We start from the raw sequence: 144,179 nt of genomic DNA on the forward strand, positions 1-144,179 counted from the left end.
TATATATGAAAAATATGTATGTATATATACATATGTGTATATATATGAAAGAAAAAATGAAAAAAATATATATACATATGTGTGTATATGTATATATATATATATATATATATATGAAAGAAAAAATGACAAATCACACTTCTTCACATGTATCTCACCCAGCTGTGGGTAATCAAGCAAAGAACTTTGATCTATATTGATTTCAAAGCTTTGCATTCCTATGAACTGTTGTAAGTCCAAAATGGTTTGATTCACTTGTACTCATCACCACAACCTGGGTTCAGACCAATGGATACAACCAAAATCACCTCCCACCCATCTCTGTAGGGAATACAGAACTCTACAACTTCTGCCAACACTGGTCTATTAAAGTCTTATTCTCTGTCTCCTCAGACTCTGACAAAAAAAAAAAAAAAAACTGTTTCAAAATAGTGAACAAAATAGTACAATGGATTTCAACTCCCTTCTCCCCACTGTTAATCCATGCAGAGCTAAGAATGGAGTCACAATTTCATAACAACACAGCTATGCTGAAGGATGCTTCAACTGAATTTTAACAGGAAGGTGGGGGTTCAAATACATCATTCAGCATCAACATCAAGAACCTATCATAGAGCATCAGTCTGCAGAGTATCTTCTCTCTTGTACCTTTATGTGATCTTCATACCAACCCTGGGAGGTACTAAAGATGTGGGTTTTATTTGATTCTCAAAAAAAAAAAAAGAAAAGAAAGAGGGGGAGGGAGGGAAGGAGAGAGAGAGAGAGAGAGAGAGAGAGAGAGAGAGAGAGAGAGAGAGAAAGAGAGAAAGTGCTTGAGAGAGGGAACATGTTTTTCCTTGAGATGATTTACCTTCTAAATATTCAAGCTGAATGGAACCCAAGACTGATTGTGCCAAACTTATGTCTTTGCCATATTTGTCATCATGAAGCCAGCCTGTTGGTGTGCCAGTCATTTTGTGGAAACATGAATGGACTTCCTGTGGTTTGGGCATGTACAGTAGGAAAACGCTGCCTGCCTTTGAGGGTCTGTCACAGAATGGCTGAGAAAATGAACAAGGAAATCAGTGATAACATTCAGTACTGTAAGCATCAAGAAAATAATTTAAACAATGGTTTTGTGGTTCACCTCCAAAATATATGATATGTGCTATTCTAAACATGAATGATATGCAAAATTATTAACAAATTATTAATAAATATCAGGGCATTGGCCATAAACAGATGCTAGTTATAAACAGCTCTGTCAGTAAACAGACATCAAGACACAATGCCTGCCATAGGTGTCTGTGGTCTAGTAGAGCACAGAGCCAAAGGAGTGACTACACATGTAATGTTCTAACGAAGAAAAATGGTAGTGTAAATGGGTATAGACGAGGAGCCCTCCTGCCTGGGTGCAAGAGCTCTGGAAATATTCTCAGAAGAAACACTAAAAATAAATCTTGAAAATATAATTTATTATAAGGTAAAACATGGCTCCTCCTAGCAAACTGGATGGACAAAGGTGCTCAAGTTTCTAAATTATTTAAGTTTTACCTTAAAATATTTGAGCTTCTAATGTCCTTAGCAAGTGCCCATTTTATACCAAGACAAGGAGAGCTAGATGATGCAAAGAACATTCCCAAAGTCCACGGTCAATAAAACACCCTTGGAACTAGAACTCAATACCAAACCAAGCTCTTTTTATGCTGTTCCGATCACACAACTGACTTCTTGGTGACTTGTGTACCCAACCTACCCTGTTCTTTCAGCCAAGCTCCCATCTGTCTTGCTTCTCCTTCAGGAACATCTTTGATGGATTGGGAGTTTTGATTTTTCTGATAATTGGATGGTGGTTTCCTTTGTTGTGTGGGAGAGTGAGAAGAGGTGAAACAGAGAAACCAATGAAGATGATGTGTAGACAAGATGGGGAAAGTTGATGCTAAGCAATGATTTTAATTGAATGACTGACAGTCTGCACTGGATCTAAGCTCTTTCCAATTGTTTGAGAAGACTTCTGGCCACCATAAAGTTACATGAGACTTTGAGATGAGTTTTAGCATACTAAATCACCATACTCAGACTCCATAACCATTCAGTATAATCCACTTGAGTCTAGAATATGGACGAGGCTAGGGGCAGCAGAAAACATTAACAGAGTTGGAAGCCAAAGATCCTTAGAAAGGGTGATCACTTGACTTCCTCAAGTATTGTAATACTTGAGTAATAGTAATAATAAAAGTAATAGTAGACTATTAGCTAGTCATGGCCAATAGTCTACTCACTGTCTAGTCCATCTGGGAAAAAAATGTAATAGATCATTAAGAAAATGAGAGTGATCTCACCTGGGGCAATCCTCCATACTCCCTTTGGCCTCCAACCACAACCTCCACCAGCAACTCATGAAAGAGAAGAGCAAGCAACAACAAAGTCAGTCCTTGGCAGGAACTGATGTGCAGAGGTGGTGTTTACAAGCCTTCTTTCTACCTTCTCATACGGGAAAAAAAAATTCTCACAATACTGAAAAGGATATATCCATGCAAGATCAGATGCCAAAAGGTATGATGTCCTTGCCAAGTGAGATCAGTGGCTCTTAATTTCCATAAGCATCCTCTGCCTTAATGCCTGGCAGATTTTCGAGGTTTGGTTCTGACTAAAATGACTATGGACAGCAACCATAGTAGCCTATGGCTAGTCATTTCTCCTTGCTGAATCCCCTTTATTCTTATGTGCAACAAATATATTCATTATAACCCAGTACTCACTTTTGTTCTGTAGATAGAAGGAGGGAAAGGTTAATTATAAAACACAGTATGTCAAATATTCATGTGTCCCTCCATCATATCATATATTCAACAACTACTTTCTGAGCTTCCATAGTTGTAGCGCGCTATCTCGCCGATAAGGAGAACGCCACACTCAGGATTTTTCTGACAGCATTTATTGAACAGCTCTTCAAGATGGAGAAAAGGGGAAGGATGCCGAGCTCAGAAAGCCCGCTGCTTAAATAGAGCTTTGGGAGACGTGCAGATCCCTCATTGGCTCAAATCTTTCATCCAATTGTCATACTCGGTTTTCGCGCCATGCGCAGGCGCAGTCTCAAGTAAAGCTTCCGTGAAGAACCAGGAAGCAGAAGCCTGCGCCATCTTTTAATGGCAAATGCGGCTCCTCACATCTCCCCCTTCCTTATTAAACTGCAACAACAATCAAGGACTGTTAGGTTGCCGATCTAGCCCACCGTTCTACCGATAGGCGTTCAAGGCAGTTAAACAGTACGAGACCCTCCACACCTTTTATCCCGTGCAATGGGAACCTGAGCCCTGGGAAATGTGGAGGACCACCACTAGGATACCTGGTGCAATGGGAACACGAGCCCTCAGGATATCCTGTTAAGTGATGGTGTCTCATTGTTTAAGCAGATTCAACCAGGCTTGAGGGGATGTTCCCTGCTCCACGGCAAGCAATGCTTGATCACCACCTTATCCTTTTGATGTTGTTGTTTGAATTTGCAGAGCAACCAGAGGGTAAGCAGCACTCCCCCAAAGATCATGCAGTCAAATAACCCTACCCCCACCCATTCCTTAAAGTAAGAAAAGACCGAAGAGATCCACGAGGAGAATCCCTGGGTCAGGGAGAAATCCAAGCGAGTCAAGCTGAACATGGGTGTTGAGATATTAGAAGAGGGATGAGGGGAAGGGTAAATTGAAAGTATCTGAAGTCTGTCTTAACTGCATCCAGCTGGAAGTCCAGGGCATCAGTGAACATGCAGGTGATAAGATTCATTCTCCAAAGCTGTGTATTCTGCAATATACAAATCTCAAAACAAGGTTTAGTATCAAGATAATTATTTTGATTCTCTGGAATCTAGTGTTCTGGAGGCCTACCTCTGTCATGTCTGATCCATATAATTCTGGAAGACATAACTACTACCTTAATGACCTCATCAGAAAACTCACAGAAAAACCTTTTTTTTCCAAATTAGCCTTTCCTTAAGCCAGTAACCAGAAAAACCTTTACATTGAGTTTTTATCCAGAAAAATATAACTATATAACTCAGAATCACACCCATTTTGAAAGTTAAATCAATTAACATTATCATTCTGCTTAGCTCTCTGTCTAGAGCAGCCTTCTATTTATTCCTCGCGTCTTTAAAGCCTTTTTCATCTGTTTTTACTCACTTATTTCTTGCCCCATTTTCATTACTCTAACCTTTATTTATCTGTTTGGCTCTCTTGACTCAGAGCAGCCTGCAATTTACTCCTTGCATCTTTAAATCCTTTTTTCATCTGTTTCTGCTTATTTTTTGCCCCATTTTTGTTACTATGCAATCACCTTTGTTTCACTTCCGAATTCAACCAGCTCCGTCAGTCGACTGGTTCTCCAGCACAGGGTGTCTTCCACTGTATCCTGCTTACTGGAGTCCCTTGCAGAAAAGCGTCTAGACTCTCCACGCCGTCAGTTCTGAATCCTCTGCGAGCCAACAGGGTCCTTCGTGACTGGTCAAAACCCCGAGATGTTCGGCTTCATCCCAGGTTTCGGCACCACTTGTATCGCGCTACCTCGCCGATAAGGAGAACGCCACACTCAGGATTTTTCTGACAGCATTTATTGAACAGCTCTTCAAGATGGAGAAAAGGGGAAGGACGCCGAGCTCAGAAAGCCCGCTGCTTAAATAGAGCTTTGGGAGACGTGCAGATCCCTCATTGGCTCAAATCTTTCATCCAATTGTCATACTCAGTTTTCGCGCCATGCGCAGGCGCATTCTCAAGTAAAGCTTCCGTGAAGAACCAGGAAGCAGAAGCCTGCGCCATCTTTTAATGGCGAATGCGGCTCCTCACACATAGTGTCTCTTTACTAGACACAGGGAGAAACAGCCCTGGTCACAGACACACAAGAAGCCTATAGTCTAGGAGGGAATATTATGCATACACATGTAGAACTACACAAGGTGAAAGCGAAGCCTATGTTGACATAACTGAGCTATGTTTGTGAAAGCATTTTTGTTGTTATTTATATTTTGTCTGTTTTCAGAGTGGTCAGTCATTGTTTTTTTGTTTTGTTTTGTTTTTGTTTTTGTTTTTGTTTTTTTTTTTGTCATCTTGACATAAACCTACACATATCTAGGAGGAAAGAATCTTAATTGAGAAAATGCCTCCATGAGATGGGTCTGTAGACAAATCTTTGAGATATTCTTTTAATGATTGATGTGGAAGGGCCCATACCACTGGAGGCAGTGCCATTCCTGTGCCCTGGGTGCTAGATAAAAGCAGGCTGCTGACTGTGGATCTTGATCCCTTAACTGGGCTGCCTTGTCTGGCCTCAGTGGGAGAGGATGCACCTAGTCTTGCAGTGACTTGATGTGTCAGGATGGGTAGATATGGGATGGAGAGGGGAATCCCCCTTCTCAGAGGGGAAGGGGAGAGGTATAGAGGAAGGGGCTGTGTGGATGGTACACTGTGAATAAAGAAAGAAATTAAGGGTAAAAAAAAGAAAGCAGGCTACTAAGCACTGATCAAGACTAGGAGCCTTGCATGGTTACAGAAGATGGCCAGTTCACTCTATTTATGCCCCATTACTAGGGGACTTCATTAGGGTCATACTCACAGATTCCAGGGAGTTTTTACTGCATTAGATCACCACCAAAATGACCCAAAATTCCAGTCATCTCTTCCAGTACTCTCCCTTCATCCCTTCCATCCATCCACCCCATCCCAAGCCTGATCCCTCTTATTCCCATCTGGACCCATTCCCAGTCTACTTGCAAAATCTATTTTATTTCTTCTTCCCAGGGAGATCCATGTGTCTCCCCTTGAGCTACTCTTGTTACTTAGCCTCCCTAGGTCTGAGGATTGTGGCATGATTATCATTTATTTAAGAGCTGATGTCCACTTATAAGTGAATACATACCATGTTTTTCTTTTTAGGCTTGGGTTACCCCACTCAGGATGATATTCTTTAGTTCCATCCATTTGCCTGCAAATTTTATGATGTCATTGCTTTTTACAATGTACCACATTTTCTTTATCCATTCTTGGGTTGAGGGACATATTAGAGGGGCATCATCCAGCAACTGATGGGAGCAGATACAGAGACCCACAGCCAAATGCTAGGCAGAGCCAGAGGAACCCAGCAGTACAGAGAGGAAGGGTTGTAGGAACCTTAGGGGTAGAGGATACCACAAGAACAGAATCAACTAAGCAGGATTCATAGGGGCTCACAGGAACTGAAGCAACTAGCACAGACTCTGAACAAGTCTGCATATGCCTTATGATTGAGTAGCTTGGTGTTCTTGTTGGCCTCCCAACAGTGAGAGTTGAGGGTGTCTCTGACTTGTTTGCCGGTGCTTGGAACCCTTTTCCTCCTTCTAAGTTGCCTTGTCAAGCCTTGATAGGAGAATTTGTGCCTTAAGTCCTACTGTAATTTATTAGGCCATGTTTGGTGGATCTCTCTAGGAGACCTGTTCTTTTATATGAATGGAAACAGAGGAGTGGATCTAGGAGAGATAGGAGGTGGGGGGAGGGACTAGGAGGAGTGGAGGAAGGGAAAACTGTGGTTGGGGATTAATAAATGAGGGAAGAGTAAGAATGAAATTAAAAGCAGGCTGAGCAAGCCATGGAAAGTAAACCAGTAAGCAGTGTTCATCATGGCCTCTGCTTCAAGTCCTGCCTCCAGGTTTCTACCTTGAATTCCTGCCTTGACTTTCCTCAGTGATAAGAGCGTGACCTGAGAGTTGTAAAATGAAATCAACCCAATCGACCCTTTATTCCTATTAGCCATGGTGTTTTATTAAAGCAAGTGAGAAGTAACTAAGACAGGGAAGGTCTTACTACAGAGACCAAACTGGCCAGGAACTTGCTATGTAGATGAGCTTCTGACTCACAGAGGTTGCATGCATCTGCCTCCAGAGTGCTGGGTCAAAGAGATGAGACACCACACCTGGCTGGGAAGCATTTTTAATTAAATAAATCTACACAGGAAACTTGCAAGTGAAGTCGGATCAGAAGCTGATGGCAAATAGTTGTGAGAGGTGGAAATAAGGGGAATAAGTACATTTCAGCACAAGCAAAGACTTATGTCTTGATCTTGGATCTACACAGACCCATTTACACAGAACAGAAGCTACGAAAGGAATTTGATGGCCATTAGATAATCATGAAAAGCTACTGCAGAGCAAATAGAAGTTTTAGTTACCCAAGGGAGTAAACAACCTATGGCAAGGGAGAAAATCCTTACCGACTATTCATTTTATAGGAATTGATATCCACAATGTATAAAAATGTTTTTGAAAATCCCAAAGAACAAATTCAATCGCATACGGGCAAAAGAGCTAAACAGACAGTTCCCAAAAGAATAAATAACTAGCAATAAATACATGGGTACTGCTTAGCCTACCCCTCCATCAGGAAAACAATCATCCAAACTGCATGAAGGATCCATCTAACCCCAGTCAGAATGGCTGTCCTCAAAACAAAACCCAACAGTTATTGGCAAGGGTGTCTTATGCTGCTAATGGGAATGTGAATTCAACTCATCCAATAAGAGTGAAAATCTGAGTTGGGAAAGTTCAATAGATTGAAACTAGGGCTGACATATGACCCATGTGGCATTTAGTCTAAAATATCAGCGTCAGCTCACTGCGGTGATTCTGGAATAGCCACATTGATTATGGAACCATTCACGATCCATCCACGTGTCATCAACAGAGGATGATGAGGAGAAGGCAGCAGTTACACCCAGAAGAGTTTTATTCAGCCATAAAGAAAAATACAGCTATACCATTTGCAGAAAAAAAAAAAAAAAAGGATGGAACTGGAGATCACCATGCTAAGTGAAATCAGCCAAACTCATTCAGGAAAACAAACACTGGATGTCTCTCTTGTATGCACAAATTAGGAGAGAGAAACTAGTAAACAGAGATCAGAGACCGTCAGGAATATGGAGGGCAAGGGTAGGAAAGGCATTAGAAGACTGAATCTCAAAGTATATTATGTACACTATGGAAATAGCACAATAAACATATTACTCAGTATAATTACTATATACAAAAATATAAATGGTCTAGGGGGACAGAACAAGATCTAGTCTGAGCAGTCTTCCTCACTGTAAGGCCCAGGTATAGCTAGAATTATGATGTTTTGCAGCACTTTTGGAGAAAACTTTTTTTGCTGGTAGAGAAAGGGTGTCTTGTTCTTGTTTGTTCTTGGGGGAGAGCATGGGTTAGACCTAGGCCCCTCACACATATGTAGCAGATGTGTAGCTTGGTCTTCATGTGCCCCTGTCCCCACAACTAGAGCAGGGGTTGTCCCTGAATCTGTTTCTTGTCTGTTGGTCCCATTCCTCTAACTGGGCCACCTTGTCTGGCCTCAGTAGGAGAAAATTCACCTGCAGAGACTTCATGTGCCAGGTGGGGTGATACCTGGGGGCTGTCCCCCTTCTCAGAGGACTGGGATTGGGAAATGGGGGGAGGAGCTGTGGGAGGGAGACTGGGAGGAGAGGGGGCCTGGATATTAAAATGTGGAGTGAATAAATAAATTAATGGACAAACAAGATATGTCTCAGGTGTCATGTGACACACTTCTGTGACAGCTGATGGTTATATTCATATATGTCAGGCTGTTTCTGTCCTCAGGACCTCCCATTTGGCTTTGCTTTCTAGTAATAGGTTAAGCAGTTTGTGGCAGCTAGGAATTCAAGATTGATTATAGCACACTAAGAATTGTTGGGGACCAGGAATCTCGGGTCTGGAACATTCTTAGAAGAATTAATCACATAGGATTTTAGCAGACTCTCTCAATTTATTTAAATACCTTGTTCAGATATATGTAATTAGTTACAAATAAATTGATTATATATTTGTATAAACATAGCTTGTAGGACACATGGAGTAAATACACGTTTAACACTCTGCTAAGTCAGAAGAGGTAACCTGGGTCCACTTAAGAAAGCCTAGAGGCACGGAAGCATTCTCTACTGGTGGAAAGACAGGTTCGTGCCACTGAAATATGCTTTGGCTTACATGCAGAATGAAAAAAATTCCCAGAACAACCAACATCTGAATCAGCCCAAATGGTTTAAAAGTTCAAATGAGTCGTTTTTATGACATGACTATTTATGGTTGTTCTTGATGTCTGAGGGGTGTGGGGGGTCATTTAAGCTGAGAGTCTCAGAGTCCTGGAATCAGTAAGGATAGCCTAATTTTTGTCTTGCTTTATTCTATCGGAGAAATTGAGACTAAATGTTAGGATAAAGGCTGAAGGATGGTGTCAACCAGTAAGTGGATAGTTGAAATTCTGATCCTAGTTGTTAATTAAAACATCAGAAGTCTCTTTTAAATTACAGAATAAACAGATGCATTTTCCATGGTCCAGCACAGCAGCTGGGTCTGCACTAATGTGTGACAGTCTCCTATTTAAGCATCACTCACTGTTTCTGGTCAGTAATGTGTCACAGAGCCATGAGCTCTAAATGCTTCTCAGGCACAGTCTCCTGATGGTATTAAACTGCTTCTCTAAACTGCAGGGTACAAGCACTATCCCAAACAAGCCCAGAAGTACCATGACTGCGGCCCCAGGTGCCATGGGGCTACTTTAACATGCTAATGGAGGACTTTAACCTCAAAACCTCAAAGATGAAGTTGTTACCTTTAGAAAAGTCTTCACTCAGCACCTAGGTACACTGGGAGCTCAGGAGCCACCCTACTTAGTAGACCCTACTAAGTAAAAGGCATTTAGCATGTGACATAAACAATGTCAAAGAGTGACTCCTAAGGGGACATTGGGATCTGGATGATTCCTCCAGGCAGCTGGGCACTGCTGGCTCCAGCTTCAGAAAAGCTCACTCTTCTAAGCTCCCAGTATGGTTCCCACCTGCTGAGAACTAATCTTGGGTTATCTCCAAGCTGGCCAAGAGAAACCTGAACTGCCCTGGGCTTGCTCAGCCCTCCTCGATCTCCTCTTTCCAGGAACTGGGTTCAGACCTCGGGCTTTCTCTGAGGTGCCACCCCGCAGCTGCTGCCCAGAGCCTAAGGGAGCCCGGGTCGTGTTTCCAGCTTGCTCTAGTCCAGGAGCAGAGCCAGGATCCAGTTCCCTCTTATCCCTGCTCCCAAAGCTTCTGTTTCACAATTAGAATACTTGTTTGTGGAGCAATGCAAAACTCACACTTCGCTAACAACTACTCTGCGGGGGCGGAGGGAGCTGGAATTCCTACCTTTTTTTCCTTCACTATAAATTGTATGCAAATGGTCCGTTAGCTGGCTGAGCGCCTGGAGTGAGTGCGTCTTTCTTTCATGAGCTAACCCTGTTCCGCTGGGAGGGCTGTGCCTTTAACTCACCAACTGAAAAAAAAAAGTGGGAAAGGATGTCTGGAGGCGAGGCGTCCCATTACAGAGGAAGGAGCTCCCTATATAAGCCTGCCAAAGCTGGCTGCTCTGGCCACAGCCTGCCTACTGTCACGCGTCTCTCCTGCGCGCAGACACACACCCTAGTCTCTGGTGGGCACAGACTGTGGCTGGGGAGACGCTAGGAACTGCGCGGTTGGGAATTCTCTGTGGCTTAGCCCAGGTACTTCTTCACCTTCACCGAGCTGGCGCACCCAGAGACCTTGATTTTCCGGACGTGGAAAAGGTGAGTCTGTTGATCCCATCAGCCAGGGTCTTTCTGGTGTGCTCCTGGGATTCCGGGTACTCAGTAAGGTGTGGGTTTGTAACTATAAAACTTCTGTTTTATTTCCAAGCCCGGTAAAAGTGTGTGATCAGATGCGCTCTGATTATTCAGGGTTTGTTCCCCTACAATCTTGTATTTGGTATGGATCTGTAACCACGCAGAAGAACTTTTGGTAAAGTTTTTTTCTCTACCTTTCCTTGAAGGAAAAAATCTTACTTTTCCTCTTAACCTTTGACCTAGTTGATTCTCACCTGTGGATTTTCCCTTGTCTTTCTTTCTTTCTTTCTTTCTTTCTTTCTTTCTTCTTCTTCTTCTTTTTTTTTTTTTTTTTTTTTTTTCATTAGAGAAGTAGCGTGTTTTAAAGCGGCATTCACTCACAGTGGTGTGGTGGAATGAGTATTGTAGTGGGGAAAACACAGCTGCACATCTATATGGTCTCAGCACTTACCTGTTTTCGTTCCCCTCTCGCCCCATTTGATCCTCAGTGTCCACTCTGGGGAAAGATAAGAGCTGGGATACCAGAGTAAGGAGATGAGTTCTGGGCATGGATGAACAACCCACAGGCTGTAAAATGAGACTAGTGGGCACGTCTGTGGGTTCTTGAAGCAGGGTGCCAACCTCCCGATTCACAGACCTCAGGTGGAGCGTGTTTAGAAGGTTTGGAGACATCTAAATCCCATATTACTCCAAAATCAGTCTCCCTCCTCACACTTTATCCCAGAAACACCAGGAACATCTTCCCTGTTCACCAGAAGCGACCTTCCCTGGCGAACTTTTGAAAAAGCAAAGAGATTCCTCTGTGCCATATGTGTTACAGGGGGACTAAGAACTTGGGGTTTGACACTAGAAGTGACTTGGGCATTCCCACTAGTGCCACCACAAAGTAAATGTGCCAGGAAAATTTGTAACCTCTGTGCTCTGTGTACCTTAGTTTCCACTTCTCTAAAGTGGGGAGAGCAGTTCCCCCTTACAATGAGGAGCCAATGAAGAAGGAAAAAATCAAATTAGCAACTAGGCAATCTCTGTCACGGCCCAAAGCTGCCATCACCCTGGAAGTGAAAAGCGCTGCTCAACCCAGTTTTGCACTGTGTCTGCTTACCCTCCCCCAAAGTCTCTGTCTTTTTATCTTGCCTGATCTGAGAGTGCCTGCTAGCCTGGCATGAATTTTACAAGCAAAGGGTTGCATTGGCACCATTAGGAGAAAAAGTGGGAGTCTGGGGTTTGATGTGAATGTGGAGTTCTGACTCCAGAATGTCCTCAGGCATTTACAGGCTCAAGTGCTTGGCTATGGAGTGCTGTGTGGCTGGTGGTTCTTTGGAATCAGATCGTTTGCATCAGAGGGTGAGCTGGACTGGGAGCTCTCTTTTTAAGAGTGAATGCCTCTTTTTCAAGTGTTTTGTGGAATCTTTTTGCTTTGTTTTATAGAGCTTTTCTTATATGCACCCTAGAAATGAAAACTGCCCCCTACCCCACTGCCTTGTCCTGAGATGCAACAAAGCTCACCCAGGCTGGTGAGAGGTGTGTTCTGTCTAAATAAGCTGATGGAAAATACTCCTGTCCTATGAACCAAGCCTTTCACAGGGCATGGGCAGCAGTGCGCCTTGGCCTTGTACATTCCAATAATGTAACCGAATCTGGGGAAAGAAGGAGGTGCAGTGAGTGAATATTCTCTGGGATACTGAACTGGTGTGAACCGGACAGAGCTGGAAAAGGTGTACCCAAGCTCTTCAGTCACCCACTCCCGCTTTTGTTCAACACGCCTAGCTCCATGCTCTTGGCTTTTCTTTACCCTGTCTCAAGAGGTGACAAGGGTTCCATCCATGAGCTTTGTCACTCATACACAGAGGGTGAGGTGTCACCTCTCCTGGGGCTCTGTGGCACTCACCTGGTATCCATATGGCTGGTTCTTGACACACCATAAGAGTTCAATAGACAGAGGTGTTTCTGTTTACCTTGTTACTAGATCACAAATATTTTCGAGATTAATGTTCTAAACAATGTTTGTCAAGTTTAACAGTAGAAGTATTTATTAATAAATCTGAACCAAAGGGGGGGGGAAACAAAGCGAGTTTCTGACAGATAAGCATGAGGCTGCATGGGCTAACATGGGGTTAATCAGAAGCTCACCAGATTGCAAACAACAGGACACATAGCTCCAGGTCTCACAGCTAGGCACTGCCTATTCAGATCAGAGTTCTGAACTCCAACAGCTACTGGAGTAAGGACAGTTCCCCAAATGAAACAGAAGACAGGAATTTTAAAAGCTTAAGAAAGGTTGGCTTTTTCAATCAATGCCAGTAACCACCGTAGCCGGCATAAAATTAACCAGTGTATGAGCTATAGGCTCTTGATGCTTCCTTGGGCATCATGGTATCAAATGGCCACAGCATGTCTCTAGAGCATGAGTGTACTTATGAGACAAAGAGACTCACATAGCAGAAAGATTGGGTCTTGAAACTCAAGCGATGGGTCGAGAAGCTAAGCCCATGTCTTTGTTTGGAGGCTGTGCTTCTTTTCAATGTGTCAGCTTCTTGTATAGCTCTCAGAAGGAAAGCACTTCCTTTCTAACAAAATATGCCCCTCTGGGAAGACTGTGGCCACCCATAAATACAGCAACAGCCTGATCATATAACCAGAATAGAATTTGGAAAGGGAACTCAGGCTGACAGAATGAAAAACATACCCCCTGAATCCTATCCGTTCTCATGTTCACAGTGAACTAAAAACACCTCTCGTCTCTCTTCCCACATTTCCATGAACTTACAAACTAGCTTGCACAAAGCACAAAGGCTCGACCATACTGAGCCTATTTGGGTTTGAAAAGTAGAGCTTGAGGAACAAATATTTAGTTGGTTCTTGATATGCAGTTCCTCTATGGCAGTCAAACACTGGCATAAAATAGCTAACAGTCACCATGTTAGTCAGCTAACATGATACCATGATGGGGAAGACTGGCTACAGCATCTCACTTAATTTTCTAATACTGAAAATTTATCAGATCCATTTAATAGAAGGAGAAACTGAGACTCAAGGAAGCTGAGTAGCTCAGCCCAGGTATTCCCACAAAAGAGTCAGAACTGGCTGCAAATCCAAACTTTCTAAGTACAACCCCACCGTTTTGTCTCTTGTGTCACGCTGCCTCCTGACATCAGGCTTGGCTAACCAAGTGCAGAAGCCTGCACGATGTCCTTTGGGAAATGGCCAGAAGAGCACAGAAGACTCCAGCTGGCATTGGTGCCTTTTGTTTTCACAGAGGAGCCCTGCAGCTATCATTTTTCATGGTGCACAGGAAAGGTTAGTGGGTGGTAGTGCAACCCACTGCTTAGAAATGGAAACAATCCAATTTCAGCTGAGACACAGGGTGGGGAAGATAGAAAGGAGAGACAAAGAGAGAGACAGAGACATATAGAGAAAGATGTCGAGAAAGAGAGACAGAGAGGAAGACAGAGAGAGCAGAAAGAGAGAAATCATACACACACACACACACACACACACACACACACACACACACAGGGGTTAAGTAGCAAGGTTGCAGTCATGTCCTTCCTAGTGATTTTCATGACATCAACACACACTTTCCCTGGCTGTGCAGGTGGGAGCTACAAAATGGAAAACAGAGTCATAACTGTATCTTCTGAGGTGTAGGAGAGCTGAATGTGTGGTTTTAAGGGGGCTGCTGGGGAGATAAAAATGGGGCTATCCCCAGTCTCTAAAGGAAGTCGGAGGAGGGGGCAGGCAGTGGTGGTGCATGCCTTTAATCCCAGCACTTGAGGGGCAGAGGTAAGTAGATTTCTGAGTTTGAGGCCAGCCTAGGCTACAGAGTGAGTTCCAGGACAGCCAGGGCTACACAGAGAAACCCTGTCTCAAAATAAAATAAATAAATAAATAAATAAATAAATAAATAAATAAATATAAAAACAAAAACAAAACAAAAATGATAGTCAGGGAACAGTTATAGGCTCCAAGCTACAGATTCTGCCAAAGCCCCAGAGAGGAAAATTATGATTCAAACACCTCTCACTGTGTGAAGATAGCTGGGAATCCCCTTGAATTCCATCCCAGACCAGTGCAAGCACCTTCAACATGTGGGAAACATTAGATGAAGGCCCCTTTCCAAGAAGGAAAACCTCCTTAATGTATAGTGAGACTAGCTTCCTGCAAACTCCAGCTCTTTCCAACACAAAATACACTGCCTTCTATGAGATCTGTGTACACCCTATGACCTCTTGTGAAGGAGAGACCACTACAAAGTTACCTGATTCCAACCCTGGCTCTCAGACTTTTGCTCAATTATACCCTTAAATCTAATCATCTTTGTACTTTTTTTCCTTCTCACCATATACTTCCTAGAGCAGTGGTTCTCAGCCATCCTAATGCTGTGAAGTTCCTCATGTTGTGGTGACCCCCCCAAAAAAATTATTTTTGTTGTTCATAACTTCATAACTGTAATTCTCTACAGTTATGAGTCACAATGCAAATATCTGTTTCCTGATGGTCTTAGGCAACTCCTGTGAAAGAGTCCTTCAACTCCCAAAGAGGTCACAGCCTTCATGTTAAAAAAACACTCTCCTAGCCTTGAAGAGCCACCTGGAGTTCAGTACCCTCCTTACCATTCTTGGTTCTCCACCATGGAACAAAAGCAAAATGCCCACACTCCAAGTAGGTTGTGAATGGAAAATCCTTTCCATGTGTACTTTCACTCTATTTGTGAGTGGAAATTTTTAAAAGATTATTTCATTCCAAGTCATCTCAGATGTTTGAAATTTTCTGAAGTTCACAGGTCCTGAAATGTGGGCACTTTAACTCAAGTAGCTTCGGCTGGTCCTTTAACCTTCCTCAGACTGCCAAGAGACAAAGGTGTTTCATAAGCCCTGAAAGCAGATAGCCTGCTTCAGAATCAGCCAGAGGTCACCTCTTCCGCTAAAAGAGGAAAAGTGGCTTCTGCTCAGATCTTTAAGATGTGTCCAAACTATTCTTGATGAAGGTAGACGAAGGATAACTGTGAAAGTAACTGCATTTGTTACTTTGTTCATTGTCACCAAGACAAAATACCTTAGGAAGCACCTTAGGAGGGAAGGCTTTTATTTAGGTTACAATTTGCAGAGACACAGTCCATCCTGGCAGAGAAGGCATGGTGGCAGGAGCTGGGGGCGGCTGGTCAAACTGTATCCATGCTCAGGAAGCAAGAGTGATGAGAGCTGGTACTCAGTCGGCGTTCTCCTTTGTATGAAGTCCAGAACTCCCAGTGCATAAAATGATGCCACCCACACTTAAGGCGAGGCTTCTCCTCGCGTCAATTAATGCAGTCTAGAAAATGACTCATAGACACACCCAGAGGTTTGCTTCTAGACCCGTTTTCAAAGCCTAACAAGCCGATGATCAACATTAACCAGCACACTAAATGTTGTCACCCACTCTATCCATAGTGTGCCATTTTACCATTGCGTATTATTTCCGATATCATTACCATTCTTAATGGTGGGGACCTGGGGTGAATTAATGTAAGTACCTTACTCAGTATCATGCAGATAGATGATAGGGGAAACCTTAACACAAACCTAGGCCCAAATCCCTAGAAGGTGGTAATGGCCTTTAGGTGATACAAACCAAGCTAGGCACTATGCTTCTGCTCATCCCGTCTTGGGAAGTATATTATCTCCAGAGTCTTCATGCCTTCTGCAGTCATCAAGACCCTCAGAATATAATGTCTATGAAGTTCTCTGCTGTTCTTAGTACAACAGTGTTTGACTTCTATACGTGTGCTATGCAGCTCTTCCATGTTTCATGACTTAACAAGTTTCCCATGTGCAGGACAGATCTTCCCAACATGACACTCTCATGAGTCAGTACATTTATGAAATAGTCCTATGCACATCACCTTGATGTACTCTGGAAATTTATATATAAAGGCTTTGTAGGAAGGTAAACTGAGGCTTTTGTTACTTGTAGAAATTAGAAAGTAAAGGCATTCAGAGTTCCTTTGCAGGATCAATACCACAAAGTTTGTTTCCCTCACTATGCTGTAGGATTCTAAAGAATTGACCCAAGTTTCTAGATTTAAAAAAAAAAAAAAAAAAAAAAAAAAAAAACCAGCTTAGAGTTGATAGGCTAATTACTAGATAAATATTTATATTTTAAAGATTTATTTTGTTTTTAATTATGTATATTAATTTGTGTCTCTGTTGGGGTAGGTGCGCAGAAGGACAGTTTCTCTGGGAGGTCAGAGAAAAGTGTCAGATCTCTGTGTGCATTCCTACTTAGATGCTTGGAACTGAACTCATCCCACTGAAAGATCAGAATAACCCATCTCCATAGCCTCTTATCTACATTTTGAAAAAGGTAGTTAGGTAAAATAGGCAATGTTTAGATTGATGAATGAATTATCAATGAGGGGCTTTAGACAAGTCTGTGGATTCTGTGCATTGGAAAAGTCAAATTGTATTGCCCAGTAGGTATATAAGACAGTTAAGGTAGCACTTGCTAAGTTAAAAAGTGTAAGAGACTTAAGACTATTGGGAAAAGCATTAGTTTTATTCAAAATGTTAAAGCTACAAATACAGGTCTGGGAATATTAGATAAAAGTACAGTGTTAAGGGAGCCCGAGCAGCCATGCAACATGATACCATTGCATGTCACCTGAAGAAGCAACAGACTGTGACCAGAAGAAACCCAGAGTTCCATTAGACCATCTGCCAGCCAGAGCCCCTTACAAACACTGAGTGTAAGCACCAGTATATGAAATATCTTACAAATTAAAAATGTATACATCTAATAATAAAGCCACCTATGGAAGTGGAAGTCTGGTGAAGGTGACCACAGAAGGAGCTTTGGCACAGCAGAAGGAGTCTGCTTGCTGGGGAAAACAGGAAGCCAGACAGCTCCTGCAGTGGGTAGTGGCATCATGAATAGCCTGTGTCACTGACAATCGTACAGAGATAGTTGGAAGCAGAGATGTTATAGGAGAGTGTTCTTGCAAGCCGATTGCTTTCACTAAAACTTACAATGTCAGTGCTGAAGAGGCTGATTGATGAGCACCCTCAAAGCCAGGAGCTTACAGATAGGGTTCAAAGAGATCCAGAGGTAATTCAGGAGATGCCATGGAAAGAAGGGTGAGGCAAAAGTCACATTCAACCTCATTTCAACTAAAGCCCTTCTCCATTTATGTTTTGTGCATGAAACTTCCACCTGAGACAAAATTTGCTGAAAGGCTTCTCTGGCACAAAAAGAAGAAGACAGGAGGAGGGAGAGGAGGAGAAAGAGGATGAGGATGAAAATGTTTATACAAGTCACTAGCCAACTTTAACATCTTCATTTTAGAGATGGTGAAACTGAGACATGGAGAAGAGGGATGTTTTTCTAAGATGTTATGCCAGCTGGCAGCAGGTCAGGACAGAATCTTGGGTATCCTGAATCCAGGAACAACATAAAAGTCTGCAGTTAATATATCCTCTTACAAAAGAAAACTGAACTGTCTTATTCTCTAAATAATATAGCACATGTGGATTGAGCTAACAATTCTATTAGTTACTTACCCACCACAAAGTGTAGTCATTTAAAACATCACAGCTCTTGTCTTATGGCTTCTATATGTCTAGAATCAAAGCATAGCTGAGCTAAGTTAAGCTGAACTTTCTACAATCAGTTGTCATTGACCTGGGTTGGGATCATATCTAAAGGCTTAACTGAGAATCAACCCTCTTCTAGGCTGTACCTGTTAGCTGGACTCGATTTCTCAGGAGCTTCTAGACTGAGGCTTTCAGTTCTATGCTGGTTAATAACTTCCCAACGGGACATTTCAACAAAGCCATTTATGTTATCCAAGCCAATCACACACACACACAGGGAGAAAGAGAGAGAGAGAGAGAGAGAGAGAGAGAGAGAGAGAGAGAGAGAGAGAGAGAGAGAGACAGAGACAGAGACAGACAGACAGACAGACAGACAGACGGAAAAATTCATTTATAGAAAACCATTCTATAAATGAAGTTTGCTTGACAATAATTGCTCAAAATATGTTTTTGGTTTTTCTTTAACTCTTCTAACTTTCCTTTTTTTTTTTAAATTTTCTAATTTTTAAAAATTTTTGCAGCACTGGCCTTTATGTATGGCCAGCAAGCACTCTGCCAGTTTAGCTACACCTTCTGTATTCTAAGATCAGGTCCTAGGTAATTGATGTTGGTCTTGAACTTTCTCTGTAGCCAAGAATGACCTTGAGTTTTCTCCAGCTGCCTGCTTCCTAGCGATGAGATGACTTGCATACACCACCACACCTGGTTCCAAAAGTAATCCATTGACCCAATTTGATCAGGTTGAAATCTTGGGGCTATTGAGAGCTAGTATCAATACAGTCAATTTTGAGTTATCTTGCTACAGCTAAATAATCCAGTGTCACCATTCCCTGGCATCATATTATAGATGACAAATTCACTCATTCTACCTTCACTCATATCAATGAGTAACAAGTAATTGTGGCAACCACTAAGGTGATCTATGTTTTAACTCTTCTACCCATTTATGCTGTAGTTATCATAGATAATTTGAGTGACCCTGATTTCTTTCAAATATCACCCCAAGGCAGCATTTTATAAGACAGTAATTCCAAATATATTAGCCAAGATTCTCAAAGAGCAACAGAACTGAGCAAATATCAGAAAGATATTTACTGTATTGGCTCACAGGATGTGGTCCGAGTAGTCTAACAATGGCTGTCTCATACTGGAGAGGCTGAGAATCCAGTAAATGTTGAGTTTACAAGACTGAATATCTCAGCAGTCTCCATTGGGTACTGACGGCCTGAAGGATTCCTGGAAAACTGCTGGCCTCCAGGCCGTGTTGGAATCCCTAAGAAATTGCTTCTATTATTGGTAAAGGAATGCCTCAGCAGCAAAGTAAATGAACATGCCAGGAAGAGTGAAGATACAGTATGGTATGTGTTTGGAGTCTAGCTCTGGTTCCTTGATGCTGCACAGCAGGCTACAGAATGGAGCAAAGTTTGGAATGGCTAGGGTTCTGCAGGATCCAGGTTGTGTGTGTGTGTGTGTGTGTGTGTGTGTGTGTGTGTGTGTGTGTGTGTAGGGGGTGGTCTTAATGTTACAGCTCTTTTAGATGAAGGCCTTCTCCAATGGTCTTCAATGAAACAACTCTCTGAAAGGACCTTAGCTTATACAAATACCTTTATTTGGGTTGGGTTTGTATGCATATACTTTATTCAGGGTGAACCAGGGCTATATATAGACCTTGGAAAGTGGGAAGGAGTTTTCAGAGTAAATCAAATCATTGGCTAGAGTTTAAAGTTCTGTGAATGCCTCATTTGTGTGGAAAGGCATTCCAAAACTCCCAGGTACTTATGAGGAGGGTTCTTATTGGGATTGGGGAGAGGAAGTTGAACTTGTAGGTCTTCCAAGGACTACTCACCTTTCCCAGGGTAGAAGGCATGAGAAGTTGGCCCTCCCAAAGAGAAGGGGAAGCTCTGCTAGTTATGGGAGTCCTCCATTTTCTGCTGAGTTCCTATGATTTAACCGGTCATGATAGATGTTTAACCTAAATTAGCAGGCTTTCCCCACAGATAAGCAGGCAAAGAAACAAGTTTCCTTGTTTCATGATCTTTTATGTGAGCTGACACCAGAAGGTGCTATCCAGATTTAAGATGGGTCATCGTGCTTTAAATAATCTGATCAAGAAAATCTTTCACGGAAGTGGCCAATAGCTTAGATTCTAGATTCTGTCAAATTGACAAACAAGATTAGCCATCACACTAAATATATTTTACTGAAAGGTAAAGTAGTCAAGGTGAAAACTGAAAGTACCTGCTTTTCTTATCACTAATCTAGGCCTCCTAGCATATAAATAAGGCTAAAGTTTAGAATATCATTTTCTTCCTTTCTTCTATACCATATACAGTATGGTATGTCCTCTACTGCTGTTATGGTTTCTTAGTTAGGATTTCCATTGCTATGAAGAGACGCCATGATCAAGGCAACTTTTATAAAGGATAACATTTAATTGGGTTTGGCTTACAGGTTCAGAGACTCAGTCCATTATCATCAAGGCGAGAGCATGACAGTGTCCAGGCAGGCATGGCACTGAAGGAGGAGCTGAGAGTTCTACATCTTGTTCTAAAGGGAAGCAGGGGAAGACTGGTCAATCCCACCCCTTACAATGATACATTCCACCTACAAGGCCACACCTACTCCAACAAGGCCACACCTCCCTAGGCCAAGCATATTCAAACCACCATACTTGGTTTGAATATAAAATGCTGCCCAAGGTTTTTTTTTCTCTGAGTGCTTAATTCTCAACTGGAGGTGTTATTTAGGAGACTATAGATTCTATAGTGTAATAAAGAATTTTCAAGAGGAGGGTCTGGGTGACAGAAGTAATATGCCTTAAGTTTCCTGTAATCCAGATCCCTGGCCTCCAAACAGACTCTGAGCCTCAGCTAGCACCATGCTTTCTACACACAGCTTTTATACTTTTTTTTTCTTGCAAATGTCATTCTTTCTTACATAAAATGACATTCTGATTTACATCTAAATGATCTTCTTTCTTCAGTTGTCAATTCTGATGCCATCTTCTCCAGGTACAATAGATATTCCTCTACTGTGCCCTTTTACACCATCCCTTATATCAAACTGTAATTAGTATTCAATAGACCAACCCTTCCAACAAAGCAGTTCTCAAGAGGATATTTGTACCTGGTTCACCTGAAAACTGGCATGACCCAAAATTAATCTTATATACCTAATAAAACTCTCTATTTCCAAGACTCAAAAATCCATTTCCCATGAGTCTTGCTCAGAAAAAACTAGAGTTAAAAGTTATTTACATGTTTCATACTCTGGTCTCTCAACTATGCAGGATGATAACACACCTTATGAAAGCAGGAAGCCATGCCAGCACTGGGACAGGAAACCCATGTCAGGACACAGACTTCAAGGATTATCTTTGCTTTCAAAGCCAGTCCTAAAATTAACTGCCATCATTACTTGGAATTTGGGAAAGGCCAGTACCAAGGACAGAGGACATCTGTCAGGGGATTTGAGAATGAGTCAGAGATTGTTGTTGTAACAAGACTGATCAACCACCAACTAGTGGGAGGAATAAATGGTCTCAGGGAAGAGATGAAGATAAAGATCTCTTTGTCTTTGGATATGGGGAAAATTACAACCCATAGAAAGAAATGAATCATGATTAAGATCGTGGCTTTGTTATCTGAGGGATCTGGGTCCAAAATATTTTTGTTTGCTATACAAGTTTGACAAAATATCTGCTCTAACTTTAAGTTTCTAAATATATATAAAAGACACAATATAGCAATACATGTTTTAGAAGATCATAGTGATTATTAAATAGTATTGTATATTGCATTGCTTCAAAACAAACAGGCATGTGGCACAGATGGCTAAGGTCATTCATGCTGACACTGCTTTTGAGGCAGTTCTTGGTGATAAGATCCCACTTGGTAAGCAGTTCTCAAATTGTGTCCTATGAAACAGATTCTCACTGAGCATCATTAGAGAGGGTTCTGTGACTGGTAAGTCTGGAAACACTTGACAACATCTTAGAAATTTGAAGTTCATATGGTCTTTTCACCCACAGTTTCAAAGGCTGATAACTCAGTAGTGGAAACAATAAGCTAATATCCTATAATTCATTATAAAGCTATCTTATTCTAGGGCAAAATTTTGTGTGCTGGGTAGTATGGAAAGAACAAAAATCCACTTGCCTGGAGCCTTTGACCTTAAGAATAAAGCACCAGTAAATTCCATGTCTTGGGAGTGCCCACATCCTGGTTCATAGATTAAGATTTACAGCTGTGCCTACACAGGTTGGAAGAGACAAGGAGGTTCCATGGAGCATCATTTTGAAGGACATTGATCCCATTATAGAGATCTCTATCCACATGACCAGTTACTTCCCAGCAAGTAATAGTATAATAGTGTTAGGTTTCAAGATATGAGTGTTGGAAATATCCACAAATATCCAGATCATGCCATGGGGAAAGAGAGGTGATTAAAAAAAAAAAAAAAAAAAAGAGCCAGACAAACTTCTAAAATCTTCAAAGGAGACATAAGACTAGAATATAGAACTGAGATTTTTAAGCAATGGTTAGGAATCTCAATATCCCTGTTTGATTAGAAAGTAATGGAAGGTTTGATGCAATCAAATTCAGAATCTGAGAAATTCTGTCCAGCTCTGGTGAAGTCATATCCCTAATATGATGGCACCACTGACATGCCTATCCATATGAAATCTGCCTTAAAATGTGTTGGACCACGATCTTGGAAACTATACCAGAGCACCAGGCTCCACAGTTGCTCAAGGGAACTGTAAATTTACCCTCACATATAAGTTGACAGTGAAAAGAGCAAACATCCCACTTGAGCCAAAACAGACATGCCCAGGTCAGGAAACCTAGCTGGAGAGGCAGAGACATGCAGAGTGTCATCCCAATTAACAACTCTTTCTGGCTAGGGAACCCAGTGAACACAGCCAGACCCCAGCAGATTCTGGAACCCTGTCTAAGCCAAAGGGAACTTGCCAACATGTACCCAGGAGCTAATAACCACTTGTAAACTGCACCTTGGCTTCAGTGCTCTCCAGAGTAAAAGTGTACATACAAAGTAGGAGAGCCAGCCAGAGCTCAGTGAGGAAGGCAGAGGTCAAATACTTCCGGACTTACGTGGGGAGACCCACTAGCTGCTATGGCATCTGAGAAGCAGAACATGGAGGAACCATTTCTGCACTCCTTATCTTTTCCCTTACTGAACAGCTCAAATTTTAAGTTTGCACTTTTACCAGAACTGAAGAAAGTTGTTTGAGGAGCCATCCCAATGTGGCACAATGTGGTTGAAATGTCGCACAGGAGGACCACAGGGCAAGCTTCAAAAGCTGCTTCTGTATCATGACCTAGCTCTTAAGCTTCCTTGAGTCTTAGTTTAACTTCCAAACAGGCATAGTAATACTCAACTCATTAGCTTCTTATGTCAGTAATAAAATCAGTGAAAAACCTGAGGAATAATGTTTGGCACAAGACAAGATATTTTTAAGAGTGTGTGTGTGTGTGTGTGTGTGTGTGTGTGTGTGTGTGTGTGTGGTCCAACACATGTGCACACACACAAGCAGACAGACACATTTGTAGAAGTCAGAAGACAACTTAAGACAGTCAATTCTCTCTTTCTTTCATGTAGGTCCCAGGGATTGAACTCAGATCATAAGTTCAATAAGATCATTGGTTACAGGTGCCTTTATCCACTGAACTATTCCACAGGCCCACAAAACAAATCTATAGCTGGTAAATAACAAAATGTTGGTTTTCCTGCCAATCCAGCTCTATTTGAGTCTATAACAGCAACTGTAATAATCCCTATATTCCTCCAGGGGTCAGCAAACTGTGATATAGAAGTCTATCTTTGTACATTATTTTGTATTAGAACATAGCCATGCTCGTTTGCATATTTTCTATACAGTGTCTGCTGTAATAGAAAAGTTAGACACTTAGTTGGTCTATGCAACCAAAATACCCAACAGAAGCAACACAGAGGAAGCAGGGTTTATTTGGGTTCAGAGTTTCAGAGTCTTACACCAGGATGGCAGGGGAGGGCAGCTCAGGACTCAACCTGAGGTGTCAGAAGCATGTAGCCCTGGCTTGCTTATCGGGATGGCAGGGAGCATAGAAAATTAGACTGGAAAAAGATTGACTCTAAACCCACAATGCCCACCATCCACCTTTCTGGCCTCTATCCACCAGGCCCACATTCCCAAATGGCCTCCATATTAGTCCTACAGCTGAGGAACCAAAGGAGATGATTCAGATTCAAACCCTAGGAGAAAGAGGTGATCTGGTAGCACATTTATTCTCAGGTCATTTAAAGAAATCTTGACTGACCCTTCCAATCAGTATGCCAGATTTTCATGCAGTTTCCAGTCACTGTGACCTTGGCAAGCCATGTATTATTATACACATAATAAGACAGACAGAAATAAAAGTTTGTCTAATAAGTCTTCTCAGCACAGGTAGGGACACAAAGCCAAACTCTATACTAGAAGGAAGTTTAGAAGACTGATAGACACTACTGTGGTCCATCCTCCCTTTATCCATTTTTCACCCTTTCACTCTCTTATTCTCTTTCTCCTCTTTACCCTCCCTCCCTTATCAGCTCCCTTTTCCTTCTCCCCATTCTTCTTCATCTCCCTTTCCTTCTCCTGTGGTCTTTCCTAACCCTGTTCCTTCAGATGAAATATTCTGATTTCCCCACCATATGCTGAAATAAATAACTGCTAGTTCAGACATAAAATTCTGCATACTTCTGTTCACTGCCACTGTGATAAAAATACTCTGAGAAAAACAAGAGAGAAAAAGTTTATTTTGTTCACAACTTGGGATCCATTATTTTGGTACAGTTATAGCACAAGGACTTGAAACAGCTAGTAGCTACATTGCACTCAACGTCAAAAGAATTGAGCGTTGAATTAAGGTATGGATGTCTGTATTCAGATCACTTTGTCTACTCTTATATGATCCAGGATACCCTGCCTAGGGAATGGTGCCCCCATGATGAGCAGCAGGCCTTTCTGCCTCAATTAAGGTAATCAAATAAAACAAACCCACAAACCACTTCATCTAGACAATTCATCACGGAGATTTTCTTTCCAGGTGACTCGGTTGTGTCAAGCTAACAAGCCCAACTTAAAATCCCAAAAGAAAGTTTTAAGTTTCAGGGTCTCTGAAATGTTCTCATATCCTGACTGACTTCTTGGCTATACATAGTATGAAGACCAATTTTCCAGGACCTATTGAGTTTTAAACTCCCCTGTCTGCTACTTCTTGCTTTATCATCCTCTCACTTATTAACATTCTCTCTGAGCCGAAATGAAGGAGAGCAGGCTGTTCTCTACCACCTCTAGGGATCTGCAGGAGATTTAGTCACTTTAGTTCACTTGGCTTCATGCCCTCTTCTCAAGTCCAACATGGTAAATAAAATCACCGTGCACACCCCAGTTTTCCAACGTCATTCTCCCTCTAGGACTTCAACAACTATGTTCACATTAAAGAAACTGAGTGCTCCCCTGGCATTTAACTGTTACATAAATGTTAATTTCTGAAACCAAACAATAAATCTTGTTTCAAAAAAAATTACTCAATAGAACAAAAGGAACCTACACTGCAGAATGAGACGGAGACAGTACCCTTCATTCAGATTCAAGTTGTACTGACTAGATAACTTGCTGAACTGTCTCAAGCCTGTGCTTTTGATAGCAGGAAAATATGAACCGTGTTCTCCAATTGCCTAAGCTTGGACGGTGATGAAAAGGCATTTGTAATGGGCCAAGAACCAGATAAATAATACTGATTTGTCTCACTTTAGGTTCTAGTTGCTTGAGCTCTTCCATCCTGGGGCTTCACCCTTTTATGACAGACAGGTCCTGGCCAGGTATAGCATCATCTCTAATGTGTAAGGGCTGAAAATAGAGAGAGGATCAAGGGTTTGTCCTGTCCCATACTTGCTGCCTGTGTGCTATCAAACCCAGCGTATGACGTACTTCAAACACAAAAGAATCAAGTTAAGTTTGGGAAGCACAATAGAAATGATCTTCTCGGAGGTTTCCACAAACACATAAAAGACCCTGGAAAATCCTGAAGTAAAATGATACGTCATTTGTTTGGCTTAAAATAACATTGGCTTTAAAAATAACCTTTTCCAAACATGATTAACTGGGAAATACTTTGCTCAGCATTAATACCTCTCAACATGCCACAGATTACATGTTAGGAAATCGCTTCCTGCATTTGTATGGCTAAATTAAGCCAAATTCTGAGTTTAGACTTATCTTTATTTTTCTGGTTCTCGTGTAACTTCATAACGACTTTTTACACTGTTAATAGGTTTTTTTTTGGGGGGGGGAGGGAGCAAATTCAAGGTTCTTTTGAAGTTAATCCTTTAAACTTAGTTGTGCAAACCAGCCTTTGGCATCACTAAGTTTCTGGAGGATAACTGAGGGTTAAGAATGCTGCGTCTAACTGGTGAGTCAGACCACCTGAGTTAAACTCTCCTCTCCTCTTCTAGCTATGTGACCTCAGTTTCCCCATCCTCGGGGAGGGGAAAATAAAGGGAGAAATGCCAGGGATCTTAGGGAAGACCCAATGAAATAATCCATATAAGACATAGAGAGTACAGATGTTTTCAATCAGGACTGCTTATTATTGTAGCTTTTAGGTGATCCCGTTTTGAAAAAGGAAAAGTAGACACTACGTGTCTACATGCCCTTTTATGGCACACTAATTAATTACTGGAGTGGACTCAGTTTTCCATCATGTCTGGTTTCTTGCAACCAACCTTAGAGACTCATTTTTATTTCAGGGGTCAGGTCCTATCAAAGTGTATCAAGGCTGGCTAAACTGGATGCCTCCTGGGTTTGGTAATTGTCAGTGTCTCTATCTGGCTGCAACTAAGCGTAAACCTCAGGCCAGCAGAATTCCACTCATTCGAATACCAAGACTGTTATTTAAGAAAAGGTTTCCATACACTCTAGTCCCCAAATTCCAAATATTTAGCACATGCGTTCACAGTGTCCTGCTCCTGTGCTGCTCTCTATCCATAACCTGTCCCTCCTGAATAAATATCTCTAATTCTTTAACCTTGGCTCAATCATTTGAGACCTATGAAAGGGCCAACTGCATTTCTTAAAATTCTGGTGGAAATACAAAAATAGAAGAGGCTATTGTTCCAGGAGAAATGAATTCAAATTTGTTTTTGAAATGATTTTCCAGAATTTTATAGGAATCTATAGTGTTGCCATTTGGTCAAGTCTACTCTTTATTTTCTTTTATGTCTAGGCAAGGAGCAGAAGAGAGAAAACTTCTGCTCTGCAGAAATTTTATTTCAAAAATTGAAACCAGACCATTGCAAGGTAGCTTGTGGTCCGAATCTATCAATGGGCCTAGTCATTTTTCACCCGAGCTGCTCTTAGGTATACTAAACCACAAATATGAATCTCATGACTGTGTCTAGATGGAAATATTTTATGGATTAAAATTTGGAGATTTAATTTGGTTAGTAATGAAACTTCTGTTCAAGGAGAAGGAAGGGAGCCACAAAATACCACCAGTGATTCATCCAAATACCTGAAAGGAAAAAAAATCAATAAAATATCTGGATCCCTTTGTATTTAATATTTGCCATTTTGCTCATGTTTAAGTGGAAGGCTAAATTGGGTTTGACAGAACTATTGCCAAATTAGCAGCAAGTCACAGATCATTACAACCAAGAACATTCTAAAACTGGGGTTCCTTGTGTCCTAGGTACAGTCTTTGGTGTTGGGTATACAAAGCTGGTTTCCTCATATAACTTGACTTCATGAAACCCAAATCCTTATATAGTCTAACTGTATGTGCAATGCATAACTAAATCAGCCTAGCATGTGTATAAAATAGAATTGAAACATTTCCAAACATCAAAATCTTCCTTAAGTAGTTCTCAGTTCAGAAGACAGAAAGGAAGATAACTAACTTCCAGTAATGGATGGTATTTTAGTTTCACTTGAAAGATGGATTAAGTCTGTCCATTCAAGTGGGGCAAGTGGAGCAAGTGGGCTATCAAGACACCAAGAACTCTCTTCAAAAAATAAGTTAGATTCTGCAGCATCTCAGAGGTGCCCAACAGCTTGCTTTATTCCCCTGCAGTAACATCAGGTTCTGATCATATAGAACCGAAAGAGTCCCCTTCAGCCTGCTGTTTGAAGGTCAGGTAGACAGAGCAGCAACTGCTTTCAAACACTAACTTCTTTCATTGACCTCCAACTGCAAAAGGCAGTGAACAATGATGGACTCAGAGGGACTTGGGTTTATATTCTTACTCCTTAGTGACATCCCAATTTGCACATATGACATAATAATTGTATGCCCCAGTTTCTTTATCTTCAAAATAAAGATAAAAACTTTATCTTGCAACTTGGAAAATATTTAAAGCCTTGCGTTTAAAATGCTTAACGCTAACTCTCAAAAAAATACAATCAATGAATAAAACTCAGTATCTTTTGTAATTCCATTATCATTGTCAGTATCTTTCTCCTTGAACTTCCAAGAACTCTCCAACCAGTATTTGGTTCACCTGGGCCTTTCCTCCTTCAGTAATCCCTCTGTGAGCTCCTTAGCCAAGAGTAGCACTTCCTTCAGTAACTCCTTCACTGAGGCTGGCACTGCTACTACTCTTGTGCATGCATAGTTTCCACATGCATTTCCACAATGACCTCTGAGAAAAGGACAGAGCTCTTTACTGAGTTCCTCCTCCCCAGTGTCCTGCACACTGTGAAGCCCACAGTGAGTAAGAAGCAATTATCTCTGGAAAGAATCTCAGCATGCCTGCCCTTTCTGTTGGGCTAGGACCATGCAACATATTCCCCAGTTTGTAGCAACACTTGAGAGAATCGTGACCATTTAAACCAGTGATGTGTGGTTTGAAAAACAGTTACATTTGAAACTGTTCAGCAGGTAGTTTTAAGCCTTCATATTCTGGGGATATATTTGTTTTGGCTACTGTTGTATCATTCATGCTTAACTAGAGACTTGGCACATGGTAGGTATTTGATAAGGATGAATGGATGGAAAGTGGATGGATGGATGGATGGATGGATGGATGGATGGATGGATGGATGGAATAAAGACATACAGAATCAAGAATTCTAGAAAGCTCTTAGCACAGGAGTCCTCTCAGTTCCTTTCCCTTATACTTCTCTCTGGAGACCATTACAATGGATTCAGGCTAAGCACTAATGAAAACTTTTCATATGTACTTCCTTTGTGATTATTTTTCTTTTATTTTTGAGATTATAATATAATTATGACATTTCTTCCTCCCCCTTCTTTTCTCCAAGCCTTCTCATGTCCCCCTCCTTGCTATCCTTCAAATCCATGGCCTCTTTATTCCCTAATTGCTACTGCAGGCACACATGTATATGAACATACATATATATTCCTAAATACAACCTGTCCAGTCCTTATCATTATAAACTTGTATGTATGTTTCAGGGCTGACATTTTAGCACTGAACAGCCATTTCTCTGGAGAGGACAACCTCTTCCATTGTCAGCACATTCTTCAGTTACCTAGAGTTCTTTGTGCAGGGTTTAGGCCTCATGGGCTTTCCATATCCACTTTCTCATGTCCATTGGTGTCACCCTTATTCAGCTCAGATTTGGTTAGCCATGTTGGTGGGACTTTATGAGTATAGCTTCTGATATTACTAGGAGACAGAGATTCATAGCAGACTCCTCAATCTTCTGGTTCTTAGACTCCTTTTACCCCCACTTCTACAGTATCCCCCCCACCCTCCCCCCCGAGCCTTATGTGTGGGAGTGTATTGCAGACATATCCATTAGGACTGAGTTCCATAACTCTGCATTTTGATTGCTTGTGGTTTTTTGTAGTGGTCGCCATCTGTTGCAAAGAGACATTTCCTTGGCCTTAGTTTTATTTTTTTCAGCTTTATTGATGTAGAATTGTAAAGCATTGATGTATAATATAACTATTAGATAGACACATAGACAGACATGGTTATCAGTTTCAAGATAATAACCAATATATCTACCACTACACATAGTTACTTTGTATAGTGTGAAAATAACAAATATCTACTATCTTAGTAAATTCCAAGTATACAATGTAATATTATCTATCCACTTAACCATAATGGTTCTCATAAATAGGTATGTGCCCTGATGATTGTATATGGCTGTTTGGGGTAATCTATGCAGTGTTATCCCTACAGTAGGACTTTCTCAGAACTGCATCATTATTTGCCTGCACATGCACAGTGTGTGGGTACCACTGATTTACCACTTCTGGACTCAGTGATCCTCTACTGTTGGTTGTAATCCCTGCTCAAGTGTGATTTTGATTTTATAATCTGATTTCTGACTGCATATGGAAAGCACTGTGAGGTTGGGCCAAGTGTTTTCCATTAAGAGAACAGTTTTGAAAAACTAAACCACAGACAGTCTGTTCTGAAGAAATCGCTGGCCCGGTATCATGGACAACCATCCCAGTAGCTGCTCTCGGCCTCAGAGAAACCTTGGCCAAAGTTCTGACCTCCCAGAAAAGAGCTCCACCCAACTCATTCACTCCCTTGTTCCTGCTACTGAATTAGATCAAGGCTAAGGGAATCCTGGATCTGGATCTGGAGCCACAGCCTTTTCATTCTCCTAAGGATTTCAGAATGTCTCTGATATCAGACTAACTGAAACACGGAGGACTGTAGGTTTCCACAGAGAAAGCCACAGTGGGAACTAGAGAGATGGTGCAGTAAGTAAGGGTGCTCATGAAGTGACCTGAGTTCAGATCCCTAGGATCCATGTAAATAGCCAGATGGAATCCCAACATTCCTGTAGCAGGAAGAGAAGCAGGGACAAAATCACCTAGAAGTTCATGGGCCTGTATAGTAAGCTATGCTCAGTACAACAGAGAAACAAAAGAGACTTTGCCTCCAACAAGGTGGAAGATGACAACTGGCTCCCAGAAGTTGGCCCATTACCTGTGCACACATGCGTGCGCACAGACCCATATGCACAATTAAATAAAACTTAAGAGAAAAAAAGGAAGGAGGGAGAAGAGAAAGAGGAGGAAAGGGAACAAAACAATGAGCTTAAGGAGAAAATGAGTAGGTTTTGGGAGAAAAAAGGACTTCTCCACAGCACCTTAAGAATTTATTTTGGTCACAAAATAGCCTTATGCTGACCACCTTCTCCAAATAAGACACAAGCAATCATGCCTACTAGACATAAGATCTAACTTCTTTTTAGTTTTAGCTAAGAAAGTGTTTTGCATAAATTAACTCATTTCTTCTCACATGCAGCTGGTATTGATGTTGTCATTATACAGATGTTAACACAGAGGCCCAGACAAGCAATGTTTTACATTCACTGCCACAGCAACAAGGTGGAATGATGCGGAATTGCTGCCACTGGTCGTTTTTTATCTAAAGACAATTTGCAACTTGCTGTGGTTCATACTAATAGGAAGAGCAGAGTCAAGCTGTAACAATATTTGACTGCCTCTAGAGTAGATGATTCCAAACATCACACAGTCTCTTCTAGGACATTTATCCACTTTAGCATTTATGATTCCTCCCAGTAAAGATCTATTTCTATGACTGCCTCCTTGACTGACCTATGACCTCATTAGAACAAACACAGAGCTGTCCATCACTGGTCTCTGAAACTCTCTACGAGCCTACATCTATCCTAAGGCTTACAATCACATCATTCAACTCATCTCTAATGGGGAAAAAGAAAAAAGAACAAGTCATTTTTAAGTGACAAGTCTCTGAGGCTATCAGCAGTCTCACTGATGTGTTACTAGATACTAGTTAAAGGTCCATAATCCTATCTCCAACAGATAATGACTTGCCAGTGCTGAAATTCAGACCCTCATGGCTCAGAAGGGTTTTTGGCTCGTCAGTTTAAGTTTTCTCTGTATTTTTTTTTTCACCCAGAGTGTCCTGGATTCACTCAACCGAGAGGATCAGATGTCCTTGGAAAACAAATCTACACTTAAGGCTGTTTCCTGGCTCCTGTCTCTTCCTGACACATTCCAGGAAGGAATTTATGGATGTTGGGAGGGACAAGGAATGAGGAATTTGTAGACCATTTTAGAGGCCTGTGTTAGCAGCCCCATGCTTGACTGACCTAGCACAATAAAATTCTCTTTCCTGTAAGCCAGAAGAAAAATTTGCCGTAATACCTTAGAAATGCCAAAATGATGTGGAAACAAGTTCATCTACATTTAAAAAAAAAATGGAATCATTGTTGTCTATCCAAGTCCAGGATATTCCATGTATGTACCTAAGTCAAAAAGATAAACACATTCCATGAGCTACTAATCACAATGTCACAAGTAACTAACTCAGAGTGTGTCTCCAACCACATAAGGCTTTCCAGATAAAGTTGATACATGTCTAAAGCTGACATCATGTTTTGCTTATTCTCTGGCTATGACCAGGGAAAATATTCAAAGAATAACTCTTTTATCTCATAACAGCCTCCAGCCTGGAGAGATGACTAAAGACAACCTTTAGTATATCCCATGCTTCTTATGGGTACTGAAGTGTCCAAACTTGTCACCAGTCCAGACATCCATAAAGAACATATACAACAGCACTTGTTCTTTTGGGTACATGAAGACAACCTCACATCTTCTTCTCTGGGATTATTATATGGTAATACTGACACACTCCATGTTGGCTTCCTCAGCTATAAGGGAAGGAACACAAGTCATCAGCTTCCCATAACACATTCTCCAGACCCTTTATTTCCAGTCACTTCCCATAAATATAAGAGTCCGGGACACTGGAGAGATGAATCCACAGTTAAGAGCATTTTCTGCACTTCTAGAAGACCCAGGTATGATTCTCAGCCCCTACATGGCAGCTCACAACCATCTATAACTTGAATTCTACGGAGTATGATTCACTCTTCTGGCCTCCGCAGACAGCAGGCATGCATGTGGTACACATGCAGACACACACATAGGCAGCAACCATGCATGTGATAGACATGTAGGCAAAAACATTCACACATAAAATATCGTTTTTTTAGCAATAATCATTTATCTGTACTTTTATGGTCCTTATGTATTAAATTGTTCATCCTAAAATTATTAAAGCACAAGCCATCTGAACTTGACTGCCCATGTCTAACCTCAATCTCTCAAGCTGCAATCTCAACTAATTTCCCCAAAGTCTGCCCTCTGAGGAGACATAAATTAGCCAGTTATCTGCATACAGCAGAATATTTTGCATTGCTAGCGTCATTATTTCTCTCCAGTTCTACCTCTCTAGAGCACGTATTTCTATTTCTAGCAAATTGATCTTTACAAGATTTAGTTTCTCATACACCAGTGATTTCTACAGCCTCTCTAGTCCAGGTCCAAGTTGCCACTGAATTTGGGACTGGATTCAACTGAGGTCAAGTTCTTTGGCTTAAGCAAAAAGTGCTATTGGTTGTGATCCCGAGAGTGTAACACAATGTCATGTCCTGTTGATTGACTGCTTATACTGTACCAAAGTTCTGAAGCTCCAATACAGACCTCAGATTCTTAATTCCCCCTGGTGTGTGTGTGTGTGTGTGTGTGGTGGTGGTGGTGGTGGTGGTGGTGGTAGTGTGATGTTGCAGAAGTCATAAATTAACCTTAAATGTTTTTCCCCAATTTCCTCCAGAGACATCAACCTTGTTTTGCCGGTTTGGGGTTTTTCTTTTTTGGGGGGGGGGGGCATGAGACTGGCCCTCTTACTTGGCCTGGAACTTGCAGATTACACAGAAGCCTCAGAGAGCTACAAGCATGTGCTCCTATGCCCACACTTTCACATGGATTCAAGGGACCAAACTCAAGTCCTTGTGCTTTCATGACAAGCAGTTTACTGATATGTCTTTGAAATGGTTTCTGCCCCTTACTTTATAAACAAGCCCAGGGTTGTAGATTAAAGGATAAATACCTTTCCCAATTTACAGAGCCAGAAAGCACTTAGACGTTGCACAACACAGAAGATGTGCATGGTCTTTCCCAAAGCACCATGGCAATCCTCAGACACCATGAGCTGACGTGAAAGATAACCCTCAAAACATTGTTTGTCCCTACGGACCTCTTAACTACAGGATGAAATTGCTTCCCTCTTTGTACATTATCCTAAGTCTTCCTTTGGGGTCTCAGCCAACAGCTCAGGTGTATGTCTTAATGAGAGAAAACCATCGGTAACTTCCCATCAAGTTTTTATTACTCTCATATGTATGTAAGCCATTATTTTGGAAGTCTTTAAATGAGCCAGACTTTAGTGAGGCACTTATGTTTTTACTCAGTAATTTCTTCAAGCACCTTTGACCGCTCCTCTCCCCTGCCTGAATGTCTGTGCCTATGAATGGCGATGTGACTGATGAATAGGTCAGCTTAGCAGTCAAAAGAACTTCAAGGTGCATCCTCCTCTACATTCTGTCTCATCTAATCCTCCTCACTATTATATCACATCCTAAATTGCTTCCTTCCCAATAAGCTATACTCTTGCTATTCTTGGATCAACTCCTGTGATTTTTTTCAAAGCCATAAGCAGTTGACTCTATACTCGGAAAACAAATCATCTACATTCTTGTTTTTCTTTGCTCCCTAAATACCAAAAAGATTGTTCTATTTTCTCCCTAGTTCTGTTGTTAAGTCCCAACAGAGTCCGTGCCTGATCTTATATTTATTTCTACCACCCACAGAACGTTGGTTGCTATAGAACGTTCAGTATAAATTCTGTCATTACTGATCAATCTGAGAAGACACTAGAAACTCGTGGACAACTCTTACTTTGGGTACCTGGTTGAGAAGTGCTCTGTTAAGCTCTTCTAAAGCTTAGATTGTGGAATGTTCCGGATAGATAAATCAAGAAGGGAATCTGAAGTACAAAGAATGGATGATATGCAAGAGCCTCATGACTCAAAAGAACCAGTATAGGACCAGAAATCTCATTTTCCCCTGAATATTTTGCTTTCCCCTCTGTCTCCCATCACAGAGAAACAGCAGCTTGAAGAATCAGTAATTACAGTCAGGAGTCATTGAACATCTCCTGGGGCTACACTTCACAGCACCATAAAAATTCCCTTTGAAGGCGTGGCTAGTAAATACTGAGAGACAAGGAATGATCTCACCATATCAGCCTTTTAACCCTGCCATTGGCCAGGATTTTCTCTGTAAAAAGTGAAATAAGAGGGAAAGTTAAGTAACTTACCCAAGTGCCTAGATCTGAAGCTGTGATACAAATCCTTGCCCACCTTTTTCTAATGTTTTGCCATCTTTCTTTTCTCTATTGTCTCCTTACATTTCCAAAAGCGGAATGAGTAATGTCATTTCTTCAAAATTGCAAGATTCTTCTAGAGAACATTTTATGTCCTCACTACCATATATAATAAAGGGATATCCAGAAAGCTTCAGACACAGGGGCCAGAAGGCAAAAAATATCACTCAAAATTCTAGCTACTCCACAGTGTGCATTAGTGACTGAACCTAATAACTATTGTTTTCCTTTATTTATAGATCCTTCTTCCAAGAAGATTGGGGACATCCAACTTTCTTTTGAGCACATCTTAATACCAAATTCTACTGGGAGTTCGGGCACCCTACAGATCTAGAGACATCTAGACAATCCAACCTCCACCATGGGGGCCATGACCTGGCTATTGCCAGGCATCTTTCTAGCTTTGTTTGCCCTTACTCCTGAAGGTGGGGTCCTCAAGAAAGTCATCAGGCACAAGCGGGAGAGTGGGCTGAACATAACCCTGCCAGAAGAGAATCAGCCAGTGGTGTTCAACCATGTCTACAACATCAAGTTGCCTGTGGGTTCTCAGTGCTCAGTGGATCTGGAGTCGGCAAGTGGGGAGAAAGACCTGACCCCCACACCAGAGTCCAGTGGAAGCTTCCAGGAACATACAGTAGATGGGGAAAACCAGATCGTGTTCACACACCGCATCAACATCCCCCGCCGGGCCTGTGGCTGTGCTGCAGCCCCAGATGTGAAGGAGCTCCTGAGCAGGCTGGAGGAGCTGGAGTTGTTGGTGTCTTCTCTAAGGGAGCAGTGCACCATGGGTACAGGCTGTTGCCTCCAACCTGCAGAAGGTAGGCTTCCCAGAAGGCAACAGGGTTCATTGCCCCTGTCTCTGCACAAATGAGAAAATGATGAGCTTAAAGGGACCCATGAGTGATTTTTAAAGCTGGTTTCCTGGGAAACTAAACAGACAAGCTAGTCGTTTAAAAAAGAAACGGGTGGGGGGGGGGAAGATTTTAAGGTCAAGTAAAGGTAGAGATTGCAGCCATTTCTCTTCTGTTTTTGTAAGAGTCATGCTAATAATAGTTCTCATACTAATTTTCCAGCATTTAAAAGATATGCTTCATAAAGCTCTATTTCACTTAATTGTAACTGTTGGATTTATGGGTCTGAAGAGTTAGATTAGCAGTTAAGAGCACTTGCTCTCCCAGAGGATACAGATTCCCTCATCTACATGAACACTCACAACATCTGTAATTCCACTCCCAGGAGACCAACACCCTCTTTCAACCTCAGCATACACCAGCCACGCAAGTGGTGCATGCACATACATGCAGGCAAAGAACTCATACCTACAAAACAATAAAATAAATAAATCTAAGTGTTTTGAGATTTATTTATTTTTTTATTTTTGTGTATATATGTTTGTGTGTGAGTGTGTACACGAGTGTGGGTATGCAGTCATACAGTCTTCTAAATGTGCACTAAGGGCAGAAGAAGGCCTGGACGTCCTCTGTCGCTACCTGTCAATTCCTCTGAGGCAGCATCCTCCTTGAACCTTGGGCTCACATTTTCTCAGCTAAGATAGAAACCAGCAAGCTCCAGTGATTACCCTGTCACTTCTCACATGCGAGTTGAAGATACAAACTTCAGTCATAGGAGGTGGGATTTGAACTCTGCTCCTTATGATTACACAGCAAGCACCCTTAGCTACTGAGCCCTTATCTCTCTAGTCCCTAATTTTATCTTGGCCAAAGATGTTTGGCTAACCAAAGATGTTTGGATTGTTGAAATATAATTTGTAGTTACCTTGAAATATCTGAGAATAAACCAGTGTCCCTTCTCCCAAAGGCATCTCTCAAAGAGACTGCTGTGCCGTCCTATAAATTCACTGTACAAATAGGGAAAGCAAGGCCCAGAGGGGAGTGAGGTTCTCCAGGTCCTGCTGAGTTAGGTGTTAACACAGTCTTCCACAGTCTTGTGTTCTTACAACAGCACATTTCTGCCTGGGTGGTACTGAGTCTGTGGGATCAGAAAGAGAGTGTTCTAATGTGATGAAACAGTGTGATAGTGGGAAGGTGGTCGGGTCAGGGCTGTCCATACAGCCACCCATATGTCCTAGATGCAGTAACTGTCTTGTATGATCCTCCAAACAACCCTTTAAAGTAAGGTTTAACATCTCTCTGTAAATCTAAAAACTGAGATTTTTAAAAAGTGGGCCAAATGTCATAGGATGATTCAATGGTAAAGAAGAATACACATAGACTTGGATATGCCCGGGTACTTCACTCTCTCTGGAAGACACCCTGGACCCTTGCACATCTATCCCAGGAGCCCTGCTGCTTAGGAGTCCTTATCTCCACTCCCTGAGTCCCATAGAACTACAGAAGCATTTACTTCAAGTCAGAAATGAGTATCTGTTTCCACTTAGAAAGTATTTCCAGAGAGGGCACCGACAATGATTTTAACAGTGGACCTGACCACCGTATGCAGGGAGTACTGTGGGACGCTAGGCTTCTAAGGCAATTTTTTGAAGTTTATCTTTATTAATAAATCAATTCCTTTTCTCTCTGTCAACTTCCCTTGAGGAAACGGGGTGAGAAGACATGGTGGGTTTAATGTCAGTGCGGCTTGAATGTAACTGAATTCCATCTGGTTTTCTCCACCAAGCCCCTGCTCTCCACTCAGTTGATACCTAAGGATGCAGCTGAATTTGGGTCAGGGCTTTCTCATGTGAGTACCAAACACCCGCTTTGATGAACTCAGCTAAATACCTGTTGTCTTTACTGCAGGTCGTCTAGACTCCAGGCCCTTCTGCAGTGGCCGGGGCAACTTCAGTGCTGAAGGCTGTGGCTGTGTCTGTGAACCAGGCTGGAAAGGCCCCAACTGCTCTGAGCCCGAATGTCCTGGGAATTGTAATCTCAGAGGCCAGTGCCTTGATGGGCAGTGTATCTGTGACGAGGGTTTCACTGGGGAAGACTGCAGCCAGCTGGCCTGTCCCAATGACTGCAATGACCAGGGCAGGTGTGTGAACGGAGTCTGTGTGTGCTTCGAAGGCTATGCCGGCCTTGACTGTGGCCTGGAAGTCTGTCCAGTGCCCTGCAGCGAGGAACACGGGATGTGTGTGGATGGTAGATGTGTATGCAAAGATGGCTTTGCTGGTGAGGACTGCAACGAGCCCCTTTGCTTAAACAACTGCTACAATCGTGGGCGATGTGTAGAGAACGAGTGTGTCTGCGATGAGGGTTTCACTGGCGAGGACTGCAGTGAGCTCATTTGCCCCAACGACTGCTTCGACCGCGGTCGCTGCATCAATGGCACCTGCTACTGTGAAGAAGGTTTTACAGGCGAAGACTGTGGTGAGCTCACCTGCCCCAACAACTGTCAGGGGCATGGCCAGTGTGAGGAGGGACAGTGTGTTTGCAACGAGGGCTTTGCAGGGGCAGACTGCAGTGAAAAGCGGTGTCCTGCTGATTGTCACCACCGTGGCCGCTGCCTCAACGGGCAGTGTGAATGTGATGTTGGGTACACAGGGGCTGACTGTGGGGATCTCCAGTGTCCCAATGGCTGCAGTGGGCATGGCCGCTGTGTCAATGGGCAGTGCGTGTGTGACGAGGGCTACACTGGAGAAGACTGCAGCCAGCGGCGATGTCCCAATGACTGCCACAACCGGGGTCTCTGTGTACAGGGCAAGTGCATATGTGAGCAAGGCTTCAAGGGCTTTGACTGTAGTGAGATGAGCTGTCCAAATGACTGCCACCAGCATGGCCGCTGTGTGAATGGCATGTGCATCTGTGATGATGACTACACCGGGGAAGACTGCAGAGACTGGCGCTGTCCCAGGGACTGCAGCCAGCGGGGGCGTTGTGTAGACGGACAGTGCATTTGTGAGGATGGCTTCACTGGCCCCGACTGTGCTGAGCTCTCCTGCCCCAGTGACTGCCACGGCCATGGACGCTGTGTTAATGGCCAATGCATCTGCCATGAGGGCTTCACTGGCAAAGACTGCAAAGAGCAAAGGTGCCCCAGTGACTGCCACGGCCAAGGCCGCTGTGAGGATGGCCAGTGTATCTGCCACGAGGGCTTCACAGGCCTGGACTGTGGGCAACGTTCCTGCCTCAATGACTGCAGCAACCAGGGACAATGTGTGTCAGGCCGCTGCATCTGCAATGAAGGCTACACAGGGGTAGACTGCTCTGAGGGTAAGTATCAGCAAGCTGGCATGCAAGTGGTCCTGATGGTGTGTACATATATACCCAATGCCTATCAGAGAATATTTGTATTTATTAACATACCAATTCATTTCATGAGTTCTATTAGTGTATTCCTGTTAAACGCACACTCTTTCTTTGTCACTATGAGGAGGTTATACTCCATCTCTTGGCACAGGGCAACTTAGATTCAAAGGCTCAGAGAAGAGATATTGTTGTCCGAAAGACTCAGAGCTGATCCTTAAATATTATCTACCTCAGCTCTATTGAATCAGCCACCCATTGTCCTTTACTAAGTATCAGCTTCCATTTGAATGGCAGGGATAATCCCCCTGGGCTGAACAGATATTTCTATTAAATAAGATGAACTTATTAATGCAGTCAACTAATGAATAGTTTCTGGTTACTTGAGAACTAGACCTGTCCCTTAAGTTCTCTTTTGGTGCTAGCTTTATCCAAGGACTGTGAGCCTCTCCCAGAAGAACACTGTTTCCAGTAGTTATCAGAAGCATAGAGTACGTGTTCCAGAAACATTGACTAAATGAAAACACACAGCAAAGAGCAAAAATATCCATGTTCAATGACCATCTTCTCTTTATTTTTTTCACCCTCATATCATGATAAGGAACATTTTCCAAAGGCATACAGGAACAAATAAATAATCCTAGTGGTTAGTACAAAGAGACATAGGTTCTAAACCTGATATAGGCAACCACAGGAAAACTTCTTTCCCTCACTTACATCTAAGGAACCAGAGAGTCTGGTTAGACAAACCCTATAAGACTAACTCACAGGGATCAAAGGTGAGGTGACACTTTTCTGTACCCTAGTATAACTCTGAGCTGGGACCCAAATAGTGGAAAAGCGTCACACACAGTGTCAAAAGCAACACTATTGGCCAGGGACTTCAACATGAAAGCAATGGACTAATGGGTTACAGAGCTACTTCTGGTAGTAAAGGTCTATAAACCCGGCTCCTACAGAAGCTGAGGCAAGAAGATCTCAAGTTCAATGCTCGCTTGCGCCACAGGGAACATCAATTCAAGACCAGCCTAGCCTAGTTGATCAAAATAGATTGTATGGCCTTGTGAGTGGATTAATGAAAATATTTTTAAAGTAAAAAGAAATAGAGGAGGGAAATTTTGTTATAGGGAAAGTGACAGACCTCTTTTAAATACCTTTTAGACTTATTTATTTTGTTTTATGTGTATTAGAGTTTACCTTGAATTTTTGTATATGAACCACCTGTGAGCCTGTACATGCAGATGTTAAAAGAGGGCGCCAGAGTGCTGGAACTGGAGTTACCGTGGTTGTGAGTCACCATTTGGATACTGGGAATGGAACTCTGGTCCCCTTCAAGAGCGAAAGTGCTCTTAACCACTGAGTAATCAACCTCTCTAGCCCCTTGACTGACAGAACTTTTACCGAGTATGCACAGGACCCTAGGTTCAAACATCACAAAAAAAGAAAACATGAATCACAGTAGGGCTCTGGCTGAATCCAGAAGGTTAGGAACAATGTGTTTTAAGAACAGACGGCTTCAGATCTCTATTGTTAATAATAAAAGAGAGTTGTCAAGGAAGTTAAGAGGGTACTACAGGTCCACACTTGACCTACAATATCCTTCCTTATTCCTCTCAGTGTCCCCTCCCAAGGACCTTATTGTGACAGAAGTAACAGAGGAGACTGTAAATCTGGCATGGGACAATGAGATGCAGGTCACTGAATACCTCATTATGTACACACCCACCCATGCTGATGGCCTGGAGATGCAGTTCCGTGTGCCTGGGGACCAGACATCCACCACCATCCGGGAGCTGGAGCCAGGAGTGGAGTACTTCATTCGTGTGTTCGCCATTTTGGAGAACAAGAGGAGCATCCCTGTCAGTGCCAGGGTTGCCACCTGTGAGTACGAAGAGGATTCTGTGTAGACTCACCTAGCCTTGGCCCAGCTGTGTAGCACTCTACACACTTTAAGTGTCCAATGTATACTAACGCACTTCGCCCAATGAGACAGAAGCAACTGTTAACCCAATGTATAGATGAGGAAACTGAGACCAGATAGTTCATCATCTCCTCTAGATCCCCACAGCTAACAATGATGGATTTGGGCTTTGACCTGGGAAGTCTTAAGAGATTAGATCTTAACCATTTTACCACCATTGTATGGAATTCTAGTCTATTGAATTCATGGTCTATTTCAGGTTGTTCCTTTAAGTGTCAGTATAATTACCTTCATGCCTAAAAAGCAAGCTGTGGCTAGAAACCGGCCCTTACTTGCTTAATAATAACAACACTGGCTTCTCCTTACTTACTGTGCACTGTGCCAAGAGCTAGGCCAGCAGATTTCACAGAATGTATCACTCAGTCCTTGGTGCGTTCCCAAGGGCAGACACAGTTACCACCTTCTCCCAGGAAAAGAAATGATCTGAGGGCTCTGTGTAAACCTTGCCCAAAGTCAGCGTTATTGGTGGTGGGTTAGGTGCTGATCCAGGTACTTCTGATTCCAAATCCTACGGATGCTTTGCTAGTTCAACCATATGAAATTGTAAACAAGCAGTCCTATGATTGGTCATAATCAGGGCATTCATATTTTCTCACAGTAGACTGCATACCAGAAGAGCTTTTAAGTAGACCCCAAACTTGGTTACTAGCCTCAAAGACAGCTGTCCATCACAGGGTTAGTAAGTCCCTAGCTGTGTGGCTACCCAGGATCTTGCCCTGCCTTGCATTGTATTTGTGCTGTTCCTTACAGACTTGCCTGCACCTGAAGGCCTAAAGTTCAAGTCTATCAAGGAGACATCTGTGGAAGTAGAGTGGGATCCTCTAGACATTGCTTTCGAAACATGGGAGATCATTTTCCGAAATATGGTAAGAGGCTCCCTGGAGGAAATCTTTGATATAGGAGATTCACAAGGTGGTCAAAAGTTCCTGCTATGTTACTTGGTTTCCTTAGCTTAGGGTGGAAGACTGGGCACTATCACTTTGTGTGATCACTTATGTATTTAAGTGATGTTGATTTCTTCCCTGCTGTTACTAAATAGAAAAGTATAGCATTTAGAGATGAGAGCCCAGACAAACACAAGTTAAATCACCTATAGGTACCAACTTGCAAATCTCTATTTGGGATAACAGAAACAGAACCTGTCTGTCCTATACAGTATTTCTTGGCACATCTCAAATATGAGTGGATCTTCCTAGGACACAAAGATTAGGTAAATTAGTTTTCTAGTTATAACCCAGGCCCTGTTCCTAATTATCTGTGAGAGCATGGGACAATCCACCAACTTCTTTGATGTCAACTGCTGACTTACAGAAGGAAGGATTGAGTTGTGGCTCTCACATGATGCCAATTGACAGGGACAGGGTAAGTGCTGGTGTGTACAGGAGGAACAAATGAACTCTGTTTTCTCAGCGTCTAACTTCCCAATCTGCCTTGCTACAGAGGAGGTACCTAATGAATAAATTAAACAAGAAGGAAAAAAAAAAAAAACAAATAAAGCATGAAGATGCATGGCTGTCCTCTGAATCTTAGCCTTGTGTTTTCATCTTACAGAACAAAGAAGATGAGGGAGAGATCACGAAAAGCCTGAGGAGGCCAGAGACCTCCTACCGCCAAACTGGCCTTGCTCCTGGCCAAGAATATGAAATATCTCTGCACATTGTGAAAAACAACACCCGAGGCCCTGGCTTGAAGAAAGTAACCACAACCCGTGAGTACCAGCCAAGACCTGTGATAGAGCTGATTGTGTCTCTTTGCACCTTCTGGCTTATAGCATGCCCTCTGACACAGTATCTGCGTTAGTGAGAGCTTGCTTACTAATACAAAGTCCATATGGAGCACCTTAAGTGATAATCCTGCAGGTTTGTGATTTGGACTTGGGCTCAGCTGTGTGATGCTTCTCCTTGACTTGGATCATTTGTGCATCTTTTGTGTACTGAGACTGCTTGGTCTAGAATGGCCCCAGTCAAGAAAGTTATCTGTAATCCTTGTACTCTGGAAACTGAAACAGGAGTCTTAGCATGAGTCAAGGCCATCCTGGACACCGTGGTGAGTTCTAGGACAATATAAGCTATGAAAGGATGCATTGTTTCAATAAAACAAAAGCAAAGCATAATGAGAAGGCAGTTTTCTATCTGTGGGCTTCATCATCCGGTTAGCCTGGGCCTGATGGCATGGCTGTTGAGTAGGCTCAAAATTCAGAGACCCTGGCTCAAGAAGTAAGGTGGACAGTCCAAGGAATGATGCCTAAGGTTGACCTCTGGCCTACAAGTACATGCACATACACACATATCACATACAATCTTTCACACACACACACACACACACACACACATATCCAAACATACACTCTCAAACACGGACACATAAACATGTATACTCACATATAAACACATGCTCACAATCATACACATGCAGTCATAGTCACACAGACTCACAAACACACAACTTTCAAAAATCTACACACATTCAAATACAGTCTCACAGATACTTTCAAACACATATACACATACATCTTTCACTTGACACTTAGATATTCTTGGGGTCCTTAGAAATGTCCTTAGAAATTCTTGGGGGTGGGATAGGATTTAATAAACTAGAGACTTCTGTGGGATATAACTGGATTAAGGACTGTTCTAACAGAAAACGGTTTTTAAAAAACAAGACACAGGAGAAATGGAAAAAGAGATTCTACATTGGCATTTAGTAGGAAAATAGCTTATTTTCTTCAAGAGAACAGATGTGCCAACTCTTTAAGAAATCAACTCTTGTTGGCAGGGGGTTTCTGGGAAAGTTAAATCTGTTGACACATGACAAAAAGGAACATCTTGCACTTAGATGCTTGCACATTTTGCATAGCTTAGGGCCAGTACGTAGGACTGTCTCCTTCATAAACAAATGTTTTCCATCATCCTGACAACAGCTCTCTGTGGTAGGTATGAGGCAGGTACTGACAGGAAAAAATCATTAGATCACCAGTAAGTAAGGCAGAGAAAAGATCAAGGAAGTACTTATCCACTGTAGGGAAAGTACACTGAAGAGACAAATGACATTTCTTTTACCTGCCCTTTGCTCTTTAATCCAAATTAGTTGAGGCTTGACTGCTTTGTATTCTGCTTATTAAGGGACAAACACCCAGCCTTTGAGGTTCCAGAATGTGTAAATACCAACATTGATGGACACGCACTTTGCTGTTCCTTTTGTGACTATTTCTGAGAATTTTGCAGAATTAAAGGACCTTAATTTTTGGTGCAAAACATGTTTGATTCCTTCTCTCTGGCACCTCATCAAGGTTTATGATGATCATTCTAGACACGTAAACGCTGAGAAGATCCATCATTCTATGATGGTGAAAGGGTGTGGTGGTCCTGAGTTTAAATTCCTTCTTTGCCATTTTCTATCCCTTTGGAAAATCCTACTTCTTTAAGCCTTGGATCCAATGTTTGGAAAATTGGGTTCATAGCATCTTTCTCATCAAATCATCTTAAGCATGAGGCACAGATGGCACAACACCATAGAATGTGGTCAGCAGAGAGTAATGTCAGTCTTCACTATTCAAGGAACCCATAGTTTTCATGATGTATTTTGTGGATTCATTACACAGTACCTGATACATAACCACTTAGACTTCAAAAATGGACCATACAGCATCTTCACACTCTATCAAAAAATTGGTCCTTTTCCCATACTCTGCATAAATCCCAGCTACTTCCATTTAAAAGCACTTACTGGATGGATGCTGAAAGCATAGACTAAACTGTTTTTAAAGATAAAACACACACTAAATTCCCAGAATGACCTGAAGATCTTGAAGGCCAAACATCTATTTTCTGAATGAATGAAGGAATGAATGAATGACCCAGTCTAAATGTAACCTGTAAAGGTCAATGATTTGCCTAAAAATGGCACCCCAGACTCAAATAGTATGGAAAGAGTGTTTTATTCTGCAGAAGTGCAGCATGCTGGGGTCTCCCATTACCAAAATACAGAGACAACCAAGTGAGCTCGCAGGCTCAATTTAAAGCACGTTGGAATTGCAGGGGAGATGAGCTTTATCTTATTCTATGTCTAGGCACTCTATCTCCAGGCATTCAGGAACCATTGTAGGGGGGTGAAGCTTGGGTATTTTTTTTTTCCTCTTAGTAATTGGCTTGCCTGGGCTTGCCCAGTTCTTAGGCCTAGTCAGCTTAACCGCCAATTTGAAGTCTGTCATGCAGTCAGCCTAGCCTTCTCAACCAAACTATAAAAACATGATGGGAGAGTGAGGCATACTCACACAGACACACACAAAAATATACACAGAGAGACATGTACACATAGGCACACATATACAGACACATAGACAAACTGACAGACACACACATATACACACACACATACATACACATACATACACATACACACACACACACACACACACACACACACACACACACCAGGAAAGGAAAGGCTTTTATCATGCATCTGCTGTATGCTAGGTTCCATTCCAGATGCTTTACGAGCTTTCTGTTTTACTATTGGAAAAATGAGGACAAAACCCCTCCAGGTCGATATCACAGTCCCTCCTTTTAGCTTGCCAGACAGAAACTGAGGCTCCCAACGGCAAAAGAAAGTAAAAGGTCATTATGAATCAAATGTCTACTGTAGTCTGCTTCGATCAGCCGCTTCTTTTGGCCTTGACCCTTTGCTGCTCTCTTTGTTCGTCACAGGCCTGGATGCCCCCAGCCATATTGAGGTGAGAGATATCACAGACACCACAGCATTAATCACCTGGTCCAAGCCCTTGGCTGAAATTGATAGCATTGAGCTCTCCTATGGCATCAAGGATGTGCCTGGAGACCGTACCACCATCGACCTCACACACGAAGACAACCAGTACTCCATTGGGAACCTAAGACCTGACACAGAGTATGAGGTGTCCCTCATCTCCCGAAGGGTGGACATGGCAAGCAACCCTGCCAAGGAGACCTTCATCACAGGTGAGAAAAAGACAGAGTACAAATTCTGCCTCACTCCATCTCCAAGTCCTCCAGGATCATGTAACACTAGGGCTTTTTCATCTCTGTGCATCCATTTTAGATAGAAATTGGTGACTTTTTCAAAGAAAAGAGGTCTAAATAACCTTTCAAAACATACTCAGGCACACACATACATGTGTGCATATGTGCATGTATGTATGCATGTAAGAGAAAGAGAGAGAGAGAGAGGGAGGGAGGGAGGGAGAGAGAGAGAGAGAGGGAGGGAGGGGAGAGAGAGAGAGGGAGGGAGGGGAGAGAGAGAGAGAGAGAGAGAGAGAGAGGAAAAGAGAAAGAAGAGAAAATGGAGGAGCTGGTCTGATATTCTCAAACAAAATTTCTGGTTAAAATTTAATGGCTCAATGGGTAAAGGCATTTGCCTGACACCTTAGCAAATGGCATTACCTCAAAGGTGTCCAAACGTCAATTATGCATCCCGTGCACACTTTACAGGAGTTTGGTAAGCACCAGGTAATCAGCACTAAGTTATTAAAAATACATTGAGCCAACAAAACAGTTTTCATATCCACAGTCTATTTTTTGAGGGGAGGGGTGTTGTATTGTTCTTTAGTCCCATAAAATGAAATAAATGCAGCCAATTGAAATGCGAGTTATCAGCTGTCAAGAAAGGAGCCAGGCTTGTGCTCTTTAAATTTGTGTAGGGGCTTCAGGGGGAATTCTGACATTCCTGTCCAGTGGCAGGTGCCTTTTGAATCTCTGATTGAAATGTCAAGTTCGCCTACGCTCACTCCTCAAACCTGGCATAATGCCAATCTTCCCTTTTCCTCCTAAACAGGCCTAGATGCTCCCAGGAATCTCCGCCGTGTCTCACAGACAGACAGCAGCATCACCTTGGAGTGGAGGAATGTCAAGGCAGACATCGACAGTTACAGGATTAAGTACGCACCTATCTCTGGAGGTGACCACGCTGAGATAGATGTCCCAAAGAGCCAGCAAGCCACAACCAAAACCACACTCACAGGTGAGCCATGATCTGGCAGTGCTGTACCACAGGGGCCCTCAAAAGGACAGGAGCCTGCTGACACATGTCCCCATTTTGCAAGCCCGCAGAGAGAATGAAATAAGCCCAGCTTCCACCCATTCCTCTCACTGTAACTGTATCAAGTTGGTAGCAGGGGATAGGCATACAAAATTCACAGTGGTCATGGGCCAGCCTGGGGTCACTTTTAAAGTCTTCTGAGAGCCTTCCTTCTACTGATCCCAACCTGCACATTCTCTTTCAGGTCTGAGGCCGGGTACTGAATATGGGATTGGTGTTTCTGCTGTTAAGGGAGACAAGGAAAGTGATCCAGCCACCATCAATGCGGCCACAGGTGAGGTGCATGGCAATCCTACCATTGCTGAAGTAGACTGAACAGGAAAGACAGGACTAATGAGAAAAGTTTACTTACAAATTAAAAGTATGAGACCAGAGGAGAAATGGGCCTCTAGAACCCTGAGATCCAGATGTCTACATTTAAAAGAACAAATCAGAAAGCATAAGCTACCTACCCTAGCACAAGACTCTACAGAGGAAAGAGAATACAAGAATTTGAAAGAAAAATTGGAAGCAGACTCTATAGTATGCCCATTTTTATTTTGTCAACCTATTCTTTTAAAATAAGCCTGTTTAATTGGTACATATACGAAGGCTTCCCCTTAGCACTTGAGAAAATAGCTCCATAGAGCAGATAGTTAAATAATTATATAGATACTGCAGCCCCATGGTTCCCACAGCATCCCGTAGTGCCAGCTTTGGGTGAAGACTATCTAGGGCTAAGGTTTGAGACTGTTGCTTTCTTCCTAAAGTGTTTTTCTGAAAAATCCATATGTCACAAAGAAAACGTCCCCTGTGCTTCCCAGCAGCTTCCCCTGGATCACTTCAGACACTGAAGAGAGGAGAGGCAAAGTGTGTGTGAGACATAGGTCAGACTTTATTGAGTTTCCTTGGGATGCAAAGTCACACACTGTGATTTTGAGATAAGTGTAGATTTGCTTGCAGTTAATGAGAGATCAGTCAGAGGCAATGCTTTCACTTCGTTTCCCTCCAAGTGACAGATTACATAAATGTAGGTAACTCACTACTGCATACAATCTCACAGCCTTAGATTTCAGCAGTGTTGCACATAGTGTATGCGTGTGTGCATGTGTATGTGTGCCTGTGTGTGTATGTGTATATATCTCTGTGTATATATTTGTGTGTGTGCATGTGTATGTGTGTCTGTGTATATGTCTCTGTGTATATATTTGTGTGTATGTATGTGTCTGTATATATGTCTCTGTATGGGAATGTATATGGTCTGTGTATATGTCTTTGTGTGTGTATGTGGCTGTATATGTCTATGTATGTATGTGTTGATGTATGTGTGTGTTGATGTGTGTGTGTGTGTGTGTGTGTGTGTGTGTGTGTGTGTGTGTGTTCTAGGCATTTCATCACATGTAGGTTTGTAAAAGCATGGATAGCAGAGACTCAGAATCATTGCACTGCATCCTGAGTACCCATGTTGGAATATCTCACAATGGCCTTGCCCTTTATGTAGAACCCTGGACATTTAGCATCCTTTATCACACTGTAAATTTCCCATTTTACAGACCTTAACTAAGTAGGATGTATCAGTCAATTTCAGCTGCTGCAACAAAATGCCTTATGTCAGGTAACTTTATGAAAGAAAAAGAATATCTTACAGACTTAGGGCTGAGAACATGGTTTAAAGGGCTAGAAAATAAACTATTGAGGACACTATATTGTTCATTGAAATGTCTGTCTTTGCTGTGTCTTCAGGTGACAGAAGGGACTGGGGTCTTTCTGGGGTCTCTGTTGTCAGGCACTGAACCTAACCACAGGGCCTACTGGTAATCCTCACATCTGAACAGCATCCTTTTGGGCATTAGGATTCAATATATTGGTTTTAAGGGAACACAGTATACAGTCCATAGCAAAATAGTATATCATGGTTTGAAAGTCAACAGTCTCTTGAAAGTGCTTTGTTAAGTAGCATTTCATAGTTATGGTAAATCAGTATACATTGTTTTTAATTTGCCCCAAATCACAAAAGCTAATATGTTGTATCACCTGTCTATAAAAGATGAGATCAGTCAGGTGACTGCCTTACAGGTACAACACTCCTCAGGGCACACTCAGCTCCAGGAGTCCTTGTGCCTAGCAGCCTAAAGAAGATGTCTCATCATTCTCTCTCCAGAAATTGATGCACCCAAGGACTTACAGGTCTCTGAAACCACACAAGACAGTCTGACTTTACTCTGGAAGACACCCCTGGCCAAGTTTGATCGTTACCGACTCAACTACAGCCTCCCTACAGGCCAATCAATGGAGGTCCAGCTGCCAAAGGATGCCACCTCCCATGTCCTGACAGACCTGGAGCCAGGGCAAGAATATACTGTCCTCCTCACTGCCGAGAAGGGTAGACACAAGAGCAAGCCTGCGCGTGTGAAGGCATCCACAAGTAGGTCACCCTGAGCTTCCCCAAACCCTCTACTAATTCTGGATAGCAGCTTTGAGTCAGCGAGGCTTGTCAGGAATGTGATGCCCAGAGGAGAAACATGCTCCCTTTTCTCTTCTCTCTGCCACACTGAAATGGCAGCTTCGGCATCTTCATGAAGATTGATGTTTTCTCCTGTTAGTCAACTGATTGAAACAGGTTCCCTCATGGACAAATGCTGACTAGTAAGCAAGGCTAACTAGGAGAACATAAATCGGGAGCTCTGTTTGTCTGTCCTGTTGCTTGTTGCGGTTTAATTTGTGCTCCATGCTATTCTATAAATTTCTTACTTCTCTTTTTTAATCTAATGGCAGTTTTACTTTTCATTGTTTTAAAGATGCCCAGGATGTTGGATGACATTGTTTGAACATCTTCCTAGGAGTGCTTTTACTGCAGCTCTCTTGCCTTGCTCAGCATAGCCCAGAAGAACTGTACTTGGTCTGGAGCCTGCCTCAGTGCCTTCTCACTTTCCTTTATTTCTAGTCATGAAGAGTCTCCTGGGTCTCCCTGGTTGATCCCAGGACCTTCCATTCCTATTACCCTGCTCACCTACTGATTATTTTTTCCTGTTATTTTAATTCAGGGACTGAACTGAAGAGAGAATCTGGGGATAAAAATGGTTCTTCCTATATGAAAAAATGACACATTCAACTTTAGCCATGAAGTTTTCAAGATCGTTTGAGTTTTCCCAAGTGATAGTCTTAGATTCTGACTTCATTAGCATGCATGTATGCAGCTATTGCATATACTACACTGTGCTGGTGTTTGAAAAAAAGTGTGTCACATGATCATCATAGCCTGATTGACTCCCACATTCCTTCTCAGAGTCTTTGGAGAAAACTAGAAGCTGGGAATATCAGAGATCAGGATTCTCAGGGGTCACTAGCGCTGGTCACATAACACAGATGTCGCCCAGCTGACGCTCAGTAATCTGAAAGAGAATGACAATAAGGCAATTTAGAAATGTCTTACAGGGCCCGAGTTATCTATTAACATCTTCAGCTAACTACAACTGAATTTTCAAATGTCAACCTCCTTTGTTAAATTGATCTGCCACTAGGTAGTACAAGAGAAAGCATAATTGTTTCAAATTGTTGAGAATCCAGGCTGCTTCACTCTTTCTATTCCACCATTTTTCAGGGTTTAGCTCCTATTCTCAAAACAAGGTCAATGTCACAGCATGGCTGCTGCAATCCACCATCATGTTCATGTTCTAGGCAGTAGAATAAAGGTAGTGTCAAAGCTCCAAACCGTGGCTCTTTCTAGAGATTTTTACCAATCATTTCTCTCTACATCTCACTGGCTGTTCTTTCTTAACATGAAAAGGGTAGTCTCCTATCAGAACATGCCACTGTAAAATCACAGGCATTTTTAAGGAAAAAAGAGAAATTTGCGAGACAAAAGGACAGTCTCTAATCAAGTCTGAAATGAATGCAGTGGTTAATTCTAGGAATAGTGCAGACTGCTCCACCACTGAGCTGTGGGATGCTGAGACTGTCAGAGATGTTTGGAAGGAAAAGTTAATCAAAGTTAGGAAAATAGAATCAAAGGGAGTTAGCTTCTATAGCCCAACTTCAATAATCCACCCTTACATAAGTTTATTATTATGTGCCAAAGGGATAAAAAAGGAACCATCAATGTAAGAAGGAAGAGAACTCTGTCTTTGCTCCTCCTCCGCTCCCTCTTCTCTTCTACTCTTTCCTCTTTCACAAAGCTCCAGAAGGAGGGAACTCCTCCCTGCATCTCTTGGGTCAAAGGCAGATGTTGCAAGATTAACATTTCTTATCTGTGGATGTTTTGGGAAAGTGGAGAACTTACGGTCCTTGTGTGTTTTCTCCAGTCAATCCCCATGCTCCAGCCACAGTAGTAGCCCAAGTCCAGACCTCCTCCATGAGGTGGCACCATTTTGAAAGTATAGTTAATCTTCCCACCCTTCATACCTTAACCTGTGTTCCATAAAATAATCAAACTTGTACATAACAGTACCTTTCCATGGGCTGGGTGGCCTTCAGAGTCTGGTTTCTCTGGCCTAGCTTCCACTACTCATACCCTTGACCATCACATGGTTGTCCCCTCGTATGTTTGCCGAGCCTGCCTCCACCACCAGGCCTGTGCTCCTTTTGTTATATTCTTATTCTGCTCTCTGTTTTCCACTTATCATTCTCTCTAGTCTCATTCATTTCAAGTGTTATTCAAACCAAGGGCATCCTGTGAGCAAGCTATGAAAAGTACCACCCCCCACCGGCCCACCCCTGATGCTGCTCCAAGGTTTCCTGGCTACTTACTGACTTGAGACTGGGCAGTAACCACCTCATTGTCCCTGACCTCCTCCCACCTGTGAGCAGTTGTAGGGACAATCTCCTTTGTCTACTGCTGCCTGCAGTACCTGGAACACATCCAAAGCCAGGGTGAGCATTGAGCATCTGCAGAGATTCGGCTGCTCTGGGGCCAGCATTGCCACATTTTGTTTTCTCCTTTTTGTCCTCTGCTTTCCCCGCTGTTTAGCAGCCTTCAGGAGTAAGGGGCAGGGTAGTCATCCCGGGGAATTCTTGAAGTTGGTGTAATACAAATGACAAAAAGAGAGATTTAAAAAGGGAGAGGAAGAGAGGAAGAGATGTAAAAGGGAGGGAGGGTAGAGAAAAGGGCATGCTTCCTTCCAGCACAGAATAAGGAACCACCCTCATTCTCTGCCCCTGCTCCCAACTCTCCCATACTCTCCTCTCTTCTCTGTTCCTCCTCTTCTCTTTCCGCTTTTACATTCCCATTGACAAAGCTCTGCCTAAAGCCAAGGCTGTGAATGCATTGTGAGCAATGAAAGACATAAAGGAAGACAACAGGCAGGAGCCAAGGATCACGAGGCGTATTTCCACAGCAACCTAAGAACCCAATAGTGGCTCTCATGGATTTGGGAGGCGTAAAAATGAAATTTTGCTCCTAACCACAGCTTTGGAAATTAGAGAACATTTTTTCTCTGATTCACCATTTTGATTTTCAATTGAGCAAACTGAAATGTATTCAAATATGTATCCTTTTAGTGTACATTGCTTTATTGTACTGTGATTCCGTGCCATGAGTCAGACAGAATAGGGGGATACTGAGGACTGCAGTGGGAAAGATGGAAGCAACATGCAAAGGATGTAGTTCTGCTCTTACAGAGACATGAGGAGCCACAGGAGGATAGAGGCTGACTCTCATCACACACCTGACAAAGGGGACAAAGAGCACACAGGAGTCTCAGAAGAGGAGATACCTAGATGAGGCCTCGAAGAGCAGAAGGAGGAGAAGTTTGGGGAGAGTGCAATGTCCTTTCCAGCATGGGGGGAACAGCATCTGAGAGGCTTAGACTCAAGGGATGTTCCGTAGTCATCAAACAAGCTGAACCCTGCTGAGTGTCCAAGTAGAAGGACAATATTTCTAAGGCTTTAGGCCTTCTGGAGCAACAGCAAAGCATGGATGTTCAGGGTTTTAGCTCTATTCTTGGTAGCTACTAAGAAACACCAGAAAGCTCCAAGGCAACCGAGACTTAATATTTCGAGTGTTTTATTTCTAGAAAATGAGTTTGGCACCATTTGAAGCATCATTATAGTCTTCCAACTTATATTGAATCTTCCCCTAGCTGTGTGAGAATCACTGTCTCACATACAAAGCATACAAAGAGCCTCAGCCCTTGCATCCTGCCAGCCAATGGTAACCACCATCTATACAATGGTGGGAATCTGAAGGGCTGATGACATGGCCAGAAATTCCTTCCTGCAGCTGCTCAGCCCACCATGAGCACAGATGACAGGAGATTTGGAAATTCTAATTTCCTAGGCCCACTGACATTACTCAGAGGGTAGATTCCAAAGCACAGCTGGGAGGGAATGACAATAGTCTTTTCATTATGGCCTGTAGGAAGGCTAGGGTCCAAGCAGACAATGGGAGCCCTTGGCTGCTGATGCAGAGAGCCCACAAGTACGTCATTCACTCTGAAAATGAAGAGTCAGCTCTTACGCACAGCTTCCTAGTCCCCAGTTCAAAAACTGCCTGCTCTGTCGTTATCCAGAGCACCCCTCCACCCTTCTAAGTTTATTGGTGGAAATTTCATCTTTTAAGTACCTGAGCACTACAACAGCATCCATTGTAGATGTGAGCACACACCACTTACATGAAACAAAGCACTATCTGTATCTTTCTTGATCTGCCTATGAAAAGGAAGAGGGAAAGGTGGAGGAATAGATACCTAAACAGGATGGAAGCTGATCACCAATGGAAACAGTATTGTGGGATAGTTCTCTCAACTGTGGGAAGAGGTGTGGGGGCCATGAAATAGGAGCATCAGCATCAGGTACACAGGCAAAAACTGAAGTGCAGAGATGAAATGGAGAAGAGCGTCAGCCTAATGTGTTGTCTCTCCTCTCTGTAACACCTTTACTTGTGATGATCTACAGTCTCCTCCTCCCTCCTCCACATGAGGCAGATCTCCCTGCGCTTTATGCAGCCTCACATCTGAAGTCCTTTCCCTGGGAAACAATATGATTAATGTCATGATTAGAGATGAGGCTTAAGATAAATTCCTGGAGAGGAAAGATAGTTACTTCTTCCTCACCATGGTACAAATTCTAATGCCATCGAAGATTCTGATTGGTGGTTTTAAACAGAAAGAGAAGGAAATTTTGTTTGTTTGTTTGTTTGTTTGTTTTTTGTTTTTGTTTTCTTGTTCTTGTTTGCTCGCTTAGATATCAACTTGCCTCACATCTCTTTATACACAAGGACTTTTAGAATACTTGAGAAATTGGAGACAGGCTGAGGGCTAAGCTTTCTTAAATTCTAACATCAATGATGTAGCCATCTTTGGAGGCCCTGTTTCTGGCCTCACAAGGACCCACAGTGTTAAGGGTAACTTACCTCTTCACTTTTCCAAAATCTATACACATCACCTTGAGTTTGAAGTCTCCCTCCTTGTGCATGGGTAGTTAAGAACTTGGAGATATGCTCAAAAAAAAAAAAAAAAAAAACATGAATTTTGGTTAAAAGAGGAATCAATGACTATATTTGGGATCAGGTGCTATCAAAAAGTGTTTTCTATATAAGGTCAGATGATAAATCCTCTAGACTTTGGAGGCCAGGCCTAGCCTCTGTGACAGTTAGCAGCCATCAACCATGTAGAATAGAGAAGGTTCCACTAAAACTCCATTTCTAACACAAAAATATGAATTTCATTTGACTTCCAAAAATCATGAAATATCATTCCTTAAGATTTATTTTTTTAAACCAAGGATTTCCAAATGTAAAAATGTATCAGCCTTCTGACTCTCAGGCATCACCCACTAATTTGTCCTAGTTTATGTACTCATGTTCTAGGTCAAAATGCATTTTAAAAAGCTGAAACATTATAACTTTGTAAATGTGGGATTCACAAAAAAATCCATGAATGAAACAAATTTTACAAAAGCAATGCTCGGACCATTTGCAAGCTAGCATTTTCAAGTTAAAAGCAGTTTTCATGTTCATACAGGGATCATTTGAAATCACCACCCAAGTAAACAGAAAAATGAACTTTTTTTTTTCCAAAGGAGCAAAGGCAGTTTGTGCCCTCCCACTTTCAGAAACAGTTTCCAGAGAGATCCTTTGTCTGTGAAGGTCATGCAGCGTCCACTTAAACTCAGCCCAGGCAAAGGGACCACCTTAAGGCAGATTCAGACAAAGGAGGCTGTACCATTAGAGCCTAATAAATTGTTTCTTTTAGGTTCCAATTTGCTTCTTTCTAATTCCCAAGGAATGGCATTTTGAAAGCTTGTCACCTGTCTCAATTCAGACTGACCAGTACTTTTTACTTACCCCACTCTACTAAACTGGTTTGTTAAAAAAAAAAAAAAAAAAAAAAGACCTAAAACTCAGGAACTGTAAAGTCCAAATTGAATTGTAATGATCTTCTAGGAGAGGCCAAGGCAGCACAAAGAGAAAAGAAACTTAAGCAGATCTAGGGGGCTACAAAATGCAAACCCAAGACCAGCTGAGGCTAATTCCTTATAATGAAAACAACTTTGCCAACTGGAAACTGAGACATGGAGCCTCATTAACATGAGTATAGTTTTCTCTAGGATACTTGTAAACAAGAAAACATATTTCCAAAAGAAAACTCAACTGTACAAAGGCAAGCTCAATGCTATACTAACTTACTTATTGTATTTTGGGGGACAGCACCACCGGGCATATAGCAACAGCATCTTGGTATGCAGTCTATGGCCTATGGCCAATGGATTTGCTGGGTTCTTAAAAGGCAAGCATTTGATGAATAGTATAACTGACCTTGTCTCTGTCATTGTTCAGAAGAAGTGCCTTCCCTGGAAAATCTCACGGTGACTGAGGCCGGCTGGGATGGCCTCAGACTCAACTGGACTGCAGATGACCTGGCCTATGAGTACTTTGTCATTCAGGTACAGGAAGCCAACAAGGTGGAGACTGCTCACAACTTCACAGTACTTGGTAACCTCCGGACTGCAGATATCCCAGGCCTCAAGGCTGCCACTCCTTATAGAGTCTCCATCTATGGGGTAGCCCGGGGCTATAGAACACCAGTGCTCTCTGCTGAGACCTCCACAGGTACTTTCTTCCTTAATATCTAAAGCTTCTGTTTTTCTCAACAGGAAACTGACCAAGGATAATCACACATCATTGATTTTAGAATGGTCTTGTTCAGCCACAAGCTATAGTGCCACGGGGTCTGATGATGAATAGCCAGGCCATCTCGTGACATGGTTCCAAGGCCATGTTAACATTTCACATAAACAACACATTGCTGCTGTATGGAATCCATCATCTAGGACAGTCCAAATAAACCAAGGATGGTGACCCCACATTAAGGGCTGATTATGTGCTAGAGTCAAAAGGAAATTAGCCACAGAATGAATTCCTGAATTCTCTGAAATTGATAAACTAAGAAAGCAAATATTTCCCTACAGCCCTCTTCTGCTCTTTCCAAGGTTTAAAATGTTGCGGGAAGCAAGTTTATCTAACAAATGTCATGTTTTCGGGGGATGTAAAGCCTGTCCTTGTGTTCAAGATTTCTTGTATCTTGCAATGACTTTAAAATGCATTCTTTGTCCTTCTCTAGGAAAAACTCCCAATTTGGGAGAGGTCACTGTGGCAGAGGTGGGCTGGGATGCCCTCAAGCTCAACTGGACTGCTCCAGAAGGAGCCTATAAGAACTTTTTCATTCAGGTGCTAGAGGCTGACACGACCCAGACTGTCCAGAACCTCACAGTCCCAGGAGGACTGAGGTCAGTGGACCTGCCTGGGCTCAAAGCAGCCACCCGCTATTACATCACCCTTCGAGGGGTCACCCAGGACTTCAGCACGGCCCCTCTCTCTGTTGAGGTCTTGACAGGTATTTTGGACCCATTCACTCCTTTTTTCTCATCCTTGTCTCTGCTTAAGAGGAATCCCATCTCTAAATGGGACTTAGAGCCTTCTATGTCGGGGAAATACTGGCAAATCACTTCTGCTTCTTTTCAAATTTCTTATCTCTTATTTGGCCAGGTCTTGCTCTTAGTCTGATAGACAGTTCCATATAAAATTCCACCTACTCTTCTTTTTCAAAAGTGAGAGGTGGCTCCTCTTGAAAAGTGTGTTTCAATTTTAATATTCAAGAAGCTTGAAAGCAAAATTTGTAAATGAAAAATAAAATCACTCTGAGCTCCTTTTAAGAACACTCAAGAGCTTCCCATAAACATAGTGGTATATCAAGAATAGAAGTGTTGAGCAATTCTAAAAACTACCTTTCATTCTCAAAGGCTGAGAGAAATCCTTGGCTTTAATTCTAACAATCAGAATGTGCTCAATACTGCAGTAAACCACACATCCGTAGTCAACACAAACCAAATTGCTCATCCCAACTTCAGTCAAACCCCATCTCACCTGAATCCCAGAGTGCAGTTCCCTTTTACAGCAACTTTGTCTCTCTGTATTCTCATGCAGAGAAGGTTCCAGGTCTGGGAAACTTCACAGTGACTGGGCTTAGATGGGATGTTCTCAAACTGGACTGGACCACACCAGACAGGACTTAGGACCAATTTATCACTAGAATTCAGTAGACTAACCAGGCAGAATGGACCTACCACCTTACTATTCCTGGTCGGCTGTGCTCCATGGAAATGCAAGGTCTCAGGGCCGGTACTCACTACACAGTCACCCTGCATGGCAAAGTCAGGGGTCTCCCCACTAAACCACTTGCTGTAGAGCTCATCACAGGTACATGACCATTCTGGACCAGAGATGTGATATATGCCCATCTGGCTGTTCCTAGAATAGCAAAAATCCCTCATAGGTAGGTCTTAGCTGATGGTTTGCAGGTAACATGAATCTGTGACTTAGCAGGTCTGAACTAGAATTCTGTATTTCTGGGCTAGATGTATTGCTTTGCATCTCTGAGCCGGTTTTTACTTGCCATTGAATTAAAAATAATACCTCTGCTTTAGAACCCTTCCATGAGCAATGGATAGACTAAGAAATGAAAGCACTTGACAAAATGTCCATCGTCTAGCCAGTGATGAACAGCTAAGTAGTTGTATTATTCAGTACCATCTAGAGAAACAGAAATTATAGAATGAATATATATATATGTATATATATATATGATTTATTATGGAATACATATGGGAGTTATTATGAGAATATATATGTGATTTATTAAAATGGCTTACAGGCTGTAGTCTAGCTAATCCAAAAAATGGCTGTCTACCAACAGAAAGACCAAGAATCCAGTAATTGTTCAGTCTGTGAGGCTGGGTGTCTCATCTAGTCTTTAGTATGCACTGCAACCCTGAATAAGCAGGCCCTCAGGTCAGAAAAAGAATGGACTTGCCAGCAGGAGTGAGACCAGGCAGACAGAGAGGGAGCCCCATTCTTCTGTGTGTTTTGTAAGGGCCAATTTCATAAAGGATACCAAAAGGTTTGGCCCAGCTAAAAAGGGGTTCTTCCTACCTCAAAAGAGCTGAATTAAAAGTGTATCTTCCCGTCTCAAAAGATCTGGATTACAAGTGGGTCTTGCCACTTCAAATGATTTAATTAAGAAAAAAAAAAATTCCCCATAGGCATTCCTAGCTACTTGGGTTTTAGTTCATTCTAAATTTAGTCAAGTTGACAACCAAAAGTAGCCTTCACAGTCATAAACCCAACCATGGTAAGACAAAGCACAGGCAGCAGGTTTGTGGCCCAGGAGAACAGAACTTTCTAGAGAAATCTTTTCAATACTGCCCTCAGAGACATTAAGTAATACCCAATTCCTAGTCGGATTTATTCAGATCTAGAAACTGATGTAGACATCTTGTTCTGAAGTTATCTAAGCTCATTTCTGAAGTGCACTCAGAGTACGAACCTTTCCAAGAAAAGACAGTACCTTTAAGTCCCATGTTTTCCATTTAAGCTGAAGAGAAAAAGAAATTCATCTCAGTCCTTGAAATGCCCCTTGAAATATGCTGCTCCATCTACCACAGAAAGCTTTATGCTGTTCATAAAGGGTCCAGAATAGCTTCCAAGGAGGGTGAAATGAATGGTAAAATTTGTGGTGATAAAGTTTTGATGCTGTGTCCCTCTCCATGTGACTTGTATTTTGATAATGTCATCAAATTACCTAATTCAAACCATCAGTTTTCCTGCATATATATATATATATATATATATATATATATATATATATATATATAAAACTTGCCCATTGCTGTGAAGTATACATATACCTGATATAAGGAAGACGATTATGATCATTTACCTAAGTTGGCCAGGTTATCATTTTGCCTTATTCCTGGACTGGGTTGAGATAAAACAAAGGTGATCTGGGATGTGTGGTCTAGGCCAGGGGTGCTGATGACATTTACAGTCTGCACGCCTTGCTGCAGCTGCCCAGCTCCTTTAGCAAGTGGAATTTTCCAGTGAAGTCTTTCATGCCGTAGATAAACAGTTCTCAGCAAGTGCACCTATGTTCCCAGACCTTCCAGAAAACTCCGGGTCAGCATTGGGACATCTTCCCCTGAAAGATCCTGGGACACTTAAGAACAAGAATTATACACTTTTTTAGAAGTCTTTCATGCCGTAGATAAACAGTTCTCAGCAAGTGCACCTATGTCCCCAGACCTTCCAGAAAACTCCTGGTCAGCATTGGGACATCTTCCCCTGAAAGATCCTGGGACACTTAAGAACAAGAATTATACACTTTTTAAAAAAGGCTAAGATCTCTCTACAACTTCTAATTCCTAGCCACTTCCGCCTTAAGAAGATGGATAAAGGTGTACTTCAGTGTGTATAGGGCTTGTTTCCCATGCTTGAGGACCAGAGTTCGATCCCTCATAAGGGTACAGAGGTATACTTATAATATCAACTGAGGAAGTGGGGACAAGAGGGTTTTTGATGATTCCTGAAGAGCCAATCTGGCTGAATTGGTGTGTTCCAGATTCAGTGAGAGACCTTGTCTGAATCTAAGTTTGGGAATGATTGAGGAAAGATATTTGATGCTAACCTCTGGCCTCCTGCACACAACCACATACATATAAACTCTCTCTCTCTCTCTCTCTCTCTCTCTCTCTCTCTCTCTCTCTCTCTCTCACACACACACACACACACACACACACACACACACATACAAATTAGAGCCAAGATTGTACTGAATCCCAAACAGTAAATTTTTCCATACCCTAAAGTCAGCCTTTCTTAATCAGCAATAACTAAAGAACCTTCTTACACAGTAAAAAAAACAAAATAGTAGGCCCCGCTTTGCACATGTACTGAGCAACACAGAATCACTCTTAATTAAAAATAAGCATGCTGATTCCACACAGCCTTGCTTTATGATGCAGCCATGCTTCATGCCAAGAGTTAAGACGGTTGGAGAGTGTAAGCCAAACCAGGGATCTATTGTGTAACATCAAGTCCTTGAAAGTTAAGAAAAGCTCAGAGATAAACCAGACCACCTGTCAGAACTTGGGAACATGAATTCTTCAGAAGCCCAAATCCAGAGCAGGTAGCCAGCCACAAGATGATCCTTATCCTCAAGTTATAAAATGAGGCATGACTTCCCACATGACTAGGATGTTCCAAAACACATCAGCAGGCTCATCTTTTTATCTTGCCATTTATCAGACAGTTTCTGTGCCTTGTGTATGATATGAAGATCTTAATAAATATCAAGTAATCACAGAACCTAACAAGATGGTACAGTCAGTTCTACTTAAAACTGAGGCTCCAGAGGAAGCACGATGCCCAAGATAATACAGCTTGCAAATATCTGTGTCAGAATTCTAACCCAGGTCTGAGGACCTCCAAATCCTGTGCTTTTGACGACTCCTACTTTCTTGCTCCCTCTACAATTCCACATATTCCTGGTAGCCTTTAGCTACTGGCTGAACATTCCCAGAGATTTCTATGCTTCTGACTTTCAAGGAGGCCTGATGCAAATTTTCCTTTTCTGACTGTTTCAACTCTTCAGCAAAGCTATAACCAGAGTAACAAAAATCTGAATACAATAATACCCAGAGATCAGGAGCTACCAAAACCAAACCAAAACATTCTTTCTCTCCCCCTTTGCTTTTCTGGAGTAGGGTTGTGGAACATTTGGCTGTCTTGCTTGGTTTGCAGCACTAACAGAAAATTCTCTGCCTTCCTCAGAGGATCTCCCTCAGCTGGGAGGCTTGTCCGTGACTGAGGTCAGCTGGGACAGCCTTGCACTCAACTGGACCACAGATGACCTGGCCTATAAGCACTTTGTCATTCAGGTGCAGGAAGCCAACAATGTGGAGGCTGCTCAGAACCTCACGGTGCCCGGCAGCCTCAGAGCTGTGGATATCCCAGGCCTCAAGGCTGATACCCTTTATAGAGTCTCCATCTATGGGGTGATCCAGGGCTCTAGAACACCAATGCTCTCTGCTGATGTCTCCACAGGTATCATCTCCACTGCCCATGCTTAGTCCTGTCCTCATGGTTCTCCTCTCTCTCTCTCTCTCTCTCTCTCTCTCTCTCTCTCTCTCTCTCTGTCTCTCTCTCTGTCTAAGGGAATTAGCTTTTCTTAGTGGCTGGTCCCTTTCTATGCATGACACATGCTGAGAGCCCTCTCTGTGAGCTGTTCCATCATTCCAATGCCTTTGCCACAGCAATGATGAGCCATGTAAGATACTGACACTTACTTCTGGCCTCCAACATCCACTCTCTTGATTCACCTAGTCAATCCCGCAATGACATCTTTGCGTGGTTGCTTCTGTTTGGAGAACCAGCCTATTGGTTTGAACTCTCATCTGTAAGCCTGGCAGAGAATCAAAAGCCCATCCTTCCCTACATGTGAGGTTTGATGGAGCACAGACCATTTATTTTAGAGACTCTTTTGTTGTTTGAAAATGATGCTGCACTATTTCAAAATTTCTTGTGAAGATGTGTCCTATGGTGCCTACACTTAACCAGTGAATTTTTTTAAAATGAAGTGAGCACAACAGGAGAACTGAATTACCCTCCTGTAGGCAATTCTCTCGGATGCAGAGTCATTGTAAGAACATCGAACTATCAAATTGTCTGTCAAAGAGAGGGAACATCATATAATTCTGAATGGATAGTATACCAAAGACAGTGTTGCTCTCTAGCAGGACACTCAGCAGCCGTCAGAGCAAGAAGTATCCAAGGCTGTAAATGTAACAGAGTTGATGCCTGCTCTTTTGCTCTGTGAATCAAGAGTTATTCCCTGAAGCAAGCTCTCAGTCCTGACACCAGGGATGCATTCTGATTTACTTGTTACACTATTGCAGTTATAAAGCATTCAATAGAAATCTGCCCAAGTGAATCCTGTTTTCTGTGTCTCGTCTTTACAGTGTGCCCTGATGAGTTGTTTCTCCTGAGACTGCCTCCCTTTTACATAGTCACCGTGACTAGACTCTCATAGCAAACCAATACATCTTTGTTGATTCAAAAGGACAACTCTGCAATTTTGCCTCACTTATTATGGGAACTGTCACTGATACACGCATAAAACATAGGTAACCACAGTGTGGACAGTAACCTCAGAGAATACAGTTGAAGATCTCCTAATTTTTCCCCAGGGTTCTTATCTGACATCCACAAACTATTTCGGCCCAGAAGGCAGAGCAATCTATCACCCACCACTTCTGATCTTTCCTGCAGATCTCGTGGTTTGGATGCCATCTGTATTTTTATTTTTTATGGTAGCAACATTCTTGTCATTGACAAGTTGGCCCATGGAGGGGGAAGGGCTATAATTCATCTGTGAATCTGGGATTAGGGGTCTTTCTCCTGGCTACATAGATTGTACTTGCTCCACAGCTCCCTCCCATGTGCACACCCTGCATGCTATATCACTACTTCTCAGAAAAGCAAAAGCACTCTCAGGACATCTCTCCAGCAAAATATTATTTCTTAGCTAAAAAGGGTTGTCTGAACTGTTTGGCTTAGCTGTCTTGGCTGCTAATGCAGGACTGGCCTCCTTGGCCTACATAGACCTAAGTAAAAGAGAACAGGCTATTTTAACAGATGATGAGAACAGCTGGCTGTTCCTTATCTAAAGTATGGAAAAAAAAAATAATCAAGAGTAACCCTGAGAGATGGGTGGATCCTTTCAAGTGACAAAATCAGAAGCCTCAAGGTCCCACCCAGAGAGGCCCATGCTGTCAGAATTATTTAACACTCATTTAGATCGATGGGCACTCTCTCAAAGCAAAGGGCTCTCTCAAAGCTAATGCAGGAATCCATATAATCTTGGTCCCTGGGTGCAGCTCAAGAGTCTGAAAGCTGTCAGCCTTCATATCTTTTGACTGATTGCCAATGACCTGAGGCAGGGCTTTCGGAGACAGGTCCGGCTAAGACGAAGCTAATTCCACTCAGTCCAGCCAGCCCATCTTCTCTCCTGAGGTATCTTGCCAGGCCTGATCATGAGTGGCAAATGCAGGGCAGAAAAATTTAACAGCCATACCTTCCTTTGTTCATTTTTCTCTTCACAAAACCATTTTCTCCTTCCTTGGCACTGATTAGTAGTGGCAGCCTGGCTTTGTCTCACTTGTAACCCTGAACTATCAGATCCTGCTCCCCCACACATGGTTCTGCTAACCACCTGCACCTTGAAACACAGCCAAATAACTAAATAATTTGATTTGTTTTTCTTTTTCTCTCCTTCCCTCTCATCTTTCAGCCAAAGAACCCGAAATTGGAAACTTAAATGTTTCTGACGTAACTCCTGAGAGCTTCAATCTTTCCTGGACAGCTACCGACAGGATCTTCGACATGTTTACTATTGAAATTATTGATTCTAATAGGTTGGTGCAGACAGCAGAACATAATATATCTGGTGCTGAGCGAAGTGCCCACATCTCAGGGCTTCCACCTAGGACTGATTTCATTGTCTACCTCTCTGGAATTGCTCCCAGCATCCGTTCCAAAACCGTCAGTACCACAGCCACCACAGGTACATGAGTGTTCTCTCTCGTTTCTGACATTCTCTCTCTCCACAGTCTCTCTCAGCAGGATGAAGCCACTTGATTCCATTGGCCAATGAGGTATAAGCCATTGAATATTATCTTTCCTAGGTTGCTGGGCTGCAGCATTGTCTAACAAAATTTTCTTCTGACAGACACCTAAATGGTACATTTGCATGAATCCATATCTCTGGCTATCATAAGCAGACTATTCTAAGTATCACATGAAATTTTGTCCAGGGTTGCCATAAATAATTTGGAGAAAGGAACTCCCTCCTTTGGTAACTTCAAAATCATCATGATAATTGTCATTGGCTTGCAAAGATGTGTCTTCCAATCAAATTTATGTTTTTTGATTATCCTAATATTTGTCTCTCTGTAAAGTCTTGGACATCCTCATACCCAAAGATCCTATTGATTTAAGAAAATTGTCAACAGTGCCCTGTTTTGCTTTTATTTCTTTCTCCGTCTGGGAAAATGAAAAGAAAGAGCAATGATAGATAACTCATCAGATAAGCAAGAGGTACCCACACCATGCACATTACCTCAACCTCAACACCAGCTGTAGAAGAAAAGATGTCTTCTATCTAGCATGCTGAGAGACACATGGCAAAAAGGAGATAATAGTCTTTTCTCAGATAAGAAACATGGCTCCAAAGGAAGCAAACTGTTATTACTCTGCATATGTAGTCCTGTGGCATGTGTTCTGTGCCAGATAATTTCTGTTGTGTCTTGAGATGGACTCTAGGGAGGAGAGCATTGTCCACTCAGGCAACATTTTTCACACATTTGAGGCAATACCTTCACTTTACAAATAAATTAGCATGATCCAGACTAGAAAAAATATGTAAGGATTGCAGTTTTTCTTAATAGTTCACAAAAGAAGATCCATGTTCTGGAGAACACAAGAAAAGGATTGGTATTATGGCATCAAAATTACCTTCTGCTTAGATCACCAATGGTTGATGGAGACCCAACTTATATGCTGTTTTAGACCATTGTCAGGGTAGTCTCTAGAAAAAAAAAAAAAAAAAGGAGCCAGGGATTCTTGGTTGCTAGTCCATTCATGTTAAAAATATAATAACACAGAGGGGACAAAAAGAAGTTGACCATGTGTGCTTGGCTTGAATTGCTTTTCAACAAAGAATAGTTTCTTGCCTAAAAGGCAGAGTCTGAAACCTTATGGACTTAGTCTTCTGTGTTTTAGTTTTGATTCTAATGGCGAATTTGATGAACTTACTTTCATATGTAATCTTATTGCTGACAGACAGCTCTCTTCTTAGCCACATCTCTGCCTCAAATATGACCTCAGGAGTTTGCCCTAAATAGCTTTCTTATAGAAGTTTGTTGTTTTGATCATCACCAAACAATAGTGGTATACTCTATCCTCAGTCATCCTGAAACTCTGCCATCTCCTAATTACAGCACAAACAAGGTATCTTCTAATTACAGCACTTACCTGCCCAGGCTGACAGGCAGACAGCATGCTCAGATCCTGATGGTCTATGCAACCATAAGTACTTCCCATTAGGGTTTCTTCAGTCTCCCCCCCTTTGAACAACATTTTAAAAATCAGCTACTGCCCATCTTTCATTCTCTTACTTCTACCAGATCCCTCTCAATTTGATGTAGCCATCTAATCAAAGCTCTAAAGCACACTTCTTCCCAAATAAAGGACCTTCATAGTCTAAATGTTCTTCCTGTGTGCCCATTTCAGTCTGGAGTTGCTCTGTTTGTGTTGAGTTAACATGACTTGCTTTGTTTGAATTCCTAAACCATCTTTTCCTCCACTCTTCAACAATCTTTGCTTATAACACCCATTCTCACCTGCCTGTGGTCCTTCTAATCAAACCTTGCCTGTGTCCCATTCAAAGGAATGTCTGCATGCTTTTTTAAGTCAAACACAATCTATAGTCTCTTTTCATTTGCCTGGATTTTATATATTGATTGCTGCCCCAAGAATGCTAAGAAGGTACTCTGAATTGCAACAACAACAACAACAAAAAAAAACCTCATGAGAAGACCCAGTGGTACCCATTTTGTTCTTGAGATTTTCATTTGTCTGGATTCTTGACAGATAGGCTGCTCTCTTTTGACATCTACTCTGTCATCAAGCATGCACTGTCACCCATTGTTGTCTGTTTCAAAGCACCAGAACTTTCTTCCCATCCATCATCTTGTCATAATTGCAATGCATGTGGTGAATACTCAGAGCATTAATTCTTTAAACATGTCTATCTTTCTTGGAAGCAGACAGTATGTCCAAGAAGTGTTCATAAGAGAGAAAAATGTCCCTTACCTGCATGGAACACTGACCAAACTCTAACTAGCATTCTCTTTCTGGGATTTGTCTTATATCTCACAATTCACCATGGTTGCATCCTCTGAGAGTTGACTGAAGGAAATGCTAACCTCAGGAACCAAGGCTTTCCTCCCTTCATCCGCATGATAAATGTGTGGCACTGCCAGTCTTCTTATTGTAGCATGAAAAGAATTATAGACTGCATCTTTAATTCAAAAGATGGCTTCTACAGCAGAAGACAGTGAAGAGCTGAGTTCTGTCTAGAGGACTTTATCCTCTGTGTGGTTGTAAAATCAACTGCCAAAGTAGAAGCAAAAACTACAGCCTTATCAGCACCTCAGAATGACAGGAAAGAAAAAGCATGCCAGTGCTACAACTGTAAGCTGTTTCTGAGCCAAATTGGTTGGATCCTTAGAGACTTCAGAGCATCTATATGCCATGGAGTTTTGCAGTTAAATTTTACTCAAATGAGCTCATTCTTATCTCTAAACGTTGGAGCTGAAACAAAACAGCTCCCAGGTTGGAAAAATAGTTTGCCTCTCTCCAACCCTAAATCCTATCAATAGTTCAGCCTTCTAGGGCTACTGGTTCTCTTTCAAATCAACCTGGTTTGACTTACTACACATTCTTATTACTTAATAAATGACTAGGAGTCTGGCCCTACATACAACTCAGTTGACACTAGCTATGAAAGCCTATTATGTTAAATGAGTTTCTCATATTACTATTTAAGAAAGAAGAAAAAATTTACTTCAACAGATTTTTTTTTCTCTTTACAAAAGTTCCATTAAGCAAATTCCCTAATCAAGGAATTTGGTGTTTAACTTCAAGTTTTTCTACAGCTTTTGCATCTACTAGACATTCATTAATGTAATCCATTTTCACTTATATAGCATTTGGGGTGAGGTATAGATTTTCCTATTATGCACACATTTAAGTTTCCAATGTCCTTGAAGGAATCCCACATAGATGTGGATGTTAACCTTTAATTTGTGCTTCTATATAGGTCAAATGAAAAAAAAAAAAAAACCCAAAAAGCACTTTCTAAAGAATGCTCAGTGGGATACCATCTCACTGGGGCATTTAGAAACATTCCTAAGATAAGGGATCTATATCTTAGCAATGCTGGGATGAACAAGACCGCATAGATTTATTTACAGAACAAGCTTTTCAAAGCCTTTGAAGGGGAGTGTGCCCTGTGAATCTTATTAGTAAACAAAAATGATCGCTGTTTATGATGAATGCTTCAACATGAAGCTGTCTTCCCTGGGACATCTTGACCTCCAAGATTTTGGCAAATGTAGCCGTAATATCTTTTATATGAGTTCTAGCTGTACTTTTGGTGGCTGGTTAACTTTCCTTTACAAATGGCTCCAAACACTTTTACACTTTAGAAGAACACAAAAACACAAATACATGCCTGCAGAAAAATCAGTAACTTCTTTGTCATATAGTAAATGTAGGTATAGATATTGCTTAACATTTAACTTTTTTCTGCAAGTATTCAGTTAAATACAGACACTCAAATTTTACGGAAAAATTCTGACAATCTCTCTCTTGTTTCTGCCCATGTTCCTTCCCTTTGGAGCCAGAACCACAGTTGGGCATGCTAATCTTTAGCAATATTACTCCTGACAGCTTCAACGAGTCATAGACCACACAAGCTGGGCTTTTTGCAAAGATTGTTATCAATGTGAGTGGTGCTCAATCACTGCACAAGTCTCAGCAGCTCACAGTCCCAGGAGACACACAGCAAGCTCACAGCACAGGCTTGGTAGAGAACACTGCCTATGATGTCAGTGTAACAGAGACCACCTGGGCTGGTGACCCCAGAGGACCCCTCACTGCCTTTGTCATTACAGGTATTCAAAGGTTCTCTCCATCAGTTTAGGATTCTGGGAAAAAAAAAAAAAAAAAGGAGATAGGCATTCTAAAGAAAAATTCAATCCCAAACATAGTCTTGACTCCAAATGTAAAGGTCTTTACTTTCAACCTACAGGAAATGAATATATATGTATTCATGTCATATATATATCATATATACATATGTATTCATTAGAATATATGGTACAAAGTGATATTTTAACATATGCATTTATGGAAGAATTACCAAATTAAATCAATTAATATATCAATCATGCCATCTACCTTTTGTGATAATATTTAAAATCTAATCTTTCAGCAGTTTGGAACATCTGTTATTATTATTAACTGGGGCAGCTATTCTGTGCCTCAGTTAGCTTATTCTGTGCCTCAGTGAAGCTTATTCCCACTGGCCAGCTGAACTTTGTGCCTTTTGACCAATGACAAGTGGCCAACCCAACCTCTGGAGACTAGCATTCTCCCTTATACATCTATCAGCCCAGTTTGTCAAGATTCTCCATAAAAGGGAAACTGTAAAGTGGCGTCTCTTCCCATTCTTGGCTTATTTCACTTAATGTTCTCCAGGCTTAACTGTGACATCAAGAATAGTAGAATTCCCTTCTTTTATGGCTATATAGTATTCTCCTCTGTGTGCTTACCAAATGTTCTTACTAATGTAGCCACTGATGGAAATGGATTGCCATGCAATGTTATTCGCAATAGCAAAAATACCAAATGTAAATTTCTAACCACTAAGAGCAATGGCACTCCTGAGGAGAGGAGGGCCGTTCCAGCCTCTCTAGGAAGCTCTTCACACTTGTAGAGAGCTTCCGGGAGCTTTTGGCCCATTTTATAGACTGCTTTATCAGTGGTGCAGAAAGTCTGAAGAAAGAGTGAAATCTAAATTAGCGAAGATCTGGAGCAGGAATTGTGTCCGTAAATTTTGGTATGTAAGATGTAAAGTACCTAGTGTCCTAGAGGTCCCCTACATCCTATAATTTGTCAAAAAAAAAAAAAAAAAAGCCAAAACAAAACAAAAAACTTACTCTTAAAATAGTCAAGCACATAAACTGACAAGTTCAACCCAGGAAGATAGATAAATGCTAAATTTTATACACTTATTAAATTTAAACTGTGATCTTTCTATAGATCATATAAAGAGACGCTGCCTATTTTCTGTCCTGATCTTACCTTAAGTTGCTGGTAAAGGCTGTATGTGGTTTCATAAATCTCCAGCTTGACAAACCTCTGAAAGAAAATGCTTAGAAATTCTCTTCTACTAAACTCTCAGGAGATAGACATAGTCGTGTGACCCTTAAACTAAGCTAGTCCCTCTCAGAGTCTAAATTCCTATAAATGAGCTATGTTAATCAGTACAGCTAACTAATTGTGGTAGCTGAGATCAAGTCTGGTTGATTTCTACACCTATCCCACACCATCTTACCTACACATAGCCCTGGCAGGTGCAAATTTGTTTGGACCCTGATGTCCTTATGTTAGGAAAGAGGGTGTCCACTAAGGCTGTTGGCCATCTATATTAGGAATCTAGCAGACACAGTGAAAAGAAACTGCCTAGCCTCCACTGGATCCTCTACCAGTGTTATGTCCCCATGTTGCTTCCCAAGAGTATGAGGAGAGTGGGCTTCTTAAAAGTAAACAAGGCTGGTGTGTAGATCAAAGTTAATTCACTTGCCCACCATGAGTAAGACTTTAGGTTTGTTCCCCATCCCTGTACATAAATAGCTAAATGAACCAAAAAACCCAGATGAAACAATAGAAACATGCCTTACAACTTCCTCTTATTAGGATATTGGATATGTTTTAGCATAAGATTTTAAGTATATTTTTTTCTTTTCAATTATCAAATATGAATTTAAGCTGTTTTTTGTTTTTAAAGTACAGCAGAAAGAATAGAGTGAGAGGAAGTCTCTTCCTACTCACCAGGCCCTTACATGTCACATTCTGAAAGACCTCCCACAGAACAGAGAGAAGCCAGGGAGGCTGAAAGAGCCGCCCTCAGGAAAGAAACATAGATCCAGTTACAGCATTGTTTCTGCTAATCCATAATGTAAAAGACTCTGCTTTTTGAAAGAAGCATACCAAAAAAAGAAATGAAAATGAATAGGAAAGACTGTGGGAGAAAAAAAAAACAAGCACTTGATTAGCCTGAAAATACCTGTTTCCACTGGAATTCACTGCTTTGATGGCATGGAGTTACAGAGGCCAGCTATCAAAGAAGGACACCACTTCTCTAAACAAAACCAACATTTGAGATCCTTGCTTTACAAACTAAGACTGATTGCATGGTAAAAACAATTTCATATTTGCTTTGATAGAGTTACAGCTCTTGGGAAATCTTATGAGGAAAAAAAAGCCTCTCAAAATAAACATCAACTATTACAAAATCAGCACAGGAAGTCCAAGCCACAGCAAAGTTAGGTCTCTGCTTATGGATGAAGGCATTCATTCACTTATTCATATGTCAATTGCTTCTTTTTAAACATTGTCTTTATATCCTAGTGGGATTTGACCATAAGCATTAGTGCAAGGTCATCTATCACTTTGAAACTTCTCAGCTGCAACAGCAACATTAAAGAGAGAGAGAGAGAGAGAGAGAGAGAGAGAGAGAGAGAGAGAGAGAGAGAGAGAGAGGAAAAAGAAAGAAAGAAAGAAACAAAGAAAGAAACAAAGAAAGAGAAGAAAGAAAGATTCTAAATTACATGCTGCTAAAGCAGACTTGGGCATGGAATTTCCACCCCTCTCCCGTTTGATATAAAGTAAGTACATTCAGCGTGGCTAAGTGCTAGGTGAGGATGCACTGGTCTTCTATCACCTTTTCCATTAGAACTATGTCCCCACTGTGTTAGAGCACTTGATAGCATTTACTTGGGATGTGCAAAGCATACCAAACTTGGAGCAAGAAGGCCTTGGAAAAGTCAGAGACTTTTTGTTCCCATTGATATCCTGGAGGCCAGCAGACAGAGCAACAGTTACCTTACAGCATCCTTGTGGTGGACTGGATCAATGATCTGTAGCCTCCTCAACTGGGACTTGTTTTCAGAAGCTTGGCTACCATAAGGTCACTCTTTAGAAAACTCAAGTGTATGAAAAGACCCCTTGGCAACTAGGGAATAACTGAGTCTGGGACACAGATGTTTAGTGAATGGATGGACAAAGCATGATACCAGGATAACAAAAATATGTTCTTGCTTCCTAACTTAACCCAGAAAAAAACAAACAACATAAGAATTGCCAAACTTGAGAATCATTTCCTGGTTTATGAACTTGAGTCGTTAATTTGGATAAATAATGACACAACAAACCTTATTGCTCCTGTGACTGCCGTTTATGAAACTGTATCACTCGTTAGTTGGCCCAAATGATTGTATTCAAAATATGAAGCAGATTAAGATATGAAATATACGAAAAAAGTATACTTGCAACAACAGTTTTTTTTTTTTTTTAAATCTGATTTGCTTCAAAATAAGAAACAGCAAGATAAATGTTTCAAAGTGACACAAGGTGTCCTATTTGTATAGTGAGACACAGATGGCCCAAGTTAGGCTCAACTGAGGGCCCTACTCTATCACACCTTGCTAAGGTGAGACTTGAGCCAAATCAGACAACCATTTAGAAACTTTTCTTTTGACCTATGATTGGGAATGATAGTTACTGCACAGGTCTTATTGAGAAGGTTACTCTACATAACAATATCAGGCACTCAAGACATTATTACTAAATGTTCCTTTTCTGAGCATTTAACTTATGGGGCAAATGACTGGGAATCTATCTGTGTTCTTGGAGTCATGAGCACTTAACTCATGGAGTGATTGACAGGGAATCTGTCTGTGTTCTTGGAGTCATGAGCATTTAACTTATGGGATGGTTGACTGGGAATCTGTCTGTGTTCTTGGGGCTGCACACTGCCCTAGCCAAATCAGTGCTGTTAACCTGAGTCATTTTCACTCCTCCCTTCTTTCAGAGGCCTTGCCCCTTCTGGAAAATTTAACTATTTCCGACACTAATCCCTACGGGTTCACAGTTTCCTGGACGGCATCGAAGAATGCCTTTGACAGCTTTCTAGTAACCGTGGTGGATTCTGGGAAGCTGCTGGACCCCCAGGAATTCACACTTTCAGGAACCCAGAGGAAGCTGGAGCTTAGAGGCCTCATAACTGGCATTGGCTATGAGGTCCTGGTCTCTGGCTTCACCCAAGGGCACCAAACAAAGCCCTTGAGGGCTGAGACTATTACAGGTATTTCAATTCAAGAGAGCCATCCACTCCTCTTCTTGGTCCCTTTCTGTGTAGTCTGTCTACAGATCCCTGTGATGTTAACACTGTTTGTATTCTCCACTTAATCCACAGATGTAGCTTGTTCTCTCATGTTCTCCTTGTTTTCAAAATCTATTGAGTACTCACACACATACCCATCTTAGAAAGGAGAAGGTCGAAATGTTTCTCTTCAGTGTTCGGGATCCTTTAGTCCATGTCTTGCCCATAGCTCTCCTATCTTACTACAATTACCTTCATTTGTGTTCATCCTGGCTGGTTCCCAGCTACATTTCAGCCTTCTCAGAAGAAATATACCAATGAGTATATTTTGAAAAAGTATTTTACAGTCTTTACTACCTCAAAGTCTCAACCTGTGATCTTAACCAACTTACCCAGTGGTCTGATCATTGGGAACTAATTGAAATTCATTGTACTGGCCTTTAAAAAAAAACTAATATCAGAGATATTCTTCAACACAGACTAAATCCATAATGTTCCCAAGACTAATACTTACTACAGAATTTCACATTAATAATTTTAACAGTCAAAAAAAAAACTGTGTTTCCCAAAGTATTTCTAGAGAAAACATGCTCTAATGACTGTTTAAAGATCTCATTGATAACATTTCGTGTTCAGTTAAGTTTGGAAATAGGCTCTTTGACCACACAGGCTTCTCAGAATCTCTTTTTGTATATCTCGCAGAGGGCAGTATTTCCCTAACTTGTTTGACAAGGAATGCTTTGTAACGGATGGAGATAAAACAGGAGTAGTTTGCTCTGAGCACACTTTGGGAAACTCAGCTTCAGATTTATTTTGACATCGAGTTTTGTCTAGTTACCAAAATGGAACTCTGGGTACAAAGTATATATAATTGTGTCTCAAGAGGTTCCAAGCCTCGTGCTACCATCTAAATGGTAAACTAGCAAGGAAATAAAATTAAACGGAAACTCATAGGAGCCTTCTTCCGGATAGCAGCTCCCAAGAATGAAGACAAAAGACCATAACATTTTAAGTCATTTTGCTCAGACTCGAGGGAAATACAATCATCAGAATCGTCACGGGCAGCTCCACAGATCATTAAAGTTGGCTTGTTTGTCTTTTCTAAAGGAAAAGAGACGGAGCTCACAGCAGATGGCCACTCAGCCACTGGAAGACAAGGAGCAAATGTAAACAAGTTATGGCTTTGAACTTGTTTAATAATGCAGGGGAGGGGCCAGTGCTGAGTCCAGATGTGGACTGATACAGTTACTTTTAGACAAAACTCACAGATGCAAGTGTTTGCTTGGCTTGTATTGAATGTGTCAACTCCGTGTTTACCTTCTCCTTCCCCCCCCTCCCCCACTAGACTTTTTAATGTGGAATGATTTTCTTTCCCGGTATCTCAGGACACTCTGTCTCTGAAAACCGAGGCAGCACTGCATTCTGATACTCCACCAGAAGGAAGACTGCATGGATGACTTATTAATGCTCTATCTCCTCCTTCTTCCACCGTCTTCTCTCCCTCTAGAAGCTGAACCGGAAGTTGACAACCTTCTAGTTTCAGATGCCACTCCAGACGGTTTCCGTCTATCCTGGACTGCTGATGAAGGGATATTCGACAGTTTTGTTATCAGGATCAGAGATACCAAAAAGCAATCTGAACCACAAGAAATAACCCTCCCTTCCTCCGATCGTACCAGGGACATAACAGGTCTCAGAGAGGCCACTCAGTACGAAATTGAACTCTATGGAATAAGTCGTGGAAGGCGATCCCAGCCTGTCAGTGCCATAGCAACAACAGGTACTGTAAACAAACAGGTCCCATAGCAACAGTGGGATCTATACACAAACAGGAGAAGAAAGAGGAAATTCAAGACTGAGATTCTTCTTCCTATAGGGCGGAATAATCACAAGAGCTCTGGGGTGCAGACAGGTTTGTGTTCAGATCCTGGTTCCTTGAAGCCTAGACTGTGTTCTCCGTAGACTGTGTGGACAAATCTCTGCACCAAAAAAATGAGTATGATTCTAGTTACTTAGCAGAATGGTGAGGAGTCAGTGAATTAATTCATGTAAAACCCACAACATGGAACCTAGGATGTAGCAAGGGCATCATAGTGTCTCTCCTATATCATTATCTTGACAACTATTGGACATTTTAAACTCCAAAAACTTCCTTCTAGCTCATAGTATGTATCCAAGAATACAATCCTTTATTCTTTAGTGAGATGTTCCAGTTGCTCTAGATGAGTGAAGGACGGTAGAGACATGGAACCAAGACCTGAAAGGATTATAACAAGTTATAAAATGTCCCATTTGAGCCATCAATACTGTGTAGCAAACTGAAGGATGGAGCCAGTAAGACTAGCAGGACCGTCGAATATGAGCAGACACTGCATGTAAGAACCCTCCACAGGGAAAATAAGACCCTTTTTCTTATCAGTTATGCTAAGGAAAAAGGAAAAGATACCACATCATTACTACGGTCATAAACCTTATGTGACTCTTTAGAGGGAAAAACAAAGACCTGAAAATGTGGTACTTTAAAAAAAAAAAAACAAAACAAAACTGAGGGAATCATCAAGATGGCATTGCATAGAGACAACCCGTCAAAGGAATCTGAGGAAGGAATCAGAAAATCCCAAGGAAAGGGTAGGCACTGAGAAATGGTGAGCTGCACATAAGAGGTCTTCACTTCTTCTATTGATAAATCAAGACTCTGCGGCCCAGAAAGCTGAAGTGCTGTGCCTTCCTACGGTTAGGCTGCTATAATGAGCTTATTGTGACAGTGTGACTGTAATTATTTTAATATTCAAACCAGATGGCAGATAACCAGTGAACATATAAAACGGCTATGTCTGACATACAGGGAATATTAGTCCCAACTCCCTATGTTAAGACATGTTTTGTTGTATGGGTATATAGGAGATGGTTTAGTGGTGTGTGTGTGTGTGTGTGTGTGTGTGTGTGTGTATGTATGTGTGTGTGCCTAGCTGTCTGTATGTTTGTGTATCTGTTTGTGTGTGTGCTCACTTACATGTAGAAGCCAGAAGTCAACCTTAGGTATCATTCTCAGAAGCCATCTACTTCTCTCTCTCTCTCTCTCTCTCTCTCTCTCTCTCTCTCTCTCTCTCTCCCTCTCCCTCTCCCTCTCCCTCTCCCTCTCCCTCTCCCTCTCCCTCTCCCTCTCTTGCCCCCTCCCTCCCTCCCTCTCTCTCTCTTTCTTTCTCTCCCTCTCTCTCTTCTGTATGTGTGTATGTGCATGTGTGACATATATATATATATATATATATGTATTACAAAAAGTCTGAGTATGCAGATGCTCATGCCTACATGTGCACAGAGGCCAGAGGAGAACGCAGGGTGCCCTCCTCTATCACGATCTACCTTGTTCTATTGAGACAAGGTATCTTCACTGACCCTGGAGCTGGGCTTTTGGCCAGCAAGCTCTAGGGATTTCCCCCACACATACATGCACATAGCACTGGAGTTCTACACACATGGCTGCTGTGCCTGGCTTCTTATATAGGAGCAAGAGGCTTCCACCCAGCACCTCACACTTCCCACTGAGCCATCTCCCCAGCACACCTCACTTTTCTATACTGTACCTCTGACTGAGACCTAGGGCTTACCAATCCAGCTAGACTGACAGCCCAGCAGGTCCCAGGGATCCTGTCACTGTCTCCCCAATGATTAGATTACAAGTGTGACACCTTGTCTAGTATTTTGCATGGCTACTGGGGTTGTATTCAGATCAGCATGCTTATGCAGTAAGCATGCTGCTGACTGAACTATCATCTCAGCAGCATGACAAGATATAGTATTGTGACAAGAGACAGGATGCAAGAACCCGCAAGAATCTACCCACAGAAACTACAGCCAGTGCTTATAGACATGGAGACACTGCATTAACGTATCAAGAGGAAAGGCACTGCTCTTTCTGTGTACAGCTCCCTCAGTTCATACACTGGTTGCACAGTGGTTAACATAGCTGTGCTCCAGAGTGTCTCACCCCAACGTTGATCTCCATCCCCCTGTGGCTGCCAAAGAATGGCTCCAGATCAGAAGCAGGGACTGATCTTGGTTTATAAACACTGCTCTTCAAAGTTTCAATCACTGATTTTGTTTTGCTGATTTTTTTTTCTTCTATAATCCCTGTAGTTCTAAAGCAGAAACAAAGAGAATAATCATGAGTTGATTTGCTTTTTTAAGAACAAAAGAAAAACCAGAGCCCGCTTTGTTAGGAAGACCCCCTCTTGGGCTCCTCTCTGTGAGATCTTAAGTTCACAGCCAAAGAGAAAAGTGCCTATGTGTATGTGCACCGTATGTAAGCAATGTGTCCATGTATGCCTGAACACCTATGCTCCAGGACCAGGGGAGACCAGAAGACATGATGTAAGCACAGCAAGGACATGCCTAACCTCACCTTCAGTCTACAACTTCAAGTGTCCCTTTTATCTGTTCAACCACCTCCTCTTCTCTCTCTTCCCTCAGACCACCATGAGTCCTCCTTAAAGGCAACTTGTCCCTCTTACCTCCTAATTATGGTCTGCTGTGATTCTTCCTTGTAACGTATTTCTGTCTGGCTATCAGCTGCCCACCCTTGAGTATCCAGAGCAGCAAGGAATGCAGTGCAAGCTAATGGTTAGCCAGTGGTCTCTGGGCGAACTCTCAGAACCTAGCCATGTTTCTCCCAGTTAGCAGCTGTGTGACCTTGACCTTGAGCAACTCTCAAGACCCTCATCTAGAAAACAAAATTTAGCTCAAAGGTCACCATAAGATTTAAACAGGACACGAATAGTGAGTGTTTAGCTCTTCCCATGCCTGTTGCTACAGTGCTAGCTATTATATGCTTGGCAAGGTGTAAGTTTTATTTTTAATGAACAACAAAAACCAAATGTTACAAGGAACATATAACAGTGGACTCTGACCATGTAGCTGCACAGTGGTTCTATCTAGAGGTAATACATAATATCACTTTCTTGTCTGTCTAGAAACATATAAATAGAGAAAATTTAACATGTGTTGGATTCTTTGAGCAGAAGCTTCTTCCTCCTCTAGGAAGATAAATACTTTCAGGTCTCTGTGCAGTCATAAAGGTTTCTTCAAAATAGCAAGCAGTCCCATTATTGTGACTGTCGTTCTCTTCCAGAGACCCTTGCAGCCCACCAAAGGTGTTCAGAGTAAGGGCCTGAAAGTATTTCCTTGGTCTGTCCCAGTCTCTGTCAATACAGTCATGTTCCCAGGGCTCTCTTCCAATCATGAGTCCTAAAGTATAGTTGACGCCTCTTTTCTCAAACTCCAGAACAGTCTCCACTCTAACCTGCCCACACTTCCCAGTCAGGCACCCTCTAAACTTCTCAGCCCCATTTCGATCAAGACAGACTTGGAGCCTCACCACACAGTTGCAATTTCATTGTTTCTGGAAGCTGGTCAGCTTTGTGCGGGGATATCTACTCAGCAAATCTCCCTTCCACATGACACAGGCTCTTCATGTTCAACACCTCTGATCCAGAATCACACCTTTTTCAGGAAACATAAGGATGGAAGCCATCAACTGAGAAGCACATGATATATGCCACACACAGCCAGGCACTTCACTAAATGTTCAGTACGCCGGCAGACCAAAGGAGAACCATATTCGGCTCCATTTCACAGATGTAAATACCAAGCCCTAGTGTACTAAGGTGTTTGTAAGAGGTATACCCAAGGTGGAACTCTTACCAAGGTTATTTCTACTCCAAACTTCTTGCACATAAACCTACCAACTATCTCCTAATTGAGCATACACCTAATGCATATTAAACGACCAATGCAAATTTGTAGAAAGAAGACTAAGTTTTAGATGGTTGACAATTGCCAATAACAAAAAGCATTGATTATAGATTTCGAGAGGCAAGATTTTATATGGAGAGCAAGCAAAATCACTAAGGGTTTTTTTTTTTTTTTTTTTTTTTAATCAAATCTGTGCATTTAGCTACTGGAAGTTCTTTTTTAAATTATTGAGTCTAATTGTAAAGACAGCATTATTACATAGGTCTAACTCTTGCATATGTGTGTGTGTGTGTGTGTGTGTGTGTGTGTGTGTGTGCCTGTGTGTGCATGACATGCCTGTGCATTCACACCTGTCGCATTATAGATGTCTGAAAGATGCAGGTGCATGTGTGTTCGTGCTTATAGAGGCAAAGATTGTATGTCTTCCTCTATCACACTACATCTTATATATTGAGGCAAGATCTCACACTAAAACCCAGACCTTGCCAATTCAGTGGGTCTAGCTATCTGAAGCGCATAGGAAGGGAAGAGTCCTCGTTCCTCTGCTTCCTGAGAACTGGGGTTACAAACAGGTCATTGTGTCTACCCAGCTTGTATGTGGATACTGGACATCTAAGCTCAGACCCTCATATTTGTACAGTTAGACATTTAGTGTTATGCCATATCCCCAGCCCCTCTCCAACTTTTAATAGGTATGACTGGTGTTCTGTGCTTAGATATCTGTTGTAGGGCTACGGACTTGAGGATCCCATAGCAGAAAGTTGCCCAATGAAGTAACAAACACCTAGGAAGCTCTTTAGTATAAAAATGTCATGCCCACTGCTCCTGGAATTCCACCAATATTGTGACATTGCTACAGATGATGCCTGATGACTTTCCTACTACCCCTTACCAAACACATGCCCCTGAGTAAGTAACAGATGAGGTCACTGATTCTTACAGCATATAAGACAGCATTCACATTATTGCCATTGTCGAGATGAGAAAACTGGGATCTAAAGAAGAAAGCTTTGTTTATAAGACACAGATTCTAAAATGTAGCATAACCTACATCAGCCAGCAAGGTTTCCAGTTAGAACAAGTCAGTGAATTGATTAAGCAGAGGAAAATCTCTCAAGGCAGCGTTTATGTACATCAGAAGGGTCCACTCTCAGCTAGACTCATCTAGATCTTTCTTGGGAGGTGCCTGTGTAGGAAAAGGTCACAGGAGGAAGAAAATAGAGAGGACAATTGCAATTGCATATACCAAATTCTCTGCATGCCAGAGTCTATACTAAGGGTTTTACATCCATTATCTTCACTAATCCTCAAAACATTCCTGTGGGTACCACTTTCCCATTGGAGGGATGTAGCAACTGAAGCTCACTGAAGGGAAGAGACTTGTCCCAGGCTGCCCAGCCTCTCAATGGTATTTGAACAATTAAGATCTTGTAGGTTCCTTAGACTCTGTGGCTTACAACAGAAAAGATTTGCCATGGACTGGGAGAATAAGAAAAGGAGAGATAGAGACAGAGATCAAGGTAGTTTCTAGGTCACAGGGAAAAAAGCCATAGGAGCAGATGTCTTAGATGAGAAAAAAAAAAGACAAACAAACAAAAAACAGAGATGGATATAGAAAAAAATCTCTTCAAAAAACTCTATGTGTTTCCAAGCTTAATGACCAACACAAGCTGAAGCAGGGAAGTAAGGAAGAAGCAGGCTTCCTAGAGCCTGGAAATTGTTTCCTGAGGCAGCAGTGTCAGCTGAAGCAGGCAGAGTGCTAAACCAAAAACAAAACAAAACAAAACAACAACAACAAAAACCCACCCCCACACACAGAAGCCAAAGGAAACCAGTAAGTTTAGTTATGACATGACCTTACTTCTTGGCTTTGGATCTCCTTGAAGATACAGAGTGGGCTGTCAAAATTAATTTTCAAATGAGCTTAATTTCCAGATGCCAGGCCGCCCAGTGTGGTGATCCAGAAAGGTCCCATCAGAAGAATGTTAGTTAGAGAAGGGAGACTTACTTTGGTCCTTTGTATAATGGCCACAACCGAATTTTCATCTCATGGGTGTCTGTATAAGGAATAAGCCTTATAATCTGTAAAGAACCATACACGTTACATCTTACCATTAAAAAGAAACAGAAAAGATCTGAAAGAATGCCAAAAATGAAATCGAAGTAAGTTATTCAGATCTGTGAAGTCACACTCTCCTCTGTGGAAACTGGCCAATATGCTAACATCCATCTCGGGTGAAGCCAAATGACCATAAAGCCCATAGTCACCTGGTCTATATGGTCACTGTATCTGCTGTGATGGTTTTTTTTTTTTTTTTTTTTTTTTTTTTCCCGTGTCACAGTGTAACCATGTATCATGCATTCTCTATTCCTGAGGCTTGGTTCAGTCATCAACTCTAGATACTAAAGGCTCCTGGGCAAGGAATCCAGGAAAAAACCTACTGATAGACAACATAGGTAATGTTTCAGGGTTTCTGCTTTGTTTTCTCCTTGACAGCTATGGGTTCTCCAAAGGAGATCATGTTCTCAGATATCACTGAAAATGCAGCCACAGTCCGCTGGAAGCCACCTACTGCTCAAGTGGAGAGTTTCCGGATTACTTATGTGCCTGTGACAGGAGGTAGGGGACCTAGAGATTAAAGTGGGTGGGAAGAACATGAAAAATTGGGGTTAAATGGCAAATGAGACCCTGGGTGCTCTTATCACAACTTCTCCAAACATCATGGCTAATGAAAACCACTTCCCTCTTTCTGAGATCATCTAGAAAGATGCCCTTTGTAAAGAAATTATGGAAAAAACTATCTTGAGAAAAGTCACCTTAAATCACTTTGTGGCCTTGAAATTATAAAAAAAAAAAAAAAAAAAAATTGAGGAAATGGTTCCCTGGTATCATTTTTTTAACACAAGAACAAGGGAATTTATATAAATAATCCTTTTCCCTTTGATCACAGTCATCTGGAAAGCTCATCTGAGATATGTGTGAGGTTTTGCCCTCAGGGGCCATATCCTGTCTCACTATAGGATGGAGAACTGAGTCTCAGCAGTGTTAGAACTTGGAACACACAGACTTTAATGAAGACCTTAGGGAAGCATAGTCCAAACACAGCCTAGCAGAGTAGTGAGCTGCCTCTTGTTGGAGGTTTGTAAAGACAGACTGGTTGGTAACAGTGACACTGTAGTATCTCCACTGGGTGTTTGGCCAGCTGGATTGCAAACTCTTCACCAGTCCTGAAATTCTAAAAAATATAAATTCCAGACTTCCTAATAAATTTAAGCACACATTAACTGGGACCATCTTTTTTTATCATGACTAAAATCTCTCCAAGTAATGGGGTCTGTAGCATCTTAAGTGAACCCAATGAATTAAGTATCTTGGATCTAGGCTACAGTGTGAGCTTCCCATATAGTGCATGGAGGGAAAAGAATAAAGAAAATAAAATCTGTGCAACATGCCAACTCCTTCCCGAAAGGAAACTTGCCATTTTTAGTATGCTGTGACTTCATGATTTTTTCCTTTCCTGACTGGGTTTTTGGCGTCTGCACCAATGGAAAAAACATTATACAAAAAGTAAGGTCTTTTCCCTCATGCCAGAGGGTGGGATGAAAGGAGAGGAACTCAAGAGAATGAAATTGAATAAAGATATAATTTTATTTCCAAGTTGGGTACACCCAGTTTGGAGGCCATGACAAGGAAGTGTGGACGAGGCTCCCCTGATCCTGCTTTCTCTAATCTCCAGGTGCCCCGTCCATGGTGACTGTAGATGGAACGGATACTGAGACCCGACTGGTGAAGCTCACCCCTGGGGTGGAGTACCACGTCAGTGTGATTGCCATGAAGGGATTCGAAGAAAGCGATCCGGTCTCAGGGTCTTTAACTACAGGTGTGTACCCCTATCAGTGTTTCATCCTTGCCCTCAGCATGATGACTCATGACTGAGAACTGCAAAAGGCTTGCTTCTGCAGTCCCAGTGGAAAGTGGGCTGGAGTTAGAGCATCCAGCACCTCCCTTTGGCTTATCCTTAGCCTCTAATAAACTGGGTTGCCCCAGAGACATCCTGAATGTCCTCTGGCCTCCATTTCCTCTGCTACTGTGGAAAGGAGTGAAATACAAGAACCATGCTGAGCTGAGACCCTAAATCTCCCATGTGTTAGCCACATGAGCTGTCGGTTAATTTCTCTGAGGTCTGATGAACTTCTCTATAAAATGGGTATGATTCTGCCTCCCTCATCAGTGTTACAAGGAGTCAGTAAACATAAAGACAACTTCACCTGTTACCTCACCCCTTCTCCCTGTTGCCTGGAACCATTGTGAACACCCCCCAGAAATTGTGATTTCCCAGATGTGGGATGGTGAGAACTGCGGTTGCTCTGTCCTCTGTTTGGCAGCTGCTGCAGTAAAGGCACTGTTGACAGACCTGATACAGTGTCTCCTCACTGCTGTAGTCATTCCCAGCTTGTAGAAGAGGCACCTGAGTCACATGAGGTGATTACAAAGAAACAGGACTGGAAATGTGGAAGAAAACAAGGGTCACTCAGACCAACCCTTTCGACCATTTAAAATAAAGGTTGTTTTCTTGTTAAAAATCTAATTTAAGAATAATGGATGCTATTGTAGGAGAATGAAGTGGAAAAAAATCTCCCTTCAGAAGTCTCTGTCTCTAAACAATTTATCCTTTGAGATATGACAAATTGTCCAGCCCAGTTCATTCAGTGATGAACTGAATAGACCCCCCAGGAAATTTCAAAAATATACTACTTCCATACAAGAGTTGGTAACATACAATTAAAACATCCTATCTGGACTCAAAGTCCTGTCTACTCTCCACTTGGGCTTCTGTTTTCCCTAAGAAGTCTTACATTGATGATTCTCCATAGCAACAGACACAAAAGCTGGGTGTGTCTCCTCCCAAGGCCTCATTGTCACTACCAGTTAAAGAAGGGTCTGTACACACATGAGAGAATCAGGAAGACACTGTGAAAGGAATTATATTGACTCCTTGACACTGGTTTCTCACTTCCTGACTCTTCAGCTAGCTCCCTGAGGCTCAGGTACCAGTCTGTGAGCTGAGCTGCTGCTGATGGCTGCCCTGTCTCCTAGGCTGTTTCGAGAGTAATTAAGTTATTGTTAGAAAAAGTAAGAGAGCCAGGCAGTGGTGGCACATGCCTTTAATCCCAGCACTTGGGAGGCAGAGGCAGGTGGATTTCTGAGTTCGAAGCTAGCCTGGTCTACAGAGTGAGTTCCAGGACAGCCAGGACTACACAGAGAAACCCTGTCTCGAAAAACCAAAAAAAAAAAAAAAAAAAAAAAAGAAAAGAAAAGAAAAAGAAAAAGAAAAGAAAATGTAAGAGAGATCCCACCTTCAGGTCAACTTTCAAGGAAGAAACTGAACAAGGACCAGGCTTCCTTAAAAGAAGTCAGAGATTAATATTCCTGGAATATCTTTGACAATACAGGTCATTTGAAAATAACCCCCAAGGGCCAGAGCAGTGGCTTATCTTTTAAGAGTGTATAATGCCCTTATTTGCGGCCTCAAATTTAATTCCTAGAATCCTTGAACAGCTGCACTTACATGCACACAGCCCATACAGATACATCCATATCTGTTGTTTTACACATTTGTCATTGTTGTCTGAGACACTCTTACTATGTGGCTCTGGAAGGTCATCAGCTCATGATCCTCCTGCCTCATCATCTCAAGGATTGAAATAACAGGCTAAAAACTTTTCTAAGTATATCATTAATAACAAATGCTGAGAGCTCCCCCTACCATGTTTCACAGACATTCTTCAGAGAAGTGGCCTTTCTGAAGATGTGCAGGCACAGGAAAAGAAGCCACAATAGAATCTGAGCCTAGAGACCTCCAGATTATTACCTATAAGATCCCCTAAATAAAAATATCACCCAAAGCCCAGAAAAGCCTCAGGCAGTAGTGACCATACAAGTCTCCTCTGTGTATGTTTATTTATGTTCCTTTCCTGGAAAAAAGGAACATGAATCCTGACGGTACCCCTTATCACATACTAAATACTGTTCAGGAACTGCCTATCCACAATATCATGTACAAGTCAAAAAGAAAAGGCCAGCCAGTATTATCATGCCCATTTTACATGTGAGGAAATAAAGCCCAAAAATAACACAACAGGAAAGGAGTCATGATATAAGCCAGGTTAGCCTGTTCCATGAGCCTGACTCTGAGACCATACAAGAAGGTATCTTCTGATGTAATCTTCTAACATGATGAACCATTATCCCATACTTCTTTCCAGCTCTGGATGGTCCATCTGGCCTTCTGACAGCCAACATCACAGACTCGGAAGCCTTGGCTATGTGGCAGCCAGCCATTGCCACTGTGGACAGTTATGTCATCTCCTACACAGGGGAGAGAGGTAAGGTCCTGCCCCATCTTCTCTACACTCTGATGAGGGTTTGTCTTGCTGCAGACTCCTCCCATTCCCCCTTCAACATGCCACGGGATGACAAAACCCAGTGGTACACTGTAAGGGCCAGTAATGTCTTTGCCTATCTCCATTGTATCCTCAAGAGACTTGAGTAAGCCATTCAAGTGAAAAGAAAAGGAAAATTCAGGCACATTTGGAGCTTTGCACATTTTGCTGACCTGTCCCACCTCTTATGCTAGACTTCTGAGTTCCTTATCTCATTGCTCTGACCAAATACCTGACAACCAACTTAAGGGGTAACAGGTTTACTCTGGATTCTAATTCAAGAAGGTAACTCCCGCATGTCAAGAAAGTGCTGGCAGTAGTAACAAGAAGCTGCTGGTCACAAGGTATCCACAGATCCACAGTCAGGAAGCAGGAAATGGGGCCAGCAATAAAACCTTAAGGCCTACCTCAGGTGGCTCACTTCCTTAAGCAGTGTCCACCTCCTCACTAAACCAAAACCTTCTCAAACAAACAAGGCTACCAAGGAGGAACAAAGTTTTCAAACACATGAGCCTGGGGGAACATTTCATATTCAAAGCACATCAGGGAAGGACAGTTTCTCAAGGAAGTAACTCTTATTCTTTACAAAGAAGGTTTCCAGAATCTCATGTCTTAACCAAATGGCATCGGGAGGTCCTGGGGTGCCTAACCTTCTCAGAGGCTGTGGGAGGGCCTAACTGAAACAAACTTGATTGAAAGAATCTGCTTTTCCCATCTGCAACCATCTGTACCAACTTACCCAGAGGGCAAATTAAACTCTTGCTGAGACCATCAACCAAACACAACCACCAGGAAGTAAATCAGATGCAATCAAATGCAAATCAAATGAAGAAAAACAGCTCCTTTCTCTAATCCCATTCATACGTTTATAATGAGCTAGTCTAGAAAGGATTCTGTTATTGCATTTTCGAAGTTTCCTATTTTATGGCTCAAGTCTGCTTGGCTTTCACTGACAATATTACACGACACTATATCCCATGGCAGGGGAGACCTGAAAATCTTAGTTTAGCTCTGGCAAAAGCCTGAGTTTTATGAGAAAAGAGACTAGGTGAGGCAGGAGGAGAAAATTCAGCTTATCCACACTCCTCTCTGTTATTCCCTGTAAGAAAATTCTTCTGAGAGAGGGAGGATGGTATCATCTCCTCCTGAGCATCAGCTTATGGTTGGAGGAAATGGTGGAAAATTTAGATCTGGACTAATCAAGACCTGGCTAAAGAGGACCAAGCTTGTTGAGAATGAAACAAACTGACCCAACTTGTACAGTTTGCCGGGGACTCCCCTGGTTTTTACATGCAAAGTTCTCTGCCTGTGAAATACCAGTCTTAACAAAGCAGAATGGGAGTCTCCTATGGCATTGAGATGGATATTTTTGCCAAGGCAAAGGATCTAATAGACCTGAAAGCCATTGTTGGACTCCGTTGCCCATCACTGCCACCCCTCAGACTCCGTGATTTGGAAATCCTTGACTGAGCAGCATTTGGTACTTTGTAAGAGGAATGATGCACAGAGAAAAAGGAGTGGGGCTAGAAGTGGCACAAACTGAATTTGAGCCTGAGTCCCAAGGCTTTGGAGATGCTACCTGCAACTCTCCTGGAGCTCTTTCCAGTGCCTCAAGCACAATACTCACAACACTTTTACAGCCAGTTTACCCTACTGCATGGGAAAACATCTCCCTGACTTTCCAATCTGTTGCAAAAAAAAAAAAAAAAAAAAAAAAAAATTTAGTCTCTGTATGATCCACCTTTTATCACATGAGTGCTCAAGAGAGAGAAAAGTCTGTGAGTCACCTCAGAAATCAAAGCTTCTTTGCTGTGGGGTCACCAAAAGGTTGTGTCCTAGAAGGAGGTATATGTGCTGTTTGCCAAGGGGTAACTGCCACATATGTGTGTTTCATACTTAGTGCCAGAAGTTACACGCACAGTGTCTGGGAATACGGTGGAGTACGAGCTACATGACCTGGAGCCTGCCACAGAGTACATACTGAGTATCTTTGCAGAGAAAGGAGAGCAGAAGAGCTCTATCATCACTACTAAGTTCACCACAGGTACCAAGTTACCCAGAGTGGAAGTCCTCCTTTCTGAATTGCCCACCCACAGCCTACATCTTAAACCACATCCCCTCCCCTGCTCTTCCTCCCTAAGTCAGGTCCTTGCAATGTAATGACATCAGTATGAGTTCAATTCACCAGTGCCCACTCAATCAAGACCCAAAGAAGCATACCATTTCCCCTTGAACTGAAATGACCCGATGGCTGAGAAAAGGATATTTAAAGGAAGGTTTTGTTAAGTAGAAAAACACATCCTACTGGCTCTAAAGCCAGCATTTAATGATCCATGCTCCAAGCTGGGAAATAGTTTTTTAAGAATTTTTCAGATGTATTGAGATCTTTTTACAAAGTTCAACATTTGGGGAAGTAAAGGATTGTCCCTTCTGTTGGAATGAGGGCCAATATTAGCACTCCTCAGCCCTCTCAGTGAGAAACAATGGGCCAGAATAATCTTCACAGCTCTGTTTTCTCCTCAAATGTAACTGAAACCACCCAGGAATCTGTGGGACTTTCGGACCCTTGAAGTGAACTTTGACCTTGAAGGTCAATGGTTCAAGTTCCTCATCTATAGTCAGGAGGGATTCTTGTCCAAGGCCATGTTCAATGTTAGGGAACAGACTTGAGGCCAGTTCTCTTCTTGCTGTCTGTTCTACACGTACTAGCTCACTTGCTATACACTGTCTTCTCCAGAACTGGATTCCCCAAGAGAATTGACTGCCACTGAGGTTCAGTCAGAAACTGCCCTCCTCACCTGGAGACCACCCCGGGCATCGGTCACTGGATACCTCCTGGTCTATGAATCTGTGGATGGTACAGTCAAGGTATCTGTAAATCACATTTTTCTGTGCAAAACATCTGCATAATCATCAAAGTAGGAAAGGATTAGATGATATTGTTTCTTCACTCCAATACAACTAAAGACAAAAAAAAAAAAAACAAAAAAAAAACCAAAAAAACAAAAAACAAAAAAAAAAACAAAAAAACTAGTAGAGACTGGATGTAGTGCCAGACCTGGTGAGTCATGCACCACATTCTTGCCTTTCTCCCTTTAACCAGGCCCAAGCTATCTGAGAGACGGCCAAGTTCAATAGCAGTGTTTTTATGAGTTGACATTTTAGGAGCTGGGCTCATGGTCGTCCAATGTTTCATTGAGAAGTACCAACAGTCTCTTCTGTATCTTTGCCACGTACAGTGTCACCACCTGACCTACTGTGATGTGTCTCACCTCATCCTTGCAGTGTCACTGTTAAGACCAGCTACATCTATTGTTAATATTTCCTGTGTTCTCCCCTCCATGAACTTTTCTGTATTTCTAAGCTAGCTTGCTTATTCTCTTAGTACTTAGTTTTCTGCAGCATCTCCCCTATACTCAGTGTATCTGCTTCACTTTAGCTGAGAAATACACGTCCCTGATATTGTAGTCTATAGCTCAGGTTATGTTTCTTCTAGAATTTATTAGTTTTGTTCCTGTGGTTCAGTCTGGCCTCCCTTGTTCACACTAGAAACTTCTTCCCAGTGTCTCTCGGTCCTGGCTTATCCTGTCATACTTAAGCCAAGAACAAAGAATCTGATTAGAAGTTCAGCAGCACATAAGAGTTTGTCAATGCTGGGGGTTCAGTGTAGAGATCACATGCTGTGTGCCTGGCAATTTGTGGAGGCACCTCATAGAGCTTAGGCTCTTACTGTATGCAAGTTTTGCCTGCTCTTACCTTGTGTGTACCTTGACCTTCTCACCAGCTGACCCTGGTGGATGTGAATCCAGAGCCTCCACTCTAACTCAGATGTTCTAGACAGTGAACGTCACCCCTGCATCTGTTCTTGGAAGGGACAAGGAGGACGGGGAATCAAGCTATTCCTCCTGCAAAGCTTCTAAACTAACTGAACCTCTCTTGAGTCATGCCCTACATTGCCTTCAAAGGCAGCTATGCTGTTGTACACGTGCATCAGGAACTTCCTGATGCTTCCCTATATGTCAGCTGGCCTGGGGTGGTTGTGCCCACTCCAGTTAGTTCCTAGTACTCTCTGCTCTGGCACTTCAGGAATTGCTTCCTGTGTTGTCCACCTTCTGCCAAGCAAGGTGCAGAGATTTATCTGTTCCTATCTCTTCCTCCCTTCAGTTCACTTTTGTAGTTTCATTCCTTATACTTGACTTTTATGTTATAAGTTATGAAAAACACATAGAGGCATACTTGTATTTCTGATCTGCCATTTTAAAACACAAGTAGACACATTTCTAGCCTTTCTGGAGTTGAGATGCAATGAATGAATTCACAGTATGAACTGAAACTGGTCCTTTATCTTCATGGTGTCATTATCCATACCTATAAGATAAGTGCATTGCACTTCTAGACCTCTAAAGTCTTCTGCAGGTTTGGGGTTCTAGGATTGTGCTTCCCTAGATCATGAGCCTCACACCCTTTCAGGCTATTCAAGCTTAAACTGAATACAGAAGCATAGAGCTGAATGCAAGTCTATGCTCAGGCAATTCAATAAAACTTGCTTTGTTCCCTGAGAGTTGATCCTTCCCCAGCAACCAGAGCTGATGGCCACACAAAGGTCACTAGGTCACTGGCATTGAGTGAACACACATAAATCATGGATAAGGTGGTGGGAGACTAGGAGGATGTGATACCATCCTCTGCCATCAACAAATTATGGATTGGGAGCAAGTAGCTCAGCTTCTGGGAAATTCAATTCCCACACTGTAAAAATATACATAGCATACCCTCACTCCAGGAAGTCCCTAGAAAGTGAAAGAACCGTCCAGTCTTCTCCACACTGACCTATTATCAACTAAACCAAATCAACTCTGCCTGATGAGTTGCAGAGATCAGTATTGTGTTTGGGCTGCCATGATGGAGGTAGAATTCTAATATCAAACACCAAGGTCATCTCCTAATATGATTGTAACCCAGTGAGGGTCTGAGACAAAGTGGATCTTCTAGGATCTGAGTCCAAACACCAGTCTAGACAGCAACCCAGGGACCAGCCATGAGCATAGTTAGTATGGACCACACATCTGTCCCTCCTGGGTCAGCTCAAGCCTTTATCCTGCCTTACCTACTGGGCTATTAACATCATCTTTTGACTCAAGAGTTCCTCAGCCTGAGTCCTAGTTTCTCTAGCTATGAGTCTGCCTGCCTACCGTGTGATAATTCAGTTAGTCTACACTGTGACCATGATTATCAGACTATTTTAAGTGCTGTGATAAAGGCTAAGCTCTCTTTCAGAACTGCTGACATAAATGGTCTCAATGTCTCTTGCCCCTTGTGCAATTCACCTTACCATCAGCTTAAGCTTCTTAAGCCTCACGAGCTTAAGCCTGTTCAAAACCTCTCAGACCTCCCAACTTTCTGTTGTTGATAAACGTCAAACTGCATAACATCCCATTAAAGGTGTTTTGTAACCCTTCTTTGCCCATTTCCATTACCCACCCCCACCTAACACTAATTAGAGCCGATGTAAAGAAGTGTTAGTGTTCTGTGTTAGTTAAACTTCCTCTGCCTTTATGATCCCAGAACTTTTACACAGGCAGCACTCTTGCTATCTCAGACGTTCCAGATCTATACTTGGAGTCCGGCATGCAGTAGCTACTGGGTGGGATTTTGTTAAGTGAATAAATGATTGCATGAGCTAGTGAAAGGGAGCATCTCTTCTGTGAGACTATCTGGACCAAACTGATTCTTTCTCCTGCCCACAGGAAGTCATTGTGGGGCCAGACACCACCTCCTACAGCCTGGCAGACCTGAGCCCATCCACCCACTACACAGCAAGGATCCAGGCATTGAGTGGGTCCCTGAGGAGCAAGTTGATCCAAACCATCTTCACTACAAGTAAGGGGTGCAGGGGGGGAACACTGTTTTAAGATCTGACCTTATGACAGCGAATCAACCTTCCACTTCCCCTTCAACTTCTAGTTTACATTTTTTAAACAAACAAACAAAAAGTCTCTCAAACATATCAATTCCCTATTAGTGCTTAGAAGCCTGGGGATGTGGGTTTACGCATCCTAGTAAAGGGGATGGAGGACTCATGAGAGCTCATCTCGATCCAATTCCCACCCCCATGTCATACTGGATACAGCTTAGACGTCATCTATGCTCCATGAGCCTTAGTTTCTTCATCTTTACAATGTGATTTAAAAAAAAAAAAAAAAAAAAGACACCCCTCCTTCACAAGTATCTCATGTGAGAAGCTGAGGTGTCATATTTGAATTCCTAGCTTGTTCGTGGCTCTTATACTGTTAAGTTTAATATACGCTCAATCATGAGGAGCACAGACTTAGGGAAGCAGGGATTGTTTGCCTGTAGGAACCTAGCCACTTCACAGATGAACCACTTCACAGATGTTCTTACAGTACCTACCTCCTCCCTCCACTCTCAGAGACATTCTTTCTCTTCACCCTGCAGTTGGACTCCTGTACCCATTCCCCAGGGACTGCTCTCAAGCAATGTTGAATGGTGACACCACCTCTGGCCTCTACACCATCTATATAAATGGTGACAAGACCCAAGCACTGGAAGTCTACTGTGATATGACCTCTGACGGAGGTGGATGGATTGTGAGTACTACAGTGGATTTTAGAGCTCTAGGATGGGGGCTTGGATGAGGGGAAATGTGCACTCTCAAATACATGCACATAAGACTTTGCAAGGTAATCCTTGTCACATGGAAGCCCTTCACAGTTGTCTATTTAAATAGAAAGAAGAAAGCAAGGACTGGAGATGTAGCTCAGTTAGTAGAGCACTTGCTTAGAATGTACAAGGTTTTGAGTTCAATCCCTAGTACTGCAGAAAACCAAGAATAAAGTTGGTATGTCTGTTTGCACTCAGAAGGTGGAGGCAGAAGGATCAGAAGTTCAAGGTCATCCTAAAATATCACTTTTGAGCCATTCTGGGATAACAGAATGAGGGAGAGGGAGGAACTCTGATATGAATGGCAGTGACAGTCAAACCTTCTAGGTATAGTAACCAACACTGGCTGAGAAGTTATTCTTTACCAGGCATGTGTTAAGAATTTCAGGACTTAATCCAATCACTTGACCATATTGGCTGTACAGGAATTTTTTTATTAATAAAATTTGTTTGTAGGTCACCCCCCCAACCTCTTTTCTACTATCAGCTTCAGTGTGATGGGTCATGAAGACTGATGAGATACATCAATGTCACCGGAAATAAAAGCATTGTTCTTCCCTAGTTTTCAGAACACCTAGACTTGGGGAGGGGAGGAACATGAAGTGCCCAAAGTCACAAAGCAAATAAATAAGCAATAGAGAAAGCTGGAGATGGATGGATGTTCTTCCCTCAGTCTGATGTTCCTCCTTCCAGAAAGACATCTTCTCTTTCCTTCTATCTCTTAAGTACCCATGTTATTGTAGGTTTTCCTGAGACGCAAAAATGGACGTGAGGACTTCTATAGAAACTGGAAGGCCTATGCCGCTGGATTTGGAGACCGCAGAGAAGAATTCTGGCTTGGTAATGCAGCTTTGAAAGTTTATGACAGATATGCCTACTCCTGTCCTTCTGGTCACTTGCTCTCCTCTAGGGAGCGATGGAGAGATGGAGAGAGGAAAGGATTAGAAAGAAAGAAGTTTGGTAGGAGCTACAGAATGTTGGAATAATTAAATGTTCCAGGTCATAAAAAATAAGGCATTATCAAGCCAGGCCTGAGGACCAACCCTGCATTAAGTCAGACACTGAACCAATTATGGAACCAACCTGAGTGCTGTCATAGACTGCTTTCCTCTTGAGCACTAAACCCTGAGATGTGTTTCATGATTATAACCTTTCACCCAGAACATCCCTGCAAAGAGTAGAACTCCCATCCTACTTGTGAGAAAACAGTCCCTCAAGGATGCCCTATGGTTGGTTTATCTATAGCAATCTAGCCAATGGACAAATACACAGTCATCCAAATTTCCCAAATTAGTATTACAAGGCCATCATCTATCACGGATACTTTGCACCAAGCCACATGGACAGAGCATTGTTCTCTGCACCACTACCTGAACCTGAGACATCTCATCCCAAAGCTATTCATTACTTCACATTGGTAGGAATTTTAGAGTGTACAGGTCATATACCTGGGCTTATCACCTTTGAGCTTCACAATACAATAGGAAGTTGATAAACAAAGGTGTTGAACTGTTTTCTTCTGAGGCTCAGAAACCGAAGATTTGTTTTGCCTGCCATCATACCAGCAGAGAAGGTTTCAAGCCCAAGTTTGCATAAAACGTCCCACTGTTGAGTGTTCCCCTGCTGCCTCAGTCACCTGTGATTACTTACCAGACATTGCTTGTCATCCACAGGACTGGATAACCTGAGCAAAATCACAGCCCAAGGACAGTACGAGCTCCGGGTGGACCTACAAGACCATGGGGAGTCGGCCTATGCTGTATATGATAGGTTCAGTGTTGGAGATGCCAAGAGTCGCTACAAGCTGAAGGTAGAAGGATACAGTGGTACAGCAGGTATGGAGTAGCTACACTGTGAGTCTGGAGTCATGAACTTCCTATGGATTCTCTCATTCACCACTACTGTTTCTGAATCAACAGATATTTGAATGTCTTCTGGATGCTAATCCAAAGAGCTGTCATTAAAAAGGTCTGGACCAACATCTGCAACATCTGGTCTCTGAAATGTAGAGTAGGTCAAGAATCATGTCAGCTATGGTTGAATTATAATAACTCATTTAAAAAATGTGTATTTTGTTCTTTGGTAGGTAATAGCTATAGAGTGGTGGTAGGAAAGTGGTCTTTCAAAGGCCTCCATCTTCACCAGATGCTTCCTTGTAATGGGCATATGATGTCTCGTAGAATCTGCTAACATGTGAATTCTGATATATTAGGATGTCATGGGAAGAGGTTGAGATGTGTTTCTTTTAAGTTCTCTAGTGATGCGTAGTTAACCTTTTGACTGTCAAGTGATCTTTTGCTCTTCACCTAAATTATAACCCTAGTGTGCTAGGTTATGATTATGTAATACCCAAGTTATCTGACAATATTTAGTGACTGGAGGTCTTACTTATGACTGTAGCCAGATACCTTTGTATATGAGGGACATGCCTACTTATACTATTTGGGAGGGGATAGAGGTTTTTGTCATTGACTTAAAGTGGCCTTTTGCAGCTTTCTGGCTCCACATTAAAGGAGAAACTAATAGCGAAGCCATTCTTAGCAAGGCTACGAGGTGGCATCTTTCTATATAGGTATTTTGGACTATTGAACCCTCACAAACATCTTTTAGGAAAATGATATAAAGATGAGAAAAGTGGCTTGAGAAGGTTCAGGAAATTTCAGCTCACATAAGGAGCATGAGTGTGTGTGTGTGTGTGCACATGCACACGCACACGCACACTCACACGCACACGCACACGCACACGCACGCATGCATGCACACTCCTGGGCGTGCATGCCTAGAGAACAGTGGAAACAAGAAAGGGCTAGGTCAAGAATGCAGACCACCTCATAAAAGCCAGGGCCTCTTTGGGTGGTCTTATTTTATGATTATTTAAACAGGAGACAGGTTTGTGACCCCTCTGGGAATCCCTCCAGAAAGGAAAAAGTCTTCACCTTTGACTAATAGGTGCCAAAGCCAGGTTGCAGTGAAAAGGACACAAAGCTCCTTTGAGAGGCAATTTGGTATGATGGAAGAGAGAGAGCCAGGGGTGGAAATTATTTTAGCACTTACGTGCCTCAAAAAAAAAAAAAAAAAAAAATACCTCTTTAGCTGAAATCATATCAAGAAGGAAGGATCTTGTTACTTGACAAGAAAATCTACCAACCAACAAGAATGTGGCTTATGTTCACTTTATATATCTGGTGGAAGAGAACACTGTGGTCTTTCCCTTCACTCAGAAGAACGTTTTCAGGTTGTAGCTTCCTGCATGCTTTGGTGATAGTGCCTCACAGGAAAGCTTCGTCAATATCTGCCTGTTCTCCTGTATGAGTATCATGATTAGTTAAAAAGACTGCAAAGGACCTTTGACAGCTTGCCTCAATATCTCAGCATCAAATACCTGAATATCTTAGAATGTTTGCACACAGCCCTGTGGCTTGGGAGTAAGAAGGACCCAGACAATATTCCTAAGTAGCACTATATGAAAATGAAATTCTTAGGTAAGAGTCAGATAACACCAGCCTGGTAAACACTCTTTTAAAATGATTATGTGATACCCAGGCTACCTGACACTATTATCTGACACTATTTAATGACTGAAGATCTTAATTATGGCTATAGCCAGACACTTTTGTATATGAGGGACATGCCCACTGTTACATTTTTATTTTGTTTGGAACTTTACAGGGTCTCATCATAAAGCCTATGTTGGCCTCAAACGTGTGCACTCCCTGCCTTAGCCCATCCACCACATGCTGAGATTACAGATGTTCACCACCATACCTGACTCACACATCGTGATTAAATGCAAATTTCTCGCCTTATCCTCGTAGGTCTTTTATGCAAAGCAAATAGAGACAAATCATAAACAACAACCCTAGCCCTTTATATGCCACTTCTCCCTGCCAAGAAAAAAAAATCATATCTGGTATTAGAAAAGTGCTATGAGGTAGACAGAATCCACTGGATGTCTGTATTTTCTAGATGAGAAAATGAACGTTTAGAGGAAGCTCAGCCTGTGCCAGGTCACAATGAGAAAGGCAAAGAGGTGGACTTGAATGGAACTTTCCAGAACCACCTACAGCCTTCTTTCTTAACATATAACAGTGCTTCTGTCAGAGATAAGTCTTGGGGTGGCATTCATGTCCCTGCTTTGATCCTCAGTCCAGCCTGAGGTTCAGTGCCAACATACCCACGGATCTTTCAGTTCTTGCCTTTGATTCTGCCCTTGACAACCTTAGGAGACTTTGATTTGTGGGGGAGTCTTTATTCTCTCTTCTCTTTCTCTCTTTTATTCTCAATCAGGTGACTCCATGAACTATCACAATGGTAGATCTTTCTCCACCTATGACAAGGACACAGACTCGGCCATCACCAACTGTGCCCTGTCCTACAAAGGAGCTTTCTGGTATAAGAACTGTCATCGTGTCAACCTGATGGGCAGATATGGAGACAATAACCACAGTCAGGTGAGTAGTCCAGCAAGTCTGGGAAAGCAAGATGTGGGTGAGGGAAGGACACTTCAATTAGAAAATGTGTTATCTTCCAACACAGTGAGGAATCTCAGTGACATGGTGGAAGAGTGAGCTAAGATAAAAAAACAGTACATATTAACTCTTAGAGAACCCAAGGGAACCACTGTCCAAATAGGTCACAAATTTAGAATTTTCCACACAGATAAAATTACTGAGAACTCTGTAAAGCTGGTCAAAGTGGATGCTGTTCAAGGGACACAGGGATGCTAAAACCCCTGGCAGGGCACAGGTCCACAAGCATCTTCACAGCTCCAAGAAGGACCTAGGCAGATGGCATGAACTTCAAATCCCCTTTATTTTGCAAAGATACTCACACCCTGTGAGAGCCAGAGAGGTCCCAGAGTGATTTTGGAAGCATGTGTAAACCTTCATATGCCTAACCTAACCCACCCCCCTACTTTTTCCATGAACCCCATACAAGTCTCATACAACTCACACCATAGCAGATTTCTGAGTTCAATAAAATAAAATTTAAATGGAGTAAAATTGGGGCCCACAGGACTTATGGCTGTTCAAGACCCTTTATCTCTTGCATAAGTGCACACACATACATTTGTGTGTGTATGTTTGTGTATGTGTGTATACATGGTATATGTATAGGGACACACACATAGACAGCTATGAAGTCTGATCCCTTCTCTCGCCTTTTCAATGGGATCTCAGGATGTAACTCAGGTCTCCAGACTTGAGAAGCAAACTCCTTTACTTGCTGAGCCATCTCTTCAGCCCTCACATGGAAGTGCTGATACGCAATCCTAACCCTGCACATCAGGTTGCAAAGCAAAGCATGTGTTCTACTGAAGTTCTTCTTCTTCTTCTTTTTTTTTTTTTTTTTTTTTTTTTTTTTTTTTTTTTTGCTATTCTACGCCAAACCTTAGGAAAATGCCCCCATGGGAATCCTGTGAATTAATGTGAATTAAAACACACACAAACACACGCGCGTACGCGTGCACGCGCGCGCGCACGCACACACACACACACACACACACACTGCACTCAGCTGCTCAATTCTATAACCTCATCATGACTTGAATTCTTACACCCTTTTTCTTAGAAAAGGAAGTTAATGTTGGTCACCATTTTATTTCAAGATGGCTTTCCAAGGTACTGTGCAAACTGTGATGACTCTTAATGATGGGTAAAGAGTTAGTTTAGATTCAGGTGGCCCATTTGAAAGTTTTCACAACACAGGCCAGCAGAGACAGAGTCAAGACACAGCTGCCTGGGAAACGCCAAGTGGTTATAAGTTGAAACAAACCCCTTTGTGTTTTGATGACTGAACGGTGATGGTCCATGAACATGTGTCCAAATGGAGCTAACTCAGAGGGCCATGGTTTTTGGTTTTTGTTTTTTTTTCCACAGGGTGTTAACTGGTTCCATTGGAAGGGCCACGAGTATTCAATCCAGTTTGCTGAGATGAAATTGAGACCCAGCAACTTCCGAAATCTGGAAGGCAGGCGTAAGCGGGCATAAATTCCAGGGACAATTTGGTGAGAGAGGAATGGGGCCCAGAGAAAAGAAAGGATTTTTACCAAAGCATCAACACAACTAGTCCAATGGTGAAGCTATCCTTGGGCATTTGGTGGGCGTCCAAGCAGACCGTGGATCATAAAGGCACTGACGTAGGCCCCTCTGCAATTATTTCCTTTACACCAAAGACAACAGTCTGCAAACAGTTTCTGCTTTCTTGTTTGATTGAGCAAAGTCTCCTAGCAACAGCAACACCATGATTTTTACTTCTCTTGGGTAGTTCTGGGAATGAGAGAGGGGCAAGCTGGCTATCCAGTGGACATGGTCATTTTCAGAGCCAGCTGTATCTTACACAAAGCTGTACAGTTGTTATTGATTGGGGTCACAGAAATAACACGTGTGTCATTGGAAGTTACCCCTTCCCCCGCTACCACTGATGTTTTGTACATTTCCTACAACTGAAGCCAGAAAAGTGATATTGTTTAAATTTCAAGGACATTAATATTATTAATATAATGATGGTGATGGTGATGGTGAAAACTGAGGACTTTTAAAGAGACATTCCCTTCCCAGATGCATCTGGACAGTACCTGATTGTATTTTGATTTTGTTTTTTGTTTTTTAATAAAAGCACAGTACTTTTCAGCTCGTCTGTCATTTTGATTTTTATTGTCAAGTCTGAATTTCGCCAAAACCAGTATATCAGAACAAAGGGAGGCTGTTGGAAAGGAGAGGGGAGGGGTCCCAGGGCTCAACTCCAGGGAAGAAGAGAGAGGAGACAGGAGGCAGAGAGGGAAATAAACTAGAAGCCTTACAAGGTTGAAAGAACTTACACCGTAAGACCGAGCCTCCTGCTTGTCATTTTAATGATTGCTATTTTTCTTTCTTTATGGTTTATGTTTCAAAGATGTTTTCTTTGAAAAGGTGTCTCTTTTCTAGTGCAGCCTGAAAGTTCTATGATGGGAAAAAAGATTGGTAACATAGGAAGACTTCCCAAATTCAACCAAATTGCCTAACTTCTATGAGCTTCAATTCCCTATTCTGTAAAGGAAATACCCACTTCTTATTTGTAGTATTTCCATGAAGAGTAAACTTCGCAGCCAGGAGAGGACTCCAGCCCTGTGCTTGACATACATGACGGCATTGAGTTTAGCTGTCTCTACTGTCACTTCCTATGGGATGACTTGGCTATGGCTACTTAACCAGTTAGTAAACAGGGCTGTTTAAACCTGTGCCTGTGGCCCCAATGTCTCCGTTTCCTCTCTAGCCAGCCCCTCATGAAAATCTCTCCCTTTTGGTTTTTTTGATGTGCCACAGTGACAGGGTTCTAGTTGCAAATTAGAGAGTTCGGGAAATTCAACTTTCTAGTGTATGGGACACTCTTGAACTATTAAATCTAGAAAATATGCCCGAATTGTCTCCTTCTCTCCCTACATCAAAGGACCTATACAGAAGAGAGCTCCAAACTCAGCCTAGACACTTAATGGTACCATGTGCTCCCTACCCAGCCAGCAGGTCTGAGCCTGTTCAGCAATGCAGTGAGTCAGAATTATGGGCTGCAGCATTTCCCTTCAAACTAATCACAGGGCAATCCCTCACTCATAGTCTTAAAGATTCTCAGTAAATTGACTTATTTAATGAAAGTGTTTGGGCCTCTAGGACCTCGTTCAAATGGAATGTAGTGGTTAAGATGCCAGGACAAGAAGAATTCATGGCTCCAGCCAGATCCTCTGCTGCTGAGTTTATCTTGTTTTAATAAATGCTGTCACGTTATATACACAATTTGCTATTCCAGATCATAAGACCCATAACCTGCGACTCAGCCATAGCAACGCTTTCCTGGCTGCACAAACCCAAACAAATGGCTCCCTGTAACAACCAGGCCTCAAGAGCGAGGCTTAACTCTCCACTGGCCACTGACTTGGAAGTTCCTGAGTCCAAATCCCTTCTCTCTTCAGCGCTCTAAATAGGCCTAGCTGCTAAGACGCCTCCTAGAACCCATACAAGAGTCAAGTCCTCATTAGAAAAGGGGCTATATCAGACAAGAGTCCCTTATTAGAGCCTTGAGAAGAGTCTAGACACCCTTAAAGCAGTGGTTCTTAACCCATGGGTCATGACTCCTTTGGAAGTCGCATATCAGTTATTTACATTATGATTCGTAACAGTAACAAAATTACAGCTGTGAAATAATTTAATGTTTGGGAGGTACCACGACATGAGGAACTGTATTAAAGGGTCATTGCATTAGGACAGTTGAGAACCACTGCCTTAAATGGAGATGGGGTAACAAAGGGGTCTGAGACTACAATGTTCAAAGCTCAACACACCCTTCAGTCTCTGATCCTGTAGCTTTTTCAAGCAGTTGCCTGCAACTGAGAAAGTCTCTTAGAACTGTACTCCACACACAGGTTTGTCCACTGACATGAACCAAACAAAATCACCCCTGAGATTAACATCCAAGGTGTTCAGTGGCCTCTAAGATCCTTTGGTCATTCACTCTTCTCCTTTCTCCCTGTTCTGTGGCCCACTCCAAGGTTATTCTTGTAAATTATACCAATGCCTCCCAGCGTCTGGCAGTGTGATAAATGGGAGGTACCAGCAGTACACTGAAGAGAGATGGAGGGTTGGGGTGAGCCAAGGAACCTATCTTTCAATTCCATCTCTTTGCCATAACGGTAGGATTGGGATGACATCCTATCTCCTAAGGTTCGGCAGTAGCCAGCTGACAGTACGTATCTCTTTTCTCCTTGAGGTTCAGATAGCTCACCTTCACATCCAGCCCTCAGGCCTACAGGGTTGCTGCCCCACTGCCATAGACTTGGGGAGCTGGGCTGGTCCCATGGCTCTGCTCCCCAAGTGGCAGGCACCTTTGGAGATAGTCCCTTGCTCAGACTCCTCAGAGACCCTGACAGCTGGCTTCACTATTGGGATTGCCTGGATTCTTGGTGCCATTATTAAACCTAAGTTTCTCCTCTACGTTCTCATTCTTATCTCTTTTCCGTTACTCTAGTGACCATTAGTCATTTAATGAATTCCTAGCATCCAAATTCCTATCTATATCTAGAAGACTTTTCAGTAGATAAGGACCCTATAGTCCCATGAAGACCAGGAGAAAAACACTTCTTTCTTCTCCCGATTGTCAATTTATTATTATTATTATTATTATTATTATTATTATTATTATTCATTGACCAAGGAGTATATTAATAAATCAAAGGGCTTCTGAGATTGGCTTCCCCGTAGTGTTTAGCTGAGGGGTGTCTGTGACCATCATCCATGGCTGGCTATTGCACTGGAAGGGTCACAAATGACTAGTCTAGTTTACTGAGTTGAAGCTGAGGCCTAACAGTTTCTTACATATGGAGGGTAGACACCATACCTTGGAGCAGACAGGGCCCTGTATGACTTTGTACACTCTGAAGCAGTGCTTTGGAAGACCTGAAGGAGAAAACTCCCTTGATCCTCTCTATACTCAGCCCTGACAAGCATGACTGGGTTAACAAAGCCTAGAAAATAAGTAAGGCATAAGGTATAAATTTCCAAAGACATTTTATAGAAGACTAGATACCAAGGGTCCTAAGTCATCAATAATTCGATCCATTGGTATATTCAGACTTTGAACAGACTATAATGAGATAGTACAACAGAGGAAGGTGAGATGTGGCTGGGAAAGTTCAGCCACTGCGTATGCGTAAGGATCTATCTTAGCCCAGGTCCTTTCTCCTTCACGTCCACCATGATGTTCTTCCTTACCACAGATGTAAAGTGAATTATTTTAATATAAATGTAAATAATGAATTAATCCAGCAGCTGTATTCCTTTACTTTTGCTAATCCCCAATAGCCACTCAGGGAAGCCAAAGTTCATTTCAGGCCACACCTCCACACCTGAGCAGTTAAATGGTCTCCCTTAACTTCTAAACTAATCTGTCTCCCTCCCAGCCAGGAACTCATGATACTTGTATATTATTGTTAATCTGGCTCTTTGGGCTTCAGATGTTTTTTTCTTATGGTGTCTTCTCAGACTATCTCCTCATGGTGATCTTTCTGAACCTTCCCTTGTCCTCTCTCTCCTCCTCCTGGCTGGTGCAAGCTTCTGCCCTCTCCTCTCTTCTGCACAGCCATTGGGTGATGAGTATTCATTGACAAGGCAGAGAATAAATGGTAAGAATTGTTTATAACTTGGGACAGGAGATCCTTGCCATAAGCATTACAATGCCATGTTTGGATTGAATCAAGATATGAGGGCAGAGAGGTCAGCATTTGAATAACACAAGGATAACCTTTATATGGTTCACAAAAACAGTATCCCTACACACAGACCCTGAAACGATGGGTCCAGCCAACCACGGATGGTGCTTGAATAAGTTCTCCATAGGCTTGTAAGTTTGAACACTTGGTCCTCAGTTAGTTGCACTGTTAGAGAAGGCTAGGGAACCCTGGGAAGTAAAATCTCACTGGAGGCAGCAGTTCACTGGAGGGCAGGCCTCGTGGGTTCATAGCACATCCCACTGTGATTAATGACACTCTGGTTAGTGACTACAGATACAATGTGGCCAGATGGCCTCCTTCTCTTGTCACCAAGCCTTCCTTTCCCGTCATGATGCAATGTGTCCCCTGAAACTGTAAGCAAAAATATAAACCTTTCTTGTCTGAAATTGCTGCTTGTCAGGCATGTTGTTGCAACTATAAAAAAGGGAAACTATTACAAATGGAGGTCTCTAAAGCAGTGAGCCTAAATATCTTTCCACCCGTGAAATGTTTCTTTCAGGTTTCGTTACAGTGGAGAACACACCTAAAGAAGAAACTAATGATCGGAGACCTAAATTAGTAGGAGCTCATCAACTGAAAAGAGCATTAGGAAGAGTGGAGCGCACCTGCAGACCCGTGGCTGCCCGGCTGCAGAGAGGGATTGTCAGTGCAAGATGAGGCACGATGTTAGCTACCTTTGCATGGCTTTGACAAAATACCCGATAAAAGAGTGAGGAAAAGGAGAGTTATTTTGGCTCACAGACTGGGATTATGGTCCTCCACAATGGCAGGGGAAGCTATGGTACTGGGGGCAACCGTAGCTAGAAACCAGCAGATCACAGCGTATCTGCACAAGAGAGCGGGCAGACACAAAGGTTTGGTGCTCAGTTTGTTTTCTCCTTGTTTTGACTTGATCCAGTCCAGGATCCCAGCCCATGGGGTGGAGCTGTATACTGTCAGGATACCTTTCACTCCTTCTGTTGCTCCTGTCTGGAAACACCGGTACAGACACATCTAGGGGTGTGCCTCATTAATCCCTGATGGCTTTCTTAACCCAACCAAGCTGCCAGTGGAAATGAGCAGTCATAGACACAGAGCAGATGAGGCTGCATGAAGCAACAAGACCCACCACACAGCCCTCACTGGTCCAGAAAACGGATTTGTAAAATCTGGTTTCCTGACTTCAACGTAGAATTGCTGTCAGAGGAGTATCATGTTCAAACTTTTTTCCTTAAAACCATGTTGTGGTGCTGCTTGGGAGTGGGCTGAAGATACAACAGAGGAGAGCATACAGGCTGCTTTGAGGGCCCAGGTGAAGGAGAGTAAGCTCTGGCTGAGTGTGCAGATTCAGCATGGGGTTCTGAGAGGTGTGCAGGCAACACTCATAGGTTTGGGACCACAGAGAGCTTCTCCATACCTCACCCCTATTCCGAGCTGCTTATAATAATTATCAGGGCTTTATTTTTCTGAACTCTAGTTTCTATTAGGACAGCCCAATAATGGATGTGAGAAGCTGAGTAGAGACTTCATTCATTTGGGGACAGGGTAACAGGAGGGTCCTGAAGTGCCAGAATCTTTGTTTCTAGGGTAGGTAAGAAACCCTCTCTTGGTGACTGTGCTTAGCATGAGGCCTAGTAATGAGGTCACGGTGAAGCCTGTGCTACATGACAGGGGTGATGGTGGTGAGGAACAGAGGTGAAGGTGTTGGTAGAACCTTGACTAAAAGACTTAATATCCACAGACTATGGCTGAGAGTTACTGAAGGTATTGAGCCCAGGCCTGGCACTGTTAGCCTTACCCTCTAAGAAGTGCAGTTGTTCACTAGAAAGGTGAGAGTCCCACCCACTTCCGGCTCAGGCTCAGGAGCACTGGGAATGCCAGTGTGTGCCAGGGTTTGTGTCGGTGTCTGATACCAGCATCCAGCAGAGGGCTCACTTTTCTGGTCCTCCTACCTCCCCAAGAAGCCCACAGATGAATTCAGTCTCTACAAAGGAAGCCAAGCGAGGCTCATTTAGAATTTGCCCCCCAATCCCACCGGGACCAGAAAGGAAAGCTTAGTAACTCACAATAAACGCTCACGGGTAGGGTGGGGGACGCCAAAGTAAGTAGCTCTTCTAGGCACACGCCATATTTGCAACTATAGGTTGGAAAGATGAGTTTCTCAACAGCGAAATGACTTCCCCCAAGTTCACCTAGGGCCTAAGTGCCAGAGTCCATAAATGCTTACAGACCCCTTTGGCTTGGGTACCTTGAAGAATGCCTGTATATCTTTACCTTTATCCACTCTACTCTTCTGAATACTCAGATCACCTGCCATGTACCTATTCCCTCATCTCAGGTCACAGGTTGCAAAAACAGCAATAGCTGGTGTTATGGCGCCCCCTGTAAAGCGCTGCTAATCCTGGCTCTCCTGATACCAAGTCATTTTGGAATGCCTATTAATATTTCTGACTATCTTATAAAATGAGAATTAAGAATGTCTATCTTAATGGTGGGGACTTGGGGTGATGAAGAGTGAAAGACATAGAGAAAATTCACCACGTAGTTTTCTTTCCCTCACTCAAATTGAAAGACGAGGCAGTCGTCTTGGGTAAGTACTTAAGGTAACCAGCAGGTGGCAGCCTCCTCCCATCTTAGAAGGGCAATGACCCTGGGTGTTCCTAATAGAGATGATTGATGTTATTGGAGTTCGTGGCAAAGGGACGAGGCTGGCTATTTGCAGACACCTCTGGGCAAACAATTTCTTCCCCTTCGCATTAACCTTCCCCACAGGAGTCTCCAGTACTTACCAGCGACATATAAGAAGCCTGACTGACCACCAATTCTTTCCTAATTCCTTACCTGCTTTTTCAACTAACATGCATCCTAGGGTGGAGACAGGAGCATTACAAGCAAGGAGATATTTCTGTCCCAGTGACCAGTTATCATTCTGATTTGACAAGAACCCTGGTAATAATCACCACCCATTACAACTTGCTGAGCAACTGACTCCTTCATACCCTAAGCCTGTTTCCTTCTGTTCGCTAGTCCCCTCTTACTGGTTATAAAGACAACCTGTAATATCTCCCGCTGTCCTGGTCTGTCTCTAACCTCTTACCAGTGATACTTCGAGCCCTCTTCACTCTCGTTGATTTCCAGCATGGAGACAGGTGGGGAAACGTGGGTCGGACGTCTCCCCATGGCTCTCGCTATGCCTACTGCTGTTGTCTTTCTGTCTATAAAACCCTGTTCAGGTGTTGGTTCCTGCACATCATCTTGAGTGAGACGAGCAGTGATCAGCATAAAGTCAAGAACCCCAGGTCCTTAGCACCTGCTTCCTAAAGCACTGTAAAGTGTTTCTTCGGTCATACTGTGCTGCTTTGTGCCTCAAATCCTCTGATGCTTGTCTTCTGGTTCAAAGAAAAACTCACAGCCACAGCGTAACAATGGCCTTGAAGACACCTACTTCTCTATCCCGTGGTGCTCTGAGATACTGGCCTCCCACTAAGCTACTCAGCAGGCACAGCCACTGGAAGCCCTTGATCAAGAATGCTTTTCACAGACAGAAAGTAATGGCACAGATCTTTAATCCCAGCTCTTGGAAGGCTGAGACAGGTGGATTTCTGTGATTTTGAGACTACAAAGCTAGTTTCAAGACAGACGGGGCTACATAGAGAAACCCTGTCTCACGCCCCCCCACCCCCCATCAAAAATGTGCTTCCCTTGGCACAGGTACGGCTTATTTCATCTTTGAGTCATATTCCAGTGTCATTATCTCACTGAGATGAGATATTTTCCCCCAGGATCCTCCCCCACCTCTCTCCATCTCTGTCTCTGTCTCTGTCTCTGTCTCTGTCTCTCTGTCTCTCTCTCTCTGTCTCTCTCTCTCTCTCTCTCACACACACACACACACACACACACACACACACACACACACACACCATCCCCAACACTCCTTTTCTTCCATAGCATGTACTTCTACCCTTTTGCTTATTTGTGTGTATTATCTCTGGAAATCAGTTCCTGACCACGTTTCCCTGTCTCTAGCACCAAGAACAGAGCCGTCCTAGCATTTCCTAGCCGTTACTTACTTGTTCACTGAGCACACGAGCAGACCAGGGAGGAGGGCTCAGCAGTTCCATTAGTTCCACTTGCACAAACTCCAACAGCATCAGTCATCTCTATTAGGAGTGCCCAGGGTTCCTCACAGAGTGCCAACTGTACCCTGTACCTTCTGTTCATTGTTGTACACCTAAAACAAACAAAAAGTGATCTTGATGCCACCTGTAACCAGCATGGATCTGAAGTCAGATCATGCTTGCCCTTGCCATGAAGGAGAATGGAAGGAGAATGGAAGTGTGTGGTTTAGAGAAACAGTCCCAGAACTGCTCTATGAGAGCATGTGGAAATAGCCTTTCCTGCAGAGAACTAGATTGTCCTCCTATGGACTTAGCAGAAAACTGGGGGTGGTGTGGAGAATACTGTGAATTTCAGTGTTTTTGAAGACAGATTACATTACAAGCCTAACCAAAGTAAAGGTACTTCTCCCAGGACTTTCCATCCACATGGTCCCTCAGGAGAACCCTCCCAGTTTCAGAGAAGAGAAGGAACATTTCTCAAGAATCAGAGGGAGAGAAGGCACATTCACTGACCTCTCAAGGCATCACTGATGCTAAAGGTCCATATCACATGAGGGAAAGGAGAGAGGAAATTCCCAGGCATGGTGGGGGCAGCGCCAGTATGGTTTCCCTCTGTTGTGTGCTCAAGAGTTGCTCAAAAGGACCAAAGGAGGCTTTGGTTGTCCCCAGAGGCATTCATCTTTGCTCTGTAGATTTCCTTCTCACTAAGGTCTTTATAGGTAGCTAGCAGAGGAGAGGAAGAAGAGGCCCTCAGTGTAGGAAAAAAGCCTCAGAGTCAGAAAGAGAGAGTAGAGCCAATTTCAAAGAGGCCAAGGACCATGCTCCACTGGGTGCCTTTCAGATGAGCGGGAGATCCAGGTGTGGACAGATATGTCAATATAAAAGCCCAAGTGAAGTGTATTAGGCACCTTCCACTCAGTGTGACTGATGAGACCTCAGAGCAGACTGCAGATTCCTGGGTATGTCCATTGCTGTGCTTTGATAGAGATGAACACTGCATCATGTCACGTCTACAGGACCAGCACTTCTCCATTGCTGGCTCTCAAATATCCGTACCCACCACTGTAGCACCCCCACTTGGGTACCGAATTCTCAATGCTGCATCTACAGATAAGTGTACCAGACATCCCATTACAAACTCTTCATTAATAAATCAATTTGCAACAACTGCCTGGAGGGTACTTGGAAGAATTCAAAGGTAACATCAAGCCTTGTGAAAAAGAGGTTTTCACTCATTTGACAGATGTGACATTCTATTTGCCATCCTAAAATAAGGTATTTAAAATATGTAGACCTCCTGGAGAGTGGGGAGACTAGAAACTACCTCTTGAGAAAGAGATCAGTGAGACAGGACAGAGATATGATGTTTGTTTTAAAACAACCCCTGTCCTAGACAGAGCAGACTTATCTGCTGAGTGACAGGGAGGAACAGAATCTAATAATGAATTTCATAATAAAACAAGCTATGCTAAGTGAGGAAGACTTGGAAAGACCAAAGTCATCCCAGGAAAAAGATTCTCATAGCAGCAGCATGCCCTTGATCTGGCACTGCAAGGGTCTTAGGTACTGGTGGTGACTCAGAGTGCAGAGCAGGTGCACTGCAACCCCCCTCACCCCCAGCCCCACAGTATACCCCTTCTAGGCCTTTGACTTGGCTCCTTCTTGCTTACAAGGTATTGAAAATGTTTCCTCTCCAGGTTTTCAGTCTCCAACCTGCATTCCAAGTGCAATGGACTGAGAGACAAACATGAAGATTTGAGACACTGGAAAATGCAAACACTTTTCTTTGGAGAACAAAGGAAGTCTGAAAGAGGACGTCCCTCAGGGACCGTATCCACACGAGCTACCCTTACCCAGTGATAAACCCCAACACTACTGGATTCAATCCATGTTCCCACAAATACGCTTCTTACTGAAAGAAAAAAAAATACCCAGATAGTGACAAATGTCTCTGCCTCCTGGGTTGGAATCACATCTACAAGAAATTATTCTTGGGCAAATTTCTCTGTTAACGTGAACCTTTCTAAACCTCACCTTGGAAGCTGCAAGAAACTTAGAACAAAGTCAGAGGCTTGTGTCTATAAAGGAGATCTTTACCATAAAGAGATCTTATCCCTCTCTTCCCTGCCTCAGACACCACACAATCCTTTTTTCACCAACTAATCCACAGAGTATTCAAGTGGAACATAAGTCTCTTGATGTGCGTCTTATAACAGAGGCTTTCAATGCTAAGACTAGAGTCTGGGTAAAGTCAGATCCATGGAGTCAGGAAGCTGCCTCGCCTGCCAGACAGTGAGTGTGCTGAAATCAGGAGTGATGTCTTAAAGAGTCTTTGCGGCAGCCATCACTGGTCAGAAAAGTGGCGTTGGTCGGAAGTGAATGGACCATCTGTTTGTTTCAAATCCTGGTTCTACAACAGAACTAGCCACATACATTTGGTCTTGCTACATAATTCTTGGGGATCTCAAATATTTTCTTTTATTAAACAGAAATAATAACTATCTCATATAACTACAATAAAGGCAGCATTATACCTACATATCCCAGGCACTCCTGTCCATAGAGTTGAGCCGTAGTAGATGACAAAGAGTATCTGGCTATACTCCTGCAACCATCCTTCACACAGACGCAATGATCAATGCCCATTTGACTGGCTGGTCAATAGGTGGAGCTAATGTGAATGTTTTCAGTTAATTTAAGCAGAAGCCTGAACAGGCCAGGTCAAGTACCTCGTGCCTTTTAGCTGCTTTACACAGGAGCATGAAACAGGCAAAGAAAAAGCAAATATTGACTCTAAATATACCCAGTTGAGTGTGAGAAGCAGCCACACTTATATTTCAGTTCCATTGTGACTTCTGGTTTAGTATCCTAGTCTCATGAGGCAAAGGCCCATATTTTCCAGAGAGTCACACATAAGATGTCTACCTCTAATGGCTGGTCATAATAAAGCAGATAATGAAAAACTATCCTCAAAGGTACATGTCTTTAAGGGAGTCACGAGAGATAATCCTACAGCATCCGGATCCTACATCTGCCCCTTCACAAATATATTCCTGCAGATAAATACACACTGGGAGCTGCCCAGGATGTCAACTGTCTATCAGCCGACAGTTCCCAGATTCCTTTGCTACATGAAAGCAAGGACCGAGTCACTGGCTGTGCCTTCAGTCATCATGGCTCAGGCCTGTACTGTGTCTGTTTGTTCTAGTTCTTTCCACCGGTCTCTCTTCACCTTTTCATGCCAATGATGCAATTTACTCTCTTCTCCTTTTCATGCCAATGATGCAATTTGATCTCCGTTTTATCCATCAGCCACTAAAAATTCTTCCACAAACACGGAAGAACACTTAAGATGTGAAGTTGTACAGATTCTCATTTTGTAAAAGCTCCTTGGTGTTTCTTGTTTAGGTTCTCCATCCTGACACGAAAGATGGAGCTAAAAGTAAAACAAGGCCTGATTGATTGACAGCAGTTGCTGATACAGCTGCTTTCCGTGTCAAAGCTCATTTAAACTTCAACACCACCCTGTAGTCTCCGCTCCACAGAGCTGGAAACTGAGGCAGGTTAGGCCAGTGTCACTGAGGCAGTCATCTGCTTCATGCAATCAGAATAAAAATGAAACACACTGACTTAGAACCTTACTACCCAAGTAGTGCCAATGGCTGTGAACATGATTGACATACCTCCAAAGGCGGAAACAGCCTTAGCCTGCACATCTGAGAGGATAAGAGGACCAGACCCCTTTCCTGTGACTACTAACACCTCCTCTACCATGAGGAGGTACAGACTCTAAATGTGGCAATGATGGAAACCAAGGGGTTACTTGTTGTAAGTCTACTTGGAAGAGAAAAAAATCCTTAAGGCAAAAAGGCAGATGCCTTAATGATTTCTCTGCCTGCAGCGTGGACACAGCACTCTGTAGCCTCCCCCGTGGAGGAGAGATGCTTCCTCGCCAAGAATTGAGACAAGATCATGAGGTCACTATTGAGTGGAACCTACATCCTCAGCACCGGGAACGTGAGACACTGTATTCAGAGAAGCTGGTCGAGCTGTAGGGGCATGGCTGTCTACCTGCAGCCTAGCGAGTCCGTGCTGGTAGAAGATGCTTTCACGTAGCTCTCCATTCCAGACTCTCCAGAACACCAGGGACAATTTCAGGCTGCATACGTTTGTCTACAGAGGCTGTAAAGATGAGACTCAAAAAGCCTTGTTTCTGGTCCTGAATTCCCGTTATGCTTAGGTTTGGAGAACAGACTGTAACCACATAGACAGGAATCTGCTTTAAGGCTATAAGGAAATAACCGCTTTCTCCAGATTCCAATGACATCATGCACCTGGCTGCACTAAAGAAGGGGAGCCAGATGCAAAGAAACACCATTAGTCTGCGCTAAAATCCTTCATGCCAGCCCACCTCTGCCTGTGCAATATAAGCCTGGGCCTGTCCTGTCTCTGAGTGACCACCTATTCTTGCCTCCCTCTGAATCTCTGCTAGCTGGTCTCTATGCTTTCTATGTTAGAATCCCTCTGTAGAATCCCTTAGCCTTGCCTCTTGATGTCCTCCACCCCACACATAATAATCATCTGAGACACAGCACGTCTTATTTCTCCTGCTTCTTACCCAGGATCTGACCTCTCTCTTCATATAATTACCCAAGTCAAGTTTGGCATCAGTCTTGCTTGATCCTCTGCCATGACCTGGACATACTGTGAGCTGGTAGGTTTCAAACCACTCTGACCCAGATACTAGAAAAGGGTCATGGAGGAAAAACTGGCATTGGGTAGAGGAACCACGGTAGCCTCCTTCAGACAGAGTGTCAATAGGGCTAACTCTAAAACCGGGACATTTGAATCTAAACATGTGTAACTGAAGGCACAGTTCCTGCGAGAGGCCTGAAGTGGGGAACAGCTTGGCAACAAGCTAGCATCTACAGACGTGATTTCACATTTGTTCCATATCACATGTGAGCATGTTCTCCCTCCAAGCAACTGTCTCTCCACTTCTCTGCCTTGGGGCTGTCTCAAGAGCCGGGGAGTCCACTGAGATCTAAGCCGGAGTCATTTTCGAAGTATAAATTAATGGGGACTCTAATCCAATTCGGAGGAGGAACAGTGGAGTGGTGTCACAGGTTTCTGTCATGTAGCAAGACAATTTGGAGGCATTTTCAACCTGCCCTTGGGGGGACAGAGTCAAGGCTACTCAGAATAGGAGGCAGTTGATAATGTAACCCATGTCAGCCTGTTTCCTTCTCTGTCTCACTCTACCTACTCCCTCAGCCTGATCTTGGGACCATCTCCCATGCCCTGGTCTCAGGCTCTGCCCTGAAGCCTAATGAGCTCAGAAGGAAGCATACTGTGGTCGGAACATATGAGACTCAAGATCAAAGCAGAGAGGCCATTAAGGGCTCAATGGTAAGCAGCCCCTGGAAAAGCTTCAACTTCAGACTTCAGACTTCAGACCTCAGCGTTTGGGTGGTCGCCATGGAAGAGTCTTCCATGGACTCAGCAGACAGGACTTTAGGTGGAATGGTGGCAAGAAAGTAGGGGGAGGAGGAAAAGGAGGAAGAGGAAGAAACAGAATTTGCCTGCACCAGTGGGGCTAGATGGAGTTTAGACCTCAGGTAAGCTGATAGAGGTTCAGGGAAAGAATTGGGACCAGCATGGATAAGACACTGAGCTGGAAGCTACTTATAGAAACAGGGCCAGCAGGGAAGCCACAGGATGGAGGTCTGACTCAGTTGTTATGCAAGTGCCCAAAACTCAAAACTCGTTTCTAGTGCATTGGATTGCTATGAGAATAACCGCAGCTTTCCTGAGTGCTGCCTGCTTACAGTCAGCATACTAAGCAGTTTTCACAATGAGCTCATGTAGACCTCGAAACAGCCATATGTGTTATTCTCCCCATTTTATGGATGGAAAAGCTGAGGCCGGGAAGTGTTAGAAACAAGAGTTACTGGATTCCAAGTGTCATCCTCTGATCATCAGTGACCTGGCAGAATCTGAAGCTTGTGGCCCCGATTTAGGGTCAAGGATTGACTTAAATTGTAAGCATGACAGTAATAAGAGAGGAGGGCCTGGGAGAAGCAGGAGCTGATTCTTGGTGTTAAGATACAATGTGGATCTTAGTGTCTTCACTGTAGAGGAGAGTCTCATAGCAGGTGACTGCTGATCAGCCAGTTTACAGTTGTCCTTCTGTTCACAAGGAATATTTCTCAGGTTTTTTTCATCTGTCACCTACTTTCACAAGAGGAAGCTGGATGCTCAGCTTCCAGTAATATAGAATAGAAGTTACACTATCCTTCTGTTCATGGACACACACTCATTCACAAAACATATTCTAGTGCCTCAATTCATGATCCAGGGAGGGAGCAGAGCAGTCTGTGAGATTCCCATTTCCCAGTGTTGCAAAACTGAGGACCAGGGATGTTGAGAGTCTAAACCAAGTGGTAGAAATAATGGCCACTGGAAATGCATTTCAATGGTATTCTGCTACTGTGTTGATCCATCTTGACTCACCTTGGGCCCCTGTTCTTCCTAAAATACTGAATTTGCACAGGAAGGGAAGGAAGGAAGCCTGTCTCTCTGACCAATGCCCAAAGCAGAGGTCGAACCCAGCAGCAGTGCAGGGCTATGACATGAAGGAGCAGTGTCTGTGGAGTCAAGGCACCACATCACTGGGTGTACAGATCTGTTGGTTTCAATAGCTAACCTACTCTGTCTAGTACAGTCCTTCTATATCCAGTCTGCTCTTCTGGTCAAGAAAATTCACCATCATTTGGGCTTCCACCTGGCACTTTCTAAGCAAGACTTAATCGTCAGCGTGTTCTTTGCTTTCTGTATGATTCCAATTCCCAGTCTTTGCCTAATGTGTTTCTTCCTTACTCCTAAGATCAAAGGATAACAGGACAGACACAGCCCAGTTTTCTTTCCGACTAAAGAAGTTGCCCCTATCAGAAAACCCAGTGTCTGACAGGAGACCTGTAACTGACCTTTAGCATGGTTTTCTCTTACATGACATCATTCTTCGAACATTTCCTCGGCGCCATCTCTAAACTTAAGAGTTTGGCCTCACTAGCATCAAAGCATCCTGGCTAGCGTTTTAGAACTCTGACAGGTAGGCACAGAGTACAAGACAGAGGATGTGCGTCAAGCCACCAAGGCTGTGGGATCGTCAACAAAGGTGATTTCCCCAGATTCAGATGGGGAAAATGGCTTGCTGGAGGGGCAAGAGTGCCGGGGCTCATGGCATGTCCATTTAGGTAAAAATCAGCCCAGCTCCGTGGGTCAGAAGGCACTGACCGAGCACTGGCCAAACAGAAGATGAGGCTCCAGGCTCAGGATTTAAACACAGCTGTTTTCAAATGGCACCTGGCTGTGTGATGGAAGGACCTCAGTGATAGCACTTGTAAGACAAATGCACAGTAAGTGACAGAGAAGCCATAAGTGACACGAATGGCAGAGTCACAGAGTCACAGAGTCACGCAGGGGATTCCCTTGATTCTTATCAGGTTAGACTGAGGAATGAAGCTTGTTGGGAAAATCAAGGTGAGAGACAGCACCGTCTCCTTTATTGATTTATCTCAGCATCATGTGCCAGTCACTGACTATACAGAGATGAATAAAATGCAGCCTTTAACCTCCAGGAACTAGGTATCTAAGTTTAGAGACCTGCATACACACAACTTACTCATCCCCTAGTGTGATATCCTCCCCAGACAAACAGCTCAGCTCTTCCATCCTAGAAGCATTAGGAGATACACACAGCCATCTATGAAAACAAACACAAGGATACCTCCTGCACTTCTGAATAAATTTTAAAAATAAAAAAAAGATCTATAACGGAATAAATGAAATACAGTATTTGACTATCTAATGTTACTCATATGTAGTCTTAGAGCTAAGACTATGGGGGACATTCAGCAATCAGATACATATGTACAATTAGGTATCCCAACTTGGATTACTTGAGTTTTACTTGGATGTATGCATTTGAACACACAAAGAGATTTTTGTGGGCTAGAAAACTCCAAGTTAGGTTCATGAACCCGCAGATTCTGAGAGGAGAAAAATAGGTTCAGAGGTTTTGGACAAAGAGAAGAGGAATGTTATCTACAGAGTTCAACTGAGGCTGACAGAGGCTAATAGGGAATGGGACCAACCCCTGTTGGTCTGAATGGTGGCAGGACCTGTGGCACCATTGTTCCCACTTTCCTGTGCTTTTTAGCATTCCCACACTTAAAGCGACAGAAGTGGGGCAGTGGCTTGTCCCAAGAATTGATGGAAGGTGCCCTTTGTTTATTAGCCCAGGTTGGCCAGGGAAGACTTTCTAAGCCTGGTTGTAGGGTAGGACAAAGCTAAGGGAACTAACCAGAATGGAGGAGGTAATGGGACCATGGTGATTGGGTTGACAAGGTATAGGAGGCAGCACCAGTGTTTGTTGCGAAGCCATGGAGACACCTGTTTCAAACTCCTGACTTCACCATATACTTATGGGGGAAAAAAATTCACAAATGCAATTGCACTTCACCTCTGATGTTTCTACTGTTTGTGTCATCAACCCAGCACTTATCTGAGTTAACTGATTTAAAAAAAAAAAAACTAGAATTCTATATAATTGATGAAGAGGAGGAGCAAGAAGATGGTGAAAACCAAACTAAAACTCTGATTCTACAAATCCACCCCTAACTCCTTCCCCACAGTGACATCTGATATTCTGGACACATCAGGACACTGGAGCACAAAGCCTGCTGGGTACTGGTAACCTTGATCTGCTTCATTGCAGACTTCCCTGCTGGTGTTTGTAAGTGAAGCTGGTGACAGGTGAAACTTGACATCCTCTGCCTTGCACTCTTTCTCTCTGTCATCTGACAAAGCCAACTCCCTGCCTAACTCTACCCCACTGTTCTAGACCCATTGCAGGTGTGGCTGAGGACCTGAAGTCTTTGCAGAATTCTCTAGAGAGACATTCAGGTTACACCCCTGCCCCAGCTCCCAGCTCCCAGCTCCCAGCTCCCAGCTCCCAGCTCCCAGCTCCCAGCTCCCAGCTCCCAGCTCCCAGCTCCCAGCTCCCAGCTCCCAGCTCCCAGCTCCCAGCTCCCAGCTCCCAGCTCCCAGCTCCCAGCTCCCAGCTCCCAGCTCCCAGCTCCCAGCTCCCAGCTCCCAGCTCCCAGCTCCCAGCTCCCAGCTCCCAGCTCCCAGCTCCCAGCTCCCAGCTCCCAGCTCCCAGCTCCCAGCTCCCAGCTCCCAGCTCCCAGCTCCCAGCTCCCAGCTCCCAGCTCCCAGCTCCCAGCTCCCAGCTCCCAGCTCCCAGCTCCCAGCTCGACACAGTGCGCAGGTTTGAGAAGGCACGTTGAGACTGAAGAACCTCTAGGCCGTTGACTGTGATGTTAGCTTGGAAGTGATGCTGATGTTTGTAAAGCATCTGTACTGCTGTACCGTGGCAAACAAGAACCACCACCTATTTTGAGTGCCTCCTTTGTTTATCTAAAGCTCCCTTTCTTGGTCAAATGCCCAGGTATTAAGGAACTTAAAGTGGGGATGGCTCAGTTTTCTATCCTTCCTATTCAGCATTGCTGTCTCCTTTCCAAAAACCACTGCACTGGTAGTATGGTTCATTCCTACCAGTTCATCAACTTGACTAAATCATAGTACCCAAAGGCACTTAGTTAAACCCTATCTGGATGTTGATTGGAAGATGTAAATCTTCAGCATGGGTTGACATGTAAGCCTGTTAACTGAATAAAGCACGCTAGCCATCATAGAATGGGTGACCTCGTGAAAGTTCAAGGCACTAACGAGAAGACTGACCCTCTCCACAGCAGAAGGAATTCTGCCGGGATTTTATGCCTGAAGTGCTCCATTAATTCTTCGGAGGCCTTCCAGTCTGCCAGCTTATTCTGCAGTCTTAGAGCCTGGCAGCCTCCTCACTCTCCCTCTAAGATTGTTCAGTCTGTCTATCTATCTATCTATCTATCTATCTATCTATCTATCTTTCTTTCTTTCTTTCTTTCTTCCTTTCTTTCTATATCCCCCCTTTTACACAAAGTATCTTACTCGTTTATTTTTCTGTATGTTTATTTATTTAGTGTGTGTGTGTGTGTGTGTGTGTGTGTGTGTGTGTGTGTACATGAGGAGGCCAGATATCAACATTAGGAATCTTCCTTTCTCACTCGTCACATTGTTTGAAACAGGGTACCTCACTCAATCAGGGGCTCACTAACTGGCTGGCACTGAATGTCCAACAAACTCTGGGCATTCTCTTGCCTCTGCCTCATCACTGACGGTTAAAGACAAATACCACTGTTCTCAACTTTTATATGGATGATGGGGAGCAGAATTTGGGTCCTCATGTTGTGAGGTGGGCACTTTACCAACTTAGCCGTCTCCCCAGCCCATATTTCAATTGGTTCTGTTTAACAACTGATGGTTCTGTGTCTCTGGAGAACCCCTACTAATATAATTTGGGCCAGTTTTATGTTTTTGTACAGAGGTATGTTCCCAAGCTTTCAACGTGATAAATGGACCATAAAAATATTAGTGCCCCTTATCAACCCTGCTCTATATGATCCAGTTTTCAAGGCTTTCCTCTTCCTAAGGAGATTTTGATGGTTAGTGATAACTACTAATTTGATAAATCTATTTGATAAATCTTGAATTGCCTTAAACACAGTACCCTGAGCATGCCTGTGGATGATAACCTTGATTATATTAAGTGAGATGGGAAAAGCCATCTTAGTTGTAGGCAGCAGATCCTGAACAATATAAAATGAGGGGGAAGCAAAGCACTAACACACCCTGCCCATTTCTGTTTTCTGATTGTGGATGTGGGTAACCAGCTGCCTCAAGCTCCTGTTGCTTTAATGTCTCCATCACGACGAGCCTTGAACGGTGAGCTAAAACAACGTACAAACAGATAAACAAAAATCCCTTTCCCCACCTTGTTGCTTTTGTCTTCGATCACAGAAACTATGTCAGAGGTCAAATACCTCAACTTGAGATAGTGAACTTGAGAGAGAACTCTGGGAAATCATGACTGAAGTGGAAATGTGTATATTTACCATAAATTGGTATCATGGTTATATGTGTGATCTCAGACAGTCTTTTCATATCTCTGGGCTATATGAATCAGGAGAATTTAGTGAACTATGGATGCAAAGGACTGCCTGATGCATAGTGAATACTGAGTTAATTACTGGGAGAATTATTAGCACTTGGAGCTTTTGCCATACAACAATCAAAATGTCAAATTTAATTGTAACCACAAGTGTTGGGTGCTGGGTTGATGAAGTGCAAGTTCAGTAGCCATAGTTAGGATCCTATGGAATCTACATGTACAAGATAAATTTCAAGTGGACAGATCTCAGGTGAGTCTTAAGAGCTAAGTAGGGGTGGGTTTGGAATTAACTTGCAGTTCTCTAGCAAAGAACAGGTATTTGGGTTCATAGAGGTCACAATAAGATACAAAATAATAACCACCACTCCTTCGTCCATCTGGTGTCCTAAATGTAGTGATTCCACTTAAGTTTGTCTCTGATCCAATAAGGGTCTTTCTGGAGCCAGCCTCACTGTCAGCTCTGCTGTGTAAGAAGTGAACGAACTGTAAAGCAACTTCGCCCTTGGACTCTGAGGAGGATGGGAAATTCCCCTGGAAGCCCAAACTGAACAGAAGCCAAACACTGGGCTTTTTCTGAGCAAATATTTTGAGAGAAACCAAAGTGATGATGATGTGGAAGGCTGTGTGGGGCTGTCCCCTTGCACAGACGCAAGTCGATGAAAACAGGGATTCGCACAGATGAATCATTGCTAGTCCTCTCCTGAGAGCCTTCGCTAGTGGCAACGCAATAAATACCAGCTCAAAAAATGCTGACAACTGTTCTAGAAATTGCTTCTGAAATTGGGGAAAGGAGAAATTGGAGTGTGGAAACCCAGGATTCTTGCCCCTGCCTTTGGTGAGAAATGTCTTACTCTTCAGAAGTGTGGGTAGTTCTTAAGCTTGGATGAGCTGAACCTACAATTCCATCACTTCTTCTCTCACTTAGTGGGCCCGGGAGTCTTGTTTCTCCATGATTTGTGCTCTTTGACAAGAAAGAGGACAGTCATGGAGGAGTGGAGGAGGGAAGGAGCTTGTCTCTAATCAGGGGACGGGAGGAAGAGAAAAGCTGTCTGGTGTTGTGTTTTACAGAAAGTTAAGTGGTTGCAGAGCTTTAAAGCACACCGTGAGCTCTTTGGTTTTGGGCATGAAAGTGTGCACATGAAAAACATAAAGATGAGGAAGGACAAAATCAGGTAAGTCTAAACAATGAATAGCATCCCTTTCATCATCCTGGCCTCAATGAAACTACTGCTAAAACAGCACCATGTGAGGAACTAGGCAAAGGGTACTCAATTCACCCTGTTAGTTCTATTTTGTAAAAACAGTTTATTGATTAGTTATTCACATGCCATACAATCACCTATCCAATGGCTATTAGCATATTCAGTGAGCCATACACCCATCACCATCCATAAGCAAACATCAGCTCCTAAGAATGCTCATGCCCCGTAGCCATTACAGCCCAGTCTCCTTAGCCCGTAAGCCTTACACAACTATTAATCAAATTTTCTGTCTCTACAGTTATACCCACGTTGAAAATTTCATACAGTCATACAAGTGGGATCATTAAATGTACAGTCCTTTATGACTGTCTTCTTTTACCTAATCTCCATGATAGAGTACATCAAATACTTCATTTCTATACATTACTATGCAGTTGTTTGTTGTACAAATAAAACATATTTTGTTCATCTGTTCAAGTTTTTCTCTTTGGGGTATAAGATAAATTATGCCATTATGGATAGTCGTAAACTGTGTGTGTGTGTGTGTGTGTGTGTGTGTGTGTGTGTGTGTGTGTGTGTGTGTTTGAGAGAGAAGGAGGGAGAGGGAGGGAGGGAGAGAGAGAGAGAGAGAGAGAGAGAGAGAGAGAGAGAGAGAGAGAGAGGTGTTCCTATTCTCTTGGGAGTAGAACTTATGAGTTCTTGATAATAACTGCTTAACCCTTGAAAGGTGCCATTGTTTTCCAAACATCTTCACTATTTTATGCCCCAACAGTAGTATATTTTTATTTCTTCACATCGTCATCAACAGTTAATTTTATCTGCCTTTTTATTATAACCATTTGAGTGAATGCCAAGTGATTTTAATGCGCAGTTCCCACGTGGCTGATGGAGTAGAACACCTTTTCTTCTGCTTATGGATTTTTTTTTTTAATTTTGTGGGAGAAATATCCAAATAAGCTTTGTCCACTTTTTACTTGTATTATCCATCTTTTGATTAATATCTATTATTTTCTATAATTATATGTGAGCCTAAAATAATCTCAATAAAGACTTTAATTTGAATTATAACATTATTTTAAAACACTTGAAGTAGAAGGGAGTGTGTGTGGGGGGAACTAAATCATTTTTCACCAAAGAAGATACACCAATGACTCTAAGCACATGAAAATACGTTCAGCATCATTAGCCATAGGAAATCAAGCTTATCAGAAGTAAAGTATAATTACACATCAATCAAAACAGCTAAAGTAAAAGTTAATGAAAAAACAGAAAGGCAAATGGTGGTAGGACACAGAAAAGCAGGATCACCTGCACATTTCTGGCAAAGATAGAAAATGGTCCAGCTACCCTGCAGGATGGTTATCAGAATATTTTTGAAAAAGTCAAAATATACAACTGCCACCTAATGTAGCAATTCTTCTCTTTGGTACTGGTCCCTGAGAATTCCATGCTTCTGGTCACACAGGAACCTTTCTGCTATTGTTCAGAGAAGCCTTATTCCCAGGAATGAGTCGTTTTCCTTAACACAGTGACTAAGCAACTTAAGAACAACTGACAAAAGCAACTTAAGGGAAGATACATTTGTTTGGGCTTGTGATTTCAGCCAATCATGATTGGGAAGGCATGGCAAACTCTAAAGCATGCAGTGGGAACCCCTCATATCTTGGCAGATGGGAAAGGGGATGCTGCTTTTAAAGCCAACCTCACCAGGCACTTTTGCACTAGAATATCCATAACTTTCCAAACAGTACCTGCAGCTGGGGACCAAGAACTTAGACTCATGAGTTTATGGAAGACTGTGCATGTGAACCACAGCAACCCCAAACCAGAAATACTCACATGTTTTTATAGAAATGGTTGCATGTGGAGACGTGCCAATATCATAGAATGTTACAGAAATGTGTAAATGTAAGAGATTACCACTGCATGCTTACCTAAGAAATTAAGCTGAGATAGAAATGGAGAATCACATTTGTGTACAGCAAAATTATAGAAAGTGGATAAGTGCTTGCCAAACTCACAGACTTGCCAAAGACTATGGGAGAAAGATGTGAGTGTGACCATCATAGACAACAAAGAAAACAGAACTACAGCAAGGTCCTGCACCTTGAGTGTCAGTGCCTAGGCCTCATAACTTCATAATATGCTAAAAAGCTGAAAATTTCCAAATGCACCAGATCACATGCATTATTTCCAAAAGCATACAAATCTACAACTATGTCAAAATAAAAGTTTGGGAGCTTGTGACATGGCTCAGAAAGTAGTCCTTGCCCCCAAGAATGATGATACAAGTTCCCTCCCCAGAATCCACATGGTTAAAGAAAAGAATACACCAGTGAAAGCTCTTATCTGACCTCCATGGTCCACCCATGCCTCCCCGCTACACATAAACAAACAAGTTAACAAGTGTTAGTTTTGACAGAAAGACAAGTAGTATATTTTGACTATGTACAGCTCCTCCTATTGTTTTTTTCTTTTTCCTTCTTTTTTCCCCTCATACAATACATCTCAACTACATCCTCCCTTCCCTCCTCTCCTTCCAGTCTCCCACCTTGCCTCCCCTTATTCTCCAGATCCACTGTGCCTCCATTTCCATTCAAAAGAGAACAGGCCTCCATAGGTTTATCAACTAAACACTACATGATAAGATACAAGAAGGCAAGGCACAAACCCTCATATCAGGTCCAGACTAGGCAACCTAGTAAAAGGAGTAGGCAAAAGACTTAAAGACATCCCCACGCCCACTGTTAGAAGTCCCACAAGAACACAGGACACCAACCTAAACAACTACAGCATGTATGCAGAGGTCCCAGTGCAGACCCATGCAGGCTCTGTGATTAGTGCTGCAGCACTAATTTGTGAGCCCCTATGACCCTTGCATAGCTGATTCTGTTGGCTCTACCAATTAATAGTCAACCTGGAGGTGTGTTAACATGGTCAGTTCTCAACTGTAAAATAGGAATACCCCTATTCCCATAGTTATACCAGAAGCCAAGAAAAATAAAAATGATGCAATCTTAACAAGGAAACCCAACTATTCCTATAACTAATTCTCTAGTGCCTTCAGTCCCCAGTCCCTTAGCAAATGTCTCCAAAGCTGAGAGGTACAATCGTCATTTGACTTCATTCACATGGCTACTGTGTGAAAAGCAGTAGAGCTGCTGCTGAGGAAGCAAACCGCCCCTGTGAAGGGCTCTGGATTAGAAGCTTAGGACAAGGCACCCTGAAGCAAGTCATAAGCTCTGTGGACTTCTGAAGACTAGACTTGAGGAATTCTGCCCTGGCCTGAGAGCTACTCCTTGTCTAAAGCTACATTTACATGATAAGCAGGGCTTCCATGCAAGGCTGATGTAAGGACCATACACACCACCGCTCTGTTTCCTTATCCTGGTCATGATGATGCCAGTTTCATCAATTCTGCCGATTTCACTTAAAGAAGAAGAACTGTCGCTTTCTTATTCCCCTCCCATTAAATCAGTTCTTTTCTTCACATTTGTTGAAGGGAACAGGCAAAAATAAACATGTCTTCTTATCTTAACATCTTTAATAGCAGCGTGCTTCTTACAATCAATGGTGTGTGATGACTTAATTAAGTATAATTATTTATCTTTCTTAATGGAATATGTAATCATGATGTTTTTGTAATCAGTGACATTTTAGATTCTATTAAATATGGAATGGCATTTTTTTAAAAGGAAAAAACTAGCTTTGCTTATTAATAATAGAAGGCATCATTTAAATAAATACCTTTGGTTAAATTATATTTTAATTGAATTTTCAGCATAATTAAACTTTAGCTAGAGTGTGGTGCCTGCAAATAGTTCCAGAGCCCCATTCTTATCTAATGCAAAAGAGAATTCAGCTAGCAAAACAGGTTATGGTGGTTTATGAATAACAAGCTGAGAGAGCATGTGGTTCCAGGCACTAAATAACTGCAGGATACTAGCAGCAATGCCTGTGAAGCACACTGAACCTTCTGTGTCCATGGAAAGTGGCTTATTTTAAACCATGGGAAAAGGTCAATGGAGAACATTCACAGGAAATTCGCTGATCACTGTTTCCAGTGGCAGAGAGTGGGAGAAAATGCACAGAGCACCCCTTGGAGGAGGTGAGAATAGGGTAAGATGGCTTCACCCAGAGGCAGGTTAGGCAGCAGTTAGAATGTGAACGTAGGACGTTGGGTGAGGGAATAAGAAAATAAATGTAGTATACATCAATTCGTTATCTAGTAATCTAGGTAAATATAAAGCTTATCTGTGGACCATGCACATTGATTAAAATATATACATTGTTAGGATAGAGAGAAGAGACCAAAGGTTTAGGGAAGAAATGTTATTTTTAAAATGAAAACAAAACAAAACTGGCTATTTGGACAAGTAAAAACGCCTTCCTGTTATGGAACATATGAGTAACACAACTATTTATCCATATGAAATATAAATGCAAGTATAAACTTCCCAGGAGACTTTCAAGGGTCAAATAGTAGGTGCTCGATAATGATAATTGTTTGCTTTTCAGAAAGTATGGAAAGCTGACTCGGGTGTCTTCGAAGTCCCAAGTACTGAATTCCCAGTGGCCTCCCCTGGGAGATTACCACTCTCTTAGCCTTCTTCCCTCTACAAGCATCTCAGGTCACCCACACCCTAAATCACTGGAAACCTAAAAGACTCTCCTGAAACTGATTCACAGACCCTAGGGCAGAGACTCCTAGTGACTGAGTCATGCTGACCCATTGTATAGATGGAATTTACATTGTATAGATGGGGTCAGAGGCACAGAGTTCCAGTGAAAACACACATCTCCATAACTAGAACCAGGCTGTTTTCCTCCTGCGTGTGAGTGTACATTTGCCCCCTACCCACTCTGGACAATAATAAACCTTATTTGACTTGCCAATTAAACCAATACCAAGTAGTATTGAGAGTTTCTATCTTTGACAGGCCAGATATTCGTATCTATAGTGCTATCCAGCAGACACAGAGGAGACGGAGTTATTGAAGGCCAGGAAATGACTATGAAGGTAAGAAGTTTCTTTGCTGACAAGATGAAAAGAGAAACATCCTATTATGTCATTCCCAGCATGCCTATTGCTGAAGATGAGCTGTTCCCTGAAAGCTTGGTGGAGAAGGTCAAGCCTGTGGCTGCCTAGAATCTTAGGATCCTCATAGGGTGGGACACAGGAGTAGGATGATGTAAAGAAGTAGTACCCGGTCTAGGCAGGGACAAACACCATCCTATGAGGATTATCCCATACTCCCCAAACACATGTGATCTTTACTTTTATTGAGCTGATAGAAGACTCAGCAGGCACTGTTGTAAGCTCTACCACTGTGCATGTAACCTGAGCAGATCTTCATGCTCCACAGTGTTGGGAAAGGGATGAGTCACCAACGTTGTTTTGAGGTCAAACTGATTTAAGTCTAATCCTGACAGGAGTTAACTACAATCCTGAGGTTGATCCTCTTAGATGGTGCTTAGAATAGCAAAGAATGTAGTTCGTGCTCTGTTCTGTGAAACTGAACTATGGCAGGGATAAAGGAAGAGATGAACATGAGGATGACACAATGGCGATATGACCACAAAGGAGGAAGAAAGGGAGAAGGGGGACAGGAAAAGGAGGAACACGAAGACAAAGAAGACAGGTGGAGGAAGAAAGAGGAGATGGTACTGGCAAAGGAGAAGAAAGCTTCAGAAAGGAACGGCATTAGTTGTGCTACAAAGAGGAGGATGACCCTGGGAATTGGGGTTTACTGAAGACTAAGAGGTCACCACATCCACCCAAAGCACTCAGACAAATGGAGACATGGTCAGAGAGTTCTTCCAAGACAAGACTCTTGTCTGCTTCCTCATCTGTCCTACACTGAGCCTACTAAAACCAACAATAGTAAGCAGATACTGAGAAACCCATTGCTACCACCTTACCAAGTGCTCTCAGAGACCTGGACATAAATTAGTGCTGTGTGTATTACCTCAGGATGGGTTATAGGAGAGGGAAGAAAAAGGCTATATAAAAGAAAAAAAGACAACTGACCTCTATTCTAGGATGAGCTTTGAACAAAGAGCTTAGTCCTCAGGGAAAGAGGGCACTTCTGCCAGTGAAATCTGGGAGAAAGGAAACAGATGCTTTGAGTCTAGGGATTTGAAAGAAAGCTCAAAACCCAAACCAAAATAAAACATTGAATCTAGGCACCTCTGGCATCATTTAGACCAAGCTGTAGAATAACTATCCTCTACTGACTGTCTTGCCTACTCTTACTTCTGCTCAGAATATTCCTGAAAGTCCATCCTTTAATCTTGGAAATGTCAGGTACCAGGAAGTTCCACTGGAAGCAAGCTTCCTTCCAAAAGGAAAATTTAGGCAGGTAGCCAAAAGAGAAGGGAAAAATAGGATGAAATGGGAAAGAAAAGGAAATATGAAGGAAATGGGCCTTCAGCTATAGTCCAAGCAGATAGCAGTTAACCTCCCAGCCTTCTCTAACTAAATGCCTACAGTCTTACCACAAGTTGAGGTTCTTGTAACTAGGAACAGTCCTGAGAGCCAGTTCTGGAGAATGTTGAGTTGTAGACAAAGCTCTGTGAGTCCCAGGGTCCCCTGCAGGAAGTAGAAAGAGTTTTCATGGCTCAAAATTTGGGCCACTGTGCATCAAGTGTTCACTAAGCCACATCAAAGACTGAGGGTGGGTTGCTAGGTCTGTACTGAAAGTCTTCAGGAGCCACAGCTCAGGAGAGGAGGAAGAGGCTCCTAGTGCTGCCTCCTGCTCCCCAGGGGGACCAGGTACTTTCCTAAAGATAATGCATCACTTGGTTCTTCCTGTGCTTTTACTGTAAACTCTTGGTTTATCACGCACATTTGAGGAAGGACAGAGTAGAGAGATAGAAACAGGGACGGAGGAAGGCAAATGGTTTGAGTTAAGAAAAAGACACAGTAATTAAGTAGCCACAGATACTTATACATCTAGAGCTATGAGTGACAGGTCTGTGGTTGAGAGGCAAAGATGAAGAGTTAACTAGAGGAAGTTGCTTTCCCATCTGTGGTCCAGGAATCCAAGAGGGCAAACATGGAAACATCAGCTATGTGATGCTTTTCACTGTACCCTTTCTAGAATACTAGTGTAGACTCTTTTCTTGAATCCCTGCAGAATACAAAGCCTCCGAGTGGAAGCAACTCAGAAAGAAGGGAGAAGGGTTATAGTTCCTGAAGCTCATGGGTGCTTACAGAACAGTGGAATACTTTGATGTTATCCTTGTACCAAAACAGAATGAAAAGAACAAAAGTTTCCCTTGCTATCTTCCCACTCAGTGAGAAGAGACATTTGCTCAGCTCCATCCATTTTCTGGTAGAGTAGGAAATGGGTTGGAGGTGCTTAAAAAGGAAGCCAGTGAGCGGGATGAACAAGGTACAGTGGCAATCAGCTATGGCATTCTGGTCTTCAGATGTTCACTAGAGGAAGAAATGGCATCATACACAAAGGTGATCAAGATCTCAGTGCTGCTATTGCCAATGCCAAGAAGCTCTTGGCAACAGGAGTCTGGTATAGTTGTCCCCTGAGAGGCTTTTCCAGAGCCTGACCAATACAGATGTGGATACATGCAGCCAACCATAGGACTGAGAGTGGGGAAGCTAATGGAGGAGTTAGGGGGAAAACTGAAGGAGATTGCAACCCCATAGAAGAACAACAGTATCAACCAACCAGACCCTCCTAGAGCTTCCATGGACTAAACCATCAACCAAAGAGTACACATGGAGAGACCCGTGGCTCCAGCTGGATACATAGCAGAGGATGGGCTTATCTGGCATCAATGGAAGGAGAGGCCCTTGGTCCTGTGGAGGCTGGATGACCCAGTGTAGGGAAATAATAGGGTGGTGAGGCAGGAGTGGGTGGGAGGGTATGTAGGGGAGCACCCTCATGGAGGCAGGGCGAGGGGGGATGGGATAGGGAGTTTGTGGAGGGAAAGAAAAAAAAAGGAAAAAAAGATCTCAGTGCTGAGAGACAAAGAGCATGATTCAGGAAAACCAGTCCTATGACAGGTTTGACTTGTCAGGGACATTTTTGGAAAAAAATTATTTAGAAGACAATGTCAACTTGGAATGAAACTCTAAAATCTAGGAGCCTGGCCCTGCAAGCACTGGACCCAGAAGAGCTACATAAAGGGCAAGTGGCCCTAACTGCTGGTTGAAACCCTTGGGTCCTGCTATGTGAAAACCTTACAGCTTCACTTCCTACTTGTGAGTTTGTGGAGAACCACACCCAAAACCATGAGCAAAACATATATTCTAAATATATGTTTTCAATCCATATATTCTAAAGCATAGGACCCTAGGCAAGTCTAAGGAACAGTGGGCCAGCATAGCCTCAGTAACCACCCACCAACTTAGTAAGTCTTCCAGGTCATTCCTCCAAAGAAGGAAAAGGGAAAAGACACAAGGGCTTCCCAAAGACAGAATTAGAGACAGAGTTTTCATCTGGTACTTGGTGTTTGTTTGTTTGTTTGTTTGTTGTTTGGTTTGGAAGGGCATTTTGATTTTTTGTTTGTTTGGTTGGTTGGTTGGTTGGTTGGTTGGCTGGTTTGGCTTGGTTTACTCCCTTCTCACTTTTACTGGGTAGTGAGAAGATTGCCATTTCCTCAATTCTGTCTATATAAAGACCCTCAGGAAGGACACATATTGTGTCTCTGGAGTGTGGTGATTTCTAACTTGAACAGAGGATATTGATATCTACTAGACCCCTCAATCACAGCCTACTGTTGGGCGTGGTGGCATGTACTGTAATTCCAGCACTTGGAACTCTGCGACAAGAGGATCTGGAGGTTAGTCCATCTTGGGCTCCATAGTAAAGCCTCATCTTAATAAATAAATCTCAACTTATTTTCCTCTCTCTAGTCCCCAGAGTGAGCATGAGTAGAGGCATTGGTACATATCTGCACCATGCGCCGGGCAGTGGTGGCGCACACCTTTAATCCCAGCACTTGGGAGGCAGAGGCAGACAGATCTCTAAGTTCGAGGCCAGCCTGGTCTACAGAGTGAGTTCCAGGACAGCCAGGGCTATACAGAGAAACCCTGTCTCAAACAACAACAACAACAACAACAACAACAAAATATCTGCACCATGCTCATCTTTCTCATGGGGATGGGCTACAGATTTAGCTTCATTGCCACCTATACAGGTGGATGCAGTTCATTCTTACTCACTGCTGTAAAGAATGCTGTCATGTTTTATTTATTCATCACTGCACTTTAACGTTTTTTCTAGAGTGGAAAAGCAATACATGATGAACACAGAAAACTTAGAACTGACAAAATAAAGGAATTGGTTTGGAAAGGCTAGTTATGCCGTAGACCAATTACTTGGGCTGCAGTGCACAAGTTGGATAGGTGGAGCAGAAATAAGATGAGAGAGTCTGGGTGAAGATAAAACTGGTCCCTACACATGAATGGTAGCTGGGTTGTAAAGTCCAAGTTTCTCTGATTGCAAACACCAAGCTTTCATGTCATATAGCAATATTGCCAATAAGACACTTGTGAAGACACCAGGTTTGTTGAGGGGGTGGACCTAAATTACATGCCAGGCAGCATTCTATTTTGACTTGGAAAATTATATCACCTGTACCATACATTCCAGTGAGCTCCTTGCATTACATAAACAGATTATGGCTTTGGTAGAACTACGGGAACCAGAAACAGAGTCTTACATTATTGGATTCAGACCAGCATTCCAGAAACTGATGGTCTACAAAGCAGTTCCCCAAGAGAAGGCCTACTTTAAATATGGAATAAAAGGTTTATTTGTTTATTTAGGTAAATTTTCACGCATCAAGAATTAAATCATTAAGTTAGCACTGGATGATGGCAACTCTGGGGCATTAACACATAGATAGGTACAGAGCAAACAAAATATTTACATGGAAACTGCCTGGCACACAAGTCACTCACTTCCACGTACTGCCATATAGTTAAGCATCCTGTGTGGTTGAGCATAAATGGGATCTCATGGGAAACAGATAAAAGGTTAAAGTACCCATACTTTCCTTTTTTCACAGAAATTATATTATAATTTTTATTTTTGCTTGCTTGCTCCTTGTTAATGTATCGTCTCGTATAAAATAATGAGCTTAATTACATTTTCATCCAAGCAAAGCTACCATGTACTTTGACCTATCTCATCATACATATGTACCCTCACTTGTTCTTGCAATGTCCTGGTGGACCCCTTCTCCTCCCCTCAAGTCTCCCTTCTACTTTCATGTCTTATTTCATATATGTGATATATTTATGATATATGGGATAAGATAACTGGGACTAAGCATATATTTGTCTTTGTGAGTCTGACTTGTTTGCTTTAACAAGATAGTAAACAGCTGCACCCATTTTTCAGCAAATACCATGTCATTCTTGTCTCTTCTGTGCTTGCCTTCTTCCCTTCTCGTTCCCCAGCCCTCTGCCATCTGCAAGAACAGTGGGAAATCGCACACCAGTGCTTTTCTGTCCCTCTGAGATAAATCTGTAAACCCACACAGTGAGGCAAAAGGGAACTTGTGCAGGGAGTGTCAATTCTCGCTCTGCTACTGAACTCCAGGCCCTGGGTCAAACGCTCTTAGCTCACGGGGCCTGTGAATGGATGTAGCTGATTTACACCACTGCTGGTCTGAGTTGTATGTGAGCTCACTAGAAATGGTGTTCATAACATAAACGAACAGATGCTTGATGCAAAGGCCAAGGATGTGTTTGTCTGTTGACTCCTCTCATGAGGATTACATGCTAGGGATAGTGGGCAGCTGTGGCAATCTCTCCTAAACGTTTCTCTTAGCTATGTGCTCGGGAAGCACATCTTCCCACCCACACAGGCCTGGGAGGCACTATAAGCAAGTTGAGAGCCTCCAGGTAGGTGCCTGGTGTTAGGCCAGGCCAACACAAGATGGAGATCCCCAAATACCAATGTCCCCACCTCAAGCAGTCCAATCCCAAAGAGTCTAACAGCCTGTCTTGGATGTGGGTTAGTCCTCCTAATTTATGTTAATATTCTTCTGCTCCCATGATACTTAGCGTTCCAGCTCTTTTCCAAGCATGCATATAGCTATTATCCCTTTTGTTCTTAGAACAAATACATGAGGTTTACTGTTTAGTGGCAAGTGCCTCACCTTCCCAGGTGACGAAACATCAATTAAGAGGGGAAGCATTTTATTCATGATCATGGAAATCAGTACCTGGAGTAGAAGCCAAGTCCAGAAGGCTCATCATGCAGTTAGCCTACTGAATCAAGGGCGGTCAGCTCAGATATTCTTCCAGTAGCAGAGTATCCAACTGCACAACTTATTTTAGTGCCTAGATATTGCTTCATGTCATGTGTACTGAGCCATGGTATGGTGCTTCACCCATCTCATCTTATTCCTGAGTTATATGTTGATAATGATGAGATTATGGAAGAAAATTTGACCTTATAAAAGGGATAAATGTAATTTGTATTTCCAGTCACATTTCCAATCAATACTCAGTACAAAGCATGTGCACCCAATTCTGCAGGACCTTTCCTAGAGCTTGTGTGAACTGTGCAGAAAGTAGAAGCTTCCTGGGACTGTCTTTCACTTCTCTGGAAATTCTTTTATTAAGTTAACTCTCTTTTATTAAGTTAACCCTCTTTTATTAAGTTATCCCTCTAGATCTCCTGGTGTATCCTATTATATTATACAACATTATATTATACAAACATATGATTTCACCTGCTGATGTTAATAAACATTGAGAGAAAATAATTTAAACATGCCAAAGTATAAAGTGGAATTATCCATAATACCACAGTCTATATGTTTATACATGTAAGTATAGGTACAGGTATGTGTGTGTGTGTTCATTTATACATTTGTATCCATGTAGGTGTGTGTAATCCTGTGATTTCTATTTTTCTGTGCTTGTGAGACTGGTACAAAATCTACTGACTGCTCACACTCACATTCCCTGGCTAGGTTGATGGTAAACCCTTTCTCCTTAGACAGTGATGTATGAGGGGATGGTGTCTGGGAATTTTATTTGTACTAAAAATAAACCTGATATTTCAATTTTTTTTCCTGTTCTTTATGTGAGCCTCAGTGGGTACATGACTTCATGATGGTGACCTCTTTTTAAGGTAGACAGGGCCTGTGGGCTACCAACAGCACAAAAAACCCTCTGCATATAGGGGAAATCCAGTTTAAACAGACAGATAAAACAACTCCTTGACTCTTAGTATATGTAAGAAAGGTGAGGTTACAACAGTGTTTATAGGGTTGGTGGTCTAGATTTAAGTGTTTTGGGCAAGTCTCTGTGCTCTAATATTTTAGGTCTGCTAGAGACACCATGATACTAGAGTCTAAGGAATTGTTCAGTTAATATATATTTGATAAAGAAGAAGGGTTCTCTGCTGAGCAATCCACTCTCTTAAGAAGAATGATACATACCGAGCTGAGTATCCAATCTCCCTAAGCAAAGTAAATAGGCTTTTATGAAGTGTTTTAGGTTAACAATTATTTTGCATATATATATATATATATATATATATATATATATATGTATGTATGTGTGTGTATATATACATATATATACACACACATATACACACACATATACACACACACATATATATATACACACATGCGCATATATATATATATATATGCTAAAGTCACAGTGGGCCTCAGTTTCTAATCCTGATCACTGAACATGAAAAGTGTTATCATTCAAGCTGGATCCAGAACAAGAACCCAAAGACAGATGATTTCTCTGCATACTAAAGAGTCATCCCTATGAAGAACAGAGATCTATGCATCTTCCTGGGAGGGAAATGACCACTGTACATGTAGATCAAGATGTATTAGAGGCGTATCATTTTCACTAATATGGCAGTGTGAGGGTCTTTGTGAAGATGTGTTTGTGAGAGAGAGTGAAAAAGAAAGGAGAGAGGTGGAGACAAGAAGACAGGCGGTACTCTCATACCCTACTTCTACAGGGGACACACACACACACACACACACACACACACAATGGCCACCAAACTTGATGATCATCAGACTGGAAGAGGGGAGCTTGACAGCCCCCAAGGAGACATTTGTCAATACTTGCTGGTATTTTGGGTGGTCTCAACTGGAAGATGGTGCTACTAGCATCTAGTAGGTAGAGTTAAGATGATGCTCAAAATCTGACAAAGTTTGAGGCAGTCTCCACTCTCCTGGCAGTCCTAAGTATCAGTAGTACTGAACTAAAAACTTCTGATGTATAAGAAAATGAAAATCCACACACTGAGATATACTTGAGAAGGAAGAGGAGAGACAGGAAGACAGAAGGTATTCAACCGACCTGATATTGAGCTCTAGAAACCAGCCATACTGTGCATGTTAGTCCTAATCTCAATGATTTGGCAATAAGGCGAAACATTTGCCTGCAACATTAAGTATGTCTGATAGACATAGATTTGGATTTCTGTTTGATACCCCCTATTTTTTGACTAATTCCATATTTTTTCCACAGGCAGAATCATGTCATCAGCAATTAAAAAAAAATAAACACTTCTAAAACTAGAACTGTATGAACACCAGATTGTTCACTTAAATTTTCAGACATGAAACAGCCCAATAAGAGACAGGATGTGCATATTGTAAGTTGTTTGGAATATGTTGTCAAATGGGATTCCAGAAAGATTCCTCAATATACACTTCCACCAGCAAAGATGAAGAGATCAAACTTAATAGAATAAGTCCAAAAGCTCAAGAAATTGTCTCCCTCATCATCCCTCCCACCCTTCTTCCAAAGGTGGTGTTGGTTCAGAAACATTCTGCCACCCTGGGTATCCCATCTTTCCATATTCCAGACCACCTCGTAATGAAGATATCGGACAAAGCTGGAAGCCAAGAAAGTAATTGTGTCTCCAGTGATGCCTTAAAATGTGGCTGCTTTGGGCTGGAGAGATGGCTCAGCAGTTAAGAGCACTGACTGCTCTTCCAGAGGTCCTGAGTTCAATCAATTCTCAGAAATCACTTGGTGGCTTACAATCATTTGTAATGGGATCCAAGTCCCTCTTCTGGTGTGTCTAAAGAGAGCTACAGTGTACTCATGTACATGAAATGAATAAGTCTTTTTAAAGAAGTCATTTAAAATATGGTTGTTTAGTCTTACTTTGTGCTCAAGGAGGAATTGGTGCATGTGCTCTTCCACCCTCACCGGTTAAAATGGGAAAAGTGACAGTCAAAGAGGATGCCATAAGGTTTTCCTCAAGGAATCTGGAGAACGTTGAAGCTAGGCTCCAAACTCTTTAACCTGCACCATGTTAGCTGACAAAATAAAGATCAGAGAACAAATTGAACATGTGATCTTTCTAGAGACAAGGAAATTGGACGCAGAAAGAGAAGTTGCAGAGCTGGTGCCAACAGGTCTATGTGACTTGGCTGGTCATTAGGAGCATTTAATCTTTGACGAGCCAGAAAATTAACAGTCTTAGATTGCTTATTCATAGAAAGCCCCAGAGAGGGAAAAATAACATTATCTTTTATATTAGCTCAATCTAAGTTAGTCAGGGGCCCTTTAAAAATAGTTTATGATAGATACAAAAAACACTGATACTCCAGCAGACCCAGTCAAAAGCACTAATGTCCCATGGGATAGTCACAAGCCACTCACAGCTGTTAAACGCTGGGGGGGGGGGCACAGCTAATTCAAGCTGAGATGTACCATGAGTGTCAGCTTCAAGTACTTACTTTATAAAATATCTTATTAATAAATTTTTACACTGATGATACGATTGAGCTCAGTAAAGTGAATGAATTAGTAGGAAACGCCTGATTTTACATGCTTGTTCTTTGCTGCCTTTACTCTGGCAATTGGACAATTTTACATTTTTATGTGGGTCAAAGTGTGCTTTCCTCAGATCGTGTTGGGCTGGAATACTTTCTAACTCTTTGTTTGAGGCATCCTGGCCATCCCTCAATGGACAGGAGTTTACAGAGTGAGAATAATTTCCCAGCTGTTCCTCCAAACTACCAACCCTGCCTAGATCCAGGATTACCTGTCTATAGGAAGACCCCTGTTGCAGGCCTCTCCATCATCAAAATGCCCCTACCCATGTAGGGGTGGTGGAACTCTAGTTTCAGCCCTGCAATTTAGCAGCTGAGAACAATGGCCTTATTTCCCAATTGCTGCTTAGAGGAGGTGATGTGACAGCTCTGGCTAATGGATTGTAAATGAAGGGCTGCGTAGGCTGCATATTTAACTACTAGGGATGGTATGCTTTTCTTGGCTCTTTGTGCCTTTCTGTCTTTTGAAAAATTATGGAAGGCTCCTAAGTCTTTTAGAGTAGAGACACTGGTTGCCTTCCTGGAGCTCCACACAAGAAAAGACAACTCTATCCTGTGTAAGTCACCGTTGCATGGACCTAAGTTAGCCTTAATCACTTTAGATGCTGGAAGCCATCTCTGTCTAATACACCCACCCTTTTATGTGGCTCTAGGGATCAAACTCACACATACTGGGAAAATGTTCTGTGACTGTTCTCATTCCTGTTTAACAGGCTTACATTAAGCAACAGCATCAAAAAGGATTAGGAAGCAACCAAATTCAGACAGCAACTTAGCATGAGAGCTGGGTCTTAAACCCAGAGCACATATTTCTCCATCCATACCATGCATGACACTCAGTTAGCTTATCTAATTTATAGTGTATAAAAATACATTCCAGATGATAAGGGTGTAAATAAACTATTCCCCTCTGAATTCCAGAGATAAGAATCTCAGTTTGCTTGTGTAATTGCTGTCCTAAGTGCTCTCTTAAAGCCATGTCTTATATAACTGCTCCCTGGTGCAAAAATCAGTTTCCTCACCAATAAAATAAGCTTGTCGGTGGCATCTTGTTGGAGGCACACAAACAAACAATAGAATGTCATTCTGGTGTTACTCCCTGAACTTTCAAACCTAGCATGAATGGCTCAAGCCATCCACTCTATGCTCCTTCAAAGACCAAATTCTAGAAGTCCAAAGTCTCCCTAGGAGATAGGGAACCTAATGGTTTCACAAACTGATTCCAACCTGGTACAATTGAGACAGGAAGCCCAGCCCTTCCTCAACTCCTGCACTCACATACAGGCATCCCACATGGGTGACTAAGCAGTACCGTGTACCATTTCTGAAGATCTAGAAAAGGAATAATTATCACGACTTCAAACTGGATGTGTGCACCCTGTGTGAACCTTTCTGTGTGTCACTATGTAGTCAGTCTTAAGCTATTAAGACTGAGCTTCTTAAGCAATATTCATTTCCTCACAGTTCTGGAAACTAGGAATCTGAAACTAAAACCCCAGAAGATCTGGTGTCTGCTGAAGGTAGCTCTTCTTAGTGTTCAGGCAAGCCTTAGTCTTTCATCTTCACACAATGGGAAGAAAAATATCTGGTTTCTCCTTCTGAAGGTTACCTTCAGTTACTTTCTGAAAATTCTTGACCAAATGCCATCACGTGGAAATTGGCATTTTCAATACATACACTGTGTGGGAGACTGGGGAAGGGCAGGCAATTTATAACCACCACCCTATTATCAGAGTTATTACTAATCACAGCAGCTCTTCTCAAAGTGTTGGAAGACCCGGGGAATGCTTTTTTTTCAGTCTCAACCAGTCCCCTCAGCCATCCAGTTTGAGAAGAGGCAACATGATGACTTCAGCTTTCCCCCTCAGGAAGCCGTAGCCATCTGCCTGGTCCTCCTCCTTGTGAGGACCCTTGCTCTCTCCCTCTTTTACTGATAGGAGGTCCCTATGCTCTGGGACTGAACTGCTTCCAATACAGTTTTTCTCTGGCTGGAGTCCCTGTCATACTCCCTTGAAGCCTCACCTAATCCTAGAGGTTTGATAGATAATTCTAAATCAATAGGATTCTTTGTGCTCTAGACTCAGTTTGCTTGCAAATGCATATGTTAAAATCACATTCCTTGGTGGAGTGGCATTTGGAGGGGCGGCCCCTCAGGAATGATTAGGTCATAAGAGGAGAGATGTCCTGAGTAGAATTAGTGCCCTAATAAAACCGATCCCAAAGAACGTCATTGCCCCTTCTACCATATTTTAAAGCTCAGGAAAAGTTTTAGAAGGGGGAGCAGGTAATACAAGATCAGGAAGGCAGGAATGTAATGCACCATTCTCTTACTGGATACAACCGTTGCTATGACTAACTCACAACAGCTGTAGATAACTGTGTTGGGACCACACAAGACTGGCCCTCTCAACAATCAGTAGAGAAAGGTGGAGGCTCCTGGGGCCATGCTTTTACCTCTGAACTATTGGCTATCAATAGAATCTGGAGAGGGGAATTACTGTCTATAGTTAAGTATGCACCAGGTTTCAGAGGGTACACAATTAACCAAGTCCATGAGCACACAGTTGGCCCTGGCTAATAATATCAGTGTGTCACAAAATAGTAGACATGAACTTGAGAGAGATGTGATGGAAAGGAAGTGGGGTGCACAAGGGTGTAGAGAAGTGGAGGCAAGAGTGGTTAGCATGTATTGGGTCCATGGGCAAAATGGTCTGTGAACACATTTTATTAATGAAAAGGGGTTAAAACTTAGACCTCAAAATTCTATAGTAACTCTACACTGTTTCTTTCATGGAAAGAAATACTTTCAACACTCCCTGTAGGATAGAGTCTGAGACTGCGACTTGAGTTTGGGAATAATCAAAACATGCTAATACATGTTCTGCAGACCAGCTGTCTCCCTTGGGTCTGTCCCAAGCAAAGGGCAAGAAAGTCTCTGTGATGGACACACTCTCCATGGCAGTTCTGACCCATGTCCATTGTTTTTTGTTGTAATTCCATAATAAGATATGAAAAGGGCTAATACCAGCTAATGCTTCCACAGCATGAACACAAATGCTTTAAATGTGTTACCATAGAACTTAACACTTTAGAGGCTATCTGAACCTCCAGCCTTTCTATCTCCTCTCTGCCCTTCACAACCTATTTTTCATGACCTTGATTCCTGTATGTTTCTGTTTCTGCTGAAAATCCTTTAGTCACCTTTAATCTGGAAAAATTCTGTGAAGTCTTAAAATCCATTACCCCAAGTGCAGACAAAGTGGGCCACTCACCTTTCATTATCCTGGAGATTGTTCTGTGTCGCTTTAGTGTAGTGTGAAATCAGACCACATTGAACGATTTTGTAAACCCTGTTTCTCACTACATGGAAGATAAGCATCTTCTGGTTCTCCCACTCTCAGCACCAGAGCTAGGTTGTAGTCCATAATGTACATTGGTTTGAAGTAGCTTTTATGTATCCTCTCTTCTCCATAGCTACTCTTGAACACATGAAAACAGTAGCCTTTCTAATCTTTGATCATCTTTTTTATTATTATTAAATTATTTTATTTATTTAATTCCAAATGTTGTCTTACTTCCCAATCCCCCTTCCCAGAGTTCTTCACCCCATCCCCTTTCCCTTTGCCTCTGAGAGGTTGCTCCCACCTACCCACCCTCCCTAGCATCCCCTTTCCCTACCACTGAGGCCAGACAAGGGAGTCCTCTGCTACAAATGTGCTAGGGGCCACAGTACAACCTATGTATGCTTTTCGGTTGGTAGCTTAGTCTCTGGGAGCTCTGAGGACTTCAGGTTAGTTGATACTGTTGGTCTTCTTATGGAGTTGCCATCCCCTTCAGCTCCTTCAGTCATTTCCAGAACTCTTCCATAGGGGTCCCCAACCTCAGTCCAGTGCTTGCCTGTGAGTATCTCCATCAATCTCAGTCAGCTGCTAATAGAGCCTCTTAGAGGAGAGCCATGCTAGGCTCCTGTCTGCAAGCACAGAATGCTATCATTAATAGTGTCAGGATTTGGTGTCTGCCCATGGGACAGATTCCAAGTTGAGCTGGTCATTGGGTGGCCTTTCCTTCAGTCTCTGCTCCATTTTTGTTCCTGCATTTCCTTTAATTTTTTTATTGGATATTCTACTTATTTACATTTCAGATGTTATCCCCTTTCTCCACCCCCTCAGGAACTCTCTATCTGGTCCCCCTCTGCCTGCTTCTATGAGAGTGTGCCCTCACCCATCCACCCACTCCCCTCTCCTAGCCCTTGAATTCCCCCACACTGGAGCATCCTGCTTTTACGGAACCAAGAACCTTCTCCCCCACCAATGCCGAACAAATCCATCCTCCACTGCATATACAGCTGGAGCCATGGGTCCCTCCATGCCTGTTCCAAGACTGGCTGTTTAGACCCTGGGAGCTCTGGTTGGTTGGTATTGTCATTCTTCCCATGGGGCCGAAAGTCTTTTCAGCTCCTTCAGTCTTCTCTCTACCTCATCCATTGGGGACCCCATGATCAGTTCAGTGGTTAGCTGTGAGCATCCGCCTCTGTATATGTCAGATTCTGGCAGAGCCTCTCAAGAGACAGGTATATCAGTCTCCTGTCAGCATGCACTTCCCAGCATCCACAACATTGTGTGAATTTGTTGACTGCACATGGGATGAATCCCCAGGTAGGACAGTCCCCAAAAGGCCCCTCCTCCAGCCTCTGCTCTACACTTTGTCTCTGTATTTGCTTCCTTGAGTATTTTGTTACTCCTAAGAAGGACCAAAGCACTCATACTTTGGTCTTTCTTCTTGAGCTTCATGTGGTCTGTGAGTTGTATCTTCAGTATTCTGAGCTTTGGGGCTAATATCCACTTATTAGTGAGTTCATACTACGTGTGTTCTTTTGTAATTGGGTTACCTCACTCAGGATAACATTTTCTAGTTCCATCCATTTGCCTAAGAATTTAATAAATTCATTGTTTTTAGTAGTTGAATAGTACTCCATTGTGTAGGAACAATTCTGGGTCAAAAATTTTGAAGGTGGGTTGGTGTCCCTATCCCTCTACTGGGGGTCCTGTCTAACTACAGGAGGTGGTCTCCTCAGGTTCCATCTCCCCACTGTTGGACATTTCAGCTAAGGTCACCCCCATTGGGTCTTGAGAGCCTGTCACATCTTAGGTCTCTGTGACTTTCTAGAGTGTCCCCCTGCCCCCCCCACCTCCCATAGGCGCATATTTCCATTCAATCTCCTGGCCATCTGGGCTTCTCTCCTGTCTGCCCCTCCCCATACCTATACCTTATCTTGCTTCCCCTCTCTCCTTCCCCTCCCCTCTCCCACCCAAGTCCCCTCCATCCTTCTGCTTCTCATGACTATTTTGTTCCCCCTTCTAAGTGGGATTGAAGTATCCATACTTGGGCCTTCCTTCTTTTTAAACTTTATAAAGTCTATGAGTTGTATCAAGGATATTCTGTACTTCTTGGCCAATATTCACTTACCAGTGAGTACATATCATACATGTCCTTTTGGAACTGGGTTACTTTGCCCAGGATGATATTTTCTAGTTCCATCTGTTTGCCTGCAAAATCCATGATGTTATCATTTTAAATAGCTGAATAGTATTCCATAGTGTAAGTAAACCACATTTTCTGTAGCCATTCTTCAGTCAAGGGACATCTGAGTTGTTTCCAGCTTCTAGCCATCACAAATAAGGCTACTAGAAACAGAGTGAAGCATGTGTCCTTGTTATATGCTGGAGCATCTTTTGGGAATATGCCCAGGAGTGGTATAGCTGGGTCTTCAGGTAGAACTATGTTAAATTTTTTGAGGAACAGCCAGACTGATTTCCAGACTGGTTTTACCAGTTTGCAGTCCCACCATCAATGGAGGAGTGTTCCTCTTTCTCCACATCCTCACCAGCATGTTCTGTCACTTTAATCATCTTTTCATCTTAAAAAGACTTAGGTTCAATGATCTATATCCATTGCGATCTCTGTAATTCTCAGCAATTCACTAAAGTCCTCTAAGCAAACTGGAAGGTCGTTTGTGTATTTTCTGAATATATATCCCACATTACAGGTGAAGAAATTGATTGACTGATGTGACTTAATGCCAAGATAAACCTCTTTCTACCCAGGTTGTTTGGAGGACAGGTGAGTATCTGGAACACAGGCATCCCCTAGAATCTCCTCATTATCTGGCTTACCATTTCTCTATTTGCCATGAGGTGGTATATACAAAAGCTCTAATTTCCCACAGACATTTAATGATATAAAAAGTTTTGAATAAAATACACACACACACACACGCACATGCACACACACAGAAATACAATTCTGAATATATTGGTTGAGAGATAGATAAAGTCAAACTTTCTAAAAGAATCATTGATGATGGTGGTTATTGTATTTGTGTGTGTGTGTGTGTGTATGTGTGTATGTGTGTGTGTGTGTGTGTGTGTGTGTGTGTGTGTGTGCGTGCGCTTACCTATGCACTTTGGGTATCTTGGTCTATTGTGCACTACCATTAATTAATTCATAATTAGATTTTAAATAGTCAATAATTTAATAATCAATTACTTTGAGACAAGGTCCCTCACTGAACCTGAAGCTTGTTGTTTGGACAGACTGGTTGGCCATTGAGCCCCAAGGATCCTCCAATCTCTAGTCCCACTTTCTAGCACTGTGATTTCAGGCATGCACATCAAGTCTGGCTTTTAACGTGAGTCATGTTAATCCAAACCCAAGTCCTCATGCTTCTTCAGCAAGCAATTTACCCCTTGGGCCACCTCTTCAGCCTTCCCAACCTCTTCTCTACAAGTTATATCTACCAAAGTACTAGACCACAACCATAGAATGGGGCCTTATGATCTAGAAAAAATAACAGCTACCTGGGTAGCAGTTGGATCATAATGGACAAACCATAGTCTTGCTTCCTATAGGCAATCCCAATTACAAAATATAAGTAATTATGTTTCCCAATATGAAACTATACTAAATGGAGTATAGGTGTGGCTGTTGTGGCAGAGGCCCAAATTAGCAATAGCTTAAATTTCCATGTCATGTATCTCTCCAAGGCTAATAAGGTGCCTTTGTCATCATCACGAAGTCAGATACTTTCCATCATGGTTTGCAGTCTCCATCTTACAGATAAAGCCACATATTGCCCAGCTCTCACAAACTAAGTCCGTATCTAACTTACCTTACATATCTCTTCTGCTCAGTTCTCCTAGCCAGGATTAAAATGTATAACTATAAATATCTACAAAGAGGCTGAGAAACACAGTTATATTTATAGCAACCACTGACACATCTAAACTGCCCCACCTAATATATATTGTTTAAATTATGAGCATCTCCCAAAGGCTAGACTGCCAGCTTGTGTTGCCAACGGGAGGTGGTAAAACTTTTGAGAGGCAGGGCCCAGGTGGAAGGAACTTAGTCACAAAAGGCATGACCTTGAAAAGAAGTCTGGGACTGTAGAGCTTTCTTCTCCCTCTTTGTTTCCTTGCCACAGTGAGGTGAGGCAGCCCCCAGCCTTCCCCCATGACATACAGAACCAAGCAACCATGAATTGAAACCATAAATCCATGGTTTTATCTTTTTAAGTTGATTACCTCAAGAACTTTGTTACAGTAATAGAAACCTGACTAATACGCAACATTCATATATATATATATATATATATATATATATATATATATATATATATATGCTTTGCAAGTCTTAATGTTTCAGCAACTTCACTAAGTCCTCATGCCTGATGATGGTGTGTTGTTTAGAATGCTGCATCTTAACACTTATTGTACATATAAGTCATCTTGCGTTCTTATTAAAATGAAAATTATTATTCACTATTATTGAGATAGTGCCAAGATTTTAGGTTCTTATAGAGTTTCTGTTGATACTCACATCATATTCATTTTTAAAGATAACCAGGTAGTTTTTATTATTGCTGCTACTGCTTTATTAATTGCCCATGTTTGTGGGATACAGTGAGGTATTTTCATATAAGTATACAACGTTTCATGAACAAATTGAAGTTTTTACATTTCTGGTTCCCTTGACATTTTTTAAACATGTATGCCACATAACACTTGCATATGTTTATGAGGTACAGTGTGACGGTGCAGTGGAAGAGTGTACTAAGAGCACATACCCATGTTCCTACCATTACTCTACGTCAGGAGCCTCCGACCTTTTCTTTCACAAAGCATTTAAGCATTTAACAGGCTATTGTGAAATACATCACATTTTAAACAGCAAGAAGTCTTCAGAAGAAAATATAAAGATGTCCAAGATGGCACGGGAGGCAAAGGTGTTTGTCACCAAGCCTGTAAACCTGAATTCAGTCTTCAGGATCCACATAGTAAAAGGCAAAAACCTAGTCCTGAAAGTTGTTCTCTGGCTTCCAGGTATGCCATGTACACACACACACACACACACACACACACACACACACACTAATAACAAACAAGAATCATATTGTTTTAAAAAACAGAAAGAAAAGAACATGAAGTATCCAAAGAGATGCAGGAGCTCCGCAAAACTGAGGGCACAGCATCGTTGCTCCACCCTTTCCGGTTACTAAAACATACAGAGTTTTATTATATCAAATTAGAGTGATTTGTGAAAGTTAAAGTCTAGTTTTAAGGAAATGAATCTTACAGTGGTTAAGACCTTTAAAAGTTCCAACATTTCAGGTTTTAAAAAGTAGGTCGATGTTACATCAATACTTCAAACACAAGTAATAACATTTTCCTACTTAGAGCACCAGGCTTTTTTTTTAACAATCATAAAATTAAAAACTCTACTGGAAAAGAAGTCAGCCAAGAAATTAAGATGTGAGAAGATTATTTATAATAAGACTTACTCAATCTTTAGCAAAAAACCTAAGCCAAAGTATATTTTGTCCCGTATTATATTTGCTAATGAAAGTTTCTCATATAAATGTGTTAAATAGTCAAGAGTGAGACACATGCAAGACATTTTACATCATACTGCAGGATACTTCTCTGCTACTTTCAGCATTTTTATAATATTTATAAAATAAAATAAAATTTTATTTTACATTTATTTTGATGAATCTCACAGTACTTTCCTTTCTCCCTTTCATTAAAAATAGATTTTTTTTCACATAATAAATCCTGGTTGTGGTTTCCACTTCCTCTCTCTACTCCTTTCAGCTCTTCCCACACCCCTCCCATCCGGATCCACTCTCTTTCTGTCTCTCATTAGAAAACAAATGGACTTCTAAGGGATAATAGTAAATTAAAATCTAATAAGAGAAACAAAACAAACAGAAGGAAAAGAGCCCCCAAAAGGCAAAAGAATCAGAGACCCACTCATTCGCACACTCAGAAATGCCATAAAAATAATCAGCTAGAAACCATGATATATATTCAGAGGACCTGGTGAATATCTGCGTGGGCCCTGCATGTGCTGCCTCAGTCTGTGTCAGATCACAAGAGCTGTGCTCAGTTGATGTAGAGCATCTTGTTTTTTGGTTTGCTCTCTCTCTTCTCTGGCTCTTATAATCTTTCTGCTTCCTCTTCCATTGAGTTCCCCAATTCTTGCTTTGATATAGGTATCTTTTTTAGGACTGAGTGTTCCAAGGTCTCTCACTCTCTGCCTAATGTTTGTTTGTAGATCTTCATATTTGCTTCTATCTTCTGATGGAGGAAGCTTCTCTGATGGTGACTGAGCAAGCTACTGCTCTACTTCCCTGGCTGGAGTCTCACAATGTTACCTTTTTCAAAACATTTATTTTATCTTTAAATTCCATGTGTCCCTGTATGTGTGCATATGCATGCAGGTGCTCATCGAAGCCAGAAGAGGGCATCAGATCTCCTGAGCCTACAGTCAAGGGGGTTACAAGACACCCATTGTGAACTCTAGTTCTCTGAAAAGAACAAGTGCTCTAAAGAACTGAGCATCTCCAAAAGGCCTCTGCTCCAACCTCTGCTCCACATTTTGTCTCTGCATTTGTTCCCATGAGTGTTTTGTTACTCCTAAAAAGGACCAAAGCACCCATACTTCTGTCTTCCTTCTTCTTGAGCTTCATGTGGTCTGTGAGTTGTATCTTGGGTATTCTGAGCTTTGGGGCTAATATCCACTTATCAGCGAGTGCATACCATGAGTGTTCTTTTGTGATTGGGTTACCTCACTCAGGATGATATTTTCTAGTTCTATCCATTTGCCTAAGAATTTCATGAAGTCATTGTTTTTAATAGCTGAGTAGTACTTCACTGTGTAAATGTACCACATTTTCTGTATCCATTCCTCTGTTGAAGGGCATCTGGGTTCTTTCCAGCTTCTGGCTATTATAAATAAGGCTGCTATGAACATAGTGGAACATGTGTCCTTGTTATATGTTGGGGCATCTTTTGGGTATATGCCCAGGAGTGGCATAACTTGGTCCTCAGGTAGTACTATGTCCAATTTTCTGAGAAACTGCCAGACTGATTTCCAGAGTGGTTGTACAAGCTTGCAATCCCACCAACAATGGAGCACCATTCCTCTTTCTCCATATCCTCACCAGCATCTGCTATCCCCTGAATTTTTGATTTAGCTATTCTGACTGGTGTGAGGTGGAATCTCAGAGTTGTTTTGATTTGCATTTCCCTGATGACTAAGGATGTTGAACATTTCTTTGGGTGCTTTTCAATCATTTGATTTTCCCCAGATGATAATTCTTTGTTTAGCGCTGTACCCATTATTAATAGGATTATTTGATTGGAGTCTAATTTCTTGAGTTCTTTGTATATAGTGGATATGAGCCCTCTATCAGATGTAGAATTGGTAAAGATCTTTTCCCAATCTGTTGG

The 144,179-nt window shown here is 42.4% G+C and overlaps 1 protein-coding gene across 6 annotated transcripts; it reads left to right on the forward strand.

The window, feature by feature from the left end:
- Positions 1 to 10,350: 10,350 nt before the first annotated feature.
- On the forward strand, positions 10,351 to 98,537 carry Tnc (tenascin C). Of its 6 annotated transcripts, XM_034501592.2 has the most exons (27): positions 10,351 to 10,598; positions 35,695 to 36,273; positions 38,215 to 39,624; positions 41,275 to 41,538; positions 42,389 to 42,504; positions 43,190 to 43,346; positions 46,345 to 46,614; positions 47,447 to 47,632; positions 47,895 to 47,984; positions 49,851 to 50,114; positions 56,463 to 56,735; positions 57,247 to 57,519; positions 61,791 to 62,063; positions 64,309 to 64,581; positions 72,739 to 73,011; positions 74,537 to 74,809; positions 81,278 to 81,400; positions 82,518 to 82,661; positions 85,048 to 85,167; positions 87,125 to 87,268; positions 87,962 to 88,092; positions 90,972 to 91,104; positions 91,681 to 91,832; positions 92,649 to 92,745; positions 93,579 to 93,740; positions 96,193 to 96,356; positions 97,785 to 98,537. In XM_034501592.2, the coding sequence occupies exons 2-27, from the start codon at positions 35,817 to 35,819 to the stop codon at positions 97,893 to 97,895; spliced, it is 6,333 nt and encodes a 2,110-aa protein (XP_034357483.1). In that variant the 5' UTR covers positions 10,351 to 10,598; positions 35,695 to 35,816; the 3' UTR covers positions 97,896 to 98,537. The 6 variants fall into 6 exon arrangements, with proteins under 6 accessions (XP_034357483.1, XP_034357484.1, XP_034357485.1 ...); XM_034501593.2 differs by lacking the exon at positions 72,739 to 73,011 and having other exon boundaries at positions 10,353 to 10,598; XM_034501594.2 differs by lacking the exons at positions 61,791 to 62,063; positions 64,309 to 64,581; positions 72,739 to 73,011 and having other exon boundaries at positions 10,356 to 10,598.
- Positions 98,538 to 144,179: the final 45,642 nt, after the last annotated feature.

This window comes from Arvicanthis niloticus, chromosome 5 (genome assembly GCF_011762505.2).
Source record: "Arvicanthis niloticus isolate mArvNil1 chromosome 5, mArvNil1.pat.X, whole genome shotgun sequence".
In the NCBI taxonomy this organism is placed as follows: domain Eukaryota; kingdom Metazoa; phylum Chordata; class Mammalia; order Rodentia; family Muridae; genus Arvicanthis; species Arvicanthis niloticus.

Coding starts and splice junctions, on each gene's coding strand:
- Tnc (XM_034501592.2), top strand. CDS start 35,817: ATGGGGGCCATGACCTGGCTATTGCCAGGCATCTTTCTAGCTTTGTTT. Junction 91,105..91,680: donor CCAAACCATCTTCACTACAA/GTAAGGGGTGCA, acceptor TTCACCCTGCAG/TTGGACTCCTGTACCCATTC. Junction 92,746..93,578: donor CAGAGAAGAATTCTGGCTTG/GTAATGCAGCTT, acceptor TGTCATCCACAG/GACTGGATAACCTGAGCAAA.